Source organism: Dendronephthya gigantea, unplaced genomic scaffold (assembly GCF_004324835.1).
Source record: "Dendronephthya gigantea isolate DGI-Jeju-01 unplaced genomic scaffold, DenGig_1.0 000030F, whole genome shotgun sequence".
NCBI classification, from domain to species: Eukaryota; Metazoa; Cnidaria; class Anthozoa; order Malacalcyonacea; family Nephtheidae; genus Dendronephthya; species Dendronephthya gigantea.
This window is the reverse complement of record NW_021163040.1, coordinates 1770346-1895650: the sequence shown is the minus strand read 5'-3', so window position 1 is coordinate 1895650 and position 125305 is coordinate 1770346. Positions and strand designations below refer to the sequence as shown.

At 36.8% G+C, this 125305-nt stretch overlaps 8 protein-coding genes and 1 non-coding gene across 13 annotated transcripts; 5 read left to right on the top strand and 4 right to left on the bottom strand.

Annotated features, from left to right (window-relative positions):
- Positions 1-23765: 23765 nt before the first annotated feature.
- Positions 23766-26201, top strand: LOC114524218 (dickkopf-related protein 2-like). Its single transcript, XM_028545359.1, has 3 exons — positions 23766-24726; positions 25023-25393; positions 25791-26201. The coding sequence occupies exons 1-3, from the start codon at positions 24589-24591 to the stop codon at positions 25855-25857; spliced, it is 576 nt and encodes a 191-aa protein (XP_028401160.1). The 5' UTR covers positions 23766-24588; the 3' UTR covers positions 25858-26201.
- Positions 26202-27049: 848 nt separating this feature from the next.
- On the top strand, positions 27050-27122 carry Trnas-aga. The gene has a single exon. It is a non-coding gene; the product is annotated as a tRNA-Ser (tRNA).
- A 5804-nt stretch (positions 27123-32926) lies between these two features.
- LOC114524286 (metalloprotease TIKI homolog) lies at positions 32927-42160 on the bottom strand. Of its 2 annotated transcripts, XM_028545447.1 has the most exons (8): positions 41548-42160; positions 40743-40840; positions 40521-40604; positions 39845-40414; positions 37066-37399; positions 36579-36669; positions 34600-34740; positions 32927-33306 (listed from the first exon to the last, which is right to left on the bottom strand). In XM_028545447.1, exons 1-8 carry the CDS (start codon positions 41774-41776, stop codon positions 33150-33152), a joined length of 1704 nt encoding a protein of 567 aa, XP_028401248.1. In that variant the 5' UTR covers positions 41777-42160; the 3' UTR covers positions 32927-33149. The 2 variants fall into 2 exon arrangements, with proteins under 2 accessions (XP_028401248.1, XP_028401249.1); XM_028545448.1 differs by lacking the exon at positions 41548-42160 and having other exon boundaries at positions 40743-41054.
- Positions 42161-63906: 21746 nt separating this feature from the next.
- LOC114524181 (potassium/sodium hyperpolarization-activated cyclic nucleotide-gated channel 2-like) lies at positions 63907-71451 on the bottom strand. The gene is made up of 6 exons (XM_028545309.1): positions 70816-71451; positions 70323-70472; positions 69375-69593; positions 68568-68714; positions 68021-68264; positions 63907-64133 (listed from the first exon to the last, which is right to left on the bottom strand). Exons 1-6 carry the CDS (start codon positions 71449-71451, stop codon positions 63907-63909), a joined length of 1623 nt encoding a protein of 540 aa, XP_028401110.1.
- A 3631-nt stretch (positions 71452-75082) lies between these two features.
- On the bottom strand, positions 75083-87648 carry LOC114524148 (NADH-ubiquinone oxidoreductase 75 kDa subunit, mitochondrial-like). Its single transcript, XM_028545278.1, has 24 exons — positions 87566-87648; positions 87347-87458; positions 86697-86788; positions 86122-86229; positions 85529-85605; positions 85211-85292; positions 84740-84804; positions 83932-84009; positions 83709-83827; positions 82462-82528; positions 82183-82282; positions 81876-81910; positions 80902-81162; positions 80165-80216; positions 79953-80029; positions 79306-79372; positions 79139-79201; positions 78037-78198; positions 77648-77737; positions 76562-76619; positions 76242-76353; positions 75872-75935; positions 75627-75761; positions 75083-75450 (listed from the first exon to the last, which is right to left on the bottom strand). The coding sequence occupies exons 2-24, from the start codon at positions 87423-87425 to the stop codon at positions 75319-75321; spliced, it is 2175 nt and encodes a 724-aa protein (XP_028401079.1). The 5' UTR covers positions 87426-87458; positions 87566-87648; the 3' UTR covers positions 75083-75318.
- A 141-nt stretch (positions 87649-87789) lies between these two features.
- LOC114524150 (39S ribosomal protein L2, mitochondrial-like) lies at positions 87790-90081 on the top strand. The gene has a single exon (XM_028545279.1). It carries the CDS (start codon positions 87809-87811, stop codon positions 88631-88633), a length of 825 nt encoding a protein of 274 aa, XP_028401080.1. The 5' UTR covers positions 87790-87808; the 3' UTR covers positions 88634-90081.
- A 2885-nt stretch (positions 90082-92966) lies between these two features.
- LOC114524219 (major facilitator superfamily domain-containing protein 6-like) lies at positions 92967-98959 on the top strand. The gene is made up of 2 exons (XM_028545361.1): positions 92967-95991; positions 96348-98959. The coding sequence occupies exons 1-2, from the start codon at positions 94437-94439 to the stop codon at positions 96641-96643; spliced, it is 1851 nt and encodes a 616-aa protein (XP_028401162.1). The 5' UTR covers positions 92967-94436; the 3' UTR covers positions 96644-98959.
- A 2729-nt stretch (positions 98960-101688) lies between these two features.
- Positions 101689-112192, bottom strand: LOC114524274. 4 transcript variants are annotated; one of them, XM_028545424.1, is made up of 12 exons: positions 111974-112192; positions 108583-109405; positions 108425-108489; positions 106630-106713; positions 106336-106405; positions 105249-105292; positions 104518-104626; positions 103755-103834; positions 102965-103069; positions 102698-102741; positions 102094-102149; positions 101689-101844 (listed from the first exon to the last, which is right to left on the bottom strand). In XM_028545424.1, the coding sequence occupies exons 1-12, from the start codon at positions 112025-112027 to the stop codon at positions 101771-101773; spliced, it is 1608 nt and encodes a 535-aa protein (XP_028401225.1). In that variant the 5' UTR covers positions 112028-112192; the 3' UTR covers positions 101689-101770. The 4 variants fall into 4 exon arrangements, 3 of the variants coding, with proteins under 3 accessions (XP_028401225.1, XP_028401223.1, XP_028401224.1); XM_028545422.1 differs by having other exon boundaries at positions 108425-109405; XM_028545423.1 differs by having other exon boundaries at positions 105258-105292; positions 108425-109405.
- Positions 112193-114810: 2618 nt separating this feature from the next.
- LOC114524180 lies at positions 114811-121241 on the top strand. Its single transcript, XM_028545308.1, has 4 exons — positions 114811-114956; positions 118813-119420; positions 119564-119922; positions 120042-121241. Exons 1-4 carry the CDS (start codon positions 114922-114924, stop codon positions 121239-121241), a joined length of 2202 nt encoding a protein of 733 aa, XP_028401109.1. The 5' UTR covers positions 114811-114921.
- Positions 121242-125305: the final 4064 nt, after the last annotated feature.

Sequence of the window (125305 nt, the reverse complement as noted above, 5' to 3'; positions counted from 1 at the left end):
GTATTATACCTTTCATTAAAAACTCAAAAATAGAAAAAAATAAAGTTAAAAAATTCGAATTTAGTTGACCGCGCACATAGCAGGACTGAAACTGACGTACTATAGCGCCTCAAAATCCGCCATCTTTGGCTTCACTTTTGGGCCTCACGGAAGTCTTAAGTTTGGGCCAGGGCCAGTGGCCAGGCCATCTGAAATAAGACTGGATAACGCATCTATAGAAGGCAAGAGTGAAGCCGGATGTGTTCGGTCGCCACCCGATTCAAAGACTCGTATCATTACTCGTATCATTACTCGGGCTACCGTAGGTAGACCGAGTTGTAAAATGGGCTCGGTTTTTTCTTTTGCGCCGCGAGTTTACAAAAATCACGCGTGGGCGGCACGAAGTCTTTGAACCAATCGAAATCGTCCTAGGATCGTTTCTCGCGCGGGTGTCACGAACATGCCATGTTACTACGAGATAACTGTAGCCCGAGTGATCGCCTGAGTAGGCGTCTTGTTACTCCGGCGTCAGCGACGGAGTTGAAAATTCGCCTCGGTTTTGTTTTGTTTTTGTTTGTTTTTTTTTTATTTATTTTTTTTTTATTATTTTTCGTCGTCGCAAGTCTGTAATGGCGCGAAACATTCTAGTATTTAAAATGTGTATGTGATTGGATTTATTTATGTCCCAGTCTTGTCTCCCAAGAGTTGTGGTGCACAGCTTTGGCTAATTTTCCGATGCGCGATTCGATTTCGCTCGCTTGATACGGCAATTCCTCCAAGAGGAACAAATAAACCGTTCTTTTCATGCTTTTCGATTAAGTTTAGACTGAATTGGGGTAAGAATATATTTAATACGTGTAGATTCTGGTCCTATTTTAGTAATATCGCTGCTATTTCGCCGTTTAACAAGATGATGTGGTCGTGTATGGGCGCTTTGACTCGTCGTAGTTTGCACAGGATTGAAGATTTAATATAACTATATAAGCGCGAATTCCAAAGGAAAAGTGTAAGACAAAGCGAATGTATCGTACCGTTTATTTACATTCTTGAACGATTTAACTTCTATACTTTTTAAAGTACGATGTGCTTCTGAATTTCGCGATCGAACATTTAGGTTCGCAAGGCATCTAAATGCGAATATGAACTGTATTGTTTATGTTCAGAAATCAGAAGCTCTATATTGAAGACTGGCACGTGCGCCGGAGTTAACGCCAGAACAGGCGTCTTGTTTAATATAGATTTCTATTACAGAACCGTAGTTTTTTGCGTTTTTTGCCTTGTTCACGTTTCTGCTCAGGCCAATTTTACAATCACAAACATAGAAACATACGAGAAGAAATTTGAGCAAAAAATTTGAAATATTTTGGCTTCATAACGGCGCGAAGACAGAATTTTCAACTTCGCGTTTTGGACATCGTTTTATATCAACACCACTAAAAGCCAGTTCGTTTTTATATTTTGGTACAAAATCAACTCAAAATACAGAATTTCTGCTCTTCGACAAATATTCTCAGAAAACCTGAAGAAACGAAGGGGCTATATTGCGAACAGCAGTGAACCGAGAGGTTAGTTTTCAAAACACTGAGGATACAAGTTTGACTAGCTTCTATACTATGTTTCCACAGGCATCTAAGATGATATAGCGTGATAATACAACAACACCTTGCAATATATTTGACCAGGTTGTGAATGTGGTTATATTGCTATATAGCCTTAGAACTTGGTGTTGTTTCCATGAACACTGGTTCTCCTATCAGGGGAATACATAGAAGTTGTCCAAAAATGAGGCCACTGGAATAAAAAGTGTTAAAGCAGTAAGTTTTATTACTCTTTGTAGAAAAATAGATATATTAATATATATCAAGAAGCAACATGTAACATTATTATATATTTTATATCAATAAACATGCAACATAAATATTAATAAAACACTAACATGTGAGACATCATAACTATGGACACAGGATGGTAATGTATTCTTAATTTTCCAAATTTGCCCTACACAAGTCTGGCAACACTTTGTCCCAGTGGTCTCATTTTTTGACAACTTCTATGTATCCTGATATAAGAACCAGTGTTCATGGAAACAACCTCAAGTCCCAAGGCTATATAGCAATGTAAACAATCCCAAGGCCTAGCTATATAGCAATGTAAACAATATCAATTTGCACTTTGCGCCAGTGTCCCAATCTGGTGTAACAGATGGTTCTGATTCCTCACTATGGGATGCGCTTTCTTTCGTAATCTAAATTAAAAGGGCATTTAGAATGTCCAACTCTAATGAATTACCGACATAATTTCTCGATAAATAAATAAAAGCATGAGAAACTATAACATTCCCACTTCGCATCGAAATGCCCTTGCATATCTCGCAGAAAAGTTCATCTGTTTTTCGACCGCAATTTGTATCGTTGTATACAGGTTAACCCGGATTTCGTCTCTCTTCAGTCGAGGGAATATATGCGTTGTTCTAAACCACGCAAAATCCCAAGCTTGGAGCAAACATGGCTGGTGGTGGCTCCCATCCAGCGCGCTTGAATTTAACGAAGTCTATCCATTTCTTTCGTCTCCTTACTGGCGCAAATCTCCATTGTACATTTGATTTTATGCATCTGGTGTGTTGGAACAACGGTATACGACACATCTAGCTGGTATTTTGCAACGCAATTTTGCAAAATATCTTTAGAAGTATTTATCCGATCGGGAAATGATACATGTCATTCGAATTGCCTAATTTTTGCGAATTTTTGGTGAAAAAATGGTGATCATGTCATATGCACTTTAACGAATTAGAGAGATGTAAGCATCTGTTCTGGAGCTTAATTAACGGGAGAAAGTATGGAGTCATTTTTGCAAATTCTACGTGATGTTGACCCTGCATTAAACATGCAAACAAGGAGATGCAATCAAAGACAACATGAATATATCCGTAATTGTTAGATATGAGAAACCGGATCGTGATGATGATTGAATGCTTACGGATATACCCAGGAGTTACCCGTCTTAGTGGTATTTTCAACAACAGTACAAAGAGAAATTCGGACACTCCTTCCCATAATGTACACCTGAGCAGTGGCTCGCATTGGTTAACAACTGGAATCTATTGCCAGGGGCTGTTGCTTTCATAGATGGAACTATGCATCCAATCCAAATTCCCACTGAAACAGAACCCCAACAACATTTTCATAGCGGGCACTGTCGTTATCATAACTTCTCGACCGAAATAATTATGGACAACCGTGGATCCATTGTTTCCATTCAGTCGGACTTTCTAGGACACAACGAGAGAGGACAGTCCCAATGAATGCCTCGTATTGGACCAGCGGAAGAGTTGCACCTCCTTTGTATATTCTCGCCGACAAAGGCTACCCTCTATAATGGCGAGTTTGAGCAAGGCAACGAAGTACGAAGATGAGGACGTGTTTCGGCCGAGGTAGATTGGGAATAGTAGTCTTCGTCTTAAGTCTTCCTGCAGGAGAAATTTGAATTGAACAGTTCTGTCAAGGTTATACGACTACGAACACGGTACTAAATTTGTAAACATGAACAAAGCTGAATACGAGATGGCTATTTTAGCAATGTTTTCAGAAGATGCTTTGGAAGTCGAATATTTTATGCTTCTTTACGGTTTAAAAATCTCAAACAACATTTATATTTCAAACAAGAACGATTCAGGATTTGACTTGAATATGTTTTACCTTGAAAACTTCGTTCTGACCACAACGAACTTTGCCAAAATATTCGTCCTAAACCAGGACAACAGGACGAAGACGTTAAACCCTCACCGCTGACCTTAAGCGGAGTATGCGCAAAATGATGCGCAGACGTTAAAAAACTGTGAAGTTTGTCTTCGTCTTCGTACTTCGTTGCCTTGCTCAAACTCCCTAATACCCCCTTGTTACACCTTGACGAGTGACTGATGTTGCAGGAAATCCTCAACGAGAACTTAGTACCGAGAGCCGAGTACGAGTAGGATTGAACACTGCATTCGACGTGTAAAGGAATACGGCGCTGTGCAACATATTTGGCGTCATAAACGATGGACGTTTCCTGTTGTAGTGGAACTGTGTGCGTTTTTAGCGCAGAGGCATATTTCTCTTTCTAGAGTTTAATGACGTCTCTTGCTTATCGCTCAATCGTTGCTTTCATTGTTTGTCGGTTCGGAATAACTATAGAACACCCTGCCACCAAAGCAACACCTTTGATCTAACGAACCTACAGCCTTCGCCCCTTTTTAAACATACATTTTAGCCTACATTTTGGCCTACGCACCTACTGGCCTACTTGGCAGTCTTGGCTTACTGGCCTACTTGGCAGTCCTACACGCCTACTGGCTTACACGCCTACTGGCCAGCACACCTGCTGGCCTACTTGGCATAGTCCTCGCCTACTGGCCTACACGCCTACTGGCCTACACGCCGACTTGGCAGTCCTGGCCTACACGCCTAAAAATCTAAATAAACCGCATGATACGTTCACTTTTTCTTTCACTTTGGAACTCGTGCTTATATTAACACTGGCGTACCGAGCGGTGGGGTGACACCCCCTCACTTTTTTAAAATGGTCGGTAAATTGATCCCGAATTAATACGGTTATCGGTTTTTAAACTAGGACGCTCGGTAATTTTTGAATTCGTGCCATCAAACATCGTACGGCCATCGGATACTCACGGGACGACAAAAAACTAAAAGGCAAAATCATAAGAATAACAATACAATCAAAAAGACAGTAAAATAAAAAATATAAATATTTGCCGCATTGTCGCATGCATACAAGCATCGTCCTTCGTTCCTTCATGATCATCTACAACTATAACATGCAGTGTCTTTGCTGATCGGCGATTCAAGCGTAAGCCGAGGGGCAGAGCCGATAAAATAGTATCTATTTTTTAACAGATTATAAAAATGAAAGTGGTTGTATTTAAGTAATTCAACTTTCATAAGATTTCATGTTTGGCATTCCAGGAAATCCAGCCATCTTGCTGACTATTTTATAGCATGCAGATTGCAGAATAAAAATGCGCATGACTCTATATTCTTCGCTTTAGTGCTTCCAAAGTTAACTCATGTATCGTGATTTCTAAAAACGACAGGTTTTACATCACTTGCATAATTCCATTATTGTATCGCACCATATATACGTACGAATGCGCAGTTGTTTTGTGGATTTCGTCGGTAAATGGAGCACCCCACCCCCCCAAATGGAAACCTCTCGGAACGCCCCTGTATATTAAATCTTCAATCATGTGCAAATTAACTGCGAGTGTCAACGCGCCGTAAACGACCACATCTTGTTAAACGGCGAAATAGCAGCGATATTATGAAATAGGACCAGAATCTACATGTATTAAATATTATTAATAATATTAATAATAATTCTTACCCCAATTAATCGAACAGCATCAAAAAAACGGTTTATTTGTTCCTCTTGGAGGAATTGCGCAACTTGTGGGGAAAAGACTGGGACGTAGATAAATACAGTCACATACACATTTCAAATACTAGTATATTTTGCGCCATTACAGATTTGCGACGACGAAAAATAAAAACAACAAAAAGGCAAAACAAAACCGAGGCGAATTTTCAACTCCGTCGCTGGCGCCAGAGTAATCAAGCAAATTGTAAACAATCGATTTTAGAATTTCGGGCAATGTTTGATTATTAAATTCAGAAACCATTACCCGCATTGCCAATCAAGAGAATCGACTGATTCAGATGAAGATTAAAATACAGTGATCAGCTAAGATACCTGATGCAATGGCATCCAAAACAAATATTTCGATTACGATGGAAAATTTGTACGGTTGTATGTATACATAATATATTGCATTGAAGCGAAGAAAAATAAATCAATACATCAGCTGAAACAGAACGAAGTCAATCTTAAATTCTTTGCTGTCCGAAACAGTTCCTAAAACCTTTCAAAAGTGTTTAATTCATCAAGAACATTTAATTCACGTGTTTACGTGTTTTTGCTTCTTATTCTTCCATTTTGAATCGAACTTAACCAAGGATTAAAAAGTTAAACCACCTAGCTAGCAGGGTTATTTTTTTATTAATTTTAACCCAGGGTTAGCGTTAACGCTAACTGGGCTAACTTGTGCAACGCAAATCAGCTGAGGTTAAACTTTTAACCCTGGATTAGCGATTACCTGCTTTTGAACAACCGGCCCCAGAGCTTTAAATAACCCAAGTATCCCTAACAACCCTTAGTTTATAATACCGTTTTATATCAAGTTCTCCCTGGTATTCAAACATATCCGCGTTACGAAGTTACCGCGGGCGCGGTTTCTCAAAGAACGCCCGTGATGTAGTCAGGCCCGTGTGGCACTTGGACATTTGATATGTTGAGAATGTGCATTCGCACCACAGTTGTTCGCACTGATAAATACATAAAATCGATCTCTCACATTCAAGCTGATTAACGCTTTGGATGGATGTATGGCTTGGGTTGTGTGTGTGTGTTCCTTTCTCCTTTTAAACCGCCTCCTAGGGTCCCCAGGCCTAGGCACTCGTAATGAGTGAGCTGGTGAGGGAATGGGACAAATTTACATTCTTAGGCTTGAATATGCCCGTCACGGGTAAGTTTTCTAGCGCAAGAATAATGCCATGGAGGGCTTGCCCGGAGAAACGACGCTCTTGCACTAGAAATTGTATAGTCTAGGACCTGTAAAGGAGTTTGTATGCATTTCATTTAGGACAGATTATCTCAACTGTTTTAGGGTAAAATGACCATGGCGGTCAACATGGCATATGTGCCAAAATGTGAATCCGGGACGAAAGTCCTGAAAATGACCACACCCAGAAACGGCATGGTCAACATAGCTCTAAATCCTGAATTATCCAAGCTACAGTCTTTCTGAATTGTTTATATGGTTCAGAATGGTTGCTTTTAGGGGTGGTCACTGGAGAGTGAAATTAGCCTAAGTTTCATATTTTACAAGAAAATGAATGTTTACTATTCCAGGTCAACTGCTAATTATGCATAAAATTACAGATTCACTTGGCAAAGTCTAATTTTCCCTATTTTCTAAAAATTTTTGCCATATGATGAAAAAACATGCTTATTCTAATATATTTATTATAAATTTCCTAGGAAATAACAATGTTTTGTTGCGATACGACATATTTCATTTCACTTACCCCCCGCCATAACACGATTTCAGCCATATTTTGCAAATTTGATCGCCGTTTTTCGCCGTCCGTCGCAAGCACCATCCAAATACTGTACTTTAGCACGATTCTAGTGGACTAAAGAATTATTCAACCAATTTTCGATGGGTTTTGAAGTAGTGCCATGTAATATTTTTTCATTTTTGTGTCGCTTGACATTTCATCAATTATGTCGCCATTGCCATGTCTCGTCGCCTTTATACACGATAAATGCCAGTTCTTGATCCCCAGCTGTATTTTTTTTCACAGCATCGATAAATAATTGATAGTACAATAGCAGCTATCCAAAATTTAAAAGCATTTGTCCCACTTGAAAGTAAAAAACCACCCCTCGTTTATCGGGAATGAAATTCAAGTTTGAAAGATTCAAAATAATTTGAAAGTCTCGCGCAAACTCCGCGACGAGCCCTCGTGGACAGCATTCCGGGGGGGGGACGAAATTCAAGCATACATTTGTTCACAGCCACAATCAGTCAACAACCCAAGTAAAATTTGTCCGTTTTTGCTGTTTATATTTCTCATAAAAAAATTAACAAGTCTCTGCGTTTAAATTTCATGTTCTTGCTTTCACAAAGCTTATAAAATAAACCAGAAATGTATTCGTGAGAAAATTCCCCCCCCTGCAATGTTGCCCACGAGCATTTGTCGTGGAGTTTGCGCGAGACTTTCAAATTATTTTGAATCTTTCGCATTTGAATCTCATTCCCGATAAACGAGGGGTGGTTTTTTACTTTCAAGTGGGACAAATGCTTTTAAATTTTGGATAGCTGCTATTGTACTATCAATTATTTATCGATGCTGTGAAAAAAAATACAGCTGGGGATCAAGAACTGGCATTTATCGTGCAGAAAGGCGACGATGATGAAATGTCAAGCGACACAAAAATGAAAAAATATTACATGGCACTACTTCAAAACCCATCGAAAATTGGTTGAATAATTCTTTAGTCCACTAGAATCGTGCTAAAGTACAGTATTTGGATGGTGCTTGCGACGGACGGCGAAAAACGGCGATCAAATTTGCAAAATATGGCTGAAATCGTGTTATGGCGGGGGGTAAGTGAAATGAAATATGTCGTATCGCAACAAAACATTGTTATTTCCTAGGAAATTTATAATAAATATATTAGAATAAGCATGTTTTTTCATCATATGGCAAAAATTTTTAGAAAATAGGGAAAATTAGACTTTGCCAAGTGAATCTGTAATTTTATGCATAATTAGCAGTTGACCTGGAATAGTAAACATTCATTTTCTTGTAAAATATGAAACTTAGGCTAATTTCACTCTCCAGTGACCACCCCTAAAAGCAACCATTCTGAACCATATAAACAATTCAGAAAGACTGTAGCTTGGATAATTCAGGATTTAGAGCTATGTCGACCATGCCGTTTCTGGGTGTGGTCATTTTCAGGACTTTCGTCCCGGATTCACATTTTGGCACATATGCCATGTTGACCGCCATGGTCATTTTACCCTAAGACAGTTGAGATGATCTGTCCTAAATGAAATGCATACAAACTCCTTTACAGGTCCTAGACTAGTATGTGAGTAATCCTAAATACCATTTCATAACCGTATATACCAGTAATCGTAAATTACAATTTCGTCTCGCAATGGTTGTATTGTGCACTAAAAACCAAACCAAATTATAATGCATTTTTTCTTATACGCTGTTGTGAGTTTTAAAAGTTTAGTTTAAAAGTCAAGTTTAATTGTGGATTTTAGTAGTATTTTCATTATATACAAGTCGATCGGCATCGCTGCATGCTTATATTAGAACATGATTATATTTGAACAACATACGATATGCATGTATATACAAGACCAAATTTTTATTTGCTTTTTATTTAACTAACTAGCAGGAGTGTTTTGTTAAGTTTGAGGCCTGGTTTTCATTTCAACCATTTCCTAGTTAAATATAGCGTATTCCATTACAATAAGGTATGCTACGCTTAATTATGATTGGAAAACATTTCTAATATTACCTTGCAATATAGTAATTCCCCGTATGTTATCAGTACAGGCATACTAAAGTTACAGTTGTTATTAATGTAGAAAGTGATGATATTCCACCTATTACAACATCCCCAAAAAAATGCTGCACTAAGCTATATTCGGTTAAAAATGAATATATTCTTTGATTTATGTAATTATGTTTATGCTCTCTGTATGTGTAAAGTACCTAATCTTTTCTATGTGATTTCCATATTGAATGTATTGTTATAGATGATAAAGCATGTTTTCAATGATGGACTACTTACAAATATCTAACACTGACAGGACCTTATTATGCAAATGTTTTTGACAGTATTTCTTGTCAGTAAAAGAGAACTATTCGCTTGAATTAAAACGCATGACTTCGTCTTCACAGTTTGTGTTAAAACCGTGCGCGTTTAATGGGTCAAACGCGGCAAATTCGATATTTTCTCGATAACATTTGCTCAATCTCGCCTAAATGCACAGCCATGTTCACATATGAAGTAATATTTTGATCCTGCGGAGGAGGCTAGTGCGAAACATGATCTTCGTGTCTCGCAGACGTGTCTGTCGACTTTCAACCGCAAATCTTTCTTTTTGCACAACCATTGGCGTAATAACATCCATTTAAATTTATATACTGACGCTTCTGATAGTATTGGTTTTGGGGCCCTGTTTTGTTGCGAGTGGTGCAATGGCGCATGGCCAACTGCCTGGCGAGGTTACAATATTGCCGTTCTATAGAACTATATCCGATTGTCCTCACCTGTGTTTATGGGGATGAAAAATGCGCAATCATTGTATTTTGTTTTTCACCGATAATGAAGGGGTTGGGATAAAACGCGGATCCGGAATTGCGGAAACGGAATGCGGAATTGCGGAAACGGAATGCGGAATTGCGGAAACGGAATGCGGAATTGCGGAAACGGAATGCGGAATTGCGGAAACGGAATGCGGAATTGCGGAAACGGAATGCGGAATTGCGGAAACGGAATGCGGAATTGCGGAAACGGAATGCGGAATTGCGGAAGCGGAATTGCGGAAACGGAATGCGGCGTCAAACTAATAAAAATGTTTAAAAGCAACTGGAATAAATGTTTATAAAAAACCCTCACGAAACACATAGTTCCGGACTGTCTTGTAAGAGAAAATTCTTACAGTATTGTGAATTAGTTTCTCTGTTTAGCATAACATGACGTTTAATGAGCATATGTTGCGCGAATAGCGCCTGTAAACACACCTTGATAGCGACACCCAACCTCCAGATCACGGGCGTTTCGCGAACCATGAACTTTAGTTAATACATTATACCTCACAATAAACTTTTGCAATCACCGGACTCGTTTTATACCATACGACCATGGTATTTTTCAGCGAATACAATGCACCCGACTGATCGAAGACATCTGATTCCATTTAATTAATTAATTGCTTGACTGCTGTAACATGCCGGCGTCAGAAAGCGGAATCGGCACTTTAAAGGATTCCTACACGTTCAAATTCTTAAATTCCCGCACGTGCAATCCCATACGAGACGAAACGAAAGAACTATGAAATAATATGTCGGGTATAACGGCGAGTTTTAAAGTTCCAACACTTATAAGAAGGTCGAAAAGAGATCATGGGTTACCGCCTTTCAATTGGAGTTTATTAAAGAATCAAATTACCTGAGGGATGAAATATTATATAACCAAATATCTCTCGTTTAAGGTCTAATAACTAGTAAACTTAACTTCATTTTTGTATTATTTTTACTATAACTTTGTTTAACGCAGCGATTACATTGTTGCCTTAAATATCAGCGCTAGGTCTTCTTTTTTTGTGAAGACATCTGATTCCATTTAATTAATTAATTGCTTGACTGCTGTAACATGCCGACGTCAGAAAGCGGAATCGGCACTTTAAAGGATTCCTTCACGTGCAAGTTCTCAAATTCCCGCACGTGCAAAAGATTCCCATAGGAGACGAAACGAAAGAACTATGAAATAATATGACGATCTTACAGTCATCTCAAGAATGAATAGAAGTTTTCGTGATTCAGCAAATGGGGAAATGAGAGTTAGAGAAGGAAATGTTTATTTCCATATGAATTTGGATTGTGTAAGGAAAAAGCAGCCTTATTTTGTACCACAAATGGCAAAAATACCCAATAATGTTGCCCAACACCTTAGACCGGAGCATCTGCGCATACTTCGAGATACTGGTTTCCAGATTTAAACTATACAGGGTGTATCAGAAAAAAAATAGAATCCCGATTAGCTGTGTCGAATCAACGGCAATTTTATAAAGACGGGAATTAATTAAGGATGTAGTCCTGAATTGCCAATTACTTCGTCGGTAACTATATAAAGAATATTATATGGTTGCTTGGAAATATGCAATTTATTTAGAGAATGTTGCTCGGGAGTGAGAGCAGCGAACGAGTGCGAAATATTCTTTTCAACAGTAGAAATAAATCTGTATTTCCAAGCAACCATGTAATATTCTGTTTATTATATGAACAAATTATAAAAATAAATTTAAAAACTGGAGCTTTTTACAACAGATTTTTTGATTGGTTTGATTTTTACGTAAAGATATTGTACGTAAAAATATCGTAAAAATATCGGATTTTTCGTGTGTTTAAATACAATTTTTCTCGGTGGCGTAAAACTCTATATAACACTCATGTTCATATAATAAAATTTCTTAATTTGGAAAGACTACGTTTATTCCACTATTGAAATTTAGTTCTGTTATATATCTTTAGTTCTGTTATACATGTTGAAATTAAATTTAACATTCTAGCATTCCGCAATTCCGCATTCCGGATCCGCAATTCCGCATTCCGGATCCGCAATTCCGCATTCCGGATCCGCAATTCCGGATCCGCGTTTTATCCCAACCCGATAATGAAGTGTCTGTTATTAATGAGCAAACATCAAAGGATTAATATTTCATGACACTTGTTATGACACCAGGAGAGGGGTTATTTGGCGTAGCGAATATTAAGCTTATTGCTTGCGTGTATTATCCCCGAGCCGGTGCGAAGCACCGTGCGAGGGTACTAATTCGGCTCGGATATTTACACCCACGATGTGCAAATGCGAAATCAAAGTCGTCCGCCATTATGTAATGGACCTCACGCCATGGACGGTCTTCTACGTTATGCGCATGCGTCAGTGTAAACTACTAAGCTCTTGATTGGTCGAGACAAAAATTTGTATTTTCAAACGTCAATGATAACTGTCATTTAGCAAAATTTTGATAAAATTTACAAATTTATATCTTCATAAATATGAAATATATGTATTTTTACTATATTAGAGGGAAACTCGAATGAGGTCAGGACTTTTCACGGTTTAAAAAAAACAAATTTTCGACCGAATTCACCATGTATAATGAAGTCGGAAGATTTTACACTTGATAATATTTCATCCGGCACAGCTTTAAAGGTAATTCTTTTGTGGTAAACACAACTTTAATATTCTCAAATGTATTTCACTATAAATCTGAATGTATTATGTGATAAACGACATTATAATTTCATTTATAAACTCCGTTTTCATAATGACAGAATGAAAACAGAGGAGGCCGGACAAGCAATTAGCAAGTTGTCACGTGAGATCTCGACCAATGAGATCGCTCTATTTTCTCCTCGCGTTTCAGAAAAATTTTTGCTAACATTTTTGCATTCATCGCGAAATAAATAGAAAAAAATATAAATATTTAAATTTTCGAGTAAATTTTAAAGTGCACTAACAGAAGAGGTAAAGATCTAGCTGTTTCTGCAAAAATCTCAGAGGTAAATGTTATATTCTATCTTATATTGAGGCTTGAACTTGGTCGACTCCCCGCGAATGGCCGACCTAGGTGTAAAAATGTTTACAATGTTTAAAATGAAATATCTAGAATTCCCATGGTTCGATTTTCTTCATTCTTGGTGATTCGAAAGACAATCATATAAGCTGCAAATCTGCTGGAATGATCCCGGTGATCCCAGGCATTTTCCGAGATATTGGGCGTTGAATTGACCGTTGTCAAATCCACGTTCGCAAAAATGGTGTCAATACTTGTGAGAAAAATTGCGGTTAATATGTTCTTTTCTACATCGTATTCTAGATATTTATTTTCATCGCTATATTTAGACTAATCTTAATTCCCATGTGGGCGTGTCCTTTGATTTATGCTTGTTAACATTACTATATCACTTCCCTTGTTTTAAACAAAATCCCCAATTTGAATATTATGTCTTTGTTATTATTGTATCTATATATATATAAATCTATCACGAATCATATAGTTGTTCATGATACTGTTCATACTAATTATCTTATCATATCAGAAGGATACTGTAGTCCGTATCGCTCTGGCGGTCGTCTGTTCCGAGATGATCTTCTTATACTATCATCATTCCGATGAGGATGGTAATTAGGTCTTGGTTGGATTTCTGCTGGTATTCTCTCATCCATATATTCATCATCTGTGTCGTCTTCTTGTTTCATTATTTTCTTGAAATGCGATATATTTCTTGTGACTTTGTGACCATTCTTTTGTTGAGCTGTTACTTCTACATCATTCTTCGAAATGACTTTGTATGGTTCTGGTTTGAAATTCGTTGTTAGTTTGTTTTTCTTTTCCTGTCTTACTAACACATAATCACCAACTTGTATCTCGCTCTTTTTTACATTTCTTCTATGATCAGCGTATTCTTTATTTCTTCCTTCCTTGTTCTTTCGTTGTCTCGAGCTTCTTTGTGTCTATTAATGACTTTCTTCCGCGTTATCACTGGGATCTTTCCTTTTACAATTCGATTAAATAATAGTTCTGATGGTGGTACACCTGTGGTACAATGCGGGGTTGTCCGATATTGAAGGAGAAAACGATATAATTCTTGTTTCCATGGTCGTCCTTCTACCTTTGCTGTTCTTAATGCCTTTCCCAACGGTTGCATGAATCTTTCTACCGTGGCGTTCCCTTGAGGCCAATAAGGGGTTGAGAACTTGGTTTGAATGCCAAGGGTTTTCATACATCGTGCATATTCGTCTCCATTGAACGGAGGTCCATTGTCCATATGATTGTGTCAGGTATTTCATGGACAGAGAAAATTTTGTCCAGTTTCAGAATTACAGTTGAAGCTCGTGTGGAATGAACGATCTCCACTTCTGGGAATCTTGAGTATCTATCCACTACGACTAAGAGATATTCAGACGTAGGTAGTGGTCCATAAAAGTCTACGTGTACGACACTCCATGGTAATTCTGGCATTTCTGTCATGCGTAAAGGCTCTGGGTGTTTTGGTCTACCTGCAGCCTGGCATGCTACACACTGTTCGATTGTGTCTTTTACTCGATTATCAATTTGCGGAAACCATATTTTCTCGCGAATTAGTGATTTCGTTTTTTCAATGCCTAAGTGCGTCTCATGCGCAATGTCTATTGCCCGTTGTTGCAAAGTTGCAGGGACAACTATTCGCGTTCCTCTCAATATTATGCCGTCTGCGGTGATTGTCAATTCATTCTTCACTGTTTTGAATGGTTTCACTACGGGGGAATCCCATTTGTTGGTTTTGATTGCAACACGCAGTTCTAATAATGCCGCGTCAGCATTAGTTGCATCAAGTATTTCCTAGCTTTAAGGTCATTGCCTTAGGAACACTGTTTTGAGTTATGAAATTGATGTACGGTTCTGTCATCTTCTCTTGTTTTCGCTTACTTTCATTGGTTGGATGACGAGAAAGATAATCCGCTGGGTTGTTTGCACCTGATTTATATATTATCTTGAACGCAAATGGTTGGAGGCGAAGTACCCATCTTTCGATACGTGCGGATGTTTTAGCTGTACGCTGTCCATATATTATTTCTAAAGGTTTATGGTCTGTTATTAATGTGAATTCACTACCAAATAAAAATAGATGGAAGTGTTCAACTGCCCAAATTATCGCTAACGCTTCTTTTTCCGTTTGAGAATATCTTTTCTCAGTGTCGGTCAACGCTCGGCTGGCATACGCAATGATCTGCTGGTTGTTAATGTCACCTTTTTTTGTTTTTTGGGACAAAATCGCCGAGACTCCTACTGGGCTTGCGTCAACGACTACAAATGTTTCCTTCGTTTTGTCGAAGTATGCCATACATGGCGCAGTCGCGAGTGTGTTCTTTAGCTTTTCAAATGCTGTTTGGTGTTTTTGCGTCCACTCAAATCTAACGTCTTTTCTTGTCAGTTCACGCAGTGGAGAGGTCAGGGTTGCAAAATTTCTAATGTATTTACTAGAATAATTAGCCATACCAAGAAGGCTTCTGGTTTCATGCGCATTATTTGGCTGAGGTGCGTTTAGTAAATCAGCGACTCTCTTAGGATCAGGTCTCATGCTAAATCAGTTTCTCTATTCCTGAGATTGTATGAAATGTCTCTATCACTATCAGGACGAAAGACTTCTTTAAGATTGGGAGCGGTGTGGCCATTAAGAATTTTGTAAATAAAGATGGATTTTAGGTAGTTTCGCCTAGATTCAAGAGGTTTCCAATTTAAACTTCTAAGTAGATCAACTGATGGAATATCGTAAGTGGCCCCAGTGATTACTCTTGCCGCTCTATTCTGAAATCTTTGCAGTTTCGTGCGGATTCGTGCGGAATGTCTAGTTGTTCGTTAGTATCTGACTCCCTGTCAGACGTAGTTTTTCCAGGTGTCATAGTTTTTCCAGGTGGTATATTCCGTAATAACCGAATCATACTCCTCTAGTATTTCTGGCTCTTTTCTAAGTTTGAGCATTTGTGATTTTAACCGCGCCAAACTAAGTTCGTAATTACTCGGCAGTTCTTCGTGGCAGTTGGCCACTGGAGTTTGACTGAATAGCGAGACTCATTAAAAGTAATATTTTCAACAAATTCTTCGTGAATTTCGTTGGCTTCAACCACCCCAAGGGTCTCCAAATCCCACATGCGTTTTATACGTTTTCATCTAGTTGGTCTGTCTGTACGTCACACTTAGCAACAAAATTCACACCTACCTCTTGGACGCCATCCACTGTCTGACTACACTTTAAAGGACCACTTCCTACCCACCCTAACTCAGTCTCTAAAGTCACTGGCTCATCTACATTACCTCGTACATATCTGCCTGTCTGAAACCGTCACAAATAATCTGTACATATCAAAATATCTAATTCTAGTCTTTCTTCTGTCTGACAAACGTCCGAAAACCATATATTTGCCAAATGTGGGTAATCATTTCGGGCAATTTCCATGTGTTCATTTTGGGTGTGCGAGGCACTACAATTGCCTCCAAACTTGAAATTTCACCTCCCCCCCACAGGAGCTAAATCGACATGCACTATATCTCTGAGATTAGATCCTATTGCTTGTTGGCCAAAGGTGTTTATAGCTATACCCATTCCCTTCGAAGGGTTTGTAATCCAAGCGACCCAGCAGCACGCGCAGTAATAAAGGACTTATGGCTACCCGTGTCAAATAAAACGCACACCCTACGCCTACATTTACCTAGAGCATGCCCTTGTGCCGTCTGTAGGACAACTGTTGTGCCTGTTACAACATGAGTATTGACTATTTGGTTCTTACTGTCGTCATCTGTGGGGCTGTTTTCTTCTTGTTTGACATCACATAATGCCTTGTAATGATCGCCCTTACATGCACTACACTTGGCTGGATATCTACACTCCCTTTGCTAAATGTCCCTTCCTTAAACAATTAAAACATCTACCAAATTTTAATAATAATTTCTTACGTTCCTTAGTATCTTTTATCTTCGTGCAGTCTTCATGACGGTGCCCAGGGCTGTTACAAAACGCACAGTTCGACGCTTTACCGGCCAACATTGTGTTCCATCGTTCATTCTTGCGTTGTCGTGGTTCTTCCATGCATGCTGGCTTTCGCTGGTACTCCTCTCTTAACTCAGTCTCGTCGCCGAGTCTCTTTAAAAATTGCTCCATTTCCCATTCGTGGTGTTCTTCCCCCCTCGTCATTGTTATTCTCAACGAATCTGGCAATTTCTCTAACAGCGAAGGCACAACAAATTTGGTATACGAACCCTGATCGACTTTCAGGGCTTCTAACGATCTAAATTTGCTCTCTACAAAATCGTACAATCTTCGCAGTTTTGTAACAGTCATCTCGTTCGCTATACAGTGGTTCAATGTTTAAAAGTTCGTTCACGTAGGCACGTTGGATCAGGGTTGTTTTCCCATAACGTTTTTTTCGACCGCCGCGCTGTAGTTTTCTGCCGTCAGAGCGAAACCTTGGATCGTGGAGCGCGCAGGTTCTAACAGCAGTCCGCGTAAGTACGAAAACTTATCTACCTCGCTTAGATTACCGTTTTCATGTATAGCACTCGAAAACCCATCCCAAAATTCTTACCATTCACGCACTTTACCCGTGAACTTAGGCACTTCGAGTCTGGGCAATCGTATACTTGTTTTGTGACTGCTACGCTACTAGAAACCTTCGGACTAGCCGTTGCGGTGCTGGACGAGTCAGTAGAACTCCTATTCAAAGCGTGTTCAATTTTAAGAATAATTGTCTGTACCTCTGATCTTAGGGCTTCTGCTTCTTCGATCTCCGTCTCTATCTTTGTCGTGTCATCCGATTTTCTTCGCTCACGAGGTTTAGTATCACTTCATCGAGTTTGTCGAGTGTTTTCGCTATCGTCTCGTCGCCGTTCTGGTTGTCCTACCCGATGATTAGCTCTTTTGCTGTTGTCAGCAGCCTTTTCCCGTGCGCCCTATGGCCGCCACGCACTTGTCGCTTCTTTGTCAGCTCTGTGCTCATCTTAAATCCGGCTCGAAGGACCAGGTTTCGCGAACTTTGCCCACAATCGCGTTCAGGGAAGCTCGCACACGCTGGTTCCTAATTCAAGGGACTGTATCTTTCGTATTTTCGTTTATTTACGTTTAATTCTCTATCACATTACATTCAATTCTCGGTTCTAACAACAATCTATTCACGATCAGTTCATAATCTATTGACAATCTACTCACAATCTGCTCACAATCACAATCTGCCGCTCATACAATTTAGCTCTCTATTTATAACAACTGGTGACTCCCTTTTGGCACAATTTGCAGTTCCGTTTTCTTTCGCCCACAAGGGAGCATTTCTGCGTTATCTTGTTAGGTCCATCGTCCGTTCCTACATTATGTTGGCAAAAACAATCTTTTACTTCACAAACAAATTTAACATAACATTCCACTTGGCAATAACAACTATTTCACATAACAAACAATCTAACATAACATTCTACTTGGCAATAACAACTATTTTACTTTTACCTAACTTTCATGACAGTTTTGATCTATGCCATAACAATAAAAATCAAACATTTTTCCATTGTTACAATAAGTTGATTGAGGTAATATTTACAATTTGGGTTAATCAAAGCAATTTTTTGCAGTGGTGTACTTTTTTCCTTAGCAGATATTAAACATATACCCAGTTCCAATAATTATATATACAGTTTTGTTTATAAAATGACCTAAAAACGTCGCTACAAACGCTACTTTCTCGCTTGTCCTACAATTACAAATATATAAAGACAGTTTTAAGTGACGGTTTATTTACAAGCTTCGCTTTATATCTTCTTCAAAATATAATAATATTTTCTTCAAAATATCATATAAAATAAGCATATTCATCACAGCCGGTCGAGCGAGAACGAAAAGAAAATAAGAAAATTAAAACGACACATACGTCAAGTAAAGATTTATATATAACAAACGTAAACAAACATTGTTATGCGCGGTGTATATGCGCAGAACGGACTTACATCATCTTTACACTTATGTATCTGCATTTGGTTATACTCATCGCCTGTCCGATCTACCGGATCCAACAAGAGTTTTCTACGTAATGTAAGTCTCGTGTGAATGTGTGATGAGTTTACCAATCTTCTTAGAAAGACATTCCGCTTCTGTGGACTCGATACTTCTAAATATAAGCCTCATTCATTTCGAATTGGCGCTACTTCCCACGCAGCTGAACACGGGCACTCTGATACCCAAATTCGAACGATGGGGCGTTGGAAATCGAACGCATCCCTCAAATATATTCGATTTTCTTCCCTATCAATAAAGCTTGAATGAAATTTTCTTTCTGAGCATAAATATTTGGAATTTTAATGTGTTCATAAATATCGTTTTTTTTTGACAGATATAAAGCAGCTAGGAGAACCATTACCCCTATAAACATGAGGATATTCGAGTTTTATAAATATCTTTAGCCATTATTGTTTTGCATAACTAAGCGTGTTTCCACTTCGAAGCATGTGCGTACTTATGCGCGTGCGCAGTTTGAGTTTGCCTGACAAGCGCATGCGTATTTGCTACTAAAACAATGGCGGTTCGAATATTTCGAAACGCGAAATTAGCAAACTTTGGAGGAATTGTTTTCCCAATTGTGCACCTGTTTCGCTTGGGGAACAATGGATTCTGATAAAGTAACTTTTTATCTATTGATTCATCTGAAAATTATGTAGTTCCACGAGGGGTGCAACGGAATCTGTTTTCTAATGACATTACTTTGTCTGAATGGAACTCGAATATTAGTCAGTCTAGTTAAGTAGTTTTTGTAAATTGTAGAATATTTATGCGCTTTATTTAAAGCGGTGTCTACCACTGACCTACATTAGAATCTAATATAGGTCAGTGGTGTGTACACTTGGAAGATAGATCAGAGCGCTTATTCAGCACTCTCTCCTTGTCTGATTTTAATATAAAAAGCTTTTCATCAAGCAAAGATTGCAACTTTTTCCGCCAGGTCTAAACGCTACTTTATAGAAGAGACCACTTAATTATGAATTCTCTTTAGCTTTGTTTCAATTCCTACGCATACCTCGAGAGTTATGTTTCCATCAAATAATGTATATTGTTCAGAGACTTCTTGTCTTCCGTTGATGCACGGTTGATGTTACTTCGGCTTTGTAAACGAGGCTCTTAGTCAGACACTTTCCAGCTAGCGGACACTCATCTTTTCCATTGCAGTAATTCTCCTTGGACTCTTCCTTTTTTTTTCTAACACACGATTGTTGTGGTTTGAGATAATATTTCTGATGTTGCTCATGCAGGAGCCGTGAATTCAATATATATGGAAGGCTCGCTCTAGTACATTGCGTAATCTAAAAGTGAAGGACCTCATTCATGGAGGTCTTGATCGGTACCCAAGCAGCCTTCATGACCCGCCATGTTTGGCTTCACACTTTCAACTGGAGCGAGCCTTCCATATATATAGAGTTCACTGTGCAGGAGTAACTGACCTTTACTGTACTTTGATCGCTGGTTTCGATTAAAGATTTTGTGAAGTCGCGATATTCAGGGAAATGTTTGTCAATCGATTTCAGGAAATCATGGGCCACGTTTGCTTTCACGTCTTTGCTGAAGGGAGGATTGAACCAAATGACTTTCTGCTTTCGGTTTTTACTGTTGGGTGGAGTTTTGGGTCTGGGGCTGTTGGTTGTGATAATGTAATTTGACGTTGTGGTAACTGCGGTTGAGTGCATTCTCGTGTTTGTTATAACGCTCACATGGCATCATACTTGCTCTATAAAGACGATTTTCAGCCAATCGGCGACCAATAGAATTAATGAGAGGCGTCCCTTTTTTTCTCAGCTGGTTCTGACGTATCCTTTGACTCATTTACCTCCATCGATAAAATAACTTCGTGGTAATTTCTGCCAAAAGACAACGTTGTTCTCTTTTCACGTTCGAACTGCGTTATCTTTTTAACTATATAACTGTGGGGACAAAACCCCGCCTTTTTTAAAGCCCACCCCCGGCCCGCTCGGCCTAAGTGATAGCTTTTGCAGTCTGTTAGGGCCCTTAATAATTTCCAGATACTAGCAAAATAACCATGCTTATAAAAAATTCTAGCGATATTCTCTCAACATTCCGTTCGGAATACATTATTCACCCCATATCAGCATTTGTTGACCAATTTTGTGGAAAGTGGAAAGCAGCCCGGCCTTATGCTTAGGTCGAGCCAAATTCGTCCCACGCATTACGCAAATACGCCTCAAAAGCTCTGGCAAATACTTTTAAGCCAATTATAATAATAATAACATTAAATAGCTGTTGTTGTCATGCCCAAAAGCACACCAAGGGTGATTTCGTTTCAGCTCGAAACAAGAAACTTGGTTTTGTATTCACCGGAAGGTGGCACAATATATTTTGACAAGAGCTCGAGATAAATTTATTGCATGTGACAACCCACGGAGAATGAGATTTCTTTGTTTTGACTAAACGAAAACAAAACCTTAACGAACAAACGGGAAATATTATAAAAAATTCAGTTCATGTAGCTACCAGCCATCAAGATGTGACGAGTATGATAAAATAGCAGTCGATCTAACTGAATACATAATGATTTTGAAGCACTATAGATGAAACCTAAAATCCGTTGCTGGTGGGTGTAAATATCTGCATGCTGTATATAATGACCAAATAAATGAAATGCTTTCTTAAAAACAAAATGTCCAAATTATAAAATATATTTAAATAGCTATACACAAGTTAGCTAAAAACTAGCTCATTCATTTCCCCATGTTCATCTCTATATTATTAATATTGGAGGTTCATAAATTTGTTAAATAATCATTTATACATTTCGTTTATATGATGGATTATTTCTCACCGAAAATAACTACCTCCTGCGACGATATAAATTATCGCTGTGCTATATTTACCACAATGGTATATATTCTAATTTATACTTAATTTGTTTAATCGCCAACTTTGCTTGGGTAGGCATGTCCAATATGATGGATACATTCTGGAAGTTTTTTTAATAAAGTTTACGACCAAATGACTAATTCTTAATGTGCCTGATATTTTTCCAAATGCATGATGTCTGTATTCTTTCTAAGAATTTGATAGAGAGGTTCAGTTTGTGCTGCATGCGTTGCACAAAAACATGACGTTCATCTTAGGACTTCTGGAACTAAATTCTTATAACCGGGATGATACCTCTATTAATAAAAGTGTGTGCAGCCGCTACCATGCATGCACAACGAATGATTGCTATTTGATCTCCAAGAGTAATTTCCGTGCATTTAAATTTAAAATTGTTGTAAGCGAATTAATGCATAGGATACCGAACTTCGTGATAATACGTAATCCTCCACATTCACAGATTGTTAGGGGTGTATAAGAAATTATTTCACTCGTAATATTCTAACGTCACGTCCAGATAAAAAGTATAATGATCTTACAAGCCGACAATATACAAGACAATGTGCCCCCTACTTTTATCATGCATTACCATGACTCGGTTAACTTATAATATTCTCGACTGATTTACTCCAAATGAATGGCCGTAATGGCCCTAATAATGATCAGCTCAATTTTTATGACAATTTGCCTCCAACGCCTGATGATCTTAAGATATAGTAACTCGCAGAGGTAAGTTTCGCTAGAGAAGTATCTATACATTTTTCTTTTGAATAAAAGCAATGAGGTAGAACTAATTACTTATCAAGTCGCATGTTCAATAGATTATGCAGAGTATTTCGACAGAGAAACATTTCTCTGCTACTGGAAATTAACCTTCGCTCCCTTGGCCCCTGATTTACCGATTGCGCATGCTTCTTGTTAAACTTTTCTATTAAACTTTTCAAGGTGTAGAGTCAGAACGCGGCATGCTAATGGAACACTACAGGTAAGTACACAAATAATGAAACCATTAACAGTAAAGCCTTCAGTTTGTGTTTTCACCGTGCAGCCACAATCGTTTTTTTGACCAATGGTTGGCTTGCTAGTGTTCAAGCTGTGTACTAAATGACATCGTGCTGGAACAACGCTAAAGTGTTTAATCCAAACAAAGTGAATACTAATAGACAGTTTGTGAAAGCTTTCATTCTCTATAGAATGTCTCTTCCTCTGCAGAATAGCTACACAGCGGGATAGTGAGCCTCACTCTTTCTTGTTTAATGAACAGACAGAATAGTACATGAAAACATCAAAACACTGAACATAAAGCTCTGACTTCTATTTATACATAACATGCATGCCTACGGTTTAACTAGTCAATGCAACAATGTTTCTTTGTGTCCTTCCATCGAAAACATCTGATCACAAATCAAATTATGCAGACCATACGATATACCGTATACGGTTTAAGTCTGATATCAAATGTCCAAATCATTATTGCGTATATGAGGCATGTTTACTGCCAAGGAATTAGAGTAATTCGATCCACGTATTGAAAAGATTCAGAAATGTTTTTGCTAATCCTCGGACAATTTGTAACATAAGGTTTTTAACCAATGTTTTGTGTGTAGTATGTAGTTTTGTGTGTGCGTATCCTGCGCCAATTATCCATCGCAGCATTGATGTCCTATACATACTTGAAACATCTAAAAACGTTCCTTTGCAAATTTTCAATTGCTGAGTGGAAGGCCACCATTTAACTCCGTTAAAATGTTGTGTAGTGCTGTAATTAAAGGACACGCTATACATGTTCCCAAAGAAGATTCGTGCAGCCGTTGTGTTTAACCAAACTTGATTAATTGATCTTATCATTGATTCAATTGTATCATAGTGCAATTTAAATATCCATTTACTTATAAAACATATATAGTAGGTCATTTTCCGATTGACTTTTGGACTGATGACTATGCACTGACGCCTAATCACAGTGTATAAGAACGGACCGCATATCTGATATTTCCTCTGCCATTTACCAAGTTTGCATTCTTCGGTTAATATTAACATTTTATTTTTGACAAAACATTTAGAACTCTAATGCATTTCACAGCATGACGACACTGGGTATTTATGTTTCATGTTTCAACACATCACGATAGCCCCATTTTACTCTAAATTTTAAGTGTTATAAAGGATCAAAGAATAGAAATTAAGAGTATATTACACTACAGGCAATAGTGTAGTCTGGAACTAACCTTCGGAATTGATTATTTTATTTTTTGACAAACAAATTTCTGTGAGAGTTCTTAAGTGACGCTGATTGGTAAGGCGGGGCAAACTAGTAATCTATTGTTGCGTCTGGCTAGGAATATATATCTGAATCTGAAAGTAGCAACAATATATCCTAATAATCTAATATTGAGTGTTTTCATTCCTGCTAAGAGATATGTCAGTAAATGTTTCAGTACACTGTTGACAAGAGATGTTGATGAATTGTTACGTTTACTCTAATAGACATTTTCACCCCTACATTTTCGTAGTAAAACAAACGAACTTCGATATTAATTAAATTTGCTTATAGCTAAACACAGTAGGCGGGAATCCCTCCCTGAAATTAATTGTGCACGCCTCCTTATGTTTAAGTGTCAAATATAATAAGTGTTGATTGATTTTGATTGGCTATTGCAACCATTAATCTATTTACTGACTGATAACGACTTACGTTAAATACTCATTCCCACAGAGAAAAGGATTATTTACTTAGAGCCCACACTTTAAGAACAGCACTGAGAACACTTAACTTTTTCTACTCAGATATACGGCATCAGACAGAAACATGAATATCTTTGCAGCTACAGTGATACCACTTTTATTGCTGGTCAACTTAGCTGATGGCGTTGTGTTCAGTTGGCTATGGAATGTCTATCCTCTCGAACATAACTCAAGCACGACGTTAAACCCGACCACAAAACAGGTAAGATTGAGTTACATGTTGTTTCGAGGCGATTTTTTCAGCGCAGACAAAGCTGGAAAGCGATTGAAGCGGCAAGTCTAAAATAAGGTTACTATTCGTCGTTTTTCACATTTTTTTATTTCATGTGCAGATTCGTCAGCATGGGTTAATAATATATCATTAAATGACAGTATATAACATTCTACAACGTTCTACAATATAAATATGCTCGTTTTGTTCGTCTACAATTGTATATTGTATTAGCATGCGATAGCTAAAAGTTAGAACAGTACAAAATATGGCATTTGTTTCCTCAGAGTTGTACAAGAGATCGGCATTGTGGAACAGCGAACTACTGTCATCGCCACTACGGCACTTGTCATAAATGCAAGAAGTTTGGAGCGAAATGTCGACGCGATCATGTTTGCTGTAAAGGTTCCGAATGCGTCTTTGGAAGTTGTAGAAAGATCGTCAGGAAAGGAAACTTCCTTTCCCGCTGCAGGAAAGATAGAGATTGCAAGAAAGGAATGTGTTGTGCCAAGAGTCATGGAGAGTTTGTGTGCAAACCTATGCTGAGAGAAAATCAAATTTGTTCTGTCCTGGAAGGTGGGGTCGCTTACACTGTGAACCACGGTTGCCCATGCGATGAGGGTTTGGTGTGTAAAAGATGGAAAATTCGAAGCAAAAGGTAATATATGCTATACGTAAAAGGGCATGGAACATGTACACACAGAAATATCTTATTTTAAAACTATATAGTGTTTGTGTGAAGCCCATGGCCAGACGCCAACAACCATTCGATAGCAGACTAAAAACTTGTACCATATTACTGCTTGTCCTAATGAAATTGTATTAAATTTGCTCGGATAATGTGATAATACTGCTCCGTTTTCATTGCCTTGAGCAATATTGGTATCCCTTGCAATATTCTTCACTTTAATTTCCAAACGTGCTACGGGTAGTAAATATTAGCTTAAGGTAAGAAAATTAGATAAAGCATTTTGCGAGGTTCTTTGTTGTGAGAATAATGGATGCATAATTAACACCTTTTAAACACTTAGCCTACTTGTCTCTTTGTTGTTAAGGGTAAAAGGAATTAATTCCACAAAGCAGAAGGCAAAGATTAGACGCTGCCAAAAGATTCCTTCTTGACGTGAATGTTAATTAAATCCGGAGGATAACTACCAACATTATATTCTTAGGATTAGAACGTTTATAGAAAGTACTTCAATGCTGGTATGACCAGTCAATTGAGTGACAGTTATCATCATGGGGGAGATTTAACCAAAATGATTATACTGAGTTGTCAGTCATGCTCCGATAAAGGTAAAAGAACACTCACGTTATAACTGATATACGAATATAAAATGTATTATAAAATGTAAATAGTAGCTATATTTAGAGACAGGCCTAATCCGTTGAATAAAATATGCTATATGGTGAATTTGGAGAATATAATAAAATATGTCATATGGTATTGGTTTATACGTATACATAACACTAAAAAGAACTTGTTGTTGTTCAATTCTACACTGATAAGAACATTAGTAATATCTAATTATTTTTCCAAACAACGTACATCATGCCATTCTTAACACAAAATGAGTGTATCAACCGTATGCGATAACACCATAAATTAAATTTATATCGCATCTCAAATGCCAAAACTCTGAAATTTTATAACTATATCTGCTGTATATCTACTAAAGATCTTACATGATATTACTAGCTGTATATAATCAACATGGGCATCGACTTTGATATTTAAAACGATATACAAATAATGCAGAAAACTACATCACCATGAATGAAAAGGGAAGTTTGAATGGGATGGACGTTTTGAAGTACTTAATTAAAAATAATAATGAAAATTCCGATACTATAATTTGACATATCACAAGTTACGGCCGAGATGTTCGTTGAGTGTTATGCGGAATGCTCCAGAAAGCATTACAACTCAGTCCCCAACATGTGGCCGAATTCCAAGTGTGCATGTTTAATCATCAGAATTATATTCTGTGTGTGTTTATATATATATATATATATATATAATATATTATATTATATATATATATATATATATATATATATATATATATATATATATATATATATATATATATAAATAAATGTTCAATCTAAAAATATTGTCATCGCTACACGGTGTTTCACGCTCAACGGGCGATCATCAGGCGATCGCCTGTCACTTGTGAACACATGGTTCAATTAAGAGTAAAAGTACAAATATATCAAAATTTGCAGAAGTAACTGCATAACGATATGTAAGGACGAAACTCCGTAATGTCAATAAATCTTAAGTAAAAATCACAGTCGTTCCCAACTCGGCCTTGTAGCTCAGACGGTAGAGCATCGTTCTAGAAATGCGAAGGTCGCGGGTTCGATTCCCACCGCGGTCAAGTAGAATTTTCTGCTTGCCCGGTTGGTTATACTTGTGTAGAAGAACATACTAAATATATATATATATACAGTAGGAGGCAAAAGTTTGAGTCCAGTGACTGTATTTCATTGTTTTAGCAGCATATATTAATATCCTACAGAAAACCTTACCGATAAGTGAACTAGAAAAAAGTAAATAAGTAAACAGAAAAATACATGCTGTACAACAACTATGAGATGTTATGATATTCATTTTTACGTATTTTAATGTGCAAACATGTATTTACATGTCATTGCTTAGTTCCCTCTTTTTGCTCTTGAAATGACCTTTATTCTTGCTCGCATAGATTCCATAGGTTTTTTAATGTCACACGTTCAATACCTTGCCAGCATTCGTTGACCACTTGCCTCAAGTCAGCCTGGCTGGCGGGTCTGTGCCTCGCCCTCTTCCGGTTAAAACGGTTCTACAAGTGCTCCATAGGTTTTAGATCTGGAATATGAGGTGGAAAGCCATGACAACGAGATCACCAGAATGAGTTTGCTTCTAAAAGATTTCTGGCACATAGAAGATGTGCATGTGCTTAGGGTGATTATCATGTAGTTAGACGTGCGATCATCTTTGTACCAGATGAAATTCCATGTCCTTGAAGAATTGGATGATACTTTTTTTAATTAGGATCCTATTATATCTTTCAATATTGCCAAACCGAGCATGACCAAAGCAGCTAAAAGTTTGCTTGAGTAGGATTAGTTTCTTCGAACCGTCCAAGGTTAGTTGCATACAACTTTTTAAATTCTCACTTTTTCTGCGACCTTACGAGGAAAGAATCCTTCAATACTTAATGCAACTATTTGTCCTTGTGCACCATCACTTTGCCCTTTTTCCCACCCATCTTGGGCAGTGTAAAGGAATGAGAACTTTATTTTGTTAATTTAGATCATTAGGACCAAAACAGTGTGCAATTAATATAGTTTACAGTTCTGAAACACTAGCACGCATGTCTTAACTCGAATACGCTGCCAGGATTTAATACTGGAATTCTACAACGACTGGACTCAAACTTTGCTCCTACTGTATTATAATATATATATATATATATATATATATATATATATATATATATATATATATATTATTTAAACGTTGGCCGCAGATAGATAGATAGATAGTAGTCTAATTAGATTCATATGCATGCATAAAATTTCAATCATATTACACAACATATGCAATTCTAGATTCGAGTATCTACCTATCTGCGGCCAACGTTTTTGCAAATGGGTGTATATATATATATATATATATTATATATATATTATATATATATATATATATATTATATATAATATATATTATTATATATATATAATATATATATATTTATTATATATATATATACATATATGTATGGTTTATATACCGTATGTTATTTACCAGATTGGAGGTCCGTATGGGGAAATTTTTCCTGTACGGAAATAGGAGTAATTATCGTGTAATATCGACCTGTTTCCAAAACTCAACTGCGCATGAAAGGCCAATGTTAATAAAATGTGTTAAATCAGATACGAAATACTCCACAAACCTCTTGAAAGAGATTGAGAAGCTGGCATTTCTTCATACAACACGGAGATAATTAACCAGTAGCTATATCTAGTTATAACAAGTCATCCAAAATGTCAGGTTTAGGCGGCAATTGCTCACACGTATTGGCCGAGATCATAATATTGTAAACATTTATCGGAGCCTTTTTTTATTTCCCGCCAATTCGTTACCAAGCCCCACGGCTTAGCCACACGTTAAGGTTGGCCCGTTTCGTCCATTGTATCAACCGAAAAAATCACGAGTCCATCATACTTTTACTTTTAGAAATAACTGAGAAACTGAATACACAAAAAACATAACTTTCTCTAAAAACCCTAGGCCGAATCACGTGCAAAAATTATGAGATTTTTAGATTTTCCTGCCCTCCATAGTCAATGTTGAAAAAATTATGCAACGGCATCAAATTTTATAATTTGTTGTAAAATATGAAATTTGATTGCCGCTCGTGTTGGTCACGTGTAATATATATATATATACATATATATATATATATATATATATATAATATATATATATAATATATAATATTATATATATTATATATATATATTTATATATATATATATATATATTTATAAAAGCAGTATATATTGGGATAATATTATTAAATATCTGATACCTTGTTTTAGTTTTGCAAGCTAAAACCTTTTCATCACTTACTTTTCTTCTTTCACTCCCAATCTCTCTCACATCTTTGAGGCTACTGTGCAAACCTTTCTAATATCAGAGTCCTCGCAGAGCTTGTCCTTAATAGCTGGCTATTGTAAAACATTATATAGGTATATTCTTATCAAATTACATTCTTAAATGTATCATATTTGATTGTAGTCTAAGGTTAAGGACAACATCATTGCTAGGAACAACTTGAATTAAGTACCCAAAGTCTAACAGACCAATTGAAGGCCACAAAGTAAGTGTGGTTACTGTGGTGGTTATTACTCTCAATATATGCATATTAATACCAAGTATGTTCGTTTCTTATTAAAATTAATTAACTTTATCATTTATGCATGATTTCGCTGGCTGACGCATAATTTTACTTTGATCTATAATGTACAAATAAAATCAACTATCTATAAATAACCGCAACTTCTTGATAGAAAATATTCCAGCCACTTCGTTTTTTTATTGATTTCTTTTCTGCCGCCATTTCTTTGAATACGCAAAAATTGTGACTGTTGTCTTTGGAGTGGATACTTAGGGAGACAAGGGGATATGATCTTGGCACCGACTGTTCATGTTGGCAACGACCGTTTACGAAAGTGAAAATTACAGCGCCGCGCGAGGGTACTAATTCCGCCCGGAGATTAGGAATTTCAGGCTAAAATAACTAGAAACTCCTGATCGTTTCGTGTTCTTGGCTCAAAGCTATAAATTTTAGGTCCTTTGTTCCGTGATCGCGATTCTCGAACTCATGGCAATAAACTATAAAGTATATGATTTCGAGGGGGCCAAATTCCGAAAGGGGGCCATATTTCCTAGGAAATATCTCCCCCGGGGGGGGGGGCAAATTTGTACACAACTGTCAGGAACATTTGAATTTACCAAGCTTCCTCAATTTTCTCTCTCCTTAACCCTCGCCCGCGTTTCTAATTTCAGCAGTAGCGGTCATCTTTAAAAATCTAGCGCATTCGTATTCGAGGCTTCAGCGGAGGAGAGAGGGTCTATAGTAAGTGTTCATCACAACATAGTTTTAAAAGATTGCGGAATGTTATATGCTAGTTCAGTCGTCTTATTATAATAATCCAATAAGTGTGACTTAAATTGTCCAATGCCAATGGTAACATCCGATCTGCGTATATGTGTCGGTAGACTGTTGAAGATTCTTGGAGTTTTGTTGTAATAGCTATTTTGATATGTTAAGATGTTTACTCTTGGTATGTCTATACTAATGCTATTCAATGCTCCCTGTGACACGATTACTTAACTTAACTTTTATGTTTTGGCTGCCTCTCATTTCTTTAAAGAAGACGCCTCTTGTGGTAGATCGTTCATATAAACATGGAATAATAATTGCAAAGGGTCGTTCACATAAACAAGGAATAATAATTGACCTGACAGCACTGGTATTGGTTGTGATATTTTGCCTAGAACTGTAACTTGCTGATAGCGGTCAGTGAGATTTTCAAACCAGGCCAATAATGTTTTTCTTTTATACTAAGCATTAACATAATGTATGAATATGTAATCTGAATATATTACATTTCTGAATTTTCATCTGAATATATTACAGTCTTTCTTGTCAAGTTCTGCAGCAATTCTAAACCCAAAGCGGCTAATTCATTGGGATTCCGAGGATTGAAAGCAAAACTTTGACGGCGTTGTTATTTCATACGTTGTAAAACTCGCACAGTATTTTCTTCGTCGCCGTTGCTATTGATTCTGCCATATTTATTTAGATAGTATAACAATGTTATTTTTGTATAAATCCCACGGCTGCCACCACCGCAATTATGTTTCGAGCAACATCCCCTTTAATATCAATCCACTTAGGCTCCGAGCCGGTGCGGAGCACCGTGCGAGGGTACTAATTCTGTTGGGAGATTAAATACACCCAGGTATTTTGACAGAACATAGCAGAATTCAAAGTTGTCCAAATTCTATGTCATAGACGGTCGACGTTTGTTTTGTAAGTTATGCGCATGTGCGAAATTTAAGAGTGTAAAGACTGGTAATCAGCAATGTCCTGATTGGCTAAAATGGAATGTTTGTATTTAATTGAGAACGTCAGCAAATTATTTAACTGTCATTTCCCGAACTATTTTGTAAAAATATTTCACAAAGTAAAATGAGCACATTTTTTTGTTTATGGACATGCTTTTTTAAAAAAGGGGATAAAATTTAGGACGAGCGATTAATGAAAAATGATATACATTCTATATGAGCTAACAATGTGTTGCGGAATTTAGGTTACCGCATCAGAATGGTTGAGTATACCAACATAGTATGGTTGTATGGTATATAATGTTATGGTGTAAATTATATATGTATTGATAAAGGAATTTTTATGTAATGTTAATAGTGTAATATCGTATAGCATAGGGAATGGAGGTTTTGAGACAGCATGTAGTAGCAACCACGAAACCAATGCCCCATGCACACAATAACGTAAGCGGACGCAAATGTGGTTTGTAGTGGAGCGAAACCCGCAGAAAAACATCCCGCAGGTTCTGTAAGAGATGCGCCAGGGAAATGCATCATTGATTGGTAAAGCATCCTGTTTGTTATTATATAAATATAGGTTAAAATCATTGTTGTAAGTTAGCTGTATATTAGAGCATGAATTGTTGTAAAGTGTTGATTCCTGAATATTATCAGTCCCAGAGTGTGAGATTTCGACCAGCGAAGCGCGGAAAATCAAACTTGTTTGGAGATTTTCAACAACCAAGTTTTTTAAACAGGTAGGTGTCTTTTTGGTTTATTCCTTATTTACTGTATTGAAAAAGATGTATAGTTTATTGCATGCTTTTGCATGCTATTTGCAGCTGATTTTGCAAAGATAGAACCGAATACGAAAAGCTATTGGAACGGACGTTCGCAAGCTGACAATTTGTTATTAACAATTTACTATAGATTTTATTTCAATGGGCGCTTCCCTTTACTTGGTAAAAACGGCCAGACCACTCCTGTTTTTTTCGGTAAAGACAGATTACTGGTATTTTAGAGCGTTTTAAGAAATCTGCATTCAAGTATATCGTTATTTACATCCGCCTAGCACGAAAATGCAGAGATTCAACGCTATATCTTCAAAAAAATACTATATTTCAACTCAATTTCAATATATGGCCGGTCTGATCATTTCAGCCGCTTAATGGAAAGCGCCCAATGATTCTATTCGATTCAACTAATTGATTTGCATGCAATTTGATTAAATTAGTGGCCAAGTGTTGACAGTTATTTATATATATGTACCATATAATATATACCAATTAACACATACCATTATATATAACAAGAATATAAATATAAACACCGCTTTTTTTAGTCCTCCAGTCTGAATTGGCCTTAATATTTTGTACAGCCGTTCTACATGTTCACATTCGTTATGGTCACATGGCCACGCACATGTGCCCACAAACATCAGCTTATAATATGCTTTCAAGGGATTTAAATAGGAAATTGAAAGATCCCTGAACCAACAAATTGTATTCCAAATTCCTCAATCCCCCTAAAAAGGCAATGCTTCATGGTCGAAATTATACAACACCACGCCACCGTCAAAATTCTTCCTCATTATCTCTTGCTGCCGTACTTCCACAGTTATTTCACAACCATGTATAGATATACTCATGTTTGTGGAGTTCACAATGCAATTAAAAGAACGCAATTATCTTATGCCAAAATTTTCATCACAATACAGTCAATAATGCCGTCCTAATATACCGACTATTTGTGGTATATATAGAGTGGTTGTATGTATTATCTTATTTTATGCTTAGATATTCGTTTACACACCTACCATGCTGGTAATAAATAGAAGGAGCCATGTAACGTTCCCCCACCCCTGACTGACATTAATTGACAATGAGGACGAGCGGGATGCTTTTGCAAATCTAGCTTCATCATGTGTTGAACATAACGGACATGTTGTCGTCTTTGATTTACTGTAAATGAAATACATCATGTTTTAAACATTAGCCAGAAAAAGAGAATATCTATGATTCGGAGTTTACAAATTTTTTTTATAACGTCCTCAATCCCCAAAATACGAATGTTAGCATGTCATTCCGACAAACCAAATTGTTTTGTTCTGTTCATATAGCGAAACTTCACCCCGCATCCCCCCACAAACCGAATAAAGTTTTCAGCTGTGACGTTACTATTTCTGGTTGGCCGTAGCCTGCGTGCAGTCCCAGACTTCCAGAGGAAGAAGGAAGAATTCCTTTGAAAGTCTGGGACTGCACGCAGGCTAGGTTGGCAGAAGTTGGCGACAAATTAGGAATTCGACAAAGTTGTTGACCGAAGGCAAGTTGTATAAAAGACCAGTTAACTTGTAAATGTAGTTAAAGATAGAATTGGCCAATCATTCGTGTCTTTCTGAGTTAACTAGGTTATAACTATGCGAAATGTAGTTAAACAGTTTTATACAACCGGCATCATACAAAAAATCATCCCAAAAAATTTCGCCGCGAAAACTCAGTTAATATGAGGAAAATATTCTCCCGCTCAGTTCAAGGATGGAAACTCTTGTAATAATATACAAATGCATACGAAATTCCCTAGCAAAATTTCATATGAAAACAGCGAGAATCCCCTCAAATAAATTATCACGAATAAATTTTAGATAGTCGAACAACATTATTCCATAAAACTGTTTTAAAAAACAAATGAAAATGTCCAAAAAATGTACAAAATATTTGCCTATTTGCCGAAAAAATATCGCGGGACGATGTGGACGATAAGTTGTTTTCATATAAAATTTTGCGAGTGAATCTCGTATATTTGTATATGTTATTACAAGAGTTTCCATCCTTCTCAATAACTATATCTTATGCTTCGCGATGCTTATGATGACGTCACTCACAGTCACAGCGCAACTGGACTAACTTTTATTATTTTAAAAAAAATTTATTGGGATTATGTTCACATGAACGTAATCAAGTTTATGTTATTGTTTCTTAATAAGGTGAGATCTCGTTGGCAAATTTGCCGAAAATTTCCCTCGCTAACCTTTACTTTTTGTTTCGGTACAGTCAATTTTTATTGAAAATATACAAAAAATTAACCCGTGATATTGATTGAAAGGGATATTTGATATGTGGATTATCAACAAATGCATGTCGGTATGATAAATTAGAATTAATTAAAACTCGATGAAGTTTTCATTCTAACTATTATTTATTTCAATATTTTGTCACCATGCCTTTGACGGAATTAAAAGCAGATATTTCACTTACGCCACAAGATTTTTTTGTGAAATATCCTTATTGCAATATTTTCGAGCACGATATCGTCTTCTTTTGAGTTTCATTCTGTTTTTTCTCGTCCGTGCCCTCTTCTGTTTCTTACATTGCTTTCTTTTGCGCTTTTGACCATACCTATATATAGTTAATGTGGAGGAAGTGCTTAAAAAATATCTACGCAAACACACTATGTACAAAGTGTGTAGCAACATTAACATCATAGTATACTATACTTTATCTTTATATTTTAATTTATTATTATTATTAAGATTGGGACAATGTGTAACCCGAAGGTAAAATTACAAAGTTCTTACAATAAACAATGTTCAAGTTTATGTTAATTTAAATATTCTAAAAATACCAGTACATCACTAAATACACTATATATGATATAAGTTATACTTTATTTTTACATTTTCAATAAAATAGAAGACGCTAACATAGTAGATATATTAAATTAGATAAAACCTACCAGTCTCTTTCGAGGTAACTTGAGGTAAAAAAGGGTTTTCTAAAACGATCTGTTTTGCACGAATGATCTCTATATGTGCGTACGGATGACAGTTCGGGAAACAGTTCTACTAATTCATCGTTCGGCTTGATTTTTAAAAAAGAAATTACATAACTTCCCGTTGATCTTTTAATGTAATCATTCCTATGCTACTTAGTGCATCTCGATAGCTTAGTGAGGGTAGGATAATCCTCAATGCTCGTTTTTGTATTCTCCCAAATCCCTAAAATCCTGGCTGATTCAACGCCGTTGATTGGGATTCCGTCTACGAACAAAGGCGAAAGTGTCTATTTTTCTTTAAAAAGTTAAGTATTTACATTTAGATATATTAAGCATCATCTTATTTTTATTTGTCAACGTCGAGATATAATCCACTAGGTCTTGAAGGTAAGATGTGCAATTTGGTCTGATACTTTCAGCACCAGTGCTATCATCAACATATTTCCAGCCATCTTTCCGATCTTCAAGCAAATCGTTAATCATAACCAGAAAGAGGATCGGCCCTAATACAGGCTGGATGGCATGGAGGCTTGTTGGAAAGATGCATTGAAAAAAGTTAAGCCAAGAGCTAAGGAGTAGTCCTTCAAAACCCAGTTAAGGATTTCATCGCCCCGATGCTTTTGAACATGAAATATTAGATAACTTATCATAAACGTCGATCTCGATGATTATAAAAAACTCGGGTAAAATTTCTGACCGGCCATACTCGTTATCTATCTGGAGCATATGATAATGGTTTAAATCTTGAGTGACAGAGATAAAGGCGTCGTTTATATTTTCTCTCTCTGCGAGTTATTTTACGCCAAAGGTCTGATTATATGAGGTAAAAGTCAAGGGTATGTGATTTTGGGGATAGCCCACCAACTGTGTAACGGTATCCCACCATTTCTTGTTGTTTTTACTGGATTTCAGTTCGTCTAATTTGGTTAGGAAGGGTGATCTTAATCTTTCACCGTCTCAAACAACTTGATTTCGGAGTTTACGGTACATTAGCTGATCTCCATCGTGGGATGCTTTTTGTCTTTCAGCAATAAGGTGTTTGTATTCAGGTGTTATCACGGCTTATCTTTGTTATGTAATTTGACAGTTCTCTTTGGTAAAAAACAATCAAGAAAAATCGACTTGCTGATACGTGAAGGATCACTAACAATTGATCATAATTGGCTAGAACCACATAATCGAAGAATCAATGAACAAGATTGGCTAAGACCGGTTAACCGTAAGATACCATAACCGTAAACTCAATGTAAACTAGAAAGGTAACTCGTTCGCTATCTTCGGATTCAATTTGAAGCCGAATGGGGTGTGCCAGTCTATTTCTATTGTGTTTTCTTTTCATTGTGAACAAGCACTCCAGTCTTTATAAACTTAACTATCCTAAAACAATAATTTGGCGGCCATCTTTAAAGCCACCAAATGAAAGCCGGCCATTTATAACCGGAAGGCAAAATTACACACGTACCTTGGAAGTGGATCGCTGGCTTTGAGATGAGTAATGTTGTACCCCTGACTTTGCAAAATGCTAATAATACTTCTTTGTCCAATGAAATGACCTGATTGAGGAAAACAAAGTGATTATAAGGCAATCAGGATTGTATCGTACCTAGAAATGTTTGTTATAAAAATGTTCTCGCAAAAATGTAAACGATGTGGGTCAATGTAGAATTACACATTAGAAATCATTACTTTTTCTCTAACTGCAACATTTTCTAAAAGGTTTAAATTTGCCATGGGTAATACAAAAGTATAGGAAATTCGATATCCTAGGAGCTATGCACATAACAATTACCAAGCATGCATGTTGGCTAATTTTGGAATGATCTTACAGGTTATCGTAAATAAAAAGGTTTAATACAAAAAATTTCTAATGCGCAAGGGGTACCACTTCATCGATATGTTCAAACAAACAATTTAGTTCAGTTAAATACACAAGGAAAATATTAGCCAACCTGCACCAAAAGCAAACAACATTCTTCGCTTTGGCAATTCATTTATTATTTTCACAATTCTGTTTGCCATCTTTTGATTTCTTTTAAAGATCAATGCTTCCTTCATGTAGTCGTCGAACCGTTTGGCCTTAAAATTTTTCTCTTGTATCAAGCCTCTTGTTTTTGAAATATTGGCGTTGTTAACAATGCCTGATACATCTTGTGGAAAGATGACGTCTTTTAGATTGCCACAGTTATAATGAGTTATCAGTTGCTTGATTGTAAATGGCAGATTTTCTTTTCCGCGACGTATCTTTTCGTGCAGTATCAAGGTTTGATTAAGGGCTATGATTACCTATAAAGGGATACAATACTCGTATTACCCAGACTGGGGATTATTAGTATTAATATTATAATAATTATATCTCAACTGTAAATGATCAAATCAGAAAGCTCGATTTGTACCACGTGATCAGTCAATTAATCATACAGTTCCATCGAATTTTTCTTACATTATACTATAAAAGTCGAAAACCCCACTGCAGCGTGGTATTCGACTTCGCGTTTGCGTGTACCACGCGTGGATGCCCCGCACGCGACTGTCAACAATTTCAAAAGAGTCATCAATTCTCAAAATCAACATAAACACTCAACTCTTTGTTTGCATCAACTTTACGTTAAATTGTTAATATCCTTTAAAATGTTCCTTATACAATTTTGAATATTTTTTTACAAAATTACAGTCCACGTGCTGCCTACACGCCTACACGCTGCCTACACATTCCATAAAAATCGTGGTTTATTCAAAAATGACAGCCTGCAGCGAGGCTGGGATCTTCAATGCAGCAATCGATGAACTCAGATTGCATGTATATTAAAACGGTTATAGAGAATTTATGTTCGTGTTTTGTTGACAAATCCATACAATTAACTCGAAATTTCAATATTGCACTCAGCTATCGGAATATTGAAATTCCTCCTTCATTGTATGGTCAGCGCGTGCGTTTATTTGTGAACAAAACACTCAGAACAGTCTCTAAGCCTTGAATATATGGGGGTGTTATGGGATTAAACGAAATGTACATGTCTACCCAGTTTGGGGAGTTACAAAATAGTTTGTACCGGGTATAATAAAAAAGTGGTTCATCAGTAGTCATTTCTTAATGTATTTTTATATCTATTGGTGCATTGGCAGATATCAGGAAATCTAGGGCCGGGAACAAGTATCTTCTTCCAACTTTGATAATCCTACACTGTTCTAATACAGGCTAGTAGTTATAGGCAGATTTTAACATATCGATATATTTTATACCAGATAATCATATATAGGAGACATATGTTACATGTGCATTGAGGTTTTGAAATTTAATAGTGTATTGTGATGACCTATAGATGTGTATTACGGTCACAAATTACAAATACTCTAACATATTTCCGTCAGCAAAGAAGCGGTGAATTGAATATGTATCATAGAAAAGACATATCCCGAAACATCTTGTTAACTTAGGATATCATTTTCTTGGGATATTATACCTATATTTAATTTTAAACTTAAAATTATCTGTTTAAAAATTATCTGCTAGAGTCGAAATATATTGATACTTTGTCTTTGTTCGCTATAGATATACAAATTAAAGAACAACTGGGTTGTATACTGCTTTTAGCTTTAATAGCGAACAACGCGATTACTTCTGTCGTCTGGCTTTTTTTACTCCTTTTTGACATCTCTAACCGCGTTTTTTGACCTTTGAATCCGTTCACGAAAGCAGCTCGCATATAATATACTCTACATATTCATATATCTCCCTACGAATTACAACATAAAACATTATAGTTTATAGCAAAGCCGATAGTAACTAGTCGTTACATGGTAGTAATGTCTGTCGGCATTGCATTGGTCTACAGCGATATGATGTTTTTACCCAAAGACGAACTACATAAAGGAAATTAACCCCTGTCTAAACAAGCCGCGGTGTTTTGGTGTTAATTAAGAGAACAGTTTGCGTTTGAGGCTCTTTCAAAAGAGATTTTAATCAGCCGCTGAGTTGCGAAGCCGCTAGGTGAAAGGAATAGATCGTGTTAATTGACTCCCACTGTTTTAGTTGTGGCTAATTTTATAGGTCAGGTGGTAACACTTTGTTATCGAATGAATTTTAAGAGCAACAAGCCAGAAATGTTTAGGCCTGGCCCGTTTAAAGTTATCCCAATGCATTCTTAGCAGTTTCGTGCCTTTTACTAATCGTAGAATCTCTTAACAAATAGTAAACAAAATAACAGCTATATGTCATGCTTCTATTTTGACCCCGACGATGGACATCCCATTGTGATGCGAACAATCCCTTGAATGGCTGGGCAAGGCAAAATCGGTTGCCTGCCTGATGTTGACCAATATCGTTATTGCAAGATGTGAAGTAGTGCATTAAAAGGGGGTTTACTTTTACGAGCATGTTTTTGGAAAATCTTGAACCTACTTATGCCCCTAAGAAAATTTAACACTTCTCTGTGAAAAAGGTCAATAAAACATGTAGGCGCAATTTGTTATATATGAAACATACTGACAGATCTCATTTGATTGAAAATATTAGATACAACAAACCTACCCCACTGGACAACAGCCTGCTTAACTGACGTTAGCATCTATTTCCAAGTATGACTTTATTTATTGGCACAATTTTACCAGTACGGCTGTATAAAGATCTTGCGGGAACTGTTGGTGCGCAAAAGGCTAGTGAAGCTTGTGATGGCGATGACACCTATTACATGTTTCATATACGTACTGGAAAATCATAGCTTGCATTACCTTGTTGCTATTAAATCTGTTCACGATACCACAATGTTCTTCGACAGTTTCAATCGAACCCAATTGCTTACGATTTGCAAGAGCCTCGTCTCTCAAATACGTATCAAGGTCAGGCAGGCGCTGTGCCAATGACTGCACAGAGTACTTTGTAAGTTTATTGAGTAGCATCATAATCCATATTGGTCTTTGCCTATGCCAATTTCTTGTCAACTGTTGATACAGGCTTGACGAACTTAGCCTCATAATTTTTTGTTGTTCTTCGGGTATCCATTCCGACAGCTTTCCTCGAATATACATGAAGTGTCTCTTTATTCGCTTATACAATCTGGTGGGTAAAACATCTCGCAATTTGACGCCGCTCGGCAGAGATTTGCACCGTTCAAGGACCCTGAAACTCTGAGGGTCCGTCAAATCCAATTCAAAGTAAACATTATTGGCTATTTTAAACGCCCGCTTGCTGTTGAACGGTATATAGTCCCACACGTTAGTGTACGGCACATGAATAGTACCGAAGAAATAGACTGGTGGATTGCGATCCATGACCCAGAGGTACGAATTGAGCTGGTCGTTCTACAAACAATGTAAAAATATTCATTATGGGTAATCAATGGACATGCATAAGAAATGGTCGATGCTGTGACTAAAAATCTATCCAATCCCACCATTTATTTCATACCGTAAGACTTGGGCATCCTGTTTCTGAATAGCCTTCTGCGAGTGATCTCTTCCAAAGAGTCTGTTGAAACTGGACATTGTTCTCCTGTGTGCCGAAAATCAAAAGTTGCTCGAAACGATCTTGTAGTTTACTCTTATTTACCAAATGTTCGATTACTGATATAATATTGATAATACTTAATATTGATCACACTCCATTCACACGAGTGATAGCTAAACTCACCAGATTATTAATCAGAACCCAGAGCAGAAGACTCTGTGAAATGGCCATATGAAGCGTTTGGAAATTTTCTTGCAAAGCGTCAAAGGACCGTATTAGCGCTAAGGAAGACAAACAGATAATATTCAAGAGTACGCACACGAAACACTTCAGTTAAGTACTTAAGGTGCGAACCAGTTTGGTCATCGCTATCTGACAATATAGAAGCATCTGCGGATAGATAAGATTATTATTTGTGTTTGTTCTCTGTTGGGTGCCACTAAACAACGATTATGCCTGAAGTCACGACAAGAGAAATAAATTATCGAATCGTGTAAACTGTAAACACGAATATAGAATTAACCATTGAATAGTGGAGCATTTCCCTGGAAACCTGCCGTCGCAAGAAAGTTCACTTTTTATTCTTTCACGATAATCAGTGCATTTTACTAGCCTAGACTGATGCTGCGCACAACCCCGGCAAAGTGGAACCGAAAAAAAATGGTCAGGCTTTTATATTTTTCCACGGGTGTAGAATGTGGGGTTTTATAGGGATCACAGTCAAGTTTTAATGCAACATAGAACTTAGCAGTTCGAAGACCCAGAAATCTTTGGTTGGCTTTGCCTTTGGTTGACAAAACGTATATACATATATATATATATAGCTTTCGTTCATCTAATCTTTCCACATCTTCGAATGTCGTTTGCCTTTGTTCTCTATATCAGTTTTATGCTTTATTGTTTACTGACCCGGATGAGTTATTGTTTGTCTCACCATATTTTTATGCTAATTAAATCGCGCTTTAGGCCTAGCAAATTTTTCACAAACCTTTTTTTAACATATAACGTGCCCATATTGTAGTAAGGTAACTTGAAACTACAACGTCGTGAAATCTATAGTACTGCTGTCGGCTTCCGCACCGAATTGGGGTTTGCCCAACGGGAATTTTCTCATCGCATAGTGTTTGGTTTCCAACTTTGGCTGATTTCCAGTAACGCGTTTCAAAATTCTGTCCGGAAACCAAATAGCCATGCATGCACATATATACATTGGCCATTGGCTGTTGCGAAATCGGGCGACTTGTTTGATAGAGCAACTGAGATGAACTCTGGAAAACTCTTAGTATTAAACAACTCTGGTACGTAATCAAAGGAAATCAGAGAAACGAGTTGGTTTTTCCACATAGACAGCTTTGTCGACGTCAAGATAATTTTTCATTAGGAAGATTACAGACTTACATGCGAAGATGCCCTGATGTTCGTAGACGGAAACTGGCAATCACCGCGTTTTTAAAAATAAAAACGCATCTTCTTTGGTTTCAATCCTGACTATAGTCTATATAGTATGGAAATATTTAAATGAATTGTTACGAGCAATATCAGCAATTTATTATAAGGCAAGCGTCACTTCCGGGAACTCTGTGATTGGCGGAGAAGAATTTTCACCGTAATGGACCGGTATTAGCGGCGATCCATTACGAAATAAAAAACAGATAAATTCTAAATGAAAAAGGCACAAATAAATGCTTAAGAGAAAATATAATTGCTTTTAAAATTAGTAAGACGTCTTTAACTGTTTAGGTAAACTAAATAATTCAACATTTTGCCGGTTTTTGCTACTAATACGAATTCATGCTTTTCTTGTTTGTTTTAAGTGCAAATACACATGCCTTATGCCATATAATAAACTTTTTATTAACCTCGCTTGCTCGGTCTTTACCGAGAAATATCGGACCTCGATCTTTTTGTACTAACCTCGCTCTTCGAGCTCGGTCTATTCAAAATGACCTCGGACCGATATTTCTCGGTAAATACCTCGCGCTCGATTAATAAGAAGTTAATATTATTTTCTTATGTAAACCGTTTATTGCATGTTATAAAAGAGTTTTTCCACTGGTAAAAATCGTGCGGTACATGATATCGTATCATTGAACTGTAAACAAACTGGAACGATAACTCAGTGGAGAAAATTGAATCAGTGCTTTTTACATTTTCTGAGTTTTGAGCTGAAATACTTGACGCGCCAAATGTTGAGCCGTATATGAAATTAAAGCTATTAAAAAGTTATATTTCGAGTAGAAATTTCGAGAGTTAAGCTTAAAGGGGAATATCTAAAAATTATTTGAAAATTTCCCGGGTTTTTTCTGTGGTTTTACTTTCAAATTTCCGTTTAAGTCTTGAAAATCAGTTCCACGCTAAATATAACTTTTCAATGGCTTTAATTTGACACAGAGCCCAATGTCTGGCGTCAAGTATTTCGTCTCAAAACTCAGAAGAACTATTTTGGCTTCAAGCTAACATAAGGATGTTTGTCAGGAGTTACCGTTCCAGTTGTATAGAGTTCACTGATGCGACCAGACCTCACTGCCAGACCCATCCGCCATTTTTGGGTGGGAAACCACGCGGGGACCAAAAAAGACAGCAAATTTAAAAAGCGAGTTTTTAAAAAATATCACACAGAATTTTGGCAAATTTTTATACTAAACTGAAAGTATTTAATATATATGTAACCCATGCATATATTGTCAACATATATTTTCAACGACCCATTATGAGATGAAAAACAGAGAAATTCTTAATAAAAAGGGCACAAATAGAGAAAATTCAATTGATTTTGAAACCATAAGACGTCTCCAGACAGTTCAGCTAGGTAAACTAAATAATTCAACAATTATTTTGTTTTTATAGGCAAATGCGTATCAGGCTACTAATACGAATTCATGCATTTCTTGTTTGTTTCAAGTGCAAATACGGATCATTAAGCTTGACACATGCATATACCAGATTTGTGAAGAATTTCAGTCGCCACCAAAACTCACTATTTCTCCCGGTGTCACAGGAAATTTGCCCCCCCCGAAAATTTGACCCCCCCGGGCCAAATTTCCTAGGAAATATCCTAGAAAATTTGTCCCCCCCCCTTGGGAATTTGGCCCCCCTCTAAAAAACATAGTTTACCTTACCATTCTAGAGCATGTATAAAAGTTTTAAGTGTTTAAAGGTCTATCTAGAAACAAGCTATATATATTTTATATTTATATATTGAGAGTATAAAGTATGTTATCGAGGGGGACCAAATTTCCGAACTGTGAAATACGTGATTTGTCCTCCCCAGAAATTCTTAATTTAGCGACCTTATTATAGGCTTAGCGGTTATACATACACAGGAAAGGTTGTTTTAGGAAATTACCACTTATTTATTTATTTTTCGATTAAGGCCCCTAGTAATGTTATGATAATCCTAGAAGTTAGCCACGTGCACATTAACAATATTCGTCTTAGCTCTTCGCCGAGATGAAAAGGTTTTACACAAATAAATGAAGCAAACTAAGTATGAATACAAACAAACATTTACGATCTTGCTTTTAGAAGAAGCTTCGCGATTCTCGAACTCATGGCAATAAAGTATATGTTTTCGAGGGGGCCAAATTTCCGAAAGGGGGGCCATATTTCCTAGGAAATTGACCCCCAGGGGGGCCAAATTTCCTAGGAAATATTGAGAGAAATATGACCTCGCGTAATACGAACTTATATCTCTTGTCAACCATATAAGTTTGATACTGAGTAAACATAAATATATAAATATAAGCAAAATACCACCCCCCGTAATTAAGTGGTCTAGTTACGGCGGAACTTAATTTCTAGTTTAAGATCAGGATCTTAAAGAATTAATAAAATTGCCTATGTTAATGATGAACTGCGGGTGGTTGTCAGAAACATTTAGGCTTGACCATCCTTCATCGGTAATGCTTTATACGATGTGTAGATTGTGACTGATTGCAATTGAGCCATTGCTCAATGGATGGAAACTGGTAAAACGCCTGGCTCATGCATTACACTTTTTTGCCTATAAGGATAACAGTCTTGTAAATTATTTCCCGTTTTAAAACAAGCAAGCGACTTAAACTTTCAATCATTGTGAAAATAAGCGCAAGTGTTTTAGTTTTTGCACTTTCTCTCAAAAACTGTTTGGTCACCCTCATCTTAATGCATATATACACTGATGAATTTGAGTTGTAAGAATTCTCCGGGAATGTATATAGGATCTAGTTTCTTTCTAGTTTTCGCCAAATTTTTGCCAACACGCTAAAAGACTGCAGTAGGCTAATTCACCTTTGGTACTCATTGTACGTGACATAGGACTGCATGTGTCTCCGTTTCGCGACGAGAGGTTTCCAACAAAAGTTTGATAACAGTCATGGATACGTTTGAATGGTTGCAGTTGTATAAGAATTCACCGCTGTAACTACGCCATATGGTTTACGCTAACTACCATAGCAAACAGACTCTGATGGCTATTTTTTCTGCCGCGAACTTTGTCCAAATGAACTGAATGACGCGGTTAGCCGTTGCTCTTCCGCCCCTCTTCGACGGGGACGTGACAGTCGCTAGTGATCAACACAGCCGCGCCTGTTTAACAAAACCGATTTTAATTTATTTCAGATATGGATCTGACAACGACTAGAAATCTTTATCTCTTTCGCAGAACTATGTCCTAAACGATAGTTAAATTGTCTTCACGCCCACCTTCTGATTGTCTAGATTTGTGTATACGCATTTTCGGTCAATTCGTGGCGTTATTTTAGAATCTTCTATTTTTAGAAAAACGATTGTCTCAGACAGTATATTTCTTTATATTGTACGGATAATTTATTACACGATATTTTATTATTTTGTGTAATAAATATTCCAAAAATTATTTTTTTAAAAGAATTGGTTGTAAAAACAATCATAAACTATCATAAACTACACATAACAGCCATAAAAACTACACTAATATGAACACAAAAGTGATCTTACAAAAACTAAACTTTGGCGATCACTTTAGTCGCAAAAATACAGCTAAAAGTGTTCAAATTTGGCGCTATATTTAACGAGCTATAGTCCCGCGTTAACATTGGGGATGTGATTTACCTGCAAAGCAACTTTGCCAGCTGCCAGCATTAACTGCCAACTAAATCCAAATTTTATTTTCTAGTTGGAAATTGAATTTTAAATAACTCCTATTACAATAAAAGTCGACTTATAATGACATCATGGCTCAACTGACAAAGCAGAGTGTTTGTGACATATATACGTATGGTGTCACTTTTTTGAGAGGGGTCGCAGGTTTTTCTCTCACGGGTCGCGGGTATATTTCGCGGGTCGTGGGTCTTTTACGTGATTTCTTAGTACACATGATTTTTTTTCACGTGTATAGTAATTTTTTGACAATTTGTACTTTGCCCTCTGAATCTGTTATAGTTTTATGAATTTACAAAGCGGTATTTCATCGTTATTTCTGGTATTTGTATTTCGATAGCTGTTTCAGTAATGATAAGAAAACACATACCACATATAATTTGCGGTTACAGTTTTTGTTTTTTATATTTAAAAAGTTTAATATGCATTGCCTCGTGTTTTGCAAAATAAAATGCAGCATCGAGTTTTTGTTCGGTTTGACAACGTTCTTTCGCGTTCGTTTGCTTTTTTCGCGTTCGTTTATGCGGGATGCAAGTTGCCTGATACCGGTTTTTGCCGGCTTGAATCACGAATGCATTATTTCATTGGCTTTGACAATTTACAAACTTCTAAAAAGCTAATGAAATCATGCATTCGTGATTTAAACCAAAAACCGGTATAAGGCAACTTGCATCCGCATAGTGAAAGCGAAAAATACAGCAAATTTGTTAAAAAACTACCGATCTTCGACACTTCCAGTGTCGTTTACGACAAAAAATGGCTACTAGTTTAGTAAACGTATTTTAATTTACCTCTATGTAATTCTTTATGTTCTTTGCTGTGTAGTTCCAAAGTTTTTTACTATTTCTCCCAACGGATACGTGTTGGTTTGGAAATTAAGTTGCCAAACCTTATCAATATATCAATAATACAATAATTAGTACAGAAAATAAAAGCTAACCGCGCGCGTAAACAATGTAGTCGAAGGCTGAGTACAAACAGATTTCTGGGCTACCTATGGTACAAATTGTCAAAAAATCACCATACACGTAAACAAAAAAATCATGTGCACAAAAAAATCACGTAAAAAACCCACGACCCGCGAAATATTATCGCGACCCGCGACAAAAACCCGCGACCCGCGACAAAAACCCGCGACCCGCGAAAAAACCTGCGACTCGCGACCCGCGACAATTAGATTATCTTACCAGTGATTTTTTTAACAATATTTACACAGTTAACAAATATGGATGGCAATATTTAAATTTGCAACTCAAGCACCACGACCTTCGACATTTCCCTCTTCTCTAGCAAATTTCAAATTTTGTGAAAATTCGCGAACAGTTCATTCAAATTTTAACAGTAGGTGATTTGAATGGTTTGGGAGTTTTTTGGGACACCCACACCAACGCAACAGTAGGCGTCTCCTATTGTTAGAATTTCAATACCCAAGACAGAGCGATGCAATGGCATGCAAAACAGTTAAACATTTACAATATGTATGTTTACTTAGTGTTTACGGTTTCGTCAGTTTGACTACTGCAGATGCACTTTAGGCAGGCTATCTTTAAAAGGGGGAACGGAGAATCGGGGAATATCGGAGAATATCGGGGAATATTGGGGAGTATCAATGTAGGAATATATTCACCCTGCAAATTTTTAACAATTTATTATCCCAATGTAAAAGTGGCATGACGTGTTTAAAAAGAGTAATGCCGGTTTGACTTTTTGGACGGCAGTCAAACGGTTCAGTAAACCAAAAAACAATCCCTTTATTTATATTCCTGTAACACAACATATATCAAAGTATTACAACCTACTAATGAATAATGCATTATCTGTTACGGGTATTATTTTATAAGGCAGTTGAAAATAAAGGCGGAACAGGACCTAAATATTTGGAAATTGAAAAATTAGACTGCTAGGTTAATCTATAATTTTATGCATAATTAGCAGTTGACTTGGGATAGTGGAATATCAACTACACCTATAAAGCAACCATTTTCCACATGTTGACCGTCATGGTCATTTTACCCTTAAAATGTTGACATGAACTGTTCTAAATGAAATGCATACAAACTCCTTCACAGGTCCAAACAAATATTCCTTACATTATTATTTGCTCAGTTAATCAGCAAAGGTAATCAAACGAGGTCAACTAATTTGGCTAATCAAAATGAAACCTAGAAGGCCTAGAAGTGTGCAAATGCTTCTGACAAACGTCGAAGTTTAGGTTAAAACATGCAATGTTATTGCTACCGTCGTTTTCATAAGCCACAGTAACTTAACTTCTAGGGCAGTTTGCCATTAAATTTTTCCGTTTCGGAATGACGTCCGTCACGTCCGCATGGGCGAATGTTATGTTCGAAGGTCGCTGCACGGACAAAGAGAACGAAATAGAAGATATAGTCCTTAAGACTAGTGTCAATTTTTTCGTTGTTTTTTGTTAGTAGCTACAAGTGGGGGAAATGGGAGTGTCTTATTACATTCCGGCGATCAGAAAGACTTACTTGCATACCTCACATAAAAATGACAAAAGACGGATAAACTAGTATACTATTTTAACATCTACCACTTGTCAATAAAGCAAGAGGATAATGAACAATAGGATAGTTCATGGCTCACAGGTTTCCTCTTCATAAACCCATTTTTTAGCGCCCTAAAAAGCTCGATATTATGGTTTTTAGCGGTCATTCCATTCCACGCATATTAGTGTTTATTAAAGCAAATCAAATTTTGGTTTAATTAGCTTGGTGACAAAACGGCATTTGAATCGCGCTATCTTATCGCCCACTTCAAGCAAGAATATTTGGGGTCATATTCACTTATTTTTAATCCACATGCGTCAAAGCAGCACTCCCGTTGTAAACAGACATATTTGCGTCACATCGTATGAGAGCAAACATCGCACGAAGAAGAGCGTCTTTGGGTATATATTGTATTGTGTGGACGATTAGCGAACAAATCGTGAGGACCACCAGTCGTGAACACCAGATGGCAAACGGATCCATCGAAGTTGAACATACCCGACCTGCAACTCAAGGAATTCCGTCATCAATCAGCATTCAACAACAATGTTACGGTGTTCCAGTAATAAAAATTACACATGTTTTTGACGATCGCAAAATATTTCAAGCAAGGTCAGGGAAAGTGAAATCTGCGAAGAATGTAACGTTTAAAATTGAAAGTAGAGAAAAGACACCTGAAATGTCCGATGCTGGCACCTGTGTAAAGTGTAATTTCAATGGAAATGCGAACCAGAGGGTCCCATGTGCCGATAATTGCCTTTCATTAATGCTACCACTTGAAGTCGAACTTAATGTGCTTGGTGTTGTTGATCAAGGAATGTTAGACCGCGGTGAAATGGCGAAGATTCGCCGAGTTGGAAACCGCAAAAGAAACAGCGCCCCAGATATTTCCGTTGAAACACTGCCTGCTGCACCGCAGAAATCGCGACCTAGATCATTCACAACAGCCTCTGATTTAACGAAAATGCTAAACAGACAGTCGCTACAATCCACAATATTGTGCTCCACTGAATTATAAGAACATCCTTCAGCTAAGTTGTTGTTGAACTGTATAGTTTTCTATTCATGTGACTAAGCCGATGCTAAGAGGTAAATGTGTTTGTTCTTGTAGATGAGTATTAGATTAGATTAAACAAACATACATCATGCATGACTGTATATAAATATAAATATGTATATGCAGGGTGTCTCCAGAAGGCTACTCGTTGAAAATTGATTTCAATAGCAAAAAAGCAAGCGCCTGCGTGTAATGAATTGCAGTGAATGCGTACACACAATTGAATTACTATATAATTTCAAACAGATATAGCCTTTTTGAAACACCGTGCATGTGTTTAATTCGCCAGAACTTTAGACTTTTCTTTAGTCGGCATGGAAACAGCTAATGTCTCATGTTTCAGAACACTGACTGTAGTGTGTAATTGAAATACGAATTGAGTAATGAACACTCGTCCGCTGATTGTATAAATTAGGAGTTTCGCGAAGTTGTTACCATTGGTAATTTTCAATTTTCACACGGAGAGATGAAAATAGTATAATTATTATGATGAATCTATTTAATCAACAACATTGAAATACTAGTTTCGGATACACACATTAAGTCTGCTTGTGATTGTTGTAATATACATGCAAGGGTGTCCCAAAAAATGTCCCCCTTACTGAAATGAATCTTATATGTTGGGATTTGAATGCATGATCAGTAGTGTGTAAATAGCATAGTTATTAGGCTGAGGTATTCAAATAAAGCGTCTTGATTTCAATTCGGTTTCGCATAATATTAAAGGCAATCATATTCTAACAATGGCTTGATTTCAATAGAGGGGACATTTTTTTGGGACACCCTGTACAGCGATCGTGATCTAAGATGGGGGCGATTTTGCTCGCTGCTATATTTTAATAAAAATTGTTACTTATGCAGTTATTTTTTGTTGTTTTGGTATTTTATGTATTAATTGTTATATCGAATTATATGATGGATATCAAGACATCTGAATCATTAGTCTAGAAGAGCTATTTGATCGAAAACTCGAATGTGATATATCTGTAAGCCACCACTTAGGAGCAAAAGAAAATCTCAACCTAAATCAATTATTGTGAAAATTACTCGACGGGGTAAAATTAAAATAAAGAGATAAGATGTACCTTGCTAAGAAAAAACTAAAAGATCTTGGGACCAAAGAATTGGGATAGCTATACTAGATTGATAATTCGAAAATCTTTATGGTGGAAAGTCGTACAAGTAAAAGAGGGGCTCTATTCAAAGATTCCCTAAAAATAAAAAAATCGGAAGGGTATCAATATCTGTGGACTCCGCAAGGCAAAATTTTAATGCGAAAGGACAGAAGATAAGGCCTTCGTTGGACCTAAGGACCTTAATTCTAACTTAGGAGGTGGCTTGAAATTCTCCTATCTATATATTTAATGTATAGTATTTAAAACACGAGAAGGAACGTTTTATCATATTTAAAACGCGAGGCGCAAACGTGTTGTCGATACTGTTATAACATGACGTAACCTGAATTAGTTATACTAAACAGAATTTTGGTTTACGTTCTTGATGACGATAGCTTTTGATCTTAATCAGCGAACGACACGTACGGAAGATTGCTTACCAAGGCGGAAAATTCCGGTTTAAGAAAAAATATAATACTATTTAGAGCGAAAGCAATTGTTGCGTGCCATAATTAACCCATTCCATTTCACATAAAACACGAAAGAAAGATATTAATTGAAATGGTCAAAATCAGCTGGTAACAATAATGCAAGCAAAGTGATTTGACTTTTCAACATTGACTATTTTTAATGTTGAACTCGCATGCAATTGTTGAAATTCGTGCACGAATTATGGGAGATTATGGACTGTATTTGTGACGTCATGCAACTGTAACATGTGCTTTTACACTTTTTTATAGTTGATGTCGTACAATTGCCGATTTACATGGATTTGCAGAAACAGCTAATGAATGTTCACGAATTTCGAATTTTCGAAATATTTTAGTGAGCGATTGCGTCATATGTTGCTAACGAAACTATATTATTGCAACATTAGCTTTGAGTTTTTTTTATGATGCGAACTTATACTCATTGCCGGTTCCCTTAATGACAGGTCTTAAAATGCCAAATGAATGGCGATCGTCACATGCGGATTTTTTCAAACAGCAATGATGCTCGTTAAAATGAAATTTTACTCATGGTGTTTACGCATACCTTCGAAGAGATTTTTTATTCGGCGCTGGCTGTTTTAAATATATTAGAAATACAATTGTAAATAGTCTTAGAACCATGAAGTTGTTTAGCATGCCGCAAAATATCGTTTATCGCAGACCTGACTGTTTCGTACCGAAATACAGGCGTTTGTTTTCTTTCTTAAACAAGAAGAAATTAAACTGCGTTTAACAACATCCGTTACTGATTAACTTGTTCACTCGACCAAAAGAAAAAATTCAACCGAGAATTGCAAGTGTAAACGCGCCTTATCGCACTCATTCGCCTTACCTGTTTTTAACAGGTTGAATATTCACACGCTCAATATAGAGTCCATTGTTATCAACACCTTCTAATATATAAGCACATTAAAGCCCTGTTTTACACTGCACTCAATTTATTGGCACGGCACTGCTAAAATGAATTCAGGGTACCCGTACCAATTTCATCCGTGCTTTGAATTGATTGCCTAAGCACTTAAAAAAAAGGGGTCAGGGAACTAATTTTAGCCGTATTGTGCCAATAAATTGTGTGTAGCGAAAACGGGGGATTATATATCGATGGCAACGGCTGTCACAAAATAGCAGAATTAATTCTGTTTGCGAAAAATCCCCTGCGATGGTCCATTCCAAGCCAGAACATAAGTGTAATGAAATCATGCATGACTGAATGATAACCGGTTCGTGAGAAAAGTTGGCTTAAATAGCTAATCTCCTTGTGTCCTTAGTTAAAATTTCTGATTGTTTATCGTTCCTAATAAACAAACTTTTTGATCGGACTTTTCTCGCCGCATCTCCAGCTTTAAATTTTTCACCCTTAATCGCTAAGTATGACATGATATCGCCTTCAGGACACCGCGGAAATTGGTATAGACCGCAATTCTCAATTAGATTTGAAGCTTGCACACGGTAAAAACGAACCGTCTGAATTAATGACCATGTGTATACTTTAAGCCTAAGAACTTTTTAAGCTATTAAAAAGGTTTTTCTTTGATAGCGGTACAGAAATACACAATTGCTAACTAGGGATTAGATTTTCGGGTTGAAACGTCTTAAATACCAATTTCTGCGGTGTCTGCCTACAGTCGATCATACAGTCAGAATATGGTGCTTGCATACAAAAAGCTCACTATACGCTCATTAAGTGTGACATTGAAATTTTGTTATTACAGATCAATGAGAAATTTCTTTCTCAGGGCCTGTTTACATGGAGCCGAGTTACCCGGCTAACCGAGTTACTCGGCAGGACCGAGTTCTCGCCTGTTCTATATATTGTATGGATATCTCGGTTGACTGTTCAGTATGGCGCATCCGAGTAACTCGGCGTGCCGAGTTCTCGGCAAACTGTGCCGGGTTCTCGGCAAGGCGAGTTACCCGGTTATACCATGTAAACACTTTGCAACCGGAAACTCGGCTAGGCGAGTAGAATATTCGCCAAACACGCATGCGCGTTTACGTTTCATTTACCACCATTGTAAAAACCTTTTTGAAATTTCGCGCCCTACATAGTGAGTACGTCATGTAATTACAATGTACCGTAACAAATGCCGAGTTACCCGGTTCCATATAAACACAGTACCGTTTTGTCCCGGCAAGGCGAGTAACTCGGTTACCCGGGTAACTCGGCTCCATGTAAACAGGCCCTCAATCGCTAGAAAGATTTAAGATGAAGCACTGATAATCAAGCTGGCCATGGAAACATTATGAGACGATTCCCCACTCAGTGAGTTTGAGGCCATGCATATTGGAAGACAAACTGTTTGATCTTTGGCCAGAATACAGGTGTTTATATACGATGTGAATTCTACAGATTTTAGAAACAGAGAGAAACGGGATGGGCTATTGCAGAATTAGCTAGTAAACTTTCTCAAACAGGTAATATAATTAATAGCACTTGAATAACGGTGTTTAGTCCAGTCCGACGCAACAGCAACAAAAATAACAACACCTCTTCGTCTTCACTTTTATCCATAATTTTGTTTTTGCAATCTGTACGCCATCTTGGATGTTTACTTTCGTATATTACGCATGCGCTGTTAAGACAATCCATAAGCAGAGAGCTTTCAGTTTGCCGCACACGGAAAGATTTCGGCACGCGAGGCAGAAATTATCAAACCAGCTAGACATTTGCCGTGACACGAATGACCAAAGTCGCCGGAAAAATCGCCCGCACACGAGAGCAACTGACTTATGCCAATGGCCACGAATGACTTTTTGCTAAGCACATAGCTCTAGTGTGCGCCGGCCTTTAGAATGCATGCATGTACAGGCGTAAGACATTGTTGAAAAGCTGAATTGGTCAGTTTTCAGAAAAATGAAAACACACAGGAATATCTGTTTCATTATTATTGTTTGAATATTTCAATTGCCTTTTTCTCCCTCTTTGATTTAGCAACGCCTAGGTTATACGTCGCATGTTGGTCGCGACTCGCGAATGCAATTCAAACAATAGGTGATAATTAGATGATCATCTTATTTTCTATTGTTTGAATTGCATTCGACCAGGGCGTCTATAAGATAGGGCGGCGAAACGCACGGATGGCGTGTTGAAACATGTGTGATGCGATTTTAGGACTGGGACGGGGCGGTCGGCGAAAAATTCTCGAACGAAACAATATTTACTTGGTTTTTAACAAGCTCGATTAAAACCACTCAATCTCTGAAACTATTAACGCGATATCTAAAATAAGATTTCTCCTGTGTAATTTATAACTCTTTCTATTAATATTGTGTCTTAAAATTGTTTCTTCAAAAGTTAACTGACCGAATTTGTCAAATTAAAACTACGGATACGCACGGCTACTTGGTCTGTTTTTAGATGTATCATACATATTTTGATTTTTCTCAGTGAGGAAAATCCCCAAAAGCATTATACTTCAAGATTTGGTGTACAGAATATTGACGAACATTTGTAGCAAATTTCACTACACAACGTTTTGAACCTTTTTTGCAATCATTTAGAAGTGAACGTATTCAAACTTTCTACAACAAAATTGTTTTCACGGCTGCGAGGTCGGAAAATATCAACACAAAATCCCGTTAAATTATATAATACTTAGATAACGTTCCGAATTGAAAATATGATATGTTTTTCTTTCGTCATGGCAATGTCGACCTGGCCAAGCTAAAAACAAAACAAGAAATGCTAACTTACTTGCAAGAGCATTAGACCGCGTCGCAACAACGTTTTCGAATTTTCAATATACAAAATTTCCATTAAAAAATTGAAAACCTTGCCATAGCTCCTAAAGCTGGAAAATTTAGAAAATAACTCCCTTGTTCATTAACATCGATTCCACGTGCAAATGGTTGCATAATGTTTTGAACCTTTTTCACAATTTTCTCTGGAAAACGACAACCATAAAACGGAACCATGTTTACAAACTTGTCTTGGTAACCAGCGGACTGGGACGAGTATAAAAAACACGAAGAAACCCTTTCAAGAACAGCAATTAACTCCTTTACGTTGAAATTAACAGTATTTCCAACTGGAAATGACGAATTTGTGCCATCTGTTGCCAGATCAGTGTCATCCAAACTTATAAACACCTCAAGTTCTTCGTCATCTAAGTAACCCGCCGCCATTTTGAAAACAGTTTTTCGAATCTTCATGGGGGGTCCGCACATCACACATGTTTCAACACGCCATCCGTGCGTTTCGCCGCCCTATCTTATAGGCGCCCTGATTCGACGCAACCAAAATGCGACGTACAACCTAGGCCTTATTGTTGGCAAACAACCTAAGGCCTGTTTTCCACTTCAACCGTATCGTAGCGTAACGTACCGTATTTCTTTGTTTCCGACGTATTCGATCAGAAATAATGACTTTAAAACAATGAGATACGCTACGTTTCGAAACGATACGGTTGAACTGGAAAACGGCCTTAACACTCGATTACGAATCGATGATCCTAGCCATAGACTAAAACTTGATTGAGACAAGAGGTTTTAATTAGCTTAAGACCTGCTAGAAAGAGCATTCAGAGCATAACTGCAAAGTTTGGTTGCGGATGCATGTTATAAAGATATAGCATGAGGCCCGACGTGCAGGAAGTGTGGGGGATTGCTACGCCCCCCATGCAGTTTAGGGCGAGTGGTTGGCAAAATATTTAACGACTGTTAGGCATCTAAGATTCGGTTACTTCATCATGATGATGACGTGTCCCTGAATTTTACTCTACACATGGAATACATGCAATTGCCTTCTGAAATCTATTTACTGATAAAAGTACAATCCCTAAAAACCCTCTCTAAAGCATTGTGCTTTAGTGTAGTTGCATGCTCAAGTCGTTGCTCATGATTACGCCCCCGCCCTGCATAAACAGCCAAGGGATTGCAGTAAATGAATCTTGCCTAAAGGCTCTTAGCTTCAAAATTGTTGAATGTGTTCAGTTTTTTCAAATATTCTTACAACTATAATGTGCACGAATTTTAGGAAAAACAATTCTGTAAAGTAACCCGTGCAATTAAGTTTATATCAGCTGCTGCTCCCCCAGCTGATTGCTCTAGTTTTTCAGCGTTCAGACCCTAAGTCGGAGAGGAGCTATTATAGTACACTAACAAAGGGCGCCTTTCACAGCTTGGTCGCATATCAAAGTTCAATTTATTTCTATTGAAATATTTCTCACTTCACTCGTGTTAGTATTGGCTAAATAATTCTGAGAGGCTTAATTGTACCCGAAAATGTTGCATGAGCCATCACACGTTGTCAAACTCAATTTATACCCGCATCGCAGAAATAGAGAAACTTTAACTGATTCGGAATTATAGGAAAAGCAAAACAGTTTAAACGGTATAGCCATAAGCAAGCCATATCCTCATCGAGCAATCCGATTTACATTTTTTTGTTCGGAGGGGATTTTTTTGACTATGGGTTTTTTCCCTTTGTAAGAAGAAAAATTATCGACTGTCATCAAAGTTTTAGCGAATTATGACTGACCTAATGTCCGTTGGTCGGTAATGGTCTTGTGTAATCTACTGATTAAGTGTAACCCCCTCCACAATGTTATTCTTTGGTGCAGTTGAAAAACTCGTTGCTTATGATTATGCCCTGTATGCATGCATGGCCATGCATGAGGCTTTCTCAAGGAATGGCGATAAAATATACGTCCTTCCCCGAGGCTCTTCAATATTGTTAAATGTGTTCAGTTTTTTCTTGATAACTAAGTCGAATGTGCATGAATTTTAGGCCAGAGAAATCTGTAAAAAACCCGTGCAAATTTATCAGCTGCTCAGCTGCCGACTCCCCCAGACTCTCAGTCAGACAGTAGACATTATCTGATAAGGGCATTCACACTTAATTGGTCGCATATTAGAATTTAATTTATCTTCTTTTGAAATACTATTTTCTGTAGAAACTTCACTCATGTCAGTTTTTGTTAATTGATTGAAGCATGCAGCTTTTACTTTGAGCCATCACACGTTGCCAAACTCAATCATTAGTTGTCTATTGATCTAACTTTATAATGGATTTTCGTTGTGGAAACGCAATACGACAAACCCTTTCTTGGAAAGCTAGGTTACCTGCTCTGGATCTGGGCGATGGCCTAGATCCGACTGAATTTACAGCCGCCATTTTATTCAAGTTACAATGTTATACGCGACAGTCTGTAAAATCGCACTGTTATCGCCAACCTTTGAACAACGGAATTTTACTCAACGTGCATGTTTAACTAGTATAACGTACGGTCAAGCGAATTTTTTTACCCACGGCTAGAATGACGAACGAATGATGGCTATTTTATAGAAGCTCTGGACACATGAGAGTTGATTTACATAGCGCAGAAAACAATTGCATGCCCCGCCTTTCAGGTTCTAGTATACAACTGAATTCGTGAAAATAACTAGAATGGAACTCTCTTATCTTTAAATTTTGATGTGTTCGGTTTTGATTTTAAAATCTTTGTAGCTTCTTTTCTCAACATGTTTGTATTCCAAAAAAAAGATTCCAGAATTTAAGCTAGGGCTCAACGATGCCATTACTATTACCCAGGAAATGTAAGCATCCAAGGTCTGTGGGATACTTGTGGTAAGCTGCTCAGAGACAAGTTGCAAAAATTACAGTTTCGTGCAGCGAGGGTCTTAACAGATGCAAGTTATGATACTTCATCAATCGATCTTCTTATATAGCAATCTTTCTTGGGACACACTTGAAACTAGACGGTCTGGTGCCAAGTCAGTATTGATGTACAAGATACTTAATGAACACACTGCGCTGGCTCTTCGGGAGTCTTTTGTGAGAAGAGAAATAGATCATAATTATCACCTCCGAAACTCTGCAACAGTACCTTATCGAGAGTACCTTAAAAAAAGTTTCAAATATAGCGGCGCTATGCTTTGGAATCGGCTCCCAAACGAAGCAAAATCAGCCGAGTCGCTTCGCTTGTTTAAATCAATTGTTGTTGGACACTGAAACGCATCCTACTTATTCATATAATCTATCTATGTGCGAAACTGTGTATGTGTAATTGCATGTCCTGTTTTGTAGTCATATATTAACTGTTTTTTAATATTTAAACACGCCCCTCATGGAAACCAGCCTAGAGTTGAAGGGGCTAGCGCGTTTCTGGGTTTTAAATAAAGTTTTACCTACCTACCTACCTAGGTCATACTTGGGCCGAACCATGGGCATAAAACTGTATACATGGAAAATGGCACTAGGCTGACTGCAAATGAGGTGACAACGAGGAAACAGGATTTTGCATGTTTCACGAAGAAATAGTTTCATCTTTGACTTGTGTTCCACATTTGCGTTTCCAATATTGAATAGCTTCACCTCGGCATCGCGCAGTCTTTAGACCGCGAAATATATTTTAACGTAGACAAATCCTGAAAAAATTACTAGCGTAGCTACGGTGATAGACGCAGTGATTTCGATAATTCCCTCAAATCGCAAAGACAGGGAAACTGTTGATTTTATAGATAAATATCCAGATGACCTTCCAATACAACCAACAATAAAATCAACGGCAGACTGAACGAGTATTAGAAAAGAGCAAACTTTTTTATCAGCTGAGGCGATCTGAGAATCGTAAGTATGGCTACAAGGTTCAGCAAAAATGTGGGGAAAAGTAATAGACAAGTAATGACAATGCATGGTTGAAATCCTGTTAATCTCATACTTACTAGAAGAAAACTTTACCACGAACCAGTGTGTTCTTGGCAAACACGTGTAAAATCCTGTTCATTTTCAGGCAATACATTTTCAGGAAATACTGCAAGATGCATTAAACTGCAGAAACGGGTCCTACTAATAACCGACAACAACCGATAACGTGCTAAGGATTACCGACAGAAAGCTTATAATCATCGATAACGATGTAATAGACGCTAATATTGTGTTACTTCGACTTTTTTTTTACAATAACAGTAATAACTAATAATATTACGAATTTTGGGCCCGTCTTATTGGCTTTTTATGCTTCCGCACGCCATGATTGAAGCAAGTGCTTCCACACTGAAAATTTATAATTGCCTTTAGATGCGATATTATGAATATTTTCGTTATTTTCGGTGCCAAAAAGTTATAATATATATTTACAATTTACATAACTTCATAGGTTATGTTTTATTTTTGAGATAAACCGATTGTCATGGTTTTTAATTTTGTCGTGGGTCGTGTTTTTTCTCGCGACTCGAGGAATAGCAGTTCACGACAATCATAATTATAAGCTTCAAATCTGCTGGAATGATCCTGGTGATTCCCAGGCATTTTTCCAGATATTGGGCGTCCCGGGCAGTCCCGGCAGTCGTCTCAGGCAGTCCCGGGCAGTCGTCTCAGGCAGCCCCGGGCAGTGTTTAGTAGGAGCCGAATTGACTGTTGTCAAATCCACGTTCGCGAAAATGGTGTCAATACTTTTGAGAAAAATTGCCCCTATAGTTTGTGCTATTTTCAATATTTTTTTATTTTTTTATTATTTTCAATAAGTATCAAATTGCTTTTATAATATTATTTCGGAGAGTTGTTTTAATGTGTTTTAGCACTTATATTACATTGTTGTTTTTGTTGATGAGCGACTGGACCGTTTACGTGTTTCAAACGAACTTATCCTGGGATTTTTGTTGCATGATCAACAATTATTCTTCAACATGGTCAACTTTAGTGTGCTAACAAGTCCATTTTAATATAATGAAGTCCGTTTGAATATAATGTCTTCACAGAATACCGCATGGACAGAACATAGACAATTGTATGGTATAGCTAATGAATTGTTAACATTATCAATTATATACATGTTTTGGAGTTCTTAATTGAGCATAATCATAAAAATGATGTGTCTATCATTTCTGCAAGCATCGCATACATGCAAAGGTATGTAGTATGTGGCAATGCTAAAACCTTTTAGAAATGCTCCGTCATACTTAGATCGAGTGTGGATATTCATGAATTGCACAAATCACAAGCCAATTGTTTCTGACATGGACCAATTTTTTAGTGTGTATTACTATGTATCATTCAACATATATCATAATTGTGGAGTTTTGATCAATGCAATAACAATAAAAAATGAATATTTTTCCATTGTTACGAAAAGTTCATTGAGTAAATATTTACAATATAGCTTAACTAAAACATTTCTTTGCAGTGGTTTACTTTTTTCCTTAGTAGACAACATATACCCAATTCCAGTAATTATATATACTGTTTTGTTTATAAAATGGCCTAAAAACTTGCTGAACATGGCTTTTATTTATGTAACAAATATTTTTCAGAAAAGTCACTCCTAATTTGATACATCATTTGTTCTCTCTAGTTATGTAAAATTGAAAAAATATATATCTAACTACAGCTTGCACATTCAAGGGTACAAACAGCCTGATACGGCTGAATTAAATATATACAATGTACGTATTCAGTATGAAAGTACCATTCTGAAAACAACAAAGCAGAAATTTTACCAAATAATAAGTATAGTAATGCATTTTAAATCATATACCAAGTTTTGATATCCGTCACCCGAATGAAATAAAGGAGCCTCGTTTAATATGGAAACTCTTATCACAATTCTTTTGCTCAAATAGATTATATTAAAAGTTACATTAGCAGCACTTTCTATGAAATTAAAAAGTTTGCCACTTCTAATACTTCGATATTTTTAGTGAGAGAGGTGTTCTCTCCACGACAGTCAAGAGGTCTATGAGGTCGCACGTGGAAAAATTGTTTCTGTTCTATTAAATTGTTTGGTTGTGGAGGATTCTTGGGACTAAGTGCTTCGACCCGCTTTTAAAGTATGGCAGACCTGGATGTATTTAATATGGCTTTGTATAATTATGGTCTAGAATTTGCTTCTATTAATCTATTTAGCATTTTCAGATTTAGATTATTTATCAATACTATTTTCCCACAATTAACATTACATAAATCATGCAGTCATTCTTTCATTGAAGAGTGAAAATAAAATGCCTGATCTTAGCCAAAAAAGAGCTATTGACAAATTCAAAAACAATTGTATATGTAGAATACTAGTTCATATCACTTTGTTATGGCCTTTGCCAAAATTATTAAAGCTCAGCTAAAAATTTCAGCTTGATACACATACATACTGAAGGATACAGGGTTCAATAAAATGGTACAAATGCCTAGTGCAAGGATCTTATAACTAGATGTTGAAATATATAAATTTTGGCACACAAAAATGAAAAAGATTGCAAAACAACTGCATTTATAAATTACGTATTAAAAATTAATTAATTGATGTAAAAAAACTCTGATGCAATATTATAAGCGTGAAGCTCGGAAAAAATAGATGTTTTATGTACATCTCCTTTGCCAGTAGCATAGGCAGCCCGGTCAATGCGCGCACCGTATACTACTTTATGTATATAATTAAACCTAAGGCTGGTAACTCTCTCGCAAAAAAAAAAATGCATGTATACATTGATACCAACGCTTGAAACTCAAAAATTACCCTAGTTTCTTGAAAAAAATTACATACAAAACACCTTGGATATCTTCACTAAATTTATCTGTCGTTTTTAGACTTGAAAACAACTTAAAAATGCTTACATTTTGCAAATAGAAACTGTATTTCTATCGAAATTTTGTTAAACAGAGTCAGGATGCAATTTACTGGACAAACGTCTTCATCGAAAAAATCATAGGCAAATTTCAGATTGGATGTTGAAATTACGGAAAATCACGAAGTCATTTTCTCCTCATTGAGTTGGCATATGGTAAACATGGACTGGACTGGACTCGACTAGTAAAGGTGGACTGGACTAATTAGTAAAAGGTGGACTGGACCGATAAAGCCCCGATTAGTAAAAGGTGGACTTGGACTGGACTCATTGGTAAAAGGTGGACTGGACTTGTTAGTAAAAGGTGGACTCTAACCGGAAGGACTTGAAACACGGTTCCGGAAATGAATATGTAAACCATAGGTAATGAATAGGTAAACACTAAAGAGTATCAAAACACTATTATATAGGCATTAAATATTTTATGTTTTTGTACCATTGTACACAAAACAAATACTTTATTTTGGTTATTTTGCCGTCAATCCGTATAATGATTATTCTTATGTTAACGTTGAGCAACTCTTCTAACATCAATTAATATTAAAACTCTCTACTCGGGACTTTCGAATAAGGAGCTAAACATATCAGTCAAATCCTTTAATAAATGGTCGTTATATCCATCGTCGGCTCTACGATTTCATACGAAGAGTAGATATATAAAGAGGGTTCACTCTTCGAAATTCCAATACTTTATCGTCAAATAGTAGAATATCCACCCTTTGGTTATATCCATTCTGGGCATACCGGTATAACAACAATAAGAACTAAGAAATTGCGAAGTACAGGTATTTTTCATAGGCTGTGATGCTACAAACTATTAAATAAACATATGCATTTATAAAAAAAACTTCACAGGTATTAATAGCTACATCGGATTCTTGATGCGTTCAAGAAAAAGTTTAGTCTGTTCGTGTTCGCTATATTTACTGAAATGACGCGCTATATATTTTGCGTGAAGGAACTGGATGCTAGTCAGAGCGAATGTTCAGTGGAATTTGGTGAAAGTTTCACGGCGGCGGCGGCAGTAGGGTCATAGTAACAATAGCGTACAAATGAAATCAGTCGCGCATAACAAGAATAATATATGAATATACCACAGCCCCCAATTAAGCTTCCATAGCTACGGCCCTGTGCTTCTAAAACTCTCGTGTGATGCATATAGATTAAAGAAATTGCCAAATTGCTTTGGTGTAACCCACAGCGCAACGCGCTGAGAATTTTTAGACAACACACAGTACGAATTTCGTTTCAATTTCAAAAATTCAGAGGAATAAAATCACAAAACGCTACTACACAAACTGAGAAACACAATGCAGAGCGAATGCGCTATTTTCTATATTTTACCCTAATTTTTCCCTCTTGGCAATCAGATGTATAGTCTCATTTTTCCCTTCGGAATCTTTTGTCTGCCAATGAGAGCACTCGGGCCCAACCTCTCCTTCCTCGATACTGGAATGGCCATTTTTTGTAGTCTCTGATTCTTTTAGTGCTGCTACTCCGAGCGTTGGTGCCATTGAGCGTAAAAATCCTTTGCTTAAAGTAGGGATCTTCATAGCGCCTAAACGTTTCTTGTGTATTTCAGTGTTTTCCAGTTCGTTTGAGCTGATTTTTTCAGTCTTGTAATCTCTGAAAAATTCGGGAATATTTATTTCAATTTTGGCTTGTATAGTTTGAATTCTTCAGACACAGCCTGCACAAAAACTTCGTAGAAAAAATATTTTTGAGATAAAAACTTTTTAGTGGTTCATTCAAAAAACGGTTTGCTATTTTAAGACGTCAACTCGCAGACAAAGTAATTGTTTGTCTTTGAATGATGTTTCATTTATTCATCACAACAGGAAATAATAAGTAATGTCACCATGAGAATCAGATTTAAAAATAGGCAGTAGGCATAGGCTATGTGGATCTCGAGTTATAAAAGTAATAATGCCTTTAGAAATGTATTGCTTTCACAGTCAAAATATTAGCATAGTGGGACAAATCGTCAGGCTAACTACACTATATATAGTGTTAATAGGTATAAACTTCGTGCATTTTAGGCATGTACTGTCAAATCATTTTTATGCGCATGCTGTTTTTATTAATTGGTTTTTAAAACAAGTTCTCGCAGGATGGTATGAAATGCCACAATGACAAACTAATCATTTCTGTTTTTCTCAATCATTAATTCATTAATTTATCATGTTTCTGCTGGCTGAGCCCGTTTAACTTACTTTGTATGAGTGTCTTACAGGGAGATGTTGTGAGATACATGTCTCACTACTGAAAACATCAATTTAGTAAATTCAAATTTTTTAGTTTCTAAAAACTGAAAAATTTTTTTACCAAATTCTAAAGAGAGTTTGCTTTGGTAAAAACTATTCGGCAATTCTTTTGAAGGTGGTGATATTTTCAACCTTGAGAGCCAAAGAATGCAATCAAAACTCCTCCTATAGCCGGAAATTGCAGTGTTTGCCGTTGATTACAGAAGATATATGCCTGTTAAAGTGCTTTTTAAAAAAATTACAACATATACTCGTACCTTTTCACTTGATTTTGTCTTGCTTCGTCTGTATATTTATCAAGCCGTTGTAATCTTTCAACAGCAACGTCTGAAAGTAAGGTTTCCATAGCCGGAAATTCGTCCAGAACAGCTTTGAAGTCAGAGGAGGTTAATGAATAAAGATCTAACATCGTCGCTGCCCGGCATGTTGCGGTTCGACGACCATCTTCTCGAAGTAACGATATTTCTATATGTTGATTTGAAAATATTAGTCTCGATCATTCATAACCTCTCCTATATAAGCATATTCTGAATGCAATGAGCTTAGATTGATATAGCTATATAGATATATATACGAAAGCTACGCGAAATTAGTCAGACCATCAAACATCGTGACTATATATCTACTCAAAATTAGGAACTCTTTTCACGAAAACCCGAGGCTATTCTAGAGTTATCATAAGGCAGTCTTCCATTATCGATCAACTCAAACTCCAGTAATCCCCTACAAGGACAAGTTGGCAAAAACGCCTTCAGATAAAGCTGAACTTTTCAACTCTTATTTCTCCTCTGTGTTTCAACCTACAAGACCCAATCAAGCCTCCCTGAGCAAATGTCGCTTCGATCCATACGAAAGATTCGAAGGAGCCATCGGAAAACCATCGGCCCATATCATTTTTGTCAATCGTCATTAAAATCTTGGAACGTAGTGTCACTTGTGTGTACTTTAGACTTCGCGATCACATTCTGCATCACATTTGCCAAGCTCAACATGGTTTTCTTCGAAAACGCTCGTGTGTGACTCAAATACTATCAGTATTCCACACAATTGGACATCATCTAGATAAGAATACTTAAACCGACGTCTTGTATCTCGATTTTGCCAAGGCTTTCGACTCAGTGGATCATGCAATCGTTCTCGACAAACTACGTTGTTACGGTGTATCGGGGTCAGTTTTAGGTTTGTTCAAAGATGGTGGGACTCAGAGAGTCATTGTAGATAGTGTAGCTTCGACATGGTCACCATGCAGTCACTTCTGGAGTACCTCAAGGAAGTATTCTCGGTCCGTTATTATTTCTCATCTTCATTAATGATCTTCCCGATGTTGTGCAAAATGGCACTTAAACAGCCCTGCATATGCTGACGATGCTAAGTTGCACAAATCAATTACCTCTGCCGATGACTGCAAATCTTTACAACAGTCCTTGACCAATTTGAATTGCTGGAGTATACAAAACAAAATCCGTTGCAATGCTTCCAAGTGCAAGGTACTCACCATTACACGCAAAGAAACTCCTGCAACTTATGATTACAAACTGGGAACAGAAAGTCAGACTCGAGGTAAGGCCTAACTGTGAAAAGGATCTTGGTATCATCACTTCTTCCAGGCATTCATGGGATTTTCACATCAACTCTGTCATCTCCAAGACCAACAAAACGTTAGGTGTACTGTATCGAACATGGACTCAACTTACAGATATGAAAGTCAGGCGAACTCTATATTAGGCTCACGTGAAATCGCAATTATGCTCCGCAACGGAGGTTTATTGCTACGCAAGGAAATAACATCCAACTCTCAAAGCAGCTTGAAAGAGTCCAACGTTGGGCAACGAGATGGATAATGATGAGCAAAAGAGAAGAGTTGAGTTACAAAGAACGTCTGTCAGCCTTGGGACTTCTACCACTAACCTTCCATAGGGAGATTAAAGTTTGGTGTTTTTGAACAAGGCTTTGTTTGGTTATGTCAACGTCGATGTCAGTAACTATGTTTCGTTTGTTAGTCACGGTCGAACTTGGCTTAGTAACACTCAAATTTGTAGAAGAAGCACTTTTTAATCTTCCTATATATACTACAATCGTGTCGTCAAAGTGTGGAACATTTTATGTAAAGATGTTTGTTTGGACACTGCATGTCTCTAGTCCTAGTTCTTTTAAATGTTTAGTTAAACGTATATACTCTAGATATTAGTGAGCTTAAGCAAGTGACGTTTTTGACAACACGTACGTTAACCGGAAGTAAAGTTTCTGTTTTTCACCAATCACAATCCTTGACCCAGTCTTTTCACGTTACTCATGCCGTTTGTGTTGTCAAAAACGTCACATGCTTAAGCTCACTATTGTTGATTCTGTTCTTGTTTAGAGATTGTTCGTGTCATAGGACGTAAAAACTGTAGTGTACTAGATTGCACAGTTTTGCATGTGTGTAACGTTATTTAAAATAGTTTTCGTAAAGTCTAGGAAGGTATTTTGCATGGTTCTTCGAGTTCCGTTTATACCTTGCCCATGTATTTTGGGTTTACTTCGTTCACAGTTTAATTGAATTTTTTTTGTGTGTGTTTTTTTTCCTTTTGAAAAAATATGTGTACTTGACCCTAATATAATTGATAATAATAACAATATATTTCATTTTCCCAATATAAATTAGTTGCAAAGAAGTCGGAAAGGAATCGAAGTCGGAAAATCAAATTTTACAAAGGCCTGATTGCTATTGACCCAAACCATGTCACCCGTGACATACATTGTAGCCTACCGTAAAAAATATAGCTATACATCTTTGAATACGTACGGTAGCCCGTTCAGGACATACAGTCAACTACAGTCATACGTAAAAAATAAACATTTCCTTGAATCATGATCAAATACCCATTGCAAAATAACGCAGCTGTGAATAAAAAGAGCTGCAATATGCTGCTGCAAAACTAAATCATCTGCAATTTAAATATTTTGCAATTATGCATGCAGCAAACATAATTAAATATGCGTTACATACAACGCTGGAAGTTAATAAAAGCGTTGCTGCAAATAAAGAACGCTAAATGTTTACATGAAGTACAGATAAGTTTACGAAACATATAGTTTACTGATGTCTGATGTTTATCTGTATCAGTACTTTATGAAATGCAGGTAAAGAATACAGGAAAGCTAAAGAAAACAAAACATTTATTATTTCCGAATAGTTTAGGCAGAGTTGTGAGGATGTATTGTTATACTGCTGGGAAAAAAAATCCCGAATTGGCAAAGTTTTGCTGCAGCTGTGGGAAAGAACAGCCGACTATTAAAATTATAATGTATTAATAACATCGCTACGTGGAAATCCAGTAGTCCTTCATCCTCTACTTCCATTGTAGCAATACATTTTTAAAATGTATTTATTATTCATAATTTTTAAAGTCGTTTCACGTATTTTTGTATTTTCACGCGTCTTTTTGTTAATCTCAATTTTAATTCTTAATCCCCCCCCCTCTTATTCGTGAACGTTTTTGTGTGGTTTTCTGACTTGAAAATTCTTCAAAGTTGTCATACATATCTATTACCCAAGAAGAGTTGCCATCCTTTCCATATACACTGACGGTCAAAAAGAACTGCTCAAAACAAGTTAAAATGCTCTCAAATGAACGTAACTGTCCCTCTAACAATATATACGAGCAAATATAGACCAGATTACATGCTAAGCTATATGAAATATTAATATTTTGTTGCCTGCCTCGTACCCAGGCGCTTTAGTAGAAAAACATATAACGATTATTATATAGAGGTCAGCTGAGAAAAAACGTGCGCGCGGGGGTGTTTGGGGAGCTTTGTTTAGCGGGGAAGCTTCCTTTGTCAAAAACACTCCCAAGCACCAATGCGCGCTCACGTTTTTAAGCTGACCTCTATATAACAGCTGAATGCAACGTTATGTTTTTCTACTAAAGCGCCTGGGTACGAGGCAGGCAACGCATTTTGCTCACAGCAACGCAAATGTACGCGAAATGTAATATTTTATGAGACAAAAATGAATATTTGATTCAAGCCAATGTTTATTTTTAATGTATGACTTATTGTTGACTGTATGTCTCGCACAGGCCACCATCAGTGGACTGTAATAAAACCTGGAACGCTAATTTGGCCGCCATCTTCGAAGCAAAATTTGAAAGCAGTCTATGAACTTTTGAGACAAACGTAGAGAGTGTGTAATTATCTAAGAGTGTCTAGAACTATGTAAAATACAAGCATTCAAACGTTTAAAAAAATTGAACGAGAAACGGAGTCGAAAACTCATCTTTTTCTGCTTCAATTTTTGGCTTCAACCAAATATAGCGTTGAACTATAGGTTCAGGGTTTTATTGCAGTTCACTGGCCACCATAAATACCTCCAAAATGTGAGCCATCCGTAAGGCTAGTCGCAACAAACCCATCTGTCGTTAAAATATCAACAATGCCTCGCACGATGAAATACATTCTATCTCCTTTACTTCCTCTTTTGAATATGAAATCACCAGGAAGGAAAACTTCAAATTTTAGTAACGTCACACAGAGTGTAACAAATTCTTCATTAGCGTCGTCAAAGAACGGTACTGAGGTGAGCAAAGATCGAGCGTTGTGTAGTTGAATTTCCTTTCGAAAGAAAAAGTAATTTTCAAGACTAGTATATTTACCGCGAATATGAGACGAACCATACATAAGAGCTTTAATTGCAGAAGATGCGTCCGACACTGAAAAGACGTTCAAACGGAGTCAAACCGTTGAGGACCATCATGAAAACTACTGGTTTACCAATAATGGTGTTTTTACCCTCGGTAAATAAAGTATTTTGACTTTGACTTTGACTTAAGCCATTCAAAGAAATAATCGAAATTTTCTATCTAATTTGTTAAGTAGTGATCATGATCGCCAAGTATGAAATTTTGGTGCCCATACCTCTCGCAATGGATACGATAGTTCCCTCAAAATGGCGTCTTCGTCAAACAGTTTATGATGATATCGATGTTCGTAAAAATCCTGAACACGACGTCTGATTTGTAATGGCAGCTTACGATAACGCATGTATTCCCCAACTTGGTTTAACTATAATGACAATTTATTATGATTTTATTGATGAACTATAATAATATAATGTTTTAATAATAAACTAATTTTACAATGTTAACTGAAGTTATGCCCACTTTGTACTATATCGCCTGGAACTGGACAATCCTCGCCATGATAGTTATGTCATTACGTCTTTATTCACTTTGCGTGTAAATGGGCGCACATACAGGTAACTTTTTTCCCCGCTACAAAGCGTGAGAACTATTTTTCATGTTTTTTATATAATTGAGAGCAACCGTAACTTCAACAAAAAAATGCAAATATTTCTCCGCAAGCGGCTTGGTAACATCTTTATTCATTTGAATTATTCGAGTATATTACATAGTTTTCGTTTGCGGTTTCATTTGTTTGATATGTTTTGCAAAAAATGCAATAAAATTGTGTTCGGTGATAAAATTTAAAAATATCAACTGACGATTTTTTGCAAACATCCTTTATTATGCACCGCTACAGGTCTGGAGTGCCCTTCCACCAAAATATGCCCCTCTTTTCCCTCGCATCGGTCTGGCGACCCTTTGTATAATTATATATGCATCATAACTTGTGTATGTTTTTTAATTTTGCTTTTTGCCAATGTGTGTTAACACTGACAAATGTGCATGAAAACGGATTAAAAAAACGTATGTCTTACATTACCTTTTCCTTATACAATCTCCCTGAAGAATCTATTGACATAATTAGTGTAGACATGATGCCAATAAATACAGCGTAGAATGTTGCGCCAATGGTCATACTACACAGTGTTACCCACAGTTCAGTGATATTGTTCGGTGGAAAACGACCATAACCAATGCAAAGCATGTGTGACATGGCATTGAAGAGAGACCAACTGTACTGATCGAATTTTGGCTTATACTGAAATTATAGATAGTGATTAATTAGCGAGATTGATTGGCGAGATAACTTTGTTGATATACTACAGTACAGTTCTCTTAGAAAAGAACTAAAATAAGTTGGCGGAGAGAAGTAAAGAGAAGTCTGAAAGTCGGTCCCACATGAATCATTGCATGCATGCATGATCGGTCCTGTTATTCAATGAAAAGCGCTGAAGGGCTGAAGGAGAAACACGTGTTTCAGAGAATGTCTCCTTCTTCTAATGTATGCATGCACGCCATCAATATTTCATTCAGTATACGTATGTGCAAATGCAATTGAAAAGGCATTTAAATTTTAACAATAGTTTGATTTCTAAAGGTCTCCTTTTTTATATACACCCTGTACAGGGTGAGTCAAAAAAACCTGACACCTTTGAAATTCAAATTAGCTGCAATGTGTCTGTAATAGGCTGTAATGAGACAGAAGTTGCCTAAAATATCTTATGGGTATACGAACCATATCAAATAAGTGAACAGAACATAAAGTTTGTTCCCTTTGCGAGTTAAAATGCATTCTAAGCTATGTAATAAAAAAGAACGTGGAATTAGTTCAATTGGTTTAAACACTTTCGCATTAATTAACCACGTCTTGTTGATTGTACACAATACTGTCAATAGGAATTGTCAAATTCCAGCCATAAGTTCGCGGCTAATTTGAATTTCAAAGGTGTCAGTTTTTTTTTACTCACCCTGTATAGTGATTAATTACCTTTAATCCATTAATAACTACCCAGCTATTATCAGGAAAACCCATGAGCCGCGGAATTAGGAACTGAACACAACCATTCCAATGGGACAACAGCAACATACAACCAATCAATTTAATGATCCGCATTTGGCCGCTTTGAATGTTTAGCAACTAGATTTGAGAATGAAATTTGTTAAGGCTATAGGAAGACAGATTGTCTTCGCGTGTGTGTAAGACCGCACTATACTGTATATGCATGGTGAGCCCCTCCAAGAAACCATTAAATATTTTAGACATTGGCTCGCTTGCGATTTTTGCTGAATATAGGACTTTTATCATTTTCTGTCAGTGGATATATTTATCGTTTTAAAATCTATTTTGTGCATTTTAAAAAGCCATTTTGTGCATGGTTGTCGGAGTATTGTAAAAGGGAATAATATGCGAATGCCATTATTTTATTGTTCACTTTATATCATTTTTTCAAAACCAATATAGCCAACAAAACAAACCATACCTCCTCGAGTTCTTTTATATACCTCACAATACGAGATACCCTGAGGAGTTTTAAAAGGCTAAGCAACTTGGTCAGCTTTAGGATGCGCAGGATTCTGGATGCTTGAAGTATCCCGCTATCTGCACTCCCGGCCGAACTCGACGAGGCAATGATATAAACATAATCAAAAGGAAGGGAGGACAGACAATCTATAACAAACCAGCCGCGGAGATATCGTTGACGAATAACCTTCTTATCCAGAATAACCTCTTCCTGTCGATCGAAATCAATGACGCCCGTTTTGAAGTTCAGGAGGATATCAAGTATGAACACTGCATCAGACACGCAGTTGAGTGCAAGCCATCCTGGCGATAAGTCTTGGTCGACGAAGGCAATGCTGACAGGCAAAAGAAGCACATGGGTTGTAATTAATATTACCATAATTATATCCCAATACCAGCGGAATGTGCTGAACGGGTGAATAACACCGTCGCCCTTCTGTGCTTGGCGCCTCTGCTCCATAACCACGGCGGCTTTGTTGCCGTAGAGTTTTAAGGCGAGCTTATTATCGGTGCTCACTTTAAACATGTTCTTGGCCCGGGCGCTGCTGCTAGAAAACCAGTTCGTCCCAGTTTCACTCAAGCCTACGTCCATCATTTTTTCCGTCTTCACCACGAAATCTTCCAATGTCTGGCGTTTTTCCGTGGCTCTGTTGCTTGGTTTCTCCTTGGAAATATTGTTTTCGTCTGCAATACAACAGTATAAACATTATGGTATAATTTGGTATTTACATGTACGTGACAGTTTTATGAACCGAAAATTGAGGCGAGTGTACATCTATAATTACTGCATGATTATTAATAATTTATATATATATATATATATATATATATATATATATATATATATATATATATATATATATATATATATATATATATATATACACCTATTTGCAAAAACGTTGGCCGCAAATAGATAGATAGATAGATACTCGAAGTCTAATTAGAATTGTATATGAATACATTTGCATGGGATTTCAATCATATTACACAACATATGCAATTCTAATTAGATTTCGGGTATCTATCTATATATCTATTTGCGGCCAACGTTTTTGCAAACGGGTGTATATATATATATTATATTATATAATTATATATATATATATTATTTATATATATATATATATATATATACAGTCGTTATCAAAAGGATGTCCCGATCAATACATATAGAAATATATAAATATCAATCACGTGACCATTAAACATGGCTTATTTTGACACTTATCACTTGTTTCTTTATTATTACAATATTGTTCACCTTACTATGACATTTCCGAAATTTTTACGACAGATTTCCAACAATTTCTCATAAAATTAACGTATGTAGTAAAATCACGTGACCGATATTTACGTATTTATATATATTTCCATATGACAACCTTTTTGATAACGACTGTATATATATATATATATATATATATATATATATATATATATATATATATATATATATATATATATATTAATCATATATATTAATCATATATATATAAGAACTGTGGCCTTAACTACAGGGTGTATCAAAAAAAAGGAGACCTTTAGAAATCAAGCTATTGTTAAAATTTGAATGCTTTTTCAATTGCTTTTGCACATATGCTAAACCGTAGTGCGTGAAATATTGATGGCATGCATGCATACATTAGAAAAAGGAGACCTTTAGAAAATGAATTGACGTTTGTACACAAGATTGTCTTCTGCTCCTGGGAATTTGAAAATAACTTTAATAGCATAAGGAACACAGATTCACTTGACATTTCGATCCGGATTGAAAATTACTGATAAATTGAACATCAAAAAAACTGAATGTCATGGACCATGACCTCCAACGTGGCCTCCATTTCTCTCAACACAAACTACCGTACGCTTGTGCATATCGCGAACTGCTTTTCTGATGACGGCAGGCTGGGTATAAGTTAAGACTACAAAAACTCTTTGCTCCGAAGTCAGTTGAACCATTTTTGTTCTGGTAGTGTGCTTAGTCATTTGAATATTTTTGGGTCGTTATTTTTCCTTATGCTATTAAAGTTATTTTCAAATTCCCAGGAGCAGACAATCTTGTGTCAATTCATTTTCTAATGTATGCATGCATGCCATCAATATTTAGCGCACTACGGTTCAGCATTTGTGCAAATGCAATTGAAAAGGCATTCAAATTTTAACAATAGCTTGATTTCTAAAGGTCTCCTTTTTTTTGATACACCCTGTATACAGTACAGGTGTCCCAAAAAAACCCGAAAACTATTGAAATCACTCATTGTTAAAATTTGAATGCCGTGTTAACGAATTTCAGCCCGTGGGGATTTAATGCAACTTATAAAATGCTAAATGCTTTGTGTTGCTAGAGAAAGGGGACATGTCGAAGGTCATGGTCCTTGAGATGCACATTTAAATAATGTTATCCATATTTGTAAATTGTAAATATTGTTAATAAATATCATTTTTGCGAACAAGCAAATTTTACTGCATCATATATGCTTGCGTAAAAATGAGTATGGTAAACATTTATACACCTGTGGGTCCCAACAGAGTGCTTAGGCATTCAAACTCTAACAATTGCATTGTTATGTGTGATTTCAATAGTTTTCGTTTTTTTTGGGACACCCTGTACAGGGTGAGTAAAAAAACCTGACACCTTTGAAATTCAAATTAGCTGCAATGTTTCTGTAATAGGCTGTAATGAGACAGAAGTTGCCTAAAATATACGAAGCATATCAAGTAAGTGAACCCATTAACTAAGTAGAGCATAAAGTTTTTCCCTTTGGGAGTTAAAATGCATTCTAAGCTCTTCCGTTAAAAAGAGCGTTGAATTAGTTCAATTGGTTTAAACACTTTCGCATTAATTAACCACGTCTTGTTGATTGTACACAATGGGAATTGTCAAATTCCAGCCATAAGTTCGCGGCTAATTTGAATTTCAAAGGTGTCAGTTTTTTTTATTCACCCTGTATAACGATACACGGTCCAGCTTGACTTTAAAGCCGCTCTTTTAAGATAGGAACAAATGAAATTGCAAATATAGTTATAATGATAAAACTGAATCGTATGTAAAAAAAGCCATCGACCGATTTAAATACGATGTAAATTAGCCAAAAAATAGTTCCACAAATTTGCACGAAAAAGAGAATTTGCATAACAAAGATAACATTTTCTTCTTCTTTCCAATCTGCCACGAACCCATGTTCCTGATTTGGTTTAAAATTAGCTAAACGAAGGTCTGTGTCTTTGAAGAGCACCAGGCCTTTAGAAGTAAGTAATAAAGAATCATTCAAACCTGCCGAGACTGATTTCCTTTTTCGTGTTTCCATGCTGCGAACCGTTTCGGCCGCAAGTTCCTGTTTTTCAGACAACTCGTAGTTCAATAACTGCACCTCAGAAAGCCTGATGGCGGCGCTAGAGCAGCTGCATGGCATAATCAGTTGACATTTCGTGCAACGAAGATTACCATCGACATGTACACGTTGGTCAGGAAGAACTTTTACTGGGACAGACACAGGAGCCACTTTTCCATTCATTGTTAGTATTTTTTTAGTATTTTTTTATTACTTATCTTTCCATAATATTAATTCTGTAAATTGAGGGGCACTGTTATTCCACCTCAATGTGAGAACGCCAAGTGAGCGTGCGAAGCTGTTTTTCGTCAAAGGTCGCGTGACGTCACAATTATTCAATTTTTTTACCATTGATGATGTAATTCAAACAAGTGCGTTCTTCATACGCGTGGGTCTTGCCATAGCTTCCAGCACGTGCTCCCAGTCATTTACTCAATATGTTTTACGGTAAACTGTGTACCAAAACCTGAATCAGGGATGAAAATTCTGATGACACCATGCATTGACATTGTTGGTATGGCTCGATCGTAATGCTGAACGACGCACAATACACAAAAAACAGGCCTATGGTTTGCTTGGCTGCTTTTATTTTCTCCTGCCCCACAGTTCAATTCACTCCCATGCCGAACCGATAAAATCAAGTTTAAAGCAAGTTTGAGAACAATCTCAATAAAACGATACCTTGTTTACCTTGATACTAGATTACTAAATATTCACAATCAAGCCAGAAGGTGGCCTGGGTTTTTGCATGTCAAACAAAACTCCGAATTACCAGTAATGGCAGTAAGAAAGAGGATATGGAAAATATAGAGCGACAGATTGTATGTTACACAGTCTAATACGTAATTCCTCCCTATAATTTGTCTTATTTCACACATACTCACATAAATGTATATAGAATTTAAACTTTATTTTAACACATTCATAGATACATCATTAATTTTTAGGTATAAAATTGTCGTGAGTCTGAACATATTAAATAGAAATATACAAACAGAGAAAATGTTCGCAAACTTTAACCACCGGTAACAGCATGAATGGCGAACCTTCTATTGTTCAACTCGTTCGCCGGCGTTGATCATTTGGGCAAACTTGGAGGCAATTAAGGATATTGTATTTCGCCGTAATTAAGCCATTGTTTTCACTGCTTTTGAACATTTTGCCATCGTCTGAGAGGCACGACTGATGGGGTCGGTCATGTAGAAATCTTCCAAATTTAGGATAGGAGGAATAAGAGCTTTATCTGATGGTTTATTACCCTAGGAACAAGCACAAAGCGATCAGGTCCAAAGCAACGTTTCTGAACTGTATTTTGCACGGCAGGAGTTCCGAAAAATGCAACCTCGGACCCTATTGCAGGGGTCCGATCCGCTCCGCAAATGACCGAAATTCCGTTTGGCTTCACAGGGTCTATTGATTAAAGATCAAAATGTACCTTTAGTAGTTCTTTAGTGAGTGAAAAATAGTTTGCCTCTTCCACATCGCCATATCGGGTGAGGTTCGGAGCAACTTCGGTCATTCGACTTCGCATATCATTTAGTGTGTCATACGGTAATGGATCTCCACATATCTGGCAAAAGAATTTCTAAGGTTACCCACTTCCTAGAGTAAAGTTTTTCAAGTCAAAGCTTGAAAATAAAACACATCTTAAAATTGGGCAGAATAAAATGTGTACCTCACCTCTGAAAGTGCTCTTATTATCTTCCAGTCATCTCTGGCAAGACCAGGAGGAGATACAGCACGCCTTAAATGTAATAGAGAAACAGATAAATGGGATCGTACTAACTAGAGTATCGCGTCCCGCGATACTTCCAAGGTCCGGGTTGTATAAAACACTCAGCCGTGCATGCTCTGACCTAAACCAATTTTGGCGGATTTAATTGGGGGCCGAAACTGGCTTACCCCATGACAGGGTTAGCACTAACAAGCGGCCATGCAGAGTTAAAAGTGTTTTTAAAGATACCTTAGCGCAAGATATTGTTTACAAATTATAGTCTGTACTGGGATATTATTGGTGAGAGAAATACCACAAGGGAATGCCATTTATTACCTTGTTTGCTGCGCCCTTCCTTCAGTATTCACATATGTTGCCACCTTTTCAGTGTAGGCGGCAGCCGGTAATATAACGTCAGCCATATGCGCACCGTGATCACCATGATGACCTGTTAAAGTTTGATATAAATTAAAAGAACAAAATATCATTAATTTTGGTTTTCAGTTTAATATAGTGCCATACAACCACACCTTACAAATTGTATGGCATAAATGATGGGATTATATAAAGAGTATATAAGCGAATTTCAAACATGTAGTCAGCATGTGGGATGGTTTTTAAGAAAGTTTGGTAAAGTACAATATACCGAGATTTACCTTGATACACGACGAAACAATCTTTAGGTAACCTATCTGTATTTACTGTACCGATATCCTATATATTAATAAAAACAATATCCTAAAATTGGTGCGAAGGTTAATAATAATGTTTCACTACACTCATATTGCATATTACATACGATGGGCAAAAGTTTATAAGACAGCATGCTGTACATGAGTATATTTTTCACAGTTGCTAAGAATTGTGGACTGTTGTAAGAGGTAACAACAGTGTGAATTGCTGTAAGAGGTAGCGACCGGGTCGAGTGTGTGGGGGGTTGTTGTGGTCTGTCTAAAGCAGTGTTTACACTAGAGACCTATACCTGACCTAAGACCCAACTTAAGCAGTTAGTCCTGTAGTGTAAACGCACTAGGACTGACCTAAGACCGACATAGGACCGACCTAAGACCATGATTTCAGGCCAAGCATTAGAGGTGGCTTGAAAACATGGTATTAGGTAAGTCCTAGGTAAGTCTCAGGTCAGTCTGGCGGACGTGTTTTCACATTTTCATTGACCGAAGCTAATTTCCATGACAACAAACGTAAATTCGAGTCTTTGATGTCAGCATTTAGCGGTCTTGGAAAAATGGGGGGAAATTCAGAGTTGATAATTAGCTACATGGCGAATTTCGGAACTTGCCGATAAGTTATATCATATATTTTTTAATTTTGCATGAAATCGTTGTTTCCTAGTAATCCCAATAATCACTACGTCGTATTCTTTTACGAGGCTTTGTAGTTTGTACGAAATAAACAAACAAAGAACTGCAAGCTTATTTTAATACTCTTCTCAAAGTACTTTATGTTGCGTGTATGTATATAAGTCCCGTTAGGTAACTGGTGTAAACATACCCTGTAAAACTTGGTTAGGTACTTCTCAGGTACGGGTAAATGTCAGGTAAATGTAAGCCCCTTCGTGTAAACACGGCTTAACATTGGTGTCTAACATTATAGTATTGTTAGTGTTGTTATTATGCGACGACCAACAGCTATTGCACCAGATTAATGCCAAAGATTAGGTTATAACGATGATATGACGATAAACTAAATGAGATAATAGGTTCAGATGAAATTATACATACAGCTCCAAGAAGATATAAGAACTTGAGTGAGCTTGACAGATCCAGTTGAGGTTTATATCCAACATCTAAAGCTGCTACCTGACTTGCCATCTGAAAAAATACATACAATCAGTAAAACATTATACCATCATGCAAAAAAATAACATGTCCTGGCGTCGTTTATAGAAAGCAGGTTCAGCATATTCAGTGGATCGTTGGAAATATTTTCTCACCCAAAATCAAGCAAACTACTGTTGCCTAAATGGCAAAATTTACTTATTCACAAATACCGATGCCATATTCTGAATCATGACGCATGCGTCTCTATGAGCCTTAAACAGCAAAAATCATGTAACTAATGGCGTCAAGACCTCTGGCAAGCACAATTAGAATACATGCATTCAACCTACTCTATGCATTATATTTAGTGTCCTCCAGTCAGACGAAACATGCTGCGAAGCTTTTAATTTATTGGCCAACGAGAAGACCAGGTCGTAAATACTGGCACCATCCTGTCGCTGTAGTATAGAACTACCGACAATTACCATGGGTCTTTTCGCATTAGATAACACCTGAAATGTACGTATGTAATACAGATCTGCCACCATGAGTTAAAACAGGAGGAAATCGTGTGATAATATATTCAACGTATATACACCGATGTATAATAATTATTTATAAACAGTAGGATTTTCCAAGTACAATACTGACTTCAACCGCCTTTACTAAATTAAGCCTAGACACCCAACAGACGAAAGTTTAAACACGAAAGTGTACAAAAAGAGGTGGTCATGTACATGTAACTACGTTATACTTTTAAAGTTTTGCATGGTGTTGTTAAATAGTCAATAATGTTTGTGATACACACCGTGTAATTAGTTAATTCTGAACATTCGGGCCAAGAGCCTGGGCCATCATGAGAGATATTTAATTTAGTTTGTTTGTAATTAAATTTCTCTGATGATGGCCCGGGCTCAAGGGCCGAAAGATTAGAATTAAACTAAAGCCCCGTTTACACTACACTCAATTTATCGGCACGGCACGGCTAAAATTGGTACCCGTGCCCAAATTTATTAGTGTTCAGGCTACCAACACAAGGCCGGGCACGGATGAAATGGGCACGGGTACCCATTTTAGCCGTGCCGTGCCAATAAATTGAGTGTAGTGTAAACGGGGCTTAATTACATGGTGTATCAACAACATTTTTTTGTTTTACGTTTATGACACAAAAATACGATTTACTTTGCTGATAACTTACATCGTTATGCATGTTATACCACGACATATACGAGATTTGGGTATTGTTTTTGTTAAGGAGCGTTTGAATAGTTAAGCTCGGCAAGTGACAAAATTCGTTGACAATGTTTGTGTTTTTGTGGGATGCAGAAAAGAAGCACTGCCAAGTAATCACAACCACCCTTTTACGTACAATATATTCAACAAATCAATGCATGAATTTGAAGAAATAGTTATCTCAAATCTAACATTATGAAATGAATAAGTGTACTGTACTTTTGAAAATGGATGTTTTCCGTTTATAATATCCTCAAGTGATCTTGGCGATTCACCTAAATGCTAATACATAAAGAAATGGAATTGAATATGAACATATACCTTAAGACATTGTATCCCTAAGAAAGCGACTGGATTTCAAAAGCAAACACTATATGTATTTTTACCTCGTATGTATATGTTAGATCTAGTTGAGGTCCAACTACGGCCACTTGTAGATCATTATGCAACCATCTAGAGAAAGACATAACGTAATAAAAGACCTCGCCTCTAATAACCCCTTCTCCCATATACCCGGTACCTCTCTATTAACTCGCCCTTACATTACGCCCTCCTTCACTGATGACTCTCCTCTGTAATAATCCCTAACTCTATATAGTGAGCATTCCTCTTGGAGACCCCCGTTTCCGATACAAACTATATGTATACCCTAATATTAACCGTCATCTTGGACAAGCCCTTCTTTTCAGTCATCCATTCACAGCCATTTTGTTCCATATGAAAATATAGTGTTTTTCGGTATTGATGCGAAGTTGAAACACATCAGTTATGAACAGGGCCGTTGCTAGACCGCTTAATTGGGGGGGTGTATATTCATATATTCATGTTTATATACCATAGGAGCAATAGCACACAAAAGAAATTATTCGGGCATATGACGAATATATGAATATGCACACACCCCCCCCCCCAATTAAGCTTCTAGCTATACGGCCCTGGTTTCGAAACACATCAGTAAACGAAAGGAGATCGAAGCGTGGTTCGTTTTCGACATGCGAATATAATAAAATAAATTGAACAAGAGAGTACATACGCTTTACGTATTCGACTGTTGATAAGAGGCGCTTCGTATCTTGGATTAGAACCAATTACAACAACAGCATCAGCCTCCTGGAAAAAAAATCGGCGGTTGCTAATTTTCTAAACAGACCGCAGGATCGCATTCTATTCTTCTGTTGAATTATGTCCTGTTACATCTGATGATCTCGAAAGAGCATATATATACATAGCTACGTAGCTACTTACTTCAATGCCGCTGATCGTAGTATTCATGATGTAACTTGAACGGAAATCAGTTCTAGAATACACAATACAGAACATAATCGAGAGCACATATGATGGCCAATTTATAAAAAAGTTTATACCATGGTACGGCGGACGCTGGATACGCGGATACAGGTTGGCATACGTAATTCTGTCAACATTATGAACTTTTCATTACGTATTACAGTAACTACTTACTGAGTGTGAGGTCTGTACGGCTAAATATCAAACTGGGGTCTTGGTGTATTAGAGTTAACAATAAACGTTAACAATAAGAAACAATTAAAGTTATTACTTTTTTCACAAAAATTCGGACCAGTAAGCAGACAATCAAATTGCAGAATTTATCAAAACAAACGCTTGCCATATAATAAAGTATAAGATTATCATTATTAATAATTATATTTTAATGCATGTGTCAAGTTTTGATACCGTATTCAAGCAAAGAGTACAAAACTTGTTTATAAAAACTTACCAAATGCTGCAGTGAGCTAATATATACGAAACGATACTGTTTTCTCATACAGTATGTCATTACTAAATCAAATACATTATACTCGCTCTTGATTATATATCACGAAAGTCGCAAGGAGAGTAATATTAAAGATTCTGTTTGAAAAAAAGATTCTGCGAAAGAAAGATAGATGGTATTCTGCGGTATTACGGGTCACATCGAACATCCCTAATTTCACTCGCACGGCATCGAGAAATAAACTTACCCGGCGCCATCCATAGGAAAATACTCCTCCGTAAATAACGCTTCACTGTCATATCGATTGAACAAATCTTTTAAAGCGACCAAAGATTCTGCATCAGCGAGGCCACCAACGACTGCTCCCATCTCGTCACCTTGCACAACCTGAAGTTTCTGGGCGACAGCCAATAGCGCATCCTCCCAAGTACACGATGTTAAATTTCCACTATCATCTTTCACCATTGGCGTTGTCAAACGTTGGCGTTTTAAACCATCATACGCAAACCTGAAAAAAACAAATAGTGTTCACCATAGTTTTATCACTGCCCTAATACGATTGAAGCCAGCCAGGGCGCTTATATATAGGGTGGTGCAACGCCAGTACTTTTTAGCCTAGTCCCTTGGCCTCTTATACATTCCTTAGCACACGCGATCTCATTAATATACAGGCAAACTCCTGAGAGGCCTAAAACAAAGTGTTTTATTTTGGACCAGTGGCCCATTAGGCGCAAAAAATGGCGGAAACTTCCCAATGAGCGAATAATAAGGAGTTTACCTACGACGCGGTTAGCTGACCTTTTTCGACGTCACTAGTCAAATATTTTTCTTGAAATAAGCTACGGGAAATTAATTATGCTAACAGGACCTTGAAATATTCATACAAACGTTGTAATGACATTCGCTGATTCAAGTAACTCGAGTCCGTATATGTACATATTTATGATTATAATAAGCTTCAATCCGCCAATTTAAGTTATTCTTGTTGCTTTTATAACGGTTGTTGTAGCAAATTGCAAATATTTACTTTGTAATAACATAAAAGTTCCCAACATTATGAAATGGGCTGTTAACATTAGAAAACATTTTGTGCTAGGACTCTAGCGCATGTTTCATTCCGTGACGTCGCGGAAATATAAAACATGAGCAATAAAATTGCTTCTGGCCTTTCGAGTAACAGGAAATGCAAGACATGACCGATCAAATTGTGCGTTTTTATACCTGGTCTTATCAGAGATCCATTCCTCATTAATATCCTAAATAAAGAAAATAGACACCTTTAAGGCCCGGTTGACAACCTCTAAAATTCCATCATCATCAGAATTTCTTCAAAACGTAAGAATTTCTACGCACAGTGTAACTCGTTCATTCACCGCGCACCCTTCGGCGCATGCACTTATTGAAAATAGCGACAATTTTTCATTTTTTGATTTAGAAACCATGCGTGTCAAGGGTGTAGACAAAGGAGAATGAATTCCAACTATTGCCATTACACTATTCACTAATTCCGATATCAACGTGACTGTACCTCGTTCATTCTGGGCAGAATTCTCATGACTTCACCTGATCGTGTGCTTACGACGATGTTGCTTCCAACTGCATCAAGAACGTCAATCGACTCGGTTTTTCTACAAAATATGACTTCGCATTATAATATGGGCAAAGACTAACCGGCACACAATTGTCAACAATGTGACAGTGTTTATCCCGACTCTCAAAATTAAGAGGCCGCATAGACGCAATTAATTTCTACAAAAGTAAGAACGGAATGTATCGTATTTCTATAACATTCTGAGAAGTACTGTACCTTGTTTCCCATGGCCTAGCAGTGAACGCGTATGGCTTGGAGGTTAAAGCACCAACAGGGCAAAGATCTAAATAGAGAGAAAATGTCCAAATTTCATTTTTCACCAATAATTGTAGTAAGGAGTATTCACATTATACACTTTCCTAAAATATCAACTGGTTAATAATTAACGAAGGTTGTTGTTGGCGAAACCATACAAGTTTCACTTACTTTCAGGGCAATACAAACATTGTGGTACACTTTATAGTATGCAGACTTTTGGGCATGGTAGATGTAAGAAAGTCAAGAAACCAATCATTTTATCATGCATGAAAGTCCATATCAAATACTACCAAACATCACTTTTCTCTTTCAACTGTCTAAGTATTATTAAGAGTTTAAGGCTAGTTTTCATATGACATATCTCGTCGTAATTCATATGACGTAATTCGTTCTTATGTGAAATCACACATGAATACAGAAATCGTACAATTCGTACCTAGCGCATTCCATCTTATTTAATTGAAAATTTTGCGGTAAAACTAAAATTAATATAGTATCGCCTGAACACCTTAATGTATCGTGAATTAGTAATAGGGACTGGAGGCTAGAGTGCTGTCAGAGTAATAATTGTCGTTATTCCTGTTTTCATAAAATATTATTCTTGTAAGCGGAGTCGCAAAAAAGCTGCGGGTACACGGGTACCACTCGTAAGCAACCTTGACTTTGAATGAGGTTGGTGAGGAAGGTTGAACATTCTATTTAAACACACTCATGCACAAAAAAAACATTTAACTCAGTGACATGACTTATTTTGGGGAAGGTTTTCGTAACTTGAAATCCTACCCGGATGAAGGTTGAACTCTTTTTTGCAATTCTGGTTGTAAGACGATCATAATTGTTGTGAAAGTTACGATCTCGATTTTCATATGTTTGATTTTGCATAACAACGAGACAACGAATTACGACGACAGCCTTTAGTGTGCCGACGACGAATTTTCGATTTCAACTTAACTTGCATGTTAAGTAATCAATAAATTCAGGTTTCGTGTGCTGGCTGATGATAGAACTTTGTTTCATTTTAGGAAGAATTAAAAAATATGGCCACTGAAAATTCCTGAAAATACGCAATCACCATTTTTCGCAGTTTTAAAATATATCATTTTCATATTGAAATAAAAGAAAAAGGTCTTGGTACATTGCCATAAAGGCCCCTTTCTGATGAGATTTTTCGCCTAAAGAAATATAGATCAATACAGTATAGCTACCTATCACATTTCCAGACATCTCAGACTTGAACATCTTTTCAATGTAGGTTCCGACTTGCATATCACCACCACGTCCTGTCGTACCTAATTCGTCCACACCAGCGACCTCGCTTGCAAATCTATTTAATGACGTAGTGTATGGATACAATGGCTACCACCGCAAAAGATTTTGACTGATGACAAAGCCATAAAAAACATTTCGTAGAAAAAAAGTATCCTCTACCTGATACATCTTGTACAATGGATACATCTTGTCATGATTGTTTTAACAAGAGGTCCGATGTTTTTGTCCTCAACAGCTCTGAGTGATGAAAAAAAGAAATTAAAAAAAGTAAAAAAGAATGTACATTTCTTAAATGGCATATTTGAAAGATATTTCATTCAAAAAGAAAGTTTCGAAAGTCACCAAAACTTTCAAACACAGACTACTGGCTATTGGTCTACGATTGGCCACTGTCTTGGGCAAATACGTTAAAGGTAGCTAGCTAAAGACGAAGGCCTTTCGGACGAAGCATGGAGAAGCTTTAATATAATTTTTAGGAAGGAAATATTCTTCACAATTCTTGATACATCTGAATTTAACTAAGATGGACTTAAAATACGGGGCTCTAAAAATAGACGTACTCTATAACACATCAAATGCATGTGGTATAACAAACGGCCTATGATAGATTTCGATCTCGGAATTTCGTAAGAAAAGTTAGAATGATATAATACTCACGAAGGTCTTAGGTAAACGTAGGGACATTTTTATGTCTATTTTAGTATTTGTTACCCTTTTACCACATTTGGGGCAAAGTTGGTTAGATAAGAAACAGAACTTCGACAATCATCCTCATATTATCACACACAACGTAGGAAGGACACAGCTTCAAAGTAACTCAAATAAATTTTCCCCGGCTGAAGTGAAATTGTAGATGTATGTAGCACATTCCTAGTATTCATGCATACGAAGTTAATTTACTCACGTTTCGTAGCCCCTGTTAGTTACAGCAATGGCGTGGCCTTTGTTACATTGTGTGGTACTGTACCTTTTCCCAGAGAAATCATTGTCCACGAAACGACTCCTATCATTTCCAAATGCCATGGACTGATCCTATAAGGGATAATGCACTGTAATAAGGATTTTGTAGTTTCCACGGTACCTAATAATAACAATAAGTATTGGCGAATTTAACACGCATACAATGACTTTGAAAATGACCGACCGAAATGATACAGTACGTATACTAACTACTGCACATGAACTGCGTCCATCGAAAAACATACACTATACTGTATGTAATAACAAACATCACCAAATGAAAAGCATCAAGCAGTCATTGTGCACAGTGCACACATCTGACTTGTCATGACAGATATTTCGTAGATCCTGTGATATTCCATGCAATAGCCGTGTAAAAAAAATGAAATTATCTCTATTGTAATGGCTGTCCTTGTGCCTGGCTATTCTTATATAGCTGTTGCTAAGAATACATATCATAACCGTGAACTGAATGTACCTGCAGGTCGCATTCTCCTCCTTGATCGCAGATAGGGCAATCAAGAGGGTGGTTCACAAGCAGAAACTCCATAACACCTTCCCTGAAATGTGAATAGAATAAGAAAATATAGTGATAATAAACCAGTGTAATAAAATAGTCCATTATCCATCTCGCTTGACGCCAACAAACATTCCCGCAAATTATTTTCTCTTTTGCTTTTATACATCAGTTCACGTCAGTTAAATGTTTCGCAGATGTTTTAGGTATCAATAACAGCAAATCCAACTTTTCTAATTTCAAGCTATTTCAAGAACATTTTTACACCAACAAGAGTACCTGGCTTTTCTTGTCATCTCTGAGTTGGTTTTAATCCTCGAGCCTTTCATTACCGGCATCGCACAAGCAGCAACTGGCTGAAAAATTAACCAGTTTCATAGTTAATGTAAATGGTTACTAAATTACAAAAAAAATTTTCCATAAGATGTAAAACGTCTTGATTATGCATGTTCCAAGACGGGACAAACTCCCAGACCCAGGAGACTCCAAATATTTAGTTTACTCATTTTTGACTGCCAAAATAGTGAAGGTTGTATATCCTGAAATCACTATTTTTTCCAATACATCTTGACAAATTTGGCTTTCCATGCAAAACATCATTCAAAACATTTTAATTGTTTTTCCCCCCTAAATTTTAATACACACTGTATCATTCACACTGATACGTTTTCATGAATGAATATATATTTCTCTTTGGAATAATTTGTACTGTATCATTAAAAATATACATAACAAACATTGTATTGTATTATATAGTGAAAATAGTGAATGTTCATGACGGCCAGGTAGTAAGCATAAAGCTTTAATAAAGCCCCCAAGCAACTTAATAAATGAGAAGTGATATCCAAAAGAATCCATGCATTATTACACACCTTTGGAGATTTCTCAACCTCCACTAAACACATCCGACAGTTCCCAGCAACAGACAAACGGTCATGGTAGCAGTATCTTGGAATTTGTGCTCCCACCATTGCACATGCCTACAAGAACAAATTACAAGAAATACTGCTATTTAGCAAGTATACACACAGTGTACAGTACAGCGGGCATAAAAATTTTGAAACCAGAATTGTACATTAGTGAAACACAATGTAATCTGCAATGAAAAAATGGGAGGATTTATCTATTTAATGCCTAGTTATCATTAGAAAAAGGACAGAACATATAGTATGAAGTCAAGTATTATAAATCATCATTACCATTACATATAATTAGTATCATACCATTGCAAACCTTCACTAATTTGTAAAAGCATAGGAGACTATTAAGTTAAATGCTGGTGATTAAGTTAAATATAAATATACTTATTACGAACCAATCAACCAAAATATATATTTATACTATGTAAATAAACTTATATTATTATCAAGCAAACTAGAGTTATCAACCAAAGTCAAAGTAAGCCCAAGTTGAAGCTACCCTACCATTTATGCCCAATGCAACCTACCTGAAGTATAGTAGTACCAGGATCCACCAACACCTTCTGATCATCCACAAAAACTTCAATCTTTTCTGGCGCTGCTTCACAGTATTGTTTCACTAGATAATAAATCAAATGAAGCTCCATTACAGTTGATGTAAAAGTTTTTATTTGATGGTTTAAAATGTTTTGGTTTTACTACAATTTGAATGAAGATTCCTCTTTACTAACTATTAATAATTAGCCTGATTAATTATAGCAACTAAAACCCACTTGATGAAATGCTGTATATATGATTTTTATGATTTTACTATTTTAAAAACATTCTGAAATCTCAGATGCATAATTTGCACACTTCCAGTCTGACTGGTTAGTAACAAACTAACAATACTGTTGATTACAAATGCACCACTCAAGTGACCAAAACAAATCACAAATCTACCTGTTGGTAATAACATAATTTGGTGTATAAGTTTAATGCGTATCCTACTGGCAAAACAGATGAAAAGTCTGAGCAATAATTAGACCCTATGAGTGCATGCTATGAATCAAATTCGTTCATATTTCACTGCATTCGTAACGACCTCTACACGAAAATAAAACATCAAGAGCACGACAAACTAAGTAAAAAAGCAAAAAGGACCTTTGGATATGGTCATAGTTCCTGTTCGGCTTACCTGTCGTTATTTTGGGCAGACATCTAGCAGAATTGGTCAGTGCTGGCCATGATCTGACACACAAAGCAGAACGCCACATTGTTTACCACGAGCAAAGATCCAATATTCGCAGCTGTAAAACAGCATAAAAAAGCACATAAATTTAAAAACAGTAACTTTTCCATAATAAAATATGAAAAAGGATGAAAGGAAAGAGAAATACTGATAAATTTTACTTACAAACTATGGATGATGGATCACAACCTTTGCCACTCTAGTCTAGCTATTCGTTCTTCCTCGTACGAAGTCGTGTCCGTTACGAGTACTTACGACCGGTTGACGAAGATGCTACGATCATAATTTACATCGGTGCTTCAATGACCTTGGTGCAATACTTTGTACTTTTTAAATGTTTCATTGATGCAATTTTATTTTTAAACTGTCTTTGGTGATTTATTCTTTGTCTAAAGAGCAATATAGGCCATGTTTCAGTTCTTCAAAAACCTTCCTACTGGAATTTACTCATCTGTTTATGCACAAATAGGATTAAGAAATATCATGACATCCTGCATTGCTTCTGGAAGAACAGCTTACTCATATATAAGGGAGCGTCGAGGTATACCAAACATGCCTATTCCTAAATATCTTAAGGATGGCACCATCCGTAGGGGAAATGGTAGGTCCGGGCGTAACAATACTGGTCGCATAACAATCCGGCACCGGGGTGGTGGCCACCCACAAACCTATCGAATCATTGACTTTCTAAGAGCACCATTTGAAAAGGAAGTTGCTGAACCAAGGGTGATAAAAGACAAAATTTTGCAAATTGGATATGACCCATGTCGGTCAGCTAGAATTGCATTATGTGCTGGGAATGGCAGTAACAAACAAAAACTTGTTATTGCTCCTGATGGGGTCAAGGTAGGAGATGTATTAACAGCTTCCCGTAGCAGCCCAACATCTATCTCAAGAATACAACCTGGTGATGCATACCCCCTTGGGAAATTGCCTATCGGTACAATTGTTCACAATGTGGAACTCACACCTGGAAAGGGTGCGCAATTAGCAAGAGCTGCTGGTACTTCTGTTCAGTTGATTAGAAAAACCGAGGAACATGCTATTATCCAACTTCCATCCAAAAAAGAAAAAAGTGTGAGCATTGATTGTTTGGCAACAATTGGCCGGGCATCAAACATTGATCATAAACATGAGATTATTGGTAAAGCTGGTCGTAGCCGATGGCTTGGGAGAAGGCCAAAAGGAAAAACTGGTAAAGATAGGTGGTTGTGGACAAAGAAGAGGGTATAAGATATTATGAATATATAGTACTGATGTATGCAATTTAGAAGAACTACTTGTTTTATAAATTGATAAATAACATTCATCAAAGTGGTTATGATAGTAAGTAATAAATATTTTTTATATTCCTGTTTACTGTTTGAGTGTTTTCAACTGTGAAAGCAGTTACTGTAGATAGATAGATAATCATAGATATTCGTTCTGACTGTTAATCTCCAACATCTGACATTGACCTGACAACTAGGGGTGTCTTTAGGCACTATTTGACCAGCTGCTATCAATGCAACTCTTGGATTAAATTGAGGTAATTGATCCCCAAGGAGCTGCATCAAAGTCTGAAAATATTATTGGTATGGGCATATCCCCTACATTCACATGGATGAAGTAAATATGAAGAAGATATGAAAAATCTCTAAATCTATGGTTTGAAAATGTCCCGACAGCGTGGGAGTTTCTAAAGACCAATCATGATTCATGCATTTTCTAATCATGATTCATGCATGCTCCTAATTCGTTTTTCTACGCCTGCTCTTTTAGTCTTGAATTTTGCATACCTGATTTGAATATCTGGGCGCAAAACTTAATTCTTCTTGGGATACTGATTTTTGTTGAATTATAGTTTTACTTTTTCCCAAAAGACAAAAAATTCCTACTTGGTCAGGATGGGGATAACCGCGCAAGGAAGAAAATATCAACTTCCAATGATGTGAAGCTTGTTGAAATCTGAGCAGGAACCTTTGGCGATAGATCACTGGAATAATGCGATTTTGATAAGCCCCTGAAATTACCAATTTACGAAGATGGACTTAGACTTCCCACTATTATTGAAATTTGAAATATACGCCCCTTAAATGTGGTGGTACTTACGTAAACTCAAAGCTGTACTTTTATCAGCTTACAGTTACCGGCAATTTTTGGTCACTAAAATAGAGTGCCTCACAAAGAAGAAATAGCATTTCAACTGGATTTTGTTTTCCTGAGGCTATAAATATAAAAAAACCTAAGGAGCATTTTCCTGGTTCCCCCGAACTGGTTCACTACTCCTCGGGGAACATTCATCCGCTGAACCAAAATTTATAGCCAGACCTTTGCTTGTAATTATAGCGCCTAACAAAACTTGGCTTTTCCAATCAAATATAAAATTTAACACCACAAAAATCAGCCCTGCATGGAACATAAACATCCCCCTAATTTTTCTGGAAGTATGCCTCCGGGACAGAACGACAGATGTATACTTAGGTCTGGTTGAAGCCTGGCGTTTAATATACTCAGTAATGAAATCTGTGAATACGAATGCAAGCTTACGGCGCCTTCGTTAATCGACGTATCTGGTGGTTTTCTAGCCTTTTCTTTACTGGCGCTTTTGGTAATGAATTTTGACCGATATTTGGCGATATATTATCCTTTCTTTCATCGAACATATGAAAGCAAAGAATAAACTGTTGACAGCTCTAGCAATGCTCCATCTACATCTATATCTACATTTATTGCTCTTCAACACTTTCGTATCAAGAAGATACGAAAGTGTTGAAGAGTTAGGTTAGGGTTAGGGTAGTATTCTTGCTGTTATCGCTTATGTTCATCATTTCCCACCAATGGAGTTCTTATTTTTCTCATTATTTTTATTCCTCGGATGCTGTTCATAAACTATGTTCAACATATAACTATGAATTATGTTTGCAATCGCGAAGAAAAGTCGTAGAAACGGAATATTATCACCCGATAAGAGAAAGGCCTAGCTTTGTCTATATTGAACTTCTAAACATAAATTCAAAGGTGAAAATGAATATTCCCTTAATGACACAAGTCTTGTTGGAATGTGGGGTACAAGGATCAATGAATGGTACATTCAACTGCTTCATCTTTTACTGGAAAAAAAAGACTTTACGCACTAAGGCCTGCTTCAGACGTCGAACTTTTCATGCGTCTGTTCACACGATTTAACACGATCAATTTTCCTCCGTATATTCTGAGAAAACCCAATGGTCGAAAATGCTGGACCCCAAAAACATCATAACGATGCCTCCACATGCAGAAACCTGGCTGCTATAAGTCTTAGGCCCGTTTTCCACTAGGCGCGAATATCTGAAATCCGGTGATGTGGTTGGTTTGCGAAAAAAAAACGCCGCGAAAACGCTTCCTATGGAGATTTCGAGCTGTTCCGGTTGGCAAGCTTATTGCTAATTGCCATCTATTGCTGTTAACTGCATAAAATTATACATCACCAGAAAGCTTATTAAACAGGGATTTCAAATATAATAATTTTATTTCCATACCTTAACTATTTACATCTATATTCACTATAATATACTGTACTTTCAAAGATGATCATTCTTTATACTTCAGAAAAGATAACTCTTCATGGATGCAACTAAATTTTACACCAATGAGCTTTTTGTGGATCACAATGCAAATAGATTGAAATGAACGATAGATTTTTGGATATTGCAAAAAGTTTTCATACAACATCATCCCAAGTTTTTCGTCTCTTAAATGGAGGGAATACACCCTATACCAAATTCTATCGTTCATTTCACTTATCAAGTTGTTGTATAGATATATTATAAATTATAATATTGTAAAGATATATAGCACAAAAAATAATCTAACGAGATTATTTAGATGTCGGAGAAGCCATTTCCACCAAAATCCACCAATCGATTTTTTTTAAGTAGTTTCAGGTAGACTCCCACCTTATTAAGTGGGCTATTAAAACAAAATTATGGCTTTAATTATTCAGTTCGAACACTTTAACAGGAAATACCTTCAACTGTATTAAAGTTCTAAACTGTACAGATCTCTATACCTCCCCGACGTTAGTACATCGCTCCAGCAAGACCTTGACAGCCTACAGACATGGAGCGTTGATATGAAAATGAATTTCAACACGAAGAAATGTAAGGTTATGCACTTCTCCAAAAAGAAATGGAAAACTTAAAAATCTTACAATCTTACCGGACCTTGGTGTCACAGTCTCTAGCAATTTATCGTGGTCTAAGGCTCTAAGCACATTGAGAACATTGCTGCGAAAGCCAACAAGACACAATAGGTTCCATTAAAAGGTTATGCCCCTCGCTCTGAGATTATACGCATATTCTGCACGATCATTTGCGTTCGATTCGGCATATGAAAAGTTTGACGTTTGAAACGGGCCTTAATTAGCGAGATTTGCTAATGCATAATATACATTCATGAAAATTAGTTCGGAGAATTTTTCAGTATATTAACCCCCCCCCAGCCCGCCTTTTAACAATGTTGGTATGAGCGTGAAATTGAGAGGTCAGTATGATTAACAAAACTATTGTGTGTGGAGGGGGAGCGGGGGGGCAAAGGCTATTAGGGGTGCAAACAACATGAGGCATAGCAGCCTTAATTTGGGTGATAATTTGAACACGAGAAATTTAATGAGGTCAGAATAAATTACACGGCCTTAATTTTTTTATTTCAAAAGAATGTTTTACATGAAGAGCCCGCAAGTATGTTTAGTTTTTATCTCATGCCATTTCGGAAAAAGAGTCCAGAATTTATGTGGCGTATAGTACATGATTTATTGTAGTACATGTATAATTTCTTTTTAACAAACGAACATTTTATATTATTGCTCAACATACAACGTAAGCAAACTTAGGCTCGTTTTAAAGCCAAAAAAAAAGAAAATGCACACGTGCTGTGGAGACACTGCAAATGTTTGTGCCTTTGTGGATTCTGCCGTTTAGGAATTTTAGGCGGCCATCTTTAAAATCCCGAAATGGAGAAAAGCTTATCTGCTCGGAACTAATCAGAAAGTCACTTCTACACATGGCAAGAGATACGGATTGGTACTTTTAAACTATCATTTTAGGACTTTGTTCCGAACTGTATCACATTCTATTCTTCAATTTGGCTCCTTAGAATCTCTTAGAAAACCCTTGATTCGGATGCCGTTATATTACGAGGACTTTTTGGATAGTTTGTATATAAATAATTATAAAACTACAAAATATAAACAGGAATAAAATTAGAAATAGCAATATTTTTCGCGCGTTATATCAAGGATAATCCTGCTTTGCTTCAATTGCTTGTACTGGCACTTTGCTCATAATTTTTATCTAAAATTAGGTGTGATTGGACTAATCGCGTCCATTAATTCATTAGAACAACGCAATTACTTGGACTGCAACTTGCGTGTAGATCAAAAATTAAGATCATTGCACTCATTGATAATTTGAATACCAAAAATCTTCATGACAATTGATCACTATCCATATGAATAGCGCATTCGAGATTGTGTACTATAATGTACGATGGCTGTTCTCACCCTAAACAAAGATAATTATTAAAAACAAAATTCAGAATTCTGATCCAAGTTGTGATTATCCCAGACCAAAGGCAAAGGAAAAGTAAAGGTGTAAATCCGTGATTATACGTTCTGTCGAAGTTAAAAACTGAAAAGTTTTTTCTTCACATAGATAACCGAAATTTGTGTTTGGCAAGCTGTCACAGATGTTTTAGCGAAATGCTTCAACAATTTTTCTATAGCTCACGTAACATGCCGAAAACAAAGCGAGTGAATTGTTGATTTTAATCTAAAATTATGTTGGACTTTGTACTTTGCGCAGGTGCAGGAAGCACTCAATGTTTCAATGCAGGCGGTCCGTAATGTAATGCAAGCCTACGCTCTCATATTATATACGTTGGATGAAATGAAATCATTATGGAATATTTATGGCAATTGCATGGGCGCGCACTTTACTTTAGCGAAATTAAGCATTTCAAAACTTATTAAATCCACTTCCTATTTAAATAACGAATGAAAAGCTTGTTGCGGTCAACCCGACAATCCACATAGTCCGATAACACTTCCAGTGCCCGGTTTCGAAGTGGCTGTTGTCGATACAAGCCGTAGACAAATCAAACAGGGCGTTTAAAGCGCTAGGTAAATGTTTATCTGACAGCTGATCAGACAAATACAGAGCGTACGTATTTTGCATATTCGTTGCAATTACCACGGATTCTAATTTGTTTTTTCAAATATCTGCCACGCCGACGTGGATTTTCAAAAAGATTTATCGCATTAATTTGTAACAGTCTCTGTACGGATGATTATTGAATGCCTTCCTGCCGTCATTGGTGACGAGTTTGCTCGCTTTTGGTGCGTTGGAACACGTCTCACGCTATATCACGGCCTCTCGTCTTTAATCACGAGTTTGTCAAGTAGTTAGAACGGTTAAAGCCAATAACAAACTAAACAGTACGATATAATTCCGACGAACGCGAATCAAAACAAAGGTCAAAGCAGAAAGAATTGGAGCGTGAAAGCAGAGGAAATCGAAGCAAAGTAGTACATTTACTTCGTTCAGCAAATCAAAGTTTAAAATAAACGAAATTAAAGTACAAACAAATCAAAGGCAAAGGTAAGCGGAACGGCCTTACATCAAAATAATAACAAATTATCAGTATAGTGAAGCGAAATTCGCAAGGCTGGAAGAAAACTGTATTTTAAAGGGAATTTTTGATAGAAAGAGCTAGAATCTGAAGAAAATTGATAGAAGCTGCGCAGCAAACCGAAGTATGTACTGACCTAGTGTATAATGTTTGAATAAAACTCGATGCGATAGACGATACGACGAAGCAAATCAAAAGTAAAAGCCAAGGCATAGTGATAAGAATTAAGCCAATTGCTCACGAAATATTAAGAAATCTCGTATGGTTTAGCTGTATTGTTCAAACAGTGAAATAGTTTAAACATAAGCAAAGCCACGAACAAGGGTTCCTACATATAAACACAAATCTAAACAGCGGAATATTGAAGTAACGGACTACAAACAAAACTATGTCCAAGGGCAAGGAAAGAAGTGATATTACCCCGACAAAGGCTGATAAAATCTCCCAAGCTCTAGACGATCAACTGCCAGAAAAATCAGAAAATGGCAAGACGAATTCAAGCAATAATTGGCTGGAAGATTGCTTCGGCGGAAAAAAGCTCGTAGTTTATAAAACGTTCTATTTTTTTTTCTACGGTGCTTTTGGCATAATTATTGCGTATCTACCGCTGTACTTCAAGCAACTAGGTCTACTAGCGAGCCACGTCGGTCTACTAACGGGTGCAAGACCCTTACTTCAGTCGATAGGTGCCCCTTTTTGGGGAATGTTGGCAGATAAATTACGAGTCAGAAAGACGATTTTGCTTGCAGGCTTGATCGCGTTCACGTTTAAAACGCTATTCTTTATGGGTTTTCGGCCGACCCACCAAACTTGTGAAATCACATATATCAACAAAACTCACAACATCAAAACAGTAGAAGCAATCTCACACAACGCTGACAAGTTCAAGCGAGGCTTTCACCTATTTCCCATGACAGCACAGGGCACGCAAAGTGATATATGCGAAAATACCGCTTTGGCTAAACGCACATTGGATAAAATGATGTGTAGTGATTCATACGTCCCGAGTACAAAAGAGATTAAACGAACGCCGAGAGATGTTGTATTTTCAAAGCTAGGCAGCAGGCGACACAGTAAAGACTCTGCCTCTGAGAAAAGAGCCGATATTTTGAAACGCAGAAAATCTCGCAATTTGATGGGGAAAACGATCGTCGAAGTACACAAAAATTTCACGGTCATTTACACACGACACAACGACAAAACTGAAATGCAGCATTTATTTGTCATATTCCTTTTGTTGATCCTAATCGGCGAGTTCCTGGAGTCGCCAACGATGACCCTCACAGATGCATCGTGTTTGAGCGTGTTGAAGGAGAAGAAGCACTATTACGGCCGAATACGATTGTGGGGGTCGGTGGGACACGGTTTTTCGGTTCCTATCGTGGGCTTCTTCATTCACGGCTTTCGGCAAATCGTTTGCGGTGACACTCACGGCGATTATTTCATCTTATTTATTTTTTTCGCCGCTTTTGCTATCTTTGCCTTCCTGACCGCTACGAAGTTCCGCTTCAGCTACGAAGAAGAGCAACCGACATGGCGCTCTGCAATGTTTCTCATGCGATTCCGCTACGCGGTGTTTCTCCTTGTAGCTTTCTATCTCGGCTGCTGTCACGGGTTCTTACTCAACTTCATTAATTGGTATATCGAAGACCTTGGCGCAACCACACTTATCATGGGCATAGCTGGCGGTTTAAAAAGCCTCACCGACGTCCTGGTGTTCTCTTTGGCCGGATATGTAATAACGAAGATCGGTTACACGAATGTGTTAAACTGCACGCTGTTTTCATATGCTATATGTTTCTTGGGCTATTCTTACATGCAGAATCCATGGTTCGCGTTGCCTGTTGAGATTTTACAGGCCGGGAGTTACGCGGCGACATGGTCAGCGTGCGTGTCGTTCATCGCAAGTTCGGCTCCGTTGGAATCACCCGCGACCATTCAAGGTACAAAATCTATCATCTTTTAAATGCTTTTTTTCAACTTGTACAGCACAAGATTCAGAAAGTTTTGATTTCACACAGCATCAGTCTAACTGCGATGATTATTACTTATGTTTATCGTATAGCTCTGTGTTGACTGAGCAGTGTGTATAGGAGCGGGCCAAGCCTTTTATATAACTAAATTAGCTTTTAGGTACACCACGTAAGTATTTAATACTGTAAAGCTTTCAATTATTGTCAGTTTTATATAATCGCACACGACGATATATCATCAATCTTTTCCCCAATATTAACATAGTTTCTGTTTTCTGTCCCAAAAATATAGTGTTTGATCGATTAAGCCCTATTTTCTATTAAAGGCATTCTTCAAGGTGTCTACTGGGGCCTGGGAACTGGTACCGGCGCAATCGTTGGCGGATTTCTAGTTCATCACGTAGGCGGTGATGTTACATTCCGGGCATTTTCATTGGCTACAGCGTCTGTATTCTCGCTGTTCATCCTTGTTCAATTAGTCCTACGTTATGCAGGACGCGATGCGTTAGATTACCACAAAATACCATCTGAAGTTGATCAGGGAAGTCTATTGACCGATGAAGGTAGTGAAGAAGAGGATAGCGATAGCTACTACGACACAGACGACAGGGATGACGAATAGATGGGCAGACTGCAGCGTTATTAGACAAATACAACGGCAACCGCAACGGCAAAATATATTCACCTTATATGTTGGAATTCAAAGAAAATACGAGTTAGTATCGACTCGATTTGCTTCTTCAAGTTTCCTCTTTCTCTGAAACAGTTATTAACTATTATAAATATGGTCAATCAGCAAAATTGTTTCTAACACTCCAAACAACATCGAATACATTAACTGTTGCTGCACTGTCATGCATGCACCGTAAAATTGGCGTAAGTTTTGTCCTAAAGGATCAATCATCAATGCCATTGTAGATGAGCACGTTGCCGTTGCCGTTGTACTACCTAAACCATTAATTGACGGTATCATCTGGCCTTCTCCGCAGGCATCTCTTATGTATTTATATTAGGCATTTATACCAAGCCATGCAAATATAAAAGCCTAATATAAATACATAAGAGATGCCTGCGGAGGAGGCTAGGTATCATCATTTAACATATTGTGTCAGAGTGTGTACTTTCCTACGTACTAAAGCCTTAAGGCTGACTCACTCGGAGAGAAACATGAAAACGTCTCATTCACTATGTGACGTCAACTCAACATGTCACGCGTTACAAGCTGCCAGTGCACAGCTGCAAAAATGGATTGTATCATCAAGCACACGTATTATTAAATGATGCCACCGACCATTAGATATGCTACCGATTGCCTACGCCTTCTAAATAATAAGCGGCGCCACAAGGATTTAATTTTGGGGGAAAACTTTTGAGGTTGTGTGCGCCGAATTTATCTTCTATCACTTTTGATTATCACATTTGTCCTCCTCCCGAAGAGTTCAGCTATGCTCCGTTTTAACTACAATAGCAAAGAAAAAAATCTCAGTACGTTTCTCGAAACGCCAACGGCTGATCAAAACCAAACGCTGAGAACTGGAATTCCGAAAAATATTTCAGTAGAATCTTTGTCAGTCAAAAATATCATGTATTAGAAACTGTAGGCATTGCCACGACAGAAAATTCGAAATAGAAATTACAGAATGAACTTGTCAGGTTTATAAACAAGTTAAGAGATCTTAGATTAAGTCTGTTTTGTTTCCTAGCTGCCGCCGTTACTGCTAGCACTGGCGTCATAAATAGTATAATTATAAGATAGCGAGTTTAAGATACACCAAATCTACGACGCCGACGTGACATGAAAATTGCTACTTTAGTGTGAGGAAACCAGTAATAATTTGTTTTACATACGCGGTTCTGCATGACTTTGCTACACGTCCGCGTCGTAGATTTGGTGTATCTTAAACTCACTAACCTCTGTATTGCTAGTATACGTACAACCATAATGCATAATTATCTACAAAACCTTCTAAAAACATCAGTTGTACTGGCTGGAGTTTTCCTTCCGGTGTTAATTCCTATTCTGTGTTGATACGTTTTTTTCAAGTACTGTTGGGAGCGATAGTGATCAACTACAAAATAGACAATGGTGTATCCCATTAAATTTTATACACTTTAAATTTAGGTTTGCCCATATATTTGCTTACGAGAGGCCTTAGACCGCCTCGGTTTCTAGGTAGACGTCTTGGTAATAATTCCATGTTCAATAAATCCTTAATACACAAACTCAATTCTTAAGATTAGGTTAGGCTAAGAATTAGGATTACGTTTAATCAACTTTAAACCCAATCTAAGATCTATTTCTAACCTCAAGGATTATATTTGCCGTATTTAAGATTTACTGAACGTGAAATTATTACTGTCGAATTTTTTATTATGGAAATTGTAAATGTCAATGATATCATATTTATCACATGCAAACTTAAAATGTGTAATGTTATATATAACAAATCTTAAATAAATTATTGTAACATCTGATTGCCCCATAGCACAAAAGAAAAGGTGATTTTTGTGAAAGTAATTTGGTGTGAAAACTCCGGTCATGTCGATAATGACAGCGGTCGAAGATTGCAGGTGGTAGTGAAAGCTAAAAAATTCGTTGAGAGGCGAGCATGAGTTATGTAGGCCGACGTCCAAGTCAAAAGAATACCGCCCCCTGTGATCGACATAAAAATATGGAGTATATATAACACCTATACACCTCAAGAATAATTCTGCGTTATTAGGTTGTTTGCAGAAAAGAAATGTTTCTGATTAGCTAATGCGCCCAGTTGGACAAACTTTGTCCGCAAATACGTCACAGCCCATACGTTTTATACACGTGTTTAATCCTTTGCAAGATATAAAGATCATGGCGATTTGGCGAAAAGCCATATCTCTATGTCTGTGGCCTGGCAGAATTACCATTTTACCACAAACATGAAGGGAAGATGCTAATTAAGGTCCTTATTACAGATATATGACATAACCTTCGGCCAATCCAAACATGGAGGTTATATATAAATATATATATATATATATATATATATATATATATATATATATATATATATATATATAACAAATGCTTTTTATCTGTTGTAGATTGAAGAGTGCTCAACACAATTTTTGTAGAGCGATATTTATTTATTTAATCTTAAAACAGCATTAGCTGCTACTTAACGTTTCAAGAGGCAAGAATTGCAAGAAGCATGAAACTTTAAGTAGCAGCTAATACTGTTTTAAGATTAAATAAATAAGTAAATAAATAAATATATATATATATATATATATATATATATATATATATATATATATATATAAATATATATATATATAATATATATATATATATATATATATATATATATGTATATTAGGAGCAGCGTGGCAGCGTCTTCAAACAACTTAGCATCAAATGTGGTATAACAAAAACACTTCTCTGGGGGCCTTCGTCAGGAGAGTTATACATATATAGCTAATCTGTAGCTAATAATAATATGTAGCTAATCCATACTAACTCTCCTGACGAAGGCCCTCAGGTCGAAACATAGATCGAAACGTCGAGAAGTGTTTTTGTCTATTTAGGAAGTTGTTATGCTACATTTTATGCTATATAGATATATATATATATAAATGTATATATATATATATATAATATATATATATATATTATATAATATATATATATATATATATATATATATATATATACAGTCGTTATCATTAAGGTTGTCATCTGGAAATATATATAAATACGTAAATATCGATCACGTGATTGTACTGCATACGTTAATTTTATGGGAAATCGTTGGAAATCTATCTTAAAATTTTCTTTAATGTCATAGTAAGTTGAACAATATTGATAATGATAAAGAAACAAAAGGTAAGTGAATAAAATAAGCCATGTTTCATGGTCACGTGATTGATATTTATATATATGTATATATATTGACATAGACAACCTTAATGATAACGACTGTATATATATATATAATATATATATATATATATATATATATATATATATATATATATATATATATATATATCGAGTGATACCATGCATGCATCCTGATAGATGGACGGGGTTATAATCCACAAAATGGTCTCGCAAAGGGGAATAATTTGGAAAACAGTTCAGAGCGCTTGTTTAAACATTTGTTTTCATCTGCACGATTATGCACAGTTTTTCCGCGAGGCATAAACCACATCGTGCATGGAGCTCCAGGAGATCTTGGGATTGCTCGTTTCAAGATTGACCATTTCACACACACTTTTCTTCCGTTTCAGTTGCGTACAGTTCGTTTTTCATTGACTTCTTATGGTTTCTGCGTTCTTTAAAAGAAGTAGTCGTCATTCCGATGTACTCTTTAGCGTCATTGTCATCGTCTGTAGTAACTGTAGCTTTGTACACGATGTTTCTGGTGTTGCAGTTTCCTTAATGGACATTCGGACTTGATTTGGCAATTGCATTTCGGTGTGCCGAGATCACTCTTAACATTTCCCATACACGAATAGCTTACTTTGATTGTGTTTGTTAAAAATTTTGTGTAGCACGTTTAGGTGATTTTTAAATCACCTATTGAGCTGACAAGCTCTCGATATCGATACTAGAAGTCTAATTAGAATTGCATATGATTACATTTGCATGGGATTTCAATCATATTACACAACATATGCAATTCTAATTAGATTTCGAGTATCTATCTATATATCTATCTGCGGACAACGTTTTTGCAAACCGGTATATATATATATATATATATATTATAGCGCTTCTTTATAGCAAGGCCATTCGTTGTAATGATCTACTGGGTGTATAAAAAAAAAGCCATATTCAAAAATATTCACATGGTTAGCTACACAATTAGAAGCATTATTATACTATTGTGCTTGTAAATTATATTGTGGTTTCCTTTTTTTAACAGCCTGTGCAACAATAATAATTTAGCAATTAATATCATCTGCCTGACAAGTAGTGGGGGGGGGGGGAGAGGTGTATGGCAGATATTATCATTATTGTTATAGAGATTGTGCGCACTAAACGTCACAAAACCTCTGGGAAGTAATGATTGAACCGGCCTATGCATGGCCTTGCGCAACAAACTTCCCAGCTGCTGCTAGACAGCTACGCTTTATTATAAAGAATGCGTTATTTATCCATTTGTGCAATGAAATCGTAATTTTCCAAAGAATCGCATTAACATTTAGTGTAAACATGATACGGCCATCTATATCGGCTATTCCTATATCCCTAGGTCGGATAGCGCTATCCGCGAGATAGTGGGGGTTTTAATAACTCAAAAAACTGCCCGTAGTTTGGTGCAATTTAAAATGAACCTTCTAATTCTTTAGATAATGTTTCTCTTTATTAATTTTTGGGTCAATATCGACAGATTTTTTTCCGGACATTGGACATGGGGCTATCTGGACCAGCCTGGTCGGTATATCTATATGCGGCTTGAGGACGACCAGACGGCAAACTTCTGTAATCCAATATGAATAGATAGGCACTCATTATAATTATGTAAACTCTGTTTCTATAACCATTTTGAAAAAGATTTCCTCGAGTTTTCAGTTCTTTTTAGTTCAGACTCGGTAAAGAGAGGTTCATTCGATAGAAAAATACTCATCATTTCCACGAACAGAGAAAGTGTACATCAAGAAACATAAGTATCTGTTGATCAATACAACAAACATAATTTAATATTGCATCAATTAAAACAAAATTACACGGGGACGCGGGTAGGTAAAGACTGTATGTGGTCTCTCATAAGTTCATTGCCTCTTGGAGCATATCATCATCGTCGTCTAATCCTTCGAGGAGTTCATCAAAATTTGATTCTAGTAGAAAAGAAAAATTTCACATTTCATGTCATTCTGTTTAGAAAATATGAAGAATCCACTCCACTGTTCATTTGAATAGGTTTTGGACAAAGAGGGGGAGAAAATAGGGCTATTCAATCGGGATGCACATTCTTTATAGGAATGTAACTTGAATGGCATAGCTGCACCACAGCTGCACGAAAGCTTGCTTCCATCCCAAGAATGTGCTTCTCGCAATGTCAGCAGTGGTCAATAACAATATTATACCTTCAACTGTCTCGGCTTGATGTATTTCTTTGCCTGAATCCAGACACATCGGCTGTCTATTTAAAGATGCGATAGAAAACATTACTGCATGCGCAGAAAAACCGATCATAAAAAAATAGAAAATAAAAGGTAATTCCAAGTTATTCAAAGGCATGTAAAATCGTGCATGGAAAGCAATTCCTCAATTTAGGATTTTGATTTAATAAAACGCCAAGGAATGTTTAAAGTGAAAAAAGACGGGAGAGAAGCTTACGGCTGTAGGTTTCCTTAAAAAAAGGCATCCATTTAGTAGGGGTCGGTTGTTCGAAGGGCGTTCAGCTTAAACGACGGATAAGTTCAAAATGGAAAACAAAATGATCTATTTATTAAACAACTGAGCTGAAATATTTTGATGTAAATAGTTTTAATGGAAGTACATGTTTAATGCAGAAGATGCATGCATGGGAGTATTTTTAAACGTTTTAACTATGCACCGCCGCTAAACGGCTTTCGAACAACCGGACCCTATCCCTGAATAGTTGGCTATAAAGGTCAACTGAAGTGTGGTTTAGCTCACGAAATGTAAGTGCAAATAAATCCTAAGCATCGAGCTTTGGTAACTTACGTGTCACACTGTTTTGATTCACGCAACGTTGTAACATCTGAACCCTAAATTCAGAAAAAAAATAGCTACTGCTTGTATGCTCAAATCACCAGCCGAATTTGTACGAATCATTATTTGTAGGAATTGAATTTGTACAAATTTGTATAAATTGCATGAATTAGCAGTATTTAATTCTTACGTAAATGTATATAGCTGAGTACAAAACTTTACGCAATGAGTAGTATGGTGCATGCTATACTTGAACGAGGGATTAAAGAGCAATCTCACCGACTCCTTGCTGGATGGATCTGCGACAGCTGGAAAAACCTCGACAATATTTCTTGGGGTGATGTTTAAATAATGTTTTCGTGGTGATGGACTAAAAACAGAAACCTATATAAGTAGGATGCAATTAGTTAATATAATATTAATAAGGATCAAGGATAGACATTGGGGCATGCAGCAGAGAAACATTAGCAATATTTCAAACAAACAAGATGACATACAGTTCGATGAAATTCGTCATTTTAAAAATCACAAAACAGTTTGTGAGGCCCGTGGCATTTTTGCTTCGACTTTCCTCTTTTGATAGATGTAAACGAATAATTAAGTTGATCATTAACTTGAAAATTATGCAATGAATATGTAGTTGTAAACTGTATCTTTGTATTAAGGTTAAAACATTTAATTTGCTCCTTGAATAAAACGATAGACTTGTTTTCTATTTTGAACTTAACCACCGTTTAAACTAAACGGGCTTGAACCGGCCTCAGGTGCAGAACTCTTACCAACAAATCAGAGCCGGCCATCGGCAAACTTGCATGAGTACGTGTCTTAGACCGCATTCACTAGCTCGATGGTTAGAATACCAAAACCCATTTACACTAACTTGCAATTTTTGGTACGGCATTGGAAAAATTGATACGCAAGAAATTTTGATGACTAAGTAACTATAGTCAAATGTTATCCGTATACCAATTCGTATCCGTCTACGAATTGGTATCTTCATCAGTACCAAACTTGAAATCGGGGCTTAAGATGCCAGGAACACTCGACGTTTACTATGCACTGCAAGTACCTGCTTGAGTATGAAACCGCATCCAGGTCCAAGTTCAACTTTCTCGATAACCTTCTTATGCACCACTCCGTGCATTTCACCTATACAATAATAATTATTCATGCCTGCTTATCCCTATATAATGACGCGAATGCTATTGTTATATAAAGTTTAGACAATGCTATTGTTATATAGAGTTTAGATAATGATATTGTTAGAAAAGTATTAAACTACGCGTGCAATAGACGTTTTCAGCTTGCATGAATTAAAATCAATCCATTTCAGATGTTGTGACCATGCCCATGGAATGCCAATGAAACTTATTAACTTAACCTTTTCAGACCATGTGACTTGAAACGGAAAAAAGCCCACATTTACGCAGTTGCGCGGCTGACTTAATTTTCATCAAAATTTCTGAAATTTCGATTCTTTGTAAACAATTACCCAAACGTTCAGCCCTTGAATTCAAATTGGATTTTAAACTTCTCATTCATGTTTGCACAAGCCATTCAAAATGATGCTTCCACAAACCGCTCTTCCATTTTTCGAGGTTAATTTTTCTGTTTGTTTTTAGTGTTAGAATGACCTGAAGATGGTAAAGTACCCATACTAGCATAAATCTATGAGATATTTTGATAAATTTATAGTTTTCTTAACATTTCAAAATTGTCTACTTTTTTTTTATACACCCTGTATAAACAGTAGTAAAATCGCTGTTTACTCTAAAAATTCACTTTATACAATCTAATAAATTCATTTTTTGTAGGAAAAGAAATTGCCATACCTGAAGGATCTTTTAATACAATACTAAAATCCAAACCATTTGGGTTGAACGATTTAACTAACACAGCTAAAAATGCCACTTTCCCCCTATGAAGTTCCTGTGATCCAGCCTAAATGGGGTAAACGTTCCTTTTTAATAAAATGCTTCTAAATATAATGCTGGGCGAGAACTCAAAAACAAGGGGGCAAATAGTAGTCTCAATAATTCTAGGGATATGCACTGGTTCCTTAGAAATCCTCCTATAGTGGAAGTCGGTTTAACTAGAAAGATTATGGCAAAAATGTTCCTATAAAGCAATGAAGCTGGTTATCAAAGAGCTAGCTCACCCAATAAATTGCCTCAAGAGCACATGCATGCAGATACCTGCAGATCCCGCGGGAATGATAACTCAGTTATAGACCTTTCTTATAATGACGTCGAAATAACGCGGAAAATATGTTGTTACATGAAATTTGATTGGTTCCACAAAACTATCGAGCCAATTAAACTTCGTGTTACATCATACTGTTGGAAACAAGTGAAGTGACATGCATAAAACAAAAAATAGATAAAAATAATTCAAGGGTGAAAGTCAGTTGAAGATTATAGCCACGAAGGGCGAAATCCTAAAATCGAGAGCGCGAGTGTAACTTTGTTAATCAACAGAAACAGCGAGTTCGTACTAATTCAATTTAGATTTCATCAGCTTTGGGTAAGAGCTAGCGTAAATATAAGATATGATAAACAATGACCTTCCTTACTACAGACGCAAGTGTATCGCACGCATCCGGAAAATCTATAAAATAATAAAAATACCGTTACGAGACGAACCTGTAAAAATCCTACTTTATCTGATTTTAGTAGAATTATAAATAATTATTGAAAATTCTGGCCTCCGATTGGTCGAGCGACCTCGAATTACTACGCGATAACCACATATATAGTGAGCGGATTTTTCAAAATAGCAGGAAGTTGTTTTTGTCAAAGTGACAGATGAAGAAATAAGTTATAAATAATTTTAACGAAGAAACTGTACCTGAAACACAAAAGAAGTGAAAAAAGATGCCTAAAATTATTTCGAGGCAAAAAAAGACGTGTTAGCCGGAATGCTTTTTAACTTAATTTTGCAAAAACATTGCTTTATTTAAGTCCCCGTAAAACTGTGGAAATATTTGTTCACGTTTGTAAAACATGTAATTTTTACAACTGATTTTGCAAAAAATAACCTTTTATACATAAAAATCAAAAGTCATACTAAAACGCTTTTTACCTCAGGCTTAGTGACCTCGACTTCGTCTCGGTTTTTATCCAGCGAAATTTACCTCGCCTAGCTTTGGCGAGTAATTGTTAATAAAAGAGACGTTGATTATATCATAGATAATAAAATATTAATCAATAGTCTTTTAACTACCATGATTATATACTGCAAAATTATATTTCAAATTTGCTTGATCTGTATAAGCATGATTTTATTGAGCATTTCTTGGTGTCTTATATGACTCGAAATCCTCATCGACAATGTCTCGCGACCTAAACATATGGCAGCATTTCACTGTACGCAGAGACTGTGTGTTTTAAGAGATTATAAAAATATTTCCCCAGCTGGTGACGTCATTTAATTAGATCTAATTATAAGACAAGATGGCGGACAGCTGAATAATTCTGTAGACTTGGGTATAGGAAATACCCCTGGAAATATTGACCACAACAGGAAATTTCAGTGATCTTCACGGCATATTGCAGATAACCATGCAGGTAAGATGGGTTGATTTTACTTCTGTTTTACTTCCATGTAGCTACATCTTAAAATGATTACTTTTATTGTTATTATATAATTACCTTTTGCAACTTTCTCTTGCATCAAAGTCCACGGTTTTATTGCAAAGTCATCTACTTCATCACATGAACCCTGCAAATCATGAATACGTGATTCACGGTGGTGAATCAGATGTACAAATGACTGGTGCATATACATGCCACGTATAACAACTATTGCTAGTTCAATCATAAACGAACCAGTATATATAGAAGTGTGCTGTGATGCAGGCTTTATGAAATCTTTCTTTTCATTCGCCCTTTTCGTTTATGGTCGATCGTTTACGGAAGAAAGGTTCAAATAATTTCGCGCCTTACCAGTTCAAAAAGCCGAGGTGTTATCTTCGTGGGAGATTCAGTTGACGACAGACTTCGAATACTGTCCAAGGTTTGATCTGGATCCTACACAAATGTAAGAATCGATGGTTTGACAGAAACACCAAAATCATGCAGCATGTAGAAATGAAATAATGGCATGGGAAAAACCCGACATGCAGAGTTCGAATTTCACGTCTGTGATGAGCTGCATTTCGACAGAGACAGCTTCAACGTGCACACAGTAATATTCAATGATGATGATGGCATTAGACGATTGCTTCTCAAGAAGCCTGCTTTTTACACGACCGTAACCGTGCCGTGCGTAAAATGGAAAATACTGTAGTGTAGCTATATCCAATAATGATATTCATTCAATTTTGAATGGGTATATATAATTATTAGTTAAATCAGTAATTGTAAGAAACACCGCGTGTATTTCTTATATGCAGAGCTGATAAGGCATCATTGAAGGCCCAGGTTAACAGACTGAGAGCTCTGCGTATATAAAAAAAATACATACACATGGTGTTTCTACAAATCGACGATGTGATTACTGTATAACATGGCATGTTAGACATGGCATGTTAGGCATGTCTGCCTAACCAAGATAAGGCTGGAAAAACCAAATATGATGTCAATCCATTATATTGGAGTAATTAACAGGGGCAAGATGTCCTATTACATAATTGTACTATATATATATATATATATATATATATATATATATATATATATATATATATATATATATATATATATATATATATATATACACCCATTTGCAAAAACGTTGGCCGCAGATAGATAGATAGATAGATAGATACTCGAAATCTAATTAGAATTGCATATGTTGTGTAATATGATTGAAATCCCATGCAAATCTAGTCATATGCATTTCTAATTAGACTTCGACTATCTATCTATCTATCTATCTATCTGCGGCCAACGTTTTTGCAAATGGGTGTATATATATATATATATATATATATATATATATATATATATATATATATATATATATATATATATATTCTGGGCATGCGGCGGAAACTTGCTTCATCACTGACCATTTTATCCCAAATGGATAAAATGACTGACCATTTTATCCCAAATGTAGCACAAAGGTTCTTTCGCTTAATTGATAAGCATTTCCCAAAGTCATCGCCTCTCCATAAAATTTTCAACCGGAACACGGTAAAAGTGAGTTACTCATGTATGAACAATGTTAAAACCTCAATCTCCAACCACAATCATAGAATCCTTAAACATCAAAACAACCCCCAATGTTCTTTGAAATCATGCAACTGCAGAGTTAAGGAGGAATGCCCAATGAACGGTAATTGTCCCGTGAAAAGCATTGTGTACAAAGCGGAAGTTAGCTCATATAATGAAGAAGTTGTCAAGCATTATATTGGTATGACATGCAGGTAGCTTCAAACTCAGATACAGCTAGCAACCACTTAAAGTCTTTCAACCACGAACGCTACTCTAGAGAAACGGAGCTTTCGAAGTATGTTTGGGGGCTCAAGTCGCAAGATAAACCATTTGGGATAAAATGGTCAGTGATGAAGAAAGTTCCCGCCGCATGCCCAGAAATAAAAGTTTGTAATTTATGCACCGAGGAAAAAAGATTAATCAATTGACTGTTTAGTAAATGCCGGCATAGATATGGTTTTAAGGTTTGTAATATATATATATATATATATATATATATATATATATATATATATATATATATATATATATGTATGTATATATATATATATATATATACGACAAGAATTACGGAATTTACCATTTTCGGGGGTAGTATTCCAGCTGGACCAGGAAATCTTCTCGGAGTAGAGCATCGTTTCTCGTCTGTAAACGTTCTTAAATAAGTCAGAACTGGTGATTCTCTGGCAAAACCTTTTCGTTTCGGTGTGTGTATATCAACCGAAGGTGTTTTTGTACCTCGTGATGAGTTCTTTAAAGTAAAATGTGTTGTTGGCGTAACTGGAAGAGTGGAGTTGGTATGCGTATCACTCAGGATTTCAGATAGGCACGACCGCCTTAAACAATCCTTGCTAAATCTGTTACATTCTAAAGTCTGTTTAGAAACTGAAGTCTGAGACAATGTTTCCCGTAAAACGCCTCTAGACGAGTCTTTATCGTTGTATTTGCTTCGTATATTTGAAGTTTGTGCTGATTGTGCTCCAATTAAGTTCTCCGGTCTACCGTCTGTCAATCTTGGTGACGAAACTGCCGAAGTAGTATTCTGCACGTACCTCAGACCATCCGATATATTACTAGTAGTACTGAAACTAATAACAGGATTGAAATTGAAATTCCGGCTATCCTTGACATTCACTGACACTTTCGGTTCTGCCGAAACACCAGTCATGTATTCACTTGCTTTCCTCGTCGTGATTGCTGCAGTCAGAGATAATAAAGACTGATCCTTTCCCAAAGTGCAACTCTGTTTCTCTTCCACACAGTTTAGCCTCTTCATGGGAGGTTCCGCTGACAGCTGATCATCAAAATCACCAGGTGTGCGCTTTGAGCATCCAGGTTGGTTGCTGGACGTGTAAAAAATACTTGAAGATGATCGCAGACTCGAACTAGATTTGCCAGAATTAGGGAACGAGTTGACTGAGGAGCCTTTGCTGCGTAAAATATTTTGCTTGCTGTGACACTCGTTCATTTTACCAGGTCCATTGTAGTCAGAGATATTTTGGCAGGGAACGCCTTTTGTGAGCTGTTCAGATTCGAAATTTAATGCTTCATTCAAAAATTCCTAGGTGAAAGAAGAAAGCAGGTGTAGTACAGACTTCAGCTAGCAACACACCTGGTCCATTTGTATATGTATAATAACCTTCCCTTCTTATGTAGTATCTCCAAAATATAATGTTTACGAGACACTCATAAATATTATATTTTTGAGATACAAAGACCCTGTCCACACGTATCTGGATATTTTTAAAAACGGAGGTTTTTTCTCCGTTTTTAAAAAAATTCGCGTCCACACAAAGCGTATTTGAATCGTTTTTGCCCTTCCACGCGTTAACACTAAAACGAAGGAAATTTGATAGCGCCAGGCATAAGGCATGCGCATTTCCAAGTAATATGAGCGGTTCCAAATGATCGCAGGGCTCGATGCGCGCCTAGATAACAACTATGTTAATTTGGCGGGATTTAAAAACAATTCCGCGTATTTGCTTTGGATTCGCTTTATGCTCGCTGTTTCTTGAATTGAAATGAATAAATCAAAGGAAGCGCCGTTAATAGCCCGTTATAGACTGGGTCCGATTATCAACATCATCGAATTCGAAAACCTTTGTTTTCGCAAAAACGGCGTTTTCGAAAAACTCCACTCTGGACAGCGTTTTTGAAAACCTCCGTTTTCGATTGTCACTCCTTATATGAATTCATCAAAAGATAATTACAACTTATCATACACCCAGGGTGCATGAATGTAGACAGTGCTTTAATTACCATTAGTTGATTTAATAGAAATATTATACACTATACAGTATAGTGATATGATACACAAAAGCAATGAAATGTATTTGCCTCGGAGGCTAGGCGCAAATCTCCATTATACATTTGATTTTATGCATTTGCGCAAAGTAAACAAATTTTGATGCATACGACATATATTTATTGTAATGTGACACTAGTCGATTTTCTCGTCTGCCCGGTATGACGTCAAAATCCTAATTAGTTTTCAGACTCTTTTTTCCCGACCAACTTTTGAAAAAACTCAATTTTGGCATGTTTGATCCAAAATATCTTTAGAAATATTTATCCGATCGGGAAATGATATATATCATTCGAATCGTTGGTGAAAAAGTGGTAATCATGTCATATGCACTTTGAGAAAACTCTTTTGGCAATGTCTTAAACAAAGTTATCCCAAACTATAAAACTCTGTATGGTCAAGCCTGTCACTAAGGATGGCTTATACGAACAATTTGTTACCAATTGAATGCCCTGTTACACAACTGGCCTTTTAATTATCAGTGACTGTATTCATGTTGAATGAACTTCCATCTTCTCTCCAAAACATGAGTGTACTGTATCGCAATTATTATGGATTAATTAATATTCCAAATACTAAGGAGGTTACACAAATTCCATGCACCATAGACTGCCTCTATACTGTACATATTATCTTTGTATGCATGACAGATCTTGAAATAATTTTGTCTGCTTTTATACTGTAATGTACAAATTTAATTTCCAGTTCCTCATACCTTTATAAACAGCATTAATAAAAGTAAGCACATCATCGGTTAATAATGGCTGGGTTACAGCAAAATGAACGAAAAAAGGGGTTTTAATTATGCACCTTGCATACCTAGGACAGGGTTGCATGAATCTACGAACTGAACATCTGTTAATTTTAACGGAAGGCTGGATGTTAAATGAACAAAACAAACCAAAGTAGATTCTGGTGTGCATCAGCTTTAAAACTTTGCATTTTAGAAAAAAGGATAAGGCCAATTTGTTAAAACAGAATTAAACAAACAAAATTAGGTTCCGCATGTCACCACAAAAGAATGTTTCAGGCCGATAACATCATACAAAAATGGGGAATGCATGCATTGTTTGAATGTCTACCCATGCACCCATGCTAATTTCAACCAAACTACTTAAGCTTACTCATTTCGTTATTTGTCTACCACCTGAAAATTCCTACACAATTGATTTTTGGTAAGCATTATACTATATCTGCTCATTCTATATGGTATTGCGCACTCTCTAGTATTCAGTGAACCAAACAACATATTCATATACACGAGACATCTTATACATAAGAATATTCATACACTACACTCAATTTATCGGTAATTTGGCAAAGCTAAAGTGGGGTAACAATAGTGCTGTAAAAGTGGGAAGGGGTGCTTTAATTGGAGGCTGTTTCACTCTCATCAAGAGCCCCCTCCTCCAGTAAATTTATTTCTACAACACCCATACCAATTTAATCTGTGCTCAACCTACAGTATGTATTAGTAGCCTGAGCACAGACACAATATAGCTATTTTCTGCCTGTAAATTCAGTGTAGTGAAAATGGGCCTTTATTTTCAGGCACACTTTTTTGTTTAAGCTCTAAACGTTTCCAAACAACAACTTTTAGATTATCAATTTGGGCTCATAGGCGGATGACTGTAAGAAAATAGCACTCAGAAGTATTTATAATTCAGCATCGAATGAATTTAAACTGTGTTAACTGTTTCGCGTTATTGTTCGAGTGAAAATAACTTAATTCAATATTTTACAGTGTCAGTGTGGACTGTGTGGTGTTATAAAATTAGGCGTAAACTGAAAAATGTAATGTCAATAGCATCGATGTTTCCTCACCTCATCATCAAGATCATCAAAATCTGCCTCACGGATAGTAAATACGGCAGACATTTTAATCTAACCGACGTACGTTGACGACGTACGCTTGGCATTTAACGCTACTTCTATTCAAGAAGATATATTCCTCGCTTAAATTGGTGAAACAGCGATGTCGTACGAAACTCGTGTTGTTCACCCATAATTTTTCGTTTGATTATTTTGAATTACACACGGCATACACGCGCGTAAATAGAACAATGAAAGGAGTTCTCGAACCAACCTCGTACCCAACCTACGCGCCGCGCTGGACATTCCTTGCACTACTTCGCGTCTCCCGAAGTAACCACGCAATCAACGCTTTTCATTTGGTCGGCATAAATGGGTTAAAAGTGAGTCCTTTCAATTCGAAAGTGTTCAATCAGTGGTTCAATGACAATAAAAGTTTAAAACACCGGCATTTTAGAGGAATTTACTAAGCCTTATAACTGCGAGAAGTTTGCTCGGCAGATTCGAGGTGATATTTTTACCAGTGCAGGTAATACCAACTTTTATTAATATATATATCTTTGTTAATCGATGCTCAAGGCAAGTTCAAAACTCTGCCGTCAGGATGATGGTATAGATCAAATCATAGATGTGGTTTTCACCGCTGTTATATAGTAGACTGGCAATAAAAGATGCGTTAGCGTGTTTGACGGTTTATATATTAAAAGCTGGTATACATGTATACAGTAGTCCCCGCTTAACTTCTCGAACTTTGGTTTCGAATGAGAAAACAGCATTTTGACAACTGGAAATTATCGAAATAAGTCAAATAATCGGTGTATAAATGTATAATTTATTTCAAATTTTAAAAGATTATCTGTGGTGGCACGGTCGTTGTTGATCAAGCTTTTTTAGTTATTTTTGTAACATCTCTACGTATTAACTTCAGTTAACTTTAATGTCCAGTTAACTTTTATGGTGTCGCTGCTTTAATCAGTAATTCATTATTATATAAAGCAGGATTTTTTAGCAAATAAACGCAATAACTTCGGCGATCCAATGTAGTAAATATAAACGTAACTTGACATTAAGCCTGGTTAACTCGAAACCCCGGTAACTCGAAACCTCGGTAACTCAAACAATTTTTCTTGTCGACGTCTCCTAAAACAACGTCGTTTAAAGCTGAATTTTTAGTTGCAAGTTGATGCAATATGGATTTATGGCAAATTTTCAACGATAGATAAATTTAATCAATTTAGCTGTCTGTTATATAGAATTATCATTCACTTTATAGTATTCTCAATTTTGATTGGTTAATTTACCTGCAGTTAACTGCGTGCAAATAATACTCAGCTGCAAATAATACTCTGAGCATGCGCATTAATGTCAATTTTATAAACAATGGCGACTCGCTTTGCCGAACTGTCCGATAAAACGAACTCAAAATTGAAAATTGAGTGGTGAATGAATTGAAAATTTAGTGGTGAATGATAAAACAATTATTGAACTCGGTTCTCGCAAAATATCGTGATTTGTCGGTGGCTCGCAGATCAATTATTTGCCTCTGCCTTCGGCATCGGCAAATAATTGATCTGCTCGCCACCGACAAATCACGATATTTTGCTCGACCTCGTCCAATAATTGATAATTATATATAGCACTGTATACACAAGTTTATATAGCGGATTGGATGTTATACTGCGATATATCGTGCCGAGATATTAGATATAGCGCATACCCGTAAATGTCTATTCGGTAGTTTCATTTTAGCAAGTAACCATTATATTGCAAGTATATATAATGGTTAGTTGCTGAAATGACATTACTGAGGAACCTGTTAAAGGTAATAAAGAAATATGAAAAAATTGTCATAACAGTACTGAATTTCTGCCCGTCTTAAATCAAGCTCTGCAACTGCAATATGTAAGACAGAAGTTGCTTTAGTTTCAAATTTTGTCTTGTGCCTTACATAATTCTATAATAACAAGGCAGCTATCTTTGATTGCGAAATCCTGGCATTATGAACTTTTATGGTAATTGATGTTCCGAGAAACTCGGTTCTTTTATGAAAAAATTTTTCATATCAATTTTGTCTTACCCTGAACAGGTTCCCCAATAATGGCATTTCAGCAGAGTTAGCTACTTGCTATCATTATACATTATAATCTTATATAATTCCATGATTGCGAAATCCTGGCGTGTTGGTAATCAAAGTCTTGATTTTCTTTCGACGACTTATAAAAAATCTTACTACGTGATTTATAAAAAGCAATATATGAGTTGATTTTTTCTCGGGTATTTTCTGGAAAACAGTTAAGAGAAAGGTCTTAATGATCGTGCTTTAATTAACTGCTTTTGATCATATGCTTTTTTCCAAAATGGTAAGCTTACATATTTTAAAATATTTGACAGCATAAACAGGCGTTTAATATAATGGACGCCGGGGTTTAATAGGGAGTTTACGATTCACGAGTCACGACGCAGCAAGCTCGAAGACGCGATTGCAAAACAAAGAAACTCCACACGAGTAAACAATAGGTATACGGCATAATTTGTGGTCCCATGACAGCGTTGTCATTCTTACGACGCCTTCAAATGAGGCATTTTCACGGCCTCTCGATGACATGAAAGCAGTGGCAACGTGATAGCTGTTTTACAGGTTATATACAACTGCAATATCAGCTTCATGTTGGAGGTTCTTGGCGCAATTGAGACGTTTGTATGATTATTTCTCTGGGAGTTTGGTTAATTTCTCGCAGCTTATTTATAGCCAAATAATTGACTCGCGACGTCGACGTAACCGTGTCGTAGATCGTAAACTCCCTATTGTTATGCATGCAAGCATGTCGATTGAAGCTGATCCGCGGAAATTTATCGCGAAATTTAATTTTGCGTTTCCCTAACAATTGAAACTTTTAACTATTAAAGGATATATTGGTTGAAAATTACTGGCGAAAAATATTACGAAAAACAGCCACAAAATGACAAGTACATTGAAAACTGATTCACATAAAAGGTAATTCGTATTTGCAGTATTGTTATTATTTTTATTTGACCAACCTCAACGTTGACTTTGGAAAGAAAGATAGTAATTAATGTTTGTATATATGAGCGACAAACACCCTTTAAACTTTACATAGGACAAGCATTTGATCATTAAAACAGCGTGGTTATCCATGTCAAAATATTTTCGACATGATAACCAAAGCAGTATATGAGCATGAAACATGTTTGCAACTTTACATAGGACAAGCATTTGACCATTAAGGCAGCGCGGTTCCTCTCATAATTTAATCTTCCCGCTTAAAGGGCCCACACAGACAGGACGCGAAACGGCAACGTGGCGCGAATTTTCAACGTTTTTTATTTTTCAAAATAAAATAAATTCTAACCTATCATAATATTATTGTATATTATATAACCATAATACATTTTGACTGCTTTGGCGTCAATAGATTCCAAATTTTGCTTCCAGAATTTAATTTCTATGCTTCTGAAAACTGAAAATTCGCGTCGCGTTGCCGCATCGCGTCCGGTCTGTGTCGGCGCCATAAACTGCGGCGCCATAGTCAAACTTGCAAGAGGAGCCTATTTGGTTATTTCGGTTGTTTAATGTTTGTTTGTATATGAGCGCCAAACATGCTGGAAACTTTACATAGGACAAGCATTTGACCATTAAAACAGCGTGGTTATTCATGTCAAAATATTTTATTTCATAACCAAAGCATGGTTGTATTGAAGTTAATGAGCTCACGGCAAGCAGGTATATAATCAATCGTAATTATCGCTACTCTGGTTTTAATAAATGAAAGTAATCACCACACAAAGATTAACTTTCACGACCCAACGTTTCGACGCTCCGGTCTAGTGTCTTCATCAGGGGTGATCTGATATTGAAACTCAGTTCCTTATATATACTCTCAAAATGACATCATCTATCAATCAGATGTAAATATTCTTTTGGCAAATAGCTTCCGTCATTCCTACAGGGTGTATCAAAAAAACTGCAAATACCATAATTTTATGCACTTTTATAGAATTTCAATGACTGTGAAACTAATTACGCTTCTGGGATTTTAAAATACGTTTCCCAGGGTTATCATGTTTACTAACGCTCCCTAACCATTGTGTTTTGCATACCCTTGTGTTATGTGCTTAATTTTCCAATAAACTTGAGTTTGCTCGTATACGTTTAAAACAAGAAATTCTCTTAGTTTTGTTCTTAACTGAGCCATTCGTTATCGAACTCATAAGTTTAATTCACTTTGTGTGCTTGTTTTGATAACCCTGGAAAACGTATTTTCAAATCCCAAAAGCGTAATTAGTTGCACAGTCATTGAAATTCTAAACGGTGTCGCAAACCTTACATATGCAAGAATATTAATATTGTTTTGGTTTGCACCATACAGGGTGTCCCAAAAAAAACGAAAACTATTGAAATCACTCATTGTTAAAATTTGAATGCCGTGTGCATGAGTTTTAGCCTGTGGGGATTTAATGCAACTCAGTAAAATGCTAAATGCTTTGTGTTGCTACAGAAAGGGGACATGTCGAAGGTCATGGTGATTGAGATGCACATTTAAATATTGTTAATAAATATCATTTTCATTGCATCATATGCATGCATAAAAATGCTTATGGCAAACATTTACACATTTGTGGGTCCCAACAGAGTGCTTAGGCATTCAAACTCTAACAATTACATTGTTATGGGTGGTTTCAATAGTTTTCGTTTTTTTTGGGACACCCTGTACGTAGTTCAGCTAAAATGACTTTTAGCATTTTAAATGAAGGATTAGGAGCCATTTTCAATTCCCAGAGGTGCTTGTTATAGACTTTTAATATTAATATACAGGGTGTATCAAAAAAAACGCAACCACTTAATATTCATGAATATCCTCTTTGTTCTACAACACAAAAGACGTTTGGCCCCTGGAATGCGAGAAAGCTTGTAATCATATTCTAGCGGCACAATCGTTGGTAAACAAAGTCGGGTGCGTAAACCAACGAGCTGAATTGAAAGTATTTAACGAGTGAAATTTTATTTACAATTTATCTTACAAGGTCGACATTTAGCATTCAAGTTATCATGCACGACAATAAAAACTCGTTGTTCGGTTGTTAGCTGTACCATTATTAGTTAAGCTGATTTGACCATTAGCAGTTGAACTGTACGATTAGAAGCCCAGGGGCATAAAATCTATTGAGCTTATAAACAATATGAATTTTAGAATATTAAGTGGTTGCGTTTTTTTTTATACACCCTGTACAGGGTGTATCAAAAAAACGCAACCACTTAATATTCATGATATCGTCTTTGTTCTACAACACAAAAGACGTTTGGCCCCTGGAATGCGAGAAAGCTTGTAATCATATTCTAGCGGCACAATCGTCGGTAAACAAAGTCGGGTGCGTAAACCAACGAGCTGAATTGAAAGTATTTAACGAGTAAATGTTATTTACAATTTATTTTACAAGGTCGACAGTTAGCATTCAAGTTATCGTGCACGACAATAAAAACTCGTTGTTCGGTTGTTAGCTGCACCATTATTAGTTTAGCTGATTTGACTATTAGCAGTTGAACTGTACCATAAGAAGCCATTTTAAAATCCCAGGGGCATAAAATCTATTGAGCTTATGAACAATATGAATTTTAGAATATTAAGTGGTTGCGTTTTTTTTGAGACACCCTGTACATATACAAACACAAATTTATAGATGAAAATAACGCTTTAAAAGCCTGAATTGTTCGAGCACTGGCTTTTCTTTTCTACACGTTCCACGTGCGTTCAAAAAACATGAAGCTTCCACTTGGAATGCTTCCACTTTTACTACACCAAACCGAAAATGTCAATATAGTTCTTTACAGTGCTTATCTATTGCGCTTTAGAGCTCTAATAACGTTCTTACATATCTAAGTGGTTGCGTTTTTTTTAAACACCCTGTATAATCTTGTGCATACAAATTATGGTATTTGCAGTTTTTTTTATACATCCTGTATTTAGGGCACAAAGACTCGCATTAATATGCCAGGCTTCCAAACAACGTCTTTGTCCATAACGATCATTAGTGGTAATGACTTTTGAATCGTTCCACGCAATGTTATGGTTAGTTTGACACACGTGTTCCGCCAAGGTTGATTTTGAATTGTCTAAGTTCGAAACGCCTTTTTGATGTTCTTTTAAACGTGTGCCGAACTGGCGTTTTGTTTCACCTAGATATTCTTTCTCGCAATCACCACATGGTATAGAGTATACAGCATGAGTTTTCTGTTTAGTCGCTACGCGATCCTTGGATTTCGCAAAAATATGTCCCAGTGTCTGAAAGGGTCTTAAGGCAACTTTTATACCACAATTATTCAGGATCCTCCTGATTGGTTCTGCAATTCCCTGAATGTATGGAAATATAGCAAAACCTGTTTTTGAGAAATCACCCCCTGAGGAATTGCCGCATATAGTCGGGACATGGGATTTTAGACAATAATTTAAAAAGTTTCGTGGATAATTGTTCTCTCTCAATACACTGAAGACATAATCACTAGGGACAACGAGCGTTAAAAGAATGCAAAAAAATTCTATTAAGACAGGTCTGGCCCTCCCTCCCTCGTGGTTGTCGAGTGCAAGAAAATTTCCTTGCATTGTGGAAATTCAAGTGGGAAGACTAAACCAAATAATCGGTACCGAAACTACAACTACAACAATAATTGTAAGCTATTGGCCTTGCAGAAGAAATCCGTCGGAAAGAACTGAATAAATGAGCAAACACAATCCCCCCCAAACATTTTCTAGTTTCGGACCTGCTGCTAATGTGTGAACAATTATTCGCTGAAATCGCGGTGAAAACACGCTCATAATATTATTTTTGTCATCCAGGTCAAAATTAACCACATTAACAGAAGACCACAAACGATGGTGCGTCTTTGGAAAAGCTCTCAACCATGTCGTCGTCCCTGCAATACGTCCTGTTCTAGAGCAGGAAATTCTCAAGGAGTACAACGACCTTAAATTGAACCACAATATTCATGTTCAGACCACACGCAGCTTTCCCTCGCCGAAATATCCAACTGGTAATGCCATGAAATACGAGAACATCAACGGGAATGATACCAAGTTAAAAGCCCCGCACAATAAAAAGTTTGATTACTCCAAGTTTGACTACAAAGTTACGTCCCATGTTGAATTTGCCAAGCTCCTTCTGCAGAATTACATGGCTAAGCTCAGCGCGTTCGACGAAACTTGTGATGCATCCGCTGTTCTTATTCTACTTGGAAGAATTCCAGTGTTTTCTGCTGCTCTCCAAAATGCGGCAAATGTTGCTAGAGAATGTAGAAATACTTGGGCACATTGCGTTTTTACTGAGTGGGAAGAGTCCAACTTCACGAAGAGTTTTGACGACATGGAAAAACTGCTAAGAGAAGTTGGTTTATCTCCTGCAGATGAATCGAAAGTTTTAGCGGAACTTAATGACTGGAAAGACAAAGGTATGAAGTTTTTATGAATTATGTGAATGTTTACTTGTTGTATATATTCTTACTATTCCGTATTGCATGATAAAAGAAGCAAAGTTTTAGATAAGAAACTTGGCCTCAGAATGGTTTTTAAATTATAGTTTTTCTTGTTTCAGATGTTGCATTGTGTATGAATGCTCCAATTGATTCGGAGCTAGTTAAAGTAATGCAAGAACATGTTACTAAATTGTCAAGTGACGTGAACAAGATGGCGTTTGAGAGTCAAGAAGAACTGTGCAACTTGAAAGAAATTTTAGAAAATACTCACGAAAATTTACAAAATTGCGAGAAACGAGTTAAAAATATGGAGCTTAACCAGGATACTATGCAACATGAACTAAGTTCCACAATTGACAAAGTAGAACAACTGAAAACCAATCAAGAATTTCTCCAAAAAGAACAGAGTTCTATTTCAGCCAGAGTTGATTTACATCAGGCCGACATGAAGCCATTCAACAACAGAATAGTTCTTACGGTATTGTTGAAATGTTGCAATTAGTTATCATATATAAAACTTACGTAAGATAAAATCGGACATTTTTTATCCTCCGTATGTGGAATCCGAATTGTGACTTAAATTTTTGAAATTTTTAGGTTTCTCCGACTGTACTTCTGACATTGAATATTTTGCTAGACGATACGATCCAGACACAAGACATTGGTTCCTGGAAGATTTCAACAAGTGGTTCAGTGATTCTGATAACTCCAGAATGTGCTTGGGTGATGCCGCAGTGGCAAAGTGTCATGGCTGCTGTCGTTGCTCAGAGGGCAAAGAAGGATGGAAACATGGCAGCAGCGTACTTTTGTCGTCACTACGATGGCACACGTCGTGATCCCAGGTATCTGCTTGGTACTATCGCTTATCAACTGTGTAATTGTAATAGTCAATATGATAGGGTTGTGGGAGGGGAATCCGGGATTCAAAATATGTTGACTAATGCTAAGCTAGGAGTTCACGAGCTGTTTACTAAATTGCTAGAAGAGCCATTAAGCAAATGCGGTCGTGTTGCAAAAAAACTTGTTGTGATTGATGCACTAGACGAGACAGAAGATTCGTCCAGAAAAGATTTTCTTGATCTCATAATGAACCGTTTTCCCATGCTTCCTGAATGGCTCGTTTTCTTCATTACTAGCCGTCCGGAAGACTCCTTGCAGTTTAGACTGAAAACGTACAACCCGTGTATTAGGATTTGTGCAGGAAATAGCGACAGCGCAGGCTTTTATCAGCAGCATAAACAGGATATTCAACGCTTTTTTGAGAAAAATGTGAAGTTCACGGGGCTGTCGTACTCTGCTGAAGAGCTAACGGAAAAATGCGATGGAATGTTTTTGTACGCTTTTTACCTTGTGGAAATTCTTAAAAACACGAAACAATTGGGTAGTGACCTTTTCCCTGGAAATATCAACGATTTCTTTTACAAGAATTTTAAACGTGTTTACGAAAAATTAGGTGGAGATGTTTATTGGAAATTGTTTGGTTGTGCTTTGGTGGCGCCTTCTCCACTTCCCATTTCATTCATTTCGTTTCTTTTAAAAAGAGAAGATTCCGATCCTCAAACGCAGGAAGTAATTGATGCTCTCTCACATTTTGTTGCATTGCGAACCTCAGATAAAACCTTTGCATTTCTCCACAGTTTGATCCCGGCCTGGTTAATTGATAAGGAAACGGCCTCTCGAATGCTGTTTATTGACCGATGCAAGGCAGGAAAATTATTCAAAAGTATTGTTGTCGAATTCTTAAGTCATTTTACACAGGAACGATGGACAATTTGTGCAATTACAAGCTGGATATAATAAATTATATTTCGTGTTTTGGTCTTCGCTTCCTAATCTGTGAAGATTCTAAGAGTTTTGAGATCGTATTCAATGCTTTGACAAACTATCGGTTTCTTGAACAGCGAATACGAAGCAATAGAATCGGAATTTACTCTCTTATTGAAGACTTAGAGATATCTTTAGGCAGGCTAACGTTTGGTCAAAGGGAAAAGAAGAATCTTGAGGATATCTGCTTCGTTCTTAAACGAGATAAATATATTGTTGCCGGTTGTCCTGAACTTCTTTATTCCTGTCTTCGCAATCCCCCTCAACTAACCCGTGCAGATTTTAAAACTGGGCCAGGCAGCTGTTGGATGGGGTTATGGTTTGGCATGGAATTTCTTTCAGTGCAAAAACTTTTCTCAATAGCATGGATTGTTTTGCTTTTTCCCATGATAAGGCACTGTTTGCTGGAGGAAAGCAGGGATGTCTTTATTTGTATAATGTACGTTCTTTTGATTCGATTTAGGACCTTTTGAGTGCGTGAATCCATATCGCATTTGACATTTTCCTGATGATAAATTTGTTTTTTGGAAGACTTACACGATGGTTTTTTGCAGAAGAACGTGTCGTGAGAATTCACTTTTCAGGTAATTCTAATCGTTTATCGCTGGGTTCGTTTATTCATGACGGTAAATACATTGCGTTAACGAGCTTGATATTGACTGGGAAGATGCTGGTGTTTTGTACTATTCTTAAGGTGGCCGAACACGAGCGTGACTTAGTAGGTGCCATCTCACAATACAGGACATTTACTTCGAGTTAAGGAAGTGAGATTGTACGTGAACACACGGCTATGCACAGGCTTATGCGCTAAATTTGAAAGCTTGAACTTCTGTTCTGATAAATCGGTTTCTTTATGCTGACTTATTTCATCATCAAATCTGGAATGTGCAAACTGGGAGACCTGTGGTAGAATAGATGTTTTCGTTGCAGTTAGAGCCATTCTTTTATATTTGGCATTTCAGTTCCAGGGTAAAATGCTTTGAAGACACGATTGGTGAAATTTCATTGTTTGATTTCGCTATATATAATATTATGTACTACTTGTGTGAAATAAATAACTCATACGAAAAGCTGGGCGAATTGCTGCCAGCAGTGTTAGGAAAACTGAAAGACAAGCACAGCGTAGCAGAGCGCCTCGGACGAACACGTTTCGCGTCTCATCCAAACATCCGCGCTTATGACAAGTTTTTAGGCTTAACCTATCCAAGCCAAATTCTTTCAAAATGGAGTGGCTTGAGAACGCGGGATTAACATTGAAATCTTCGAAAAAGTAAGAGAAGTGAATTCGAGATGGAAAGCAAGACTTGCCTTCGTTTTCTTTAGTGTATAAAATTATTATTGTGCTTTTACAATGATAGTAATTTTTTGTATTTCGAGAAAAAATCTGTACGCTATTTCTTTGGAAATTGCACCGTTTTGTATATTCGGGGGCCTGTGCATTGTGCATCTGGCGATACTGAGGGGATTGGGTATATTTTTCTTGGAGATAATGAAAGAATAATCGTTATGTTGACTGATTTACCTGCAAATCGGTTAAGCTTTTTGTCGGCTAATAGCAATGCTATCACATTTAGAAGTAAGCTAGTTAACGTTTCGTTCACTTCAGCTGATACAATGATGTCGCTTCACTCAGACGGAATGTGCAAATTGTGGAAAGTAGAGCAGGATATGTTGGTTTCGAAGGACACAGAGGCTCAACAAAAAATCACAAAGAATTCACAAACAAACTCTGTAAAGGAAGGTGTTTTCTCGCCCAATGGAAAGTTAATTGCCTTACACGAAAGTTGTGAATTATTGTTATTTAGCACTGGTAAGCTTCTTTACCCTGTCTTCGAATTTTCAGAGGAGTGTGAATACACTGTTCCTTGTCTTGTATTTTCGCCTGATGGCTCTTTGCTTGCTTTCTGTGTCCAATATGGCAGTGATAATCAGTCTTTCTACGTGTTCGACGTCAACACTAAGGCTTTGACTGGCCCCATTCTCCCTCCCTTTCCATTCGAATTAATACGCATTGACTGCTGTTGCTTTTCTTCAGACAACACCAAACTGTGTTTTTGCAGTATTTCTGCTATCCTTGTTTTAGAGTATGCAACACTAGAGAGATGCTCAAAACTTACTATCCCAAATTACGCAGCGTTGGACAAATGTGGTCACTGTACCGTCTCTTCTGATAACAAAATGCTAGCTTGTTGCATTGCTAATGATATTTTAATATTTCCACTGAACGGGCAAGACACATTTTGTAAAATACCACAAAATCATTCAGGCAAAATAGAATTATGTGAATTTTTGAGAGGGAATCGTTATCTGATATCATACGGTATCGATGGTGTTGTGTTTTTGTTTGACCTTCTTGAATGGAAATCAGTTGCATATCGAAAGCAGGAGTCTATAGTTAGAATAGCAATGTCTCCTGATGAGGATAAACTTGCTTGCCTTTATTCTTCTGGTGATGTGCGTATCATAAGACTTTATGGGTTGAAAACAGGATTGCCTCAAAATTTCCAGTTGCCCTCAATTTCCCGACATCTGCAGAGAAATTCTGAATTGGAAGATCGGCAGGTAGTTAGACCACCGGATGTTAGACCACCGGATCAAACACATAGTGAAAACAAAAATTTGGATGAACTAATGTGGTTTATTTATCCAAGTGAAAGCAGTGATGATAATGAATCAGACGAGACAGATTTACTTTCTGATTAAAGGGCCAATTCTTCTAATTTGGAGTAGTGAATAATCATTGCGTTATTCAGTAATGTACTAAGGTTCAAAATCCGATTTCATCTTCTCACAGAATCTTACATCAAAGCTATTGACGTTATCTTTTCTCTAATTTTTATTAGTGTGCCTTTTTAAACCCCTTTAACTGGAAAGTAGGGAGTCTTTAAAATTGAATCATTGAATCTTTTCTCAATTCTCAACAATGAATGTTCCATATTTTCAGACCGATCATCAGCCGATAATTCTCCAGTAGCAAGGGTAGGGTATAAAACGTGAATTTAAAATTTTCCTGTCAGCTCATTCGTGCGTTTTCAGCCAAATGTGTTTTTCAATTGATGTCGGTAAAATTTATCACATCTTGTAATGTCCCTGTTTTTCAGGACGATAAATAAACAAGTAGTTAAAGTTAGAAACAAAAACAAGTATCAGCCGCAACTTCACCTTAAATAAAGACTTAGAGGTAGTATATTTCTTTATGAATTATGGGATCCATCATTTCTGGACATTCTCTCTCGTATTCTATGCGTCAAATGCTTCGAGGCTAAAATATTTTTGTCTCATTTTTTGAGTCGAAGTTTTGTAGTTCGGAACGTTTGATTATCAATTAGGAGTGTTCATCATGCAACTATAGCTTGCCTGGTTCATCTTAATGGTTCTTAAGTCTGGCACGAAGGAGAGGTCTTAATTTTAGCGTATAGTTTTCATATGTCGTAATACATCAGCGATATGCATTTTCGGCGGGAATTGATGACCAAAAGATTTTGAACATATTGAACACAAACAATGGATCGTAAAACAACTTTTATTAATTGCAACATATGATTACCTTGGCACGAGGTTGACAATAACGCTATTCAAAGTCGGCGGATCTAGGGGAGTGCAGAATGCACAGAATACAGTGGCGGATCTAGGGGATTGCAGAATAAATTACTACAGCTTAAAATCGGAATGGCATTGGCAGATTTTAATGTAAAAATATTCTTTTCAAATCTCTAACCAATAGCGTTGTTATTAAGGTGTTTCGAATTTAAAATTAAACTGTGTAATTTATTTTGCACAACCCCCAGATCCGCCACTGCCAGGAAAATTCTCTCTGGCTTCCAACACTGGGATAATATTTTAGCGACGTTCTTGTCCTCTTCCTTCTTCTTTCTAAATTCTTTGCTGTCGTCACTCTGTGGTCGTTTCATGTTGAATCTGTGGTTTATTTCAATCAGTAATCCTTTTAGTGTATCTCTGTAACAAAGTGATGTGAACATACAAAATAATTATTAGAACTGTTAATATTACTAACTTCATGAAACACGATAATTTAA

Bases quoted from the DNA above. Each gene is read 5' to 3' on its own strand.
- LOC114524218 (XM_028545359.1), top strand. From the start codon at position 24,589: ATGAATATCTTTGCAGCTACAGTGATACCACTTTTATTGCTGGTCAAC. The intron at 24,727-25,022 runs GTAAGATTGAGT...TTGTTTCCTCAG, and splicing joins TAAACCCGACCACAAAACAG to AGTTGTACAAGAGATCGGCA. The intron at 25,394-25,790 runs GTAATATATGCT...TTTGTTGTTAAG, and splicing joins TGGAAAATTCGAAGCAAAAG to GGTAAAAGGAATTAATTCCA.
- LOC114524286 (XM_028545447.1), bottom strand. From the start codon at position 41,776: ATGGCCAATGTATATATGTGCATGCATGGCTATTTGGTTTCCGGACAG. The intron at 37,400-39,844 runs GTAATGCAAGCT...ATCCCTTTATAG, and splicing joins ACAGATTTAATAGCAACAAG to GTAATCATAGCCCTTAATCA. The intron at 36,670-37,065 runs GTTGGCTAATAT...TTCCTCAATCAG, and splicing joins GTTGTTTGCTTTTGGTGCAG to GTCATTTCATTGGACAAAGA.
- LOC114524181 (XM_028545309.1), bottom strand. From the start codon at position 71,451: ATGATGGACGTAGGCTTGAGTGAAACTGGGACGAACTGGTTTTCTAGC. The intron at 70,473-70,815 runs GTATGGTTTGTT...TCTCAAATCTAG, and splicing joins ATATAAAAGAACTCGAGGAG to TTGCTAAACATTCAAAGCGG. The intron at 64,134-68,020 runs GTATTTATGGTG...ATCAACATATAG, and splicing joins GGATGGCTCACATTTTGGAG to AAATATCGTTACTTCGAGAA.
- LOC114524148 (XM_028545278.1), bottom strand. From the start codon at position 87,425: ATGTGGCGTTCTGCTTTGTGTGTCAGATCATGGCCAGCACTGACCAAT. The intron at 86,230-86,696 runs GTAGGTTGCATT...TTGTTCTTGTAG, and splicing joins CTGGTACTACTATACTTCAG to GCATGTGCAATGGTGGGAGC. The intron at 75,451-75,626 runs GTACATTTTGAT...GCTTGTTCCTAG, and splicing joins TCACTAAAGAACTACTAAAG to GGTAATAAACCATCAGATAA.
- LOC114524150 (XM_028545279.1), top strand. From the start codon at position 87,809: ATGTTTCAGTTCTTCAAAAACCTTCCTACTGGAATTTACTCATCTGTT.
- LOC114524219 (XM_028545361.1), top strand. From the start codon at position 94,437: ATGTCCAAGGGCAAGGAAAGAAGTGATATTACCCCGACAAAGGCTGAT. The intron at 95,992-96,347 runs GTACAAAATCTA...TTTCTATTAAAG, and splicing joins ATCACCCGCGACCATTCAAG to GCATTCTTCAAGGTGTCTAC.
- LOC114524274 (XM_028545422.1), bottom strand. From the start codon at position 112,027: ATGTCTGCCGTATTTACTATCCGTGAGGCAGATTTTGATGATCTTGAT. The intron at 102,150-102,697 runs GTAAGTTACCAA...ATCTTTAAATAG, and splicing joins GAATCAAAACAGTGTGACAC to ACAGCCGATGTGTCTGGATT. The intron at 101,845-102,093 runs GTATAATATTGT...CTTTTCTACTAG, and splicing joins TCAAGCCGAGACAGTTGAAG to AATCAAATTTTGATGAACTC.
- LOC114524180 (XM_028545308.1), top strand. From the start codon at position 114,922: ATGACAAGTACATTGAAAACTGATTCACATAAAAG. The intron at 119,421-119,563 runs GTATGAAGTTTT...TTCTTGTTTCAG, and splicing joins TAATGACTGGAAAGACAAAG to ATGTTGCATTGTGTATGAAT. The intron at 119,923-120,041 runs GTATTGTTGAAA...TGAAATTTTTAG, and splicing joins ACAACAGAATAGTTCTTACG to GTTTCTCCGACTGTACTTCT.